At 44.4% G+C, this 144,179-nt stretch overlaps 1 protein-coding gene across 1 annotated transcript; it reads left to right on the top strand.

Moving 5' to 3' along the window:
• The first annotated feature begins 56,571 nt into the window (after window positions 1-56,571).
• MIEN1 (migration and invasion enhancer 1) lies at window positions 56,572-114,966 on the top strand. The gene is made up of 4 exons (XM_085651761.1): window positions 56,572-56,762; window positions 105,637-105,734; window positions 112,799-112,875; window positions 113,766-114,966. Exons 1-4 carry the CDS (start codon window positions 56,734-56,736, stop codon window positions 113,847-113,849), a joined length of 288 nt encoding a protein of 95 aa, XP_085507887.1. The 5' UTR covers window positions 56,572-56,733; the 3' UTR covers window positions 113,850-114,966.
• Window positions 114,967-144,179: the final 29,213 nt, after the last annotated feature.

The raw sequence follows: 144,179 nt of genomic DNA, 5'->3' as shown, positions 1-144,179 counted from the left end.
TCTCTTTGTTCTGGGTAGTCAGTGATTTGACTATAGCATCTACCAGACCAGGTTTAGGTTCTACTCCTTTCTCTGAAATTACATGCCCTAAATACTCAATTGTATTTTTTGCAAATTCGCTCTTACCACGATTTACAACTACACCGTATTTCTTTAACCTTTCCAAAACTAACCGCACACGTTTATAATTAATTGGCAGGTTTTCACCTGCTATTAATATGTCATCCTGGAACGTTACCACACCTTCAATTCCTTCGAACACATTTTCCAATACACGCTGAAAAACAGCTGCAGCAGACTCAGGTCCGAAAAGCATCCTTCAGAACTGGTAGGTACCCATAGGAGAAACAAATGCAGTTAGGTGTCGTTACGATTCTTCAAGTACAATCTGATGATATGCGGACGCTAGGTCAATCTTTGAAAAAAAACTGGCACCTGAGAATGTACTTATGATGTCGTCTATTCTGGGTAGTGGGTGTGAATCAACCCAGATAACCTTATTAAGACTTCTCAAGTCCACACATACTCTCAGCTGGCCGTTTTGTTTTCTTGCGATAACCAAAGGACTTAACAATAAGGATGACTCAACAGGTTCTATCACACCATCATCACACATTTTTTTAAGGACATTTGCCAAGTCCTCACACACGCTAAAAGGCACATTCCTCAACTTATGCTTCACTGGTGTGACATCGCTTCTTACTTTTATTTTGTGCTTTAAGCCTACAATTTTACCTAGTTTGTCATCAAACACTGTAGGAAAATTTTCAACCCATTTGGTATTTGTCTCAGCTTTTCCAATTGATTCTTTGTTTTCCTCACACTCAGTAACTAAAGAGACTTGAACTTTTCTCCCTGGCCTGAGGGTCATGCCAAAAAGGCCTTGGTGATACCATCCAAGTATGTTCAACCCTTTTTTAGCAACGTATACTTTCCCAAAAATGGTGCGACTTTTGAACCTGAGTTGACATTCAAAATAACCAGACAATTCAATTTTCTGCCATCATATGTTACAGGATTCCTGTCTGGAGTAAACAATTATCTTCTTCCCCAGACTTCAGCAAACAACTCCTCGGTCACCATAGTCATTCTTGCTCCTGAATCAATAAGGAGTCTTAAACTTTTCCCATCAACTTTGATTACTTCGTAAGGATCTACACAGTCAGATTTAACATCTTGCACAACTACAATCATATCTCTCATGCCACTAACACAATTTTCTTCTTCATCTGAGCTATTAATCTTGTTCAGGAACCGAATTAATCTTCTCTTTAGGTGACTGGCCCACTTTTGCATAGTGACCGATCTTGTTGCATAATTTACATTTCACATTTTTAGCGGGGCAAGGACGACCGTTGGGTCCATGATTTGGATACCCACACCTAAAACATATATTTTTTTGTGTGAAGAACCCATTTTTGTATTTTTTTTTTAATATTGATTAAAACGTTTGTTTTGTTTAACGACTGTTTTTTCCATTAAGAATAGACACACTATTATTTTCTTTACAAATGAGTTCTTTTTGTGCTTTATGTGACACCTCTATTCCTTTTACTATGTCTATTGTTTCCAATAAATTACGGTTTCTCAAAGTGAGAAGTTTTTGTTGTACTTTTTTATCCCAACACCGTACTACTATCTGATCACGTATGAGTTGATCCGTAAAGTTTTCAAACTCACACTCTGCAGCTAACATGCGTAAAACAGCTACATAAGTATCTATTGACTCATCTTGTAATTGCTCTCTAGTGAAAAATGTATGTCTATTTACTATTAGACTTGGTTGTACGTCAAATTGCTTCTCTAATTTTTTTACAGCTACCTGGTATTCATCTAAGTCTTCTTGATCATGTGGAGTGATGTAGGGTGGTAGATGTTCATAAATGGATTGCCCTTCAAAACCTAAATTGTGTTATAACAGGAATCTTTTACGTTCTGGTCGATATCTATTCCCACCAATAGCTCCTAAATATTTTGTAAAAGCTCTGTACCAATTTCTCCAAGGTACCGGAGGATCTCCAGGGGTTTGGAGAAATGGGGGGGAGCGTTGACATTTTGCATAGCGGCCATGACACTGTCAGTGACAGCATACAATATTTTCCAACAACTAATGCAGGATATAACTAACAACAGTTTACATGAATACAAGGTTAGGAAAAAAATCTTTTTTTTTTTTAACTCAATAAATAAAAATATTAAAAATAATCAATGAAAACTTACGGATATTACTGCTTTAAATATGTGTGCATATCACAGATATGCATTGATGAAATGTTGATTTCTTGGTTAATTGTTTTCCATTGCATGTGCACATCACGGATGTGCTGGGTTGAGTTGAGATTTGCTGTCCTTTTACTTGTATCTGCGTGTGCACATCACTGGTGTGCTATTTCAAAATTATGTGTATGTTAAATCCTTGCTTTACAAGATAGTTTATTAGCTTGCTTTCATTTTGTCTCAAAATGAAAAGAGAATGACTTCTTGAATTTTCCTTTCTTTAACCTCTTCAATGCCCGTGACGAGCTGGTCTCGTCATGGGCCGCGGTTGCGCTGTGCCCATGACGAGACCAGCTCGTCACAAACCCCGCCCGCTAATGAAACGGCCGGCACAGGGCGGGGAAAGGGGCGGGCACTGAAGGGGTTAAAAATGGTCAGCGTTCTAGTTGTTTTGTTGTTTACAGGCTTATCGACTTCCTGTAGTCCTTCTTCAATTCCTATGCTTCTCGTATCCACAGCAAATCTGAAGACAGGACTAAACAGCTTCTCACTGTAAGTATTGTAGTCCTCTTTAATGAACAGAAACAAGTTATCCTTTAACTTAAAATGTTTTTGTGCTTGACTTGCTGTAGCTTTTTTTTTAAAAATGAGATAACCTTAATACTGATTTGAGTATTTGTTTAAGCGTGTATGCATACCCTCTTCCTTTTTTTATTTTTTTTTTATATTGTGACCTTCACTTCCGTGTTCGGCTCAGGTACGGACGGCTGAATCTCTTAATAGGAGAAACAAGTCAAATTTATTTTCGTATTTGGCTGATAGCGTTAATTACAGTCTGTCTCTGCCTCGCGCTAGATCATGCGTGCACGTCTGCTGATGTTTACTTAATCATAAAGCCCAAACGCAACCTCGTGCTTAGACTTGGCATGCGCAGAAGGTTGTGTTTATTTAAAAACGTTGTTGAAGTGAATACAACCTCGCGCTTTTCTCGGCAAGCACGGCAAATTGTATTTACTTTAGAAACATCAGCCCGGTAGTTTGAAAGAGAGGGCAAAATGCATTGTTCGAATAAAACGCTATAACCCAAATTCCTTTTGACACTAGTTTCTTCAACTTGGCGTTCACTTCTTTAACTTTAAAGTAAAACATGCGCTCATAAACTAAATGTGTCTATCACGAGTTGGGTTTCACTGAGTTTTCTTCTTTTTAGTGAAATTTCACCTTCCCCGTTACGAAGACTCATTCATTTGAGCAAAACTAAATGAGCAGATTTTAAATGTCACTTATGTTTACTTTTTGAAGCAAAGCCTTAGAATGGAGCGCAATGACTATAAATCTTTTAACTTGTGTCAGAATCCATGAAATCATCTCTTTCTTTTACTAATAGTCCCGCACTAAATCTCAGCATTCAAAGCAAAATTATACAGGCCTGTTTCTTTATCTTCTTAAGCTGTGCTCTTCATGAGGAATTCTCCTTCTCACTTCTTTTTTCCAAAGTGGATCTTTTTGATGCGTGGGTCCTCTGCTGTGGCTAAATCGTCGCCAAATTGTGGTGAAATATTATATAAGAAGACACATGAATCAGGAATACTTCATGTCATCAGTTTATTAGCCACAGCTTCAGCCGTCCCCAAGTAACTGACTTCAGGGAATCTCTCAACACAGAATCTACATAGTACATTCCATATTCCAGCACTGCATCACAGGAATACAGTCCTCATGAGATCACCACAAAGTGGTCTCCTTCATATGCTTCTTTCCACTCCCCGCATTCCATGTTGCTTTCTCATCCATTTGATTTTGGCCCCCATTTGGTCTCATTTGCTCTCTATCGCCACCATGGTACTCTCATTCGTTGGACTGCATCTGTCTCATCCCCCCCATGTTGCTCTCTTATGTTTGCACCATTTCTGTAGGGTGAGGGTTTGGGGCAGATTTACAATGAAAGTGTGCATAGTGCCAATATCGGCCACACTCACCAGCCCTCCCGCAGCAACATACAGGTAGCATAAATAAGCAGACAAGACAACTTTTTGGTGGAGAAAATTGCTGCAGGTTTATTAGCATACCAAATATGCCAACATTGTGGGTTATATTACAGGGGATCCAAAGGACCCTCGCGGCCTACCACCCGATCGGCCAACTTGCATCGTGGCCTTAGCCAATCGGTGCTTAGTGGTTGTGGTGAGGGGATAGCCCCTCCCACTTCCGGTGAAACATTGGTCCACCATTTAACTCACGCCCCCCCACCTACGAGGGGCGGAGCGTTCAAGCGACCCCCGGTTGTTGTAAATTAGCAGCGATTGGATTAGCATTAGCGGAATCCATCTTGTATTTAGAGGCTATCTTGTCCATTTTGTGGAATCCATTTTGTATTTCTGGCAGCCATTTTGTTTGCCATGTGTTGCCATGTGCTCACCATGTGCTTTGTCCTCCCTCAGTGTTGACTGCTCTTGGAATCTGCCTAGAAACGAACTATATTTAGCATCTTCCACCTTTGCACATGCCCAGTGAGTTTTCAGCTTTCCTTGCAGCTGTTAGTAGTATGTAACTGTCAGGATGTGTTTACTAGCATTGGCAAACTGTTAACTCCTCCTACTTGTCAACTGTGCATTTCTATATGACCTTATATGTACATAAAACCTTCTCCTATACTTGTACCGCCCTCTTTTAAGCCCCTGTGTGGGTATAAAAGGACCATGCTCCTTCTGTTTGGTGTGCTACTTCATTCAATACCGAAGGGTGCTGTGTGAATGTAGTTCCACCTCATGAGGCTTATTAAACTTTGTATTTTCTATTCCAGTATCTGTGCCAACTACTTCCTATTGGTCTGAGGACTCTGTGCAGAGAAGGTCGCAACGAAGGATTGGAATCTCGCTCTGGACGCGATCGCTGCCCGATGAGACCCGAGTCTTGGCAACCACGGCGTTTTTCCTTTCTTTCTAATCTGACCATCCAGGTGGTGCCGGTCCTCGACTAAGATCTCTTCTGTTGATTCGCCGTGCAGTGACCATTTGGTTGATTTTAGAACTTGGTAGTTGGAACCTGGACACCAAGTGTAGGACCAGGGGTCACCAGGCCCTAAGGGGGTAACATGACTCGAGCAGGTAGGCACCCGAAGGCTTAAGTGTAAAGCCACCATACAACACACACATCCCCTGAAGCAGGAAGCGCGCGCAATAACTGACACCACACAGTAGGTTCAATGAAAATCAATCAGGTTTATCTAAATCACGTTAAATTCAAAAGCAGTTCATTACGACTCATTGGGCAGTACCTGAATACATTAAACGTCAGGTTCAAAAGCATTTCATTATGTTTCACTGGCAATACCTGAATACATTAAACGTCAGGTTCAAGAGCATTTCATTACGTTTCACTGGCAACACCTGAATACATTAAACGTCAGGCTCCAGAGCATTTCATTATGTTTCACTGGCAATACCTGGATACAGGGAGCGGGTCTGGGACAAAGACGCGACACCTGGTGATCCTGGGGAGCGTCAAACACAGTGGTTAAACCTAGCGCTGCGCGTAGCAACTAAACAGCGTTTAAAATCAGGCATAGGAACATAGCGCTGCGCCTAGCCATGGACTAGCGCTTAAGATCAGGCCTAGTACCCTGGAGCGATACGCAGCATTGGCATCACGCTTTACAGTAGGCCCATGACCATACCGATTGAATAATGCTTTACGTCGGCCTCTGATCATACGATTGAATAGCACTTTAAATCAGGCCTCTGTTCATAACGATTGAATAACACCTTAAATCAAGCCTCTGATCATAACGATGGAATAACACCTTAAATCGGGCCTCTGATCATAACGCTTGAATGACACTTTGAATCAGGGAATCATGGGCGTGCTGAGTTGGGCGGTGAGTTTGGCTGGGTTATCCCTTGGAGCCTTACGTGAGGCAGTTCAACCTCGCGCTGCCCCTGGAAGACAGTCAAGAGTCCGCCCAGTATCTGGCATGCGTGTGGGACAGCGGAGGCCTTGTGGGGGATCGCTCCGGGGGAGGGGCGTGCTCCGGGCCTTTGGGGCCTCCCGCCCTCCTCCCCGGGGGTTACCTGCGTTGCTGGTCTTCCTCTTTCCCGGCGGAGACCTCCCGGCGATCTCCGGGTCGAGGGCCTCCCTCGTAGCTTCTGGCAGTGGGGGGGGGGCAACGTGCGGGGCTCCCGGCCGGATTGGACGTGACCGGGGAGCTCCGCTGCCCTCACCGGGGCTTCCGGGGGTTTCGTTGATGCCTTAAGGGCCTGCGCCCGCAGCCGCCAATGGCAGTGCGGTCTGCGGGGGTGTGGCCCAACCGACCAATGGGGCTATGGCGGGGGCGGCGCTCGGCAGTCCGCCCCCGTCAGGTGACTGGGGATCTGGCTTGAGGCCTACACGGCCACGGCAAGGCGTCTGGGCCCAACGAGGCCTTCTCGGCGCTGGGGGTCGTGACGCTTCGGCTGCGGCGGCAGCGGCGGGGCCCCGGGCTTCTCCGCGGGCCCCGGTGACGATGGAGGCAGGCTTCTTGGCCCTGGGCCGCAGTGGTGAGTGCGCCTCGGGTCCCCACGCCGGGGGGGGGAAGAAATTAAGGGGGGTGACTTCGGCGCCCGTGGCAGGACTGACTAGGGGGGATCCCAGGCAAGGTCGGGGAGCGCAGGGGTCACAGCGCTAGAACCTGGTTGATCCCCCGGCAGTCCAGTAGGGAGTCGTTAGAGATAAGTTTCAGTAGTCAGTTTCAGCAATCAGCTTCAGCATTGAGTTTCAGCAGTTAACTTCAGCATTAAGGTTCGGCAGTCTTAATGGCACCGTTGGCTCTGGCGCCCTTAGGGGTTCTGTTCCTTGGGGGGGGGGGGGGTAGATTGAGTTGGTGACTGGTTCGCTCCAAGTCAGGCGTGGCAGGTTGCCCCTGGGTTCCCCTCCCGCTGGGCCAGATCAGTGGACTAGTACAGGATCCCTCACTCACTTAAAAGGCAGCACCTAAGCCCTGTCACTTTCAGAGGCATAGGTCCCTGACTAGGCCCTACTGCCTAAAACTCCTGCGTGGGTTCCCCCAGGTCTGCGTCACTCCAACTGACTAGAAAAAGTTCCCTCCCTCTCTTAAGTAGCCCTAGGTCAGGTGACCACTCTCTTAGGCGGCAAAAGTAAAACCCCACCTCCCTTCTAGAAGGTTCCAGCACATTCCAGGAGCTTCCCCACTCTAGGTATAGGACAAAAGAGGCGGGCTGGTGTCGCAACATTGTTGTGGGGTTCCAGCCAGCTCCTGGCAGCTAGGGTGCTACTAGAAAGGCCACTCCGCAGTAGCATGGGCCTGTGGCAGCCATCTTAGGGGAAGGGAGCACCTGCACCTTAACACTGGTTAGCAATGAAAAGGCGCCCGGAGACCTAAGTCCAACACAAAAATGAGGGTGGACAAAATGAGGCACGGTCAAAAATACAGGGGAAGACCACCCTGGGGCTGACAGGTCTAACACGCTCCCCCCAGCCGAAAGAGGGGAGAGCTGCCCAACCTCTAGGGAGTTCTCATCGCTAAGGCGGAAAAACCTGGAGAGACCGTCAGCATTGGCGTGGTCAACTCCAGGCCGATGTTCCACCCGAAAGTCCATCCCCTATAGGGAAATGGACCACCTCAACAACTTGGGGTTTTCGCCTCTCATCTGCATGAGCCAGCGAAGGGGGCGGTGGTCCGTCTGAATTAGGAAGTGAGATCCAAAAAGGTATGGCCTCAACTTCTTCAGAGCCCAGACCACCGCAAAGGCTTCCTGCTCGATGGTGCTCCATCGCTGTTCCCGAGGGAGGAGTCTTCTGGAAATGAAGGCCACAGGTTGATCTTGGCCCTCGGTGTTGAGTTGCGAGAGCACCGCACCTATGCCGTGCTCTGAGGCGTCCGTCTGTAAAATGAACTCTTTACTGAAATCTGGGGTTGCGAGTACTGGAGCGGTAAACATCGAATGTTTCAGCGTTTCAAATGCCTCCTCGCAAGCAGCTGTCCATATGACCTTGCGTGGTTGTTTCTTGGATGTCAATTCTGTCAAGGGGGTTACGATGGTACCATATCCCTTGACAAACCGGCGGTAATACTCAGTGAGGCCGAGGAAAGCTCGGACCTCCGTTTGGGTCTTGGGGGGCTCCCAGGCCAAGATGATCTCTATTTTGGCCTGGAGGGGTTGCACCTCACCCCCGCCCACCAGGTGTCCGAGGTACACGACAGATCCCTGTCCAATCTGGCACTTGCTGGCCTTAATGGTTAGACCCGTGCGTTGCAGAGCCTGCAATACCTCCTGGAGGTGCTGCAGATGGTCCTCCCAGGTGCTGCTGAAGACAGCTATGTCATCCAGGAATGCCGCTGAGAAGGACTCCAGGCCAGATAGTACCTGATTCACTAACCGCTGGAAAGTGGCCGGAGCATTTTTGAGCCCAAAGGGCATCACTCGGAACTGGAAGTGGCCCTCGGGGGTGGAGAACGCTGTCTTCTCCCTGGCTCCATCGGCCATGGCAATTTGCCAATATCCGGATGTTAAATCAATGGGGCTGAGGTACCGGGCTGCTCCCAGCCGGTCCACCAGCTCGTCTGCTCGTGGGATGGGGTGAGCATCTGTCTTCGTGACAGAGTTCAACCCCCGGTAGTCCACACAGGACCGCAGTTCTGGTGTGGTGCCCGGTGGGGCCGCTTTCGGCACCAACACCACCGGACTAGCCCACGGGCTGCTAGAAGGTTCGATCACCCCCAGCTTCAGCATTTTCGCCACCTCACTCTGGATGCTGTCTCTCACTCGGTCAGATAGCCGGTAAGACTTGTTCTTCACCGGGGGGCTGTCCCCTCTGTCCACATCATGGGTACACAGATGAGTGATTCCAGGAGAGAGGGAGAACAATGAGGCGTACTGCCCCAGCACCTGGCGGCAGTCCCTCTGTTGCTCTGGGGTCAAGGATGGGGAAAGGATTACGCCCTCCACTGAACCATCCTTCTCCTGGGCCGCTAGAAGGTCAGGAAGAGCTTCACTCTCTTCCTCTTCGCTCCCATCCGTCACCATAAGGAGAGCAAGCTCTGATCGCTCATGGTGCGGCTTCAGGCGGTTGACGTGGAGCACCCTATGGGGCTGTCGGGGGGTCTTTAAGTCAACTACGTAGGTGGTCTGGCCTCGTCGCTCCCCAATTTCGTACGGACCAGTCCACCGGTCCTGGAGGGCACAAAGCTCCCCAGGCTCCATGACCCACACCTTCTGTCCAGCGTCCAACTCTACCGTCCGAGCGTTGCGGTCATACCACTTCTTCATGATGGCCTGGCTAGCCTCTAGATGCTCTGAGGCCGCCTTCCACAGCTTGGCCATCTGGCTGCGGAATGCCAGCATGTAGCTGACAATATCACGGGGAAGCTTCTGCGAAGTCTTCTCCCACTCCTCCTTCACTAGGCTGAGGGGCCCCCTAACGTGATGGCCATAGAGCAACTCGAACGGGCTGAACCTGACTCCCTTCTGTGGTACCTCCCGGTCGGAGAACAGCAGGCAAGGGAGGAGGACGTCCCATTTACGCCTCAAGCCCTCTGGCAGGCTCCGGATCATTCCTTTCAAGGTTTTGTTGAAGCGCTCTACAAGCCCGTTAGTCTGGGGGTGGTAAGGAGTGGAGAACCGGTAGGTCACTCCACACTCCTTCCACATGGCCTGCATATAGGCCGACATAAAATTAGTGCCCCTGTCTGACACCACGACCTTGGGGAATCCCACTCGGGTAAAAATCCCCAACAGGGCCCGCGCCACCACCGGTGCAGTGATGGTCCTCAGAGGAATAGCCTCTGGCTACCGAGTGGCGTGATCCACCAATACCAGAATGAACCGGTGTCCCGCAGAGGTTGGAGGGTCCAACGGCCCAACAATGTCTATTCCGACCCGCTCAAAAGGGGTCCCGACCACTGGGAGCGGTTCCAAAGGGACCTTCAGTTTAGTCCCAGTCTTGCCACTCACCTGGCAAGACTTACAGGTCTTGCAATAGGTGTCAGAGGCAATTCTCATCCTGGGCCAATAAAGGTGTGGGACCAACCGCGCAAAGGTTTTGTCCCGGCCCAGGTGTCCGGCTAAGGGTATCTCGTGCGCTAACTCCAACAGGAAGGCCCGGTAGCATTTGGGGACCACTAAGGCCCTCGAAGATCCATGCACCGGCACCTTGGGCTCACCATAAAGGAGGCCTTCCTCCCAATATACGTGATAGCCGCCCGTCTCCTGACTGGCCACTTGGGCGTCGGCCTGCCGCCGCATGCCTTTAAGCGTGGGGCACGCCCTTTGTGCCTGACAAAATTCGTCCCGGGTAGGCCCTCCTTCCACGTGCCAGTCGGCAAGGGTCGGCAAGTCCCCCACGGGAACGACATCCACCTCCGCGGACTCCGGGGGCACCTCTGCGGCCTCCCCATCCATCACACGGGGCTTGTCCTCTACCACCGTCTCCTCTCCACAATCGGCGTTGGGTTGGGCCATTATCCCAGGCTCCAACCCGGGTTGAGTTCCATGCCGGGCAGCCATGGACCGCGTGACTACGCAAGCCCACCCTGGTAATCCCAGCATCTCGGTATGAGCGCAAAATTCTACATCTTTCCACTTGGTGTGCTCCAGGCCGTTCCCTAGCAAACACCCCACAGGCAAGGCAGGGCTCACCGCAACTCTCAGTAGGCCTTTGACTCCTCCCCACTCAAAGGGAACTTGAGCCACTGGATAGTGACTCACACTGCTGTCAGCCAATACGGCCGGATGGAACTCCTCGGGGGCTACTTGCGCTGGGGACACCAGCCGCCTCACTACGGTGGTCATGCTGGCACCTGTGTCCCTCAGAGCCTCCACCTCCTCCCCGTTAACTCTCACCTTCTGCTGGTATTTAGCAGTATTCTGGGGTAGGGACACTACGGGAACCATCTCTCTATCCTGGAGTGAAACCAGGGTCAGGCCTGTCCACTCCCCTTCCCTATCTAAGGGCAGCTCCACCCCAAGCGCTACACTAGCCACCCCAGGACTTTTCCCGCCCGTTGGGGCTGGAGGTCTCTTGCGACACTTAGGATCGCCTTTGTAGTGTCCAATCTCCCCACATTCGTAGCACCTCACAATCCTTGGCTGCTGACTCCTATCAGGGTAAGTGGGCTTTGGGGAATTGGACTGAGGTGGGGTCCCTACTCCTTTCCCAAACTGCTTAGTTTGTGGGCCTCGAGAGAACTCCACCTTTTTATCTCCCCCCACTTTCTTCTGGGGGAAACCCTGTCCGCCTTTCGAGCCATCTCCCCCGGGGCCCTTGTGAGACACCCGGGTGCTCACCCAAATATCCGCCTCTTCCGCAAGCTCACGGGGATCCGTTAACTTGCGGTCCACCAGATGTTGGCGCAGCTCCGGAAAGCACTTATCCAAGAGGTGCTCCCTTAAAAAAAGATTGTACAACCCTTGGTAGTCCTGCACCTCGCTGCCACGCACCCAACCATCTAGTGCCTTACGGGCATAGTCAAAAAAATCCACCCAATTCTGTGTGGACAGCTTATGGCTGCCACGGAACTTCTGCCGATACCTCTCGGGGTTGAGACCAAATTTCTTTAGTAAGGCCTCTTTCATGGGGGCATACCTGACCTGATCCGCCTTGACTAAATACAAAAGGGTGTCCCTGACATTGGGACGTATGTAGCGATACAGGCCACCTCCCCAGTTGCTCTCGGGTACCCCATGGGCTGTCAAGGCCACCTCGTATGCCTCCAGCCACTTGGCAATATCATCCCCCACCGTGTAACTGGCAATTACTTCTTTGGGCAAATAATATTTTGACTCTTGGGGATCTTTTGGTACGCTGCCACCATTGTCCTTCTCCTGGGCCGCTAGAAGGTCAGGAAGAGCTTCACTCTCTTCCTCTTCGCTCCCATCCGTCACCATAAGGAGAGCAAGCTCTGATCGCTCATGGTGCGGCTTCAGGCGGTTGACGTGGAGCACCCTATGGGGCTGTCGGGGGGTCTTTAAGTCAACAACGTAGGTGGTCTGGCCTCGTCGCTCCACAATTTCGAACGGACCAGTCCACCGGTCCTGGAGGGCACAAAGCTCCCCAGGCTCCATGACCCACACCTTCTGTCCAGCGTCCAACTCTACCATCCGAGCGTTGCGGTCATACCACTCCTTCATGATGGCCTGGCTAGCCTCTAGATTCTCTGAGGCCGCCTTCCACAGCTTGGCCATCTGGCTGCGGAATGCCAGCATTTAGCTGACAATATCACGGGGAAGCTTCTGCGAAGTCTTCTCCCACCCCTCCTTCACTAGGCTGAGGGGCCCCCTAACGTGATGGCCATAGAGCAACTCGAACGGGCTGAACCCGACTCCCTTCTGTGGTACCTCCCGGTCGGAGAACAGCAGGCAAGGGAGGAGGACGTCCCATTTACGCCTCAAGCCCTCTGGCAGGCTCCGGATCATTCCTTTCAAGGTTTTGTTGAAGCGCTCTACGAGCCCGTTAGTCTGGGGGTGGTAAGGAGTGGAGAACCGGTAGGTCACTCCACACTCCTTCCACATGGCCTGCATATAGGCCGACATAAAATTAGTGCCCCTGTCTGACACCACGACCTTGGGGAATCCCACTCGGGTAAAAATCCCCAACAGGGCCCGCGCCACCACCGGTGCAGTGATGGTCCTCAGAGGAATAGCCTCTGGCTACCGAGTGGCGTGGTCCACCAATACCAGAATGAACCGGTGTCCCGCAGAGGTCGGAGGGTCCAACGGCCCAACAATGTCTATTCCGACCCGCTCAAAAGGGGTCCCGACCACTGGGAGCGGTTCCAAAGGGACCTTCAGTTTAGTCCCAGTCTTGCCACTCGCCTGGCAAGACTTACAGGTCTTGCAATAGGTGTCAGAGGCAATTCTCATCCTGGGCCAATAAAAGTGTGGGACCAACCGCGCAAAGGTTTTGTCCTGGCCCAGGTGTCCGGCTAAGGGTATCTCGTGCGCTAACTCCAACAGGAAGGCCCGGTAGCATTGGGGGACCACTAAGGCCCTCGAAGATCCATGCACCGGCACCTTGGGCTCACTTTAAAGGAGACCATCCTCCCAATATACGTGATAGCCGCCCGTCTCCTGACTGGCCACTTGGGCGTCGGCCTGCCGCCGCATGCCTTCAAGCGTGGGGCACGCCCTTTGTGCCTGACAAATTTCCTCCCGGGTAGGCCCTCCTTCCACGTGCCAGTCGGCAAGGGCCGGCAAGTCCCCCACGGGAACGACATCCACCTCCGCGGACTCCGGGGGCACCTCTGTGGCCTCCCCATCCATCACACGGGGCGTGTCCTCTACCACCGTCTCCTCTCCACAATCGGCGTTGGGTTGGGCCATTATCCCAGGCTCCAACCCGGGTTGAGTTCCATGCCGGGCAGCCATGGACCGCGTGACTACGCAAGCCCACCCTGGTAATCCTAGCATCTCGGTATGAGCGCAAAATTCTACATCTTTCCACTTGGTGTGCTCCAGTCCGTTCCCTAGCAAGCACCCCACAGGCAAGGCAGGGCTCACAGCAACTCTCAGTAGGCCTTTGACTCCTCCCCACTCAAAGGGAACTTGAGCCACTGGATAGTGACTCACACTGCCGTCAGCCAATACGGCCGGATGGAACTCCTCGGGGACTACTTGCGCTGGGGACACCAGCCGCCTCACTACGGTGGTCATGCTGGCACCTGTGTCCCTCAGAGCCTCCACCTCCTCCCCGTTAACTCTCACCTTCTGCTGGTATTTAGCAGTATTCTGGGGTAGGGACACTACGGGAACCATCTCTCTATCCCGGAGTGAAACCAGGGTCAGGCCTGTCCACTCCCCTTCCCTATCTAAGGGCAGCTCCACCCCAAGCGCTACACTAGCCACACCGGGACTTTTCCCGCCTGTTGGGGCTGGGGGTCTCTTGCGACACTTAGGATCGCCTTTGTAGTGTCCAATCTCCCCACATTCGTAGAACCTCACAATCCTTGGCTGCTGACTCCTATCAGGGTAAGTGGGCTTTGGGGAATTGGACTGAGGTGGGGTCCCTACTCCTTTCCCAAACTGCTTAGTTTGTGGGCCTTGAGAGAACTCCACCTTTTTATCTCCCCACTCTTTCTTCTGGGGGAAACCCTGTCCGCCTTTCGAGCCATCTCCCCCGGGGCCCTTGTGAGACACCCGGGTGCTCACCCAAATATCCGCCTCTTCCGCAAGCTCACGGGGATCCGTTAACTTGCGGTCCACCAGATGTTGGCGCAGCTCCGGAAAGCACTTATCCAAGAGGTGCTCCCTTAAAAAAAGATTGTACAACCCTTGGTAGTCCTGCACCTCGCTGCCACGCACCCAACCATCTACTGCCTTACGGGCATAGTCAAAAAAATCCACCCAATTCTGTGTGGACAGCTTATGGCTGCCACGGAACTTCTGCCGATACCTCTCGGGGTTGAGACCAAATTTCTTTAGTAAGGCCTCTTTCATGGGGGCATACCTGACCTGATCCGCCTTGGCTAAATACAAAAGGGTGTCCCTGACATTGGGAGGTATGTAGCGATACAGGCCACTTCCCCAGTTGCTCTCGGGTACCCCATGGGCTGTCAAGGCCACCTCGTATGCCTCCAGCCACTTGGCAATATCACCCCCCACCGTGTAACTGGCAATTACTTCTTTGGGCAAATAAAATTTTGACTCGTGGGGATCTTTTGGTACGCTGCCACCATTGTCCTTATTGGACGCATTCAACTGGAGAGCGCGCAGCTCCAACTCTTTCAGCTGAAGCTTGTGCGCCAGATTCTTTTCTTCCATTGCCCATCTCTTGTTTTCTCTTTCTTGCTCTAATTTGGCTAGCTCCCACTTCAACTGTCTCTCCTCCCTCCTGTCCTCATACTCCTCTGGAGACGCGGTCCTCCTAGACCCTGTCCTACTGCTGGCCCTAGAACGTCTCCCTGGTGGCACATTTTCAGACACATCCACATTGAGCAGGTCTAGCTCCTCCTGCGCGCTCTCCTCCTGAGGTGCATCCTGCGCCTCCTGTCCCTCCTCCCCTCTCCCCTCTGGGTGGGCCTCTACCCATGCCCTTAAGGCGGTATGGAGTTCCGGTCCTTTGGCCCTCCGCACCCCAGGCACCCCCATCCCCTGCCCGAATTCTCTCAGCTGCCTTACAGTATACCCCTCAAGGTCGGCTAACCGGAACTCCATTGTGACAGGTGGGGACCTAGATATCAAGGAGAAAAAATACTAGGATACGGGTGACAGTGTCAGGCTAACTAGGATTCTACACCCTCAGTCTGGACAGTGGAATTCAATCGATGCAGTAATAAACAGTTGCAGAGCTTAAACACAATAGGCGTCTAATTGCGGCGCCCTCCACTTCACTGGAGGGTGCTGTATGGTCACAGGTCCTTATCCCACCGCTCGCCAATAATGTAGGACCAGGGGTCACCAGGCCCTAAGGGAGTAACGTGACTTGAGCAGGTAGGCACCCGAAGGCATAAGTGTAAAGCGACCATACAACACACACATCCCCTGAAGCAGGAAGCGCACGCAATAACTGACACCACACAGTAGGTTCAATGAAAATCAATCAGGTTTATCGCCCTGGGGGTGTGGCGTGCTCCGGGCCTTTGGGGCCTCCCGCCCTCCTCCCAGGGGGTTACCTGCGTCGCTGGTCTTCCTCTTTCCCAGCGGAGACCTCCCGGCGATCTCTGGGTCGAGGGCCTCCCTCGTAGCTTCTGGCAGTGGGGGGGGCAAAGCGCGGGGCTCCCGGCCGGATTGGACGTGACCGGGGAGCTCCGCTGCCCTCACTGGGGCTTCCGGGGGTTTCGTTGATGCCTTAAGGGCCTGCGCCCGCAGCCGCCAATGGCAGTGCGGTCTGCGGGGGTGCGGCCCAACCGGCCAATGGGGCTACGGCGGGGGCGGCGGTGACTGGGGATCTGGCTTCTGCCCTACGCGGCCGCTGCAAGGCGTCTGGGCCCAACAAGGACTTTTCGGCGCTGGGGGTCGTGACGCTTCGGCCCCAGTGACGATGGAGGCAGGCTTCTTGGCCCCGGGCCGCAGCGGTGAGTGCGCCTCGGGTGCCCATTCCAGGGGGGGGGAGAAAGTAAGGGGGGTTACTTCGGCGCCCAGCGCCCGTGGCAGGACTGACTAGGGGGGATCCCAGGCAAGGTCGGGGAGCGCAGGGGTCACAGCGCTAGTACCTGGTTGATCCCCCGGCAGTCCAGTAGGGAGTCGTTAGAGATAAGTTTCAGTAGTCAGTTTCAGCAATCAGCTTCAGCATTGAGTTTCAGCAGTCAACTTCAGCATTAAGTTTCAGCAGTTAACTTCAGCATTAAGGTACGGCAGTCTTAATGGCACCGTTGGCTCTGGTGCCCTTAGGGGTTCTGTTCCTTGGGGGGGGGGGGGTAGATTGAGTTGGTGACTGGTTCGCTCCAAGTCAGGCGTGGCAGGTTGCCCCTGGGTTCCCCTCCCGCTGGGCCAGATCAGTGGGCTAGTACAGGATCCCTAACTCACTTAAAAGGCAGCACCTAAGCCCTGTCACTTTCAGAGGCATAGGTCCCTGACTAGGCCCTACCGCCTAAAACTCTTGCGTGGGTTCCCCCAGGTCTGCGTCACTCCAACTGACTAGAAAAAGTTCCCTAGGTCAGGTGACCACTCTCTAAGGCGGCAAAAGTAAAACCCCACCTCCCTTCTAGAAGGTTCCAGCACATTCCAGGAGCTTTCCCACTCTAGGTATAGGACAAAAGAGGCGGGCTGGTGTCGCAACATTGTTGCGGGGTTCCAGCCAGCTCCTGGCAGCTAGGGTGCTACTAGAAAGGCCACTCCGCAGTAGCAGGGGCCTGTGGCAGCCATCTTAGGGGAAGGGAGCACCTGCACCTTAACACTGGTTAGCAATGAAAAGGCGCCCGGAGACCTAAGTCCAACACAAAAATGAGGGTGGAAAAAATGAGGCACGGTCAAAAATACAGGGGGAGACCACTCTAGGGCTGACAGGTCTAACACCAAGTGATTGGTAAGTGTCATTCTGCGGCGCTTGCTGTTGGTTTTTATGCCTGGGATTGGTAAGGTAGTTTAGTAACACTTACTGCGGCTTTTGTATTTTGGAATTTGTGTTGGCCAAGTTAGATTTCTATGTGATTCATATATAAATTGCAATTTATATAGGCAGGTAATGAGGAGAATTTTCTCTATCTGAATTGATTTGAATGGCACATCGTACTAAAGGTACCTTAAGTGCTACTTTGATTATAATACTGCATATTCTGCACTATTTTTGGCATGCCTGTTTTTAGCACACTTCGTAGGATGTGTTGCTTTTGTAGTGGTACCAATTTGAGACTCGATGAAGCACAACCGGCCCCCCCGGAGGGGACGCCTAATAGGGATATGTATATAAAGCATGGTCTTTCTTCTATAATGTACAGCACATTATGGAATAAATACACACGTAAGGATTCTGAGTTGCGTTGGCCTATGCATGGGTCATTTGATTTACGAAAGATTGAGTATGTGGAACAATGTATGTTTAAGCGAAAGACTAGGCAAGATATGTTTGACTGTGTACGAATGTGGGAGAAAGAAGTGCGTGAATGAATTAAGCGTGAGCAAGCCTTGATTGAAAAAGAACAGCGAAAGAACATTTATGCAAAAGCATTAGAGCTGAAAAACAAAGAAATAAAAGAGTTAAAAGAGAGAGAAGATAGGGAGCGCAATTTACAGGTAACTGGCCAATACACTGTTCGGCGGCCCCTTTATCCTATACTTAATAAACCACAAGATGATTTCTTATTATTGGATCGTCCTCCACCTCCGTATACTGTTCCTTCTGCCCCTCATGAGTCAGATGAGGACTCTGGTTCGGAGGAACACAAGGCACGAGAAACTCGTTCCATGTTGACCGCTGCGCGTTTGTCCCAGCTTAGATCTGCTGCTCGTAAAGCAGTTCGTAGCATTGCCCCCGCCTCTGAACTTCTAGATGGTATGAAAGGGTGGCAGGAAAGGGAGCAGCTGTATTTTACTGAGGTGTTTGCCGCAGAGGTCCTTGAGCTGTTTAGGAAATATTCTGAGGAGTTAGAGCCCGATGATGTAGCAGTTAATTGTAAGCAAATGCGTGATGGTCTTTTTGTTTTCCCCCAGGTGAATGATACAATCAGGCGTTTGGTTAAACTGCGTGTTGATGCAGTCCGTTTGCGAGAGGAGAAAAAGGCTGCAGACATAGCTGCACAGACATCTCAGAACGGCATGGCACAAGCTTCTATCACTGGAACAGATAAGACTATGATAGTGCATGCGAAACCTATGCAGGAGGCCGCGCCTTTGTATGTTCCTCCTAAAGGGCAGGGTACAAGTGATGATAAGGCTTCTATCGATGCTAAGGGTTATTTTATTTATAATTGGGTTTACACTCCTTGGAATAGGACGGATGTCATGGCACTTAAAACTGCATTGCCTGATCCGCGGAAATATCTAGCCGCTTTTTATGAGGAAGTTGAGGGTGCTATTAGCTCCTGTACTATGACTTTGACTGATATTGATTTATTTTTCGGATTGATATTACCACCTGATATGTGGAGAACTGTTCGTAAAATTGATGATCGTGCAGCTTTTGGGGCGTTATGGAAAGACTTAGAACAAATGGATGTAGAAAGGGAACCCGCACAGAAGCCATGTCAGTTAATTTTAGATCTTCCCGCAGCTATATTAGTTAAGTTAAAAACGATTATTCCCCCTAAAAAGATAGATTGGACTGTTTTAGCGTCTTGTAAGCAAAAGGCAGATGAATCGGTCTCTGATTTCTTTACACATTTTGAAGAAGCATTGCACGATTTTAGTGGCCAGTCATTGACAGATGACACGGGCAGACATCTGTTTGTTGATAAATATGTCGCTAACCTGTTGGCAGGAATAGCTAGTCGCCTAAAAGCTAGTGAGAGTTCATGGACTACCTCTTCTCCTGTTTCTCTCTTGACTATGGCTCAGTATTATGAACGCCAGGAATTAGAAGCAAAGGGTAATGAGGATAAGAAGACTAAAGAATTAAAAACGAAGGTTATGTTGGCTCAGGCTTATGGTCCGCCTTTTAGAGGTAGTGATAGAGGTGGACGTGGATCTTATGGTTCGTCTTTCCCTTCTTATACTCGTTCGAATTTGTCTGCTGACCAGTGCGCGTACTGTAAGAAATTTGGGCATTGGGATTCTGATTGTCCAGCACTGCGTGCTCAGCAGTGTCCACGTGGTCGGGGACAAATGAGAAATCGTTCAGGATATTCAGGGCCTAGAGGAAGCACAGGTGATTGTGCTTGGTTTGATGCTAATATATGTGGGCAGAATGGGTTTAACACTTTTGATAGAAGGGACCAATATCAAATGTCCGACTATGTGCCGTCTGATTCTCAAGATTCTGCTTATGCATAGGATTGCCTAGGATGGGGTAAGGAATCAGTTGAAGTTCCAGTAGATCAGAGGGGTCCCTATGTTACAGCAAATGTTTTGGGTTCTACTGATCAGTTTCTGGTTGATACAGGAGCTACTCGTAGCGCCTTGTCTAAACAATTAGTTCCAAGGGCTCCCCTGTCTGGCTTAACCATTACATTGATAGGTTTCGATGGAACCCCTCCCTTAGCCCATTGTCACAACCACTTGCATTCCATGTGGATAAATTTACTGCTCCATGTCCATTTTTGCTTTCCCCGAATACACCAGACAATATTGTGGGTCTTGATATGCTCAAGTATTTCAGGGCTACGATACGATGTTCTCCAGAAGGTGTACGTGTTATCTTGAATGACAACCATCTTGTGAAGGAGAGAGCTTGTCTTGTTAAAGAGGATATTGCATTAGCTTCACTCCCTAGTAATTTGTGGGCTACTTCAGACACTGATGTAGGGCAAATGGTTATTCCACCAGTACATATTAGTGTCAAGGAGGGCGCTGTGCTTCCACGTTTGCCTCAATACAAAATTTCACAGGAAGGTGAAGAAGCACTCATACGTATTGTCCATGATCTCATTGAAGTGGGGGTTGTTGAGGAAGTTCCTTACAATGTTTGTAACAGTCCGATTCTTCCTATTCTGAAAAAAGATACTGACACTAGGATTTACCGATTCATTATTGATTTGCGAGAAGTTAACAAGATTGTAGTACCACAATACCCCGTGGTTTCTGACATAACAACACTTCTTACTTTGGTTCCTCCGACAGCAACTACATTCTCTGTGATAGACTTGAAGAATGCTTTCTTTTCGATCCCTATTCATCCTGATAGCCGATATTTGTTCGGTTTCACTTTGAATAATCGATCGTTTTTATTTTGTAGAGTTCCTCAAGGCTATACTGAGAGTCCTAGTATTTACAGTCAAGCATTAAAAAGACAACTTGATTCTTTCGTTTTGCCTGAAGGTGTGGCTCTCATGCAATATGTCGATGACATCTTGTTGGCAGCTGAAACCCATGAACAGTGTGAAAAATGTACTTTGTCCTTGCTTTCTTTTCTTGCTTCCCATCATCACAAAGTGTCACGAAAGAAATTGCAATATTGTAGACCGAAGGTAACCTACTTAGGTCACCTTCTGTCTAAGGAGGGCCGTGCACTCACACCAGATCGCATTCAAGCTATTTTAGACACACCAGTGCCCCTTACTCAGAAAGATGTCCGTGCATTCATTGGTCTTACTTCTTTTTGTAGGCAATGGATATTAGGGTTTTCACACATTGTTAAACCCTTGCTAGCACTTTTGACTAAAGATACTCCAATGCCCCTCCCATGGACAGATGAATGTGAGACTGCTTTCCGACAAGCTCTTTGTTCAGCACCAGTGTTAGGTACTCCAGATTATACGAAGCCTTTTACACTCTATGTACATGAGAAAGATGGATGCGCATTGTCAGTTTTAGTGCAGACACACGGTGACAAACAGCGTCCCTGTGCATATTTTTCAGCAGTACTTGATCCTGTTGCTCGTGCGTTACCTGGATGCTTCCGTTCAGTTGCAGCAACAGCTGTGTCAATACGTCAGAGTGAAGGGATAGTTTTGTCACATAAGCTGTTGGTGCTAGTACCCCATGCGGTTGATGCCCTTTTAAACCAGACGAAGACGCAGCATTTAACTAGTGCTCGTCTGACAGGATACGAATTGACATGGTTGGCCCCTCACATTACACTAAAGAGATGTGCGATACTAAACCTTTGTTGCCATACCCGGTGACTCAGTCTCAGTCACAGGAGTCTCATGATTGTATATTCCTTACTGAGGAACAGACAAAGGGTTGTGTCGATTTGCAAGACACGCCCCTTTCAAGTGTTGATGGGGAACTATGGGTTGATGGGTCCTGTTTGAAGTTACCAGATGGTACAACGTCAGCTGCATATGCAATTACAACACTTCAGACGGTAGTTGAGACAGCTCGTATTCCACAGAAGTCAGCTCAGGCAGCTGAGCTAATAGCTTTAACACGAGCATGTGAACTTAGTACTGACTTATCTGTGAACATTTATACAGATAGCCGCTATGCTTTCGGAGTGGCTCATGATTTTGGGCTACTCTGGAAGGAGAGGGGCTTTCTTACATCCCACGGGATGCAAATAATGCATGGAGAATTAGTACATAATCTCTTGACTGCTTTAACATACCCGAAGAGAATAGCAATTGTTAAATGTAGCGCACATAAGAAAATAATTGATAAGATAGGACAAGGCAATGCTTTTGCAGACCAAACAGCCCGTGAAACTGCCATGCAGTGAAGCACCACGTCTATGTACGTGGTGAAGTCACAGGCTGAACGTTGGCATAATACCAGACAGGAAGTGCTAGATATGCAGAGATCTGCTTCTGCAGAAGAAATTGTGCAATGGTCTAAGGAGGGAACATTGGACGATGAGGGCTGTTGGAGGAATAAAGAGATGAGCAAGTGGAGATTGCCTAAAGCCTATTTACAACCTATAATTCATATGGCACATGGGCCGGCACATGTTGGAGCCTCCTCGATCACAAAATTGCTCACGCAAGTTTGGGAGCATCCAGAAATTGCCGGCACAGCTAAAAAGATGGTGCAGTCTTGTCTGATTTGTCTTCAGCATAATCCTGGTAAAGGGACACGAACTCCTACAGGAGGGTTTGCTACGCCAACCGCACCTTTTGAAGTTTTGCACATGGATTACATCCAGCTTGAGCGCTTTAATAACTTAAAGTATGTTTTGGTAGTGGTATGTGCCTTCAGTAAATGGATAGAGGCATACCCTACGAAGGACAATACAGCTCTCACTACAGCAAAGGTACTTTTGAAGGAATTCTTCCCTAGATTTGGTGTCTGTAAACTTTTATGGAGTGATAACGGACCCCATTTTATTGGGCAAGTTGTCGAATATGTCCTGAAGGGATTAGGGATAAATCAGAAATTCCATGCTGCTATCCATCCACAATCTTATAATGTATAAACAATGGGGTGACCCTGTGTCCCTCAGAACCTGGGTAAGATTATTATAAGAAAACAATGGTTCTGTCGGGTATGAGCAAAACAATTACTTTGTTGTAAAAATGAATCAAGAAAAAGTAGGGAATCAATCAAAAATTGACCACACAATCTCAAAGTACAAATCACGGTAAGGCTTGATTTGAAGGGTGTGATGTCATTCTTTATATATAAATTGCATCATTTATATGAAAAAAACACATAACACTTGTAACGCAAGGTTACCAAAGTAATAAACTGTAGAGTGAGTCAGTGAATTTGTGACAAGGTGACATAAGTGACCGAATTGTGCATAGTATATACAGTGATCAAATACAGAAAAAACTTTTTATGTACACAATATACATGAAGTTGTTTTCTGTAACCGATGATTGCAGTGCTTAATTTCCCAAATCGGTCGAAATGGAGGGCATTTTTTGTAGTTTACTAACCCTTACTCTACCCCTTATCGTAATTTTCGTACTCCTCGTAACCTTACATTGTAAAGGCGTAGTCTCAGTGTTGTTTATTGACGGCATCACGCGCTTCACTTTGACTTACAGAGACTACATCGGATGAGGCGCTCTGTATTTCTACGCGTGAACGTTTGTTTGCCAGGCCATCCTAGACCACTGGCTAGGTGAGTGATGGCCTTTTATTATTCGGGACCACACATTAAAATAATCACACATTACAGTATTGATACGTACTTTACTTGCTCTTGCAGGTTGCCATCGTTTATTTTAATGTCCTGATGAAGACCCTACATGACGATTTAAAGTCGCTTACTCTGGGTTGAAACGTCGACGATAATTGCTAGGACCAGTCCAAGACCTGTTTTCCATATATGTTTTGATTCATTCGTTAAACAGTGTCATTGTGATTTTCCTCGATACTGGCCCTCCTCATGTATATTGTGTACATAAAAAGTTTTTTCTGTATTTGATCACTGTATATACTATGCACAATTCGGTCACTTATGTCACCTTGTCACAAATTCACTGACTCACTCTACAGTTTATTACTTTGGTAACCTTGCGTTACAAGTGTTATGTGTTTTTTTCATATAAATGATGCAATTTATATATAAAGAATGACATCACACCCTTCAAATCAAGCCTTACCGTGATTTGTACTTTGAGATTGTGTGGTCAACTTTTGATTGATTCCCTACTTTTTCTTGATTCATTTTTACAACAAAGTAATTGTTTTGCTCATACCCGACAGAACCATTGTTTTCTTATAATATTCCATCCACAATCAGCAGGGCTAGTGGAAAGGTATAACGCCACACTTAAATTGAAACTGGCGAAAATACTGGCTTCCACATCCTTGAATTGGCCAGACGCATTACCTTTGGCACTGTTGTCCATTAGATCAGTGCCACATTCGCGGTCTGGTCTTACACCATATGAGGTGGTGTTTGGAAGGCCTATGAACATTTGGGGAATTCCTAAACCACATCCCATACATGATTTACCATGTGTGTTGATGAGTGACTACCTATCACAATTGCTGACAGTTTGATTTCTAATTATCAACAGGTTCGAGAAGCTCTTCCTGATAGGTCTGCAGGTGAAGGCCATGGACTTCGACCTGGAGACCAGGTGATGATCCGATCATTCCAGAGGTCGAGCAGCTTGGAACCGAGGTGGCGCGGCCTGGAGCAGGTGCTCCTTTCAACGAGAACTGCGGTCCGAGTGACGAACAGGAGGAACTGGGTGCACTCCACCCACTGCAAAAAAGTGCCGTCTACCTTGGTGGATCCTGCTGCCTTGATCGACCATCGGGACATCCTGGATACAGAGAGAGGCCAAGCCATATCACCTGACGAACCTGAGGAAGTCTTCCCGGACCACACGATTCTTGGAGTATCCCGATACCAACTGAGACCTCGGAAAGAGCCTGCATCGTCGAAATAGACTGGTTGAGCAACCGCCCTGGGTTAGTGAAACGGAATGCCGATGTGGCAAGGGGGGGGGATCAGTCCTGTATAGTGTAGCGACACCCGTCTTGGCCCTCGGTGAAGAAACCAACGGCTGCCCAGGGATAAGGGCTCCAACGATTGTTTTCAACGACAAGCTGATCATGTCCACAATGAGATCAACTGTTGCTAAGAGAAAGATCATTTGTGCTATAGGGTTTGTTGTTGCTATGGTGGCTGTAGCAGTAATAACCTGGCTCGTTGAGAAAGTGGATCCTGCTCGAGAGCTTTTGATCGCCACTACTCCAGTATCAGTTGAACACCACTACTTTACGCTTCCCTACCATGAGCAGAAGCATCGACAATCTTATTTAAATAATACCTTTATCCAGATGTTGCATCATACTCATAATGCCACAAATACTACCAACTGTTGGGTGTGTGGGATGATACCTGCACATCAAAAGAAAGGAGGAACACCTTTTATTCCTCTTCCCTTTTCTCATAATGGTTCTTGTCAAGCTTGGTATGCGCTTTTGTTTGCATCTGGAAGACGCACAGTAAGCGGGCTTCTTTTTCGCCTTAATAAAGTATGCTACCAAGATAAAGATAGCTATCCTCAAGCCAAAGGGACCAAATGGGAATGGGAAGAGTATCAACCGGACAATATTTCAACACCATATGTCTTCACAAATATGAGAACTTTTACCAGTAATGAACAATTTGTGATTTCTGTTACTAGAGCTAAAGCAGATCTATGTGTAAGCAGTATTGGGAGAATTCCAGTGGGGAAAAGCGAATGTACTGTAATTCTGACTATTGAAGGTGTCAACAACAGTAGTTTTATAGCCTCACATAATACTTACTTTGTCTGTGGTAGCCACAGATATTATCAACTACCTGCTGGGTGGTCAGGTGTGTGCTATGTGTCCTTTCTATTGCCCCCTGTGTTTCTGGCACCTGCATCATATCACCCGGACCTTAAATTACTCAACGATATCTCTAGAAATAGATATAAAAGGACAATAAATGCTGATGAAGTAGACCAAACTGATACCACTCTGCAACAATATGTCGATTTTAATTTAGGTTTGTTCTTCTTTGTGGGTGCTGCATTAAACAGTAGGAAAATAAGACGATTGACTAGAGTTGTGGAAGTTGTTACCAATCAGACAGCTATGGCACTTGGGAACATTACGGAGGAGCTGCAAATTGCAAGGATTGTAGCTCTCCAGAACCGAATGGTTCTAGATGTGGTTCTGGCTGATCGAGGTGGTGCATGTCGCATCATCGGTAGCAGCTGTTGCGTATTCATACCAGATCACTCACCTTCAGTATATGACGCAATATCAAAACTACATAAAATTGCTGCAGAAATTCATCCAGAGACTGGTACTTGGACTTTTGCTGGATGGTTTTGGACTCTTGTTTCTGCTTGGGGCTGGAAGCTCCTGACTGTTCCTGTGTGTAATGATTACGATACTTTTTACATGCTGTGTATGTATCCAATGTGGTCCAATGCTTTGTTCCATTTGCATCTCTGTCTGTATACCTGTCAAAAGGAAAGTTGCATAAACAAAGGCCCCACAAATGTTGAATAAAGAGGTGGCCGAAATAATGCTAATAGATGTACGGGATGCATATTTGGATTACCCCAGAGGAAAGAATGTCTTCAGCTAATGCTAAAAGGGTCATCTGTTGTAAATTGGCAGCGATTGGATTAGCATTAGCGGAATCCATCTTGTATTTAGAGGTTATCTTGTCCATTTTGTGGAATCCATTTTGTATTTCTGGCAGCCATTTTGTTTGTCATGTGCTGCCATGTGCTCACCATGTGCTTTGTCCTCCCTCAGTGTTGACTGCTCTTGTAATCTGCCTAGAAACTAACTATATTTAGCATCTTCTACCTTTGCACATGCCCAGTGAGTTTTCAGCTTTCCTTGCAGCTGTTAGTAGTATGTAACTGTCAGGATGTGTTTACTAGCATTGGCAAACCTAACTCCTCCTACTTTTCAACTGTGCATTTCTACATGACCTTATATGTACATAAAACCTTCTCCTGTACTTGTACCGCCCTCTTTTAAGCCCCTGTGTGGGTATAAAAGGACCATGCTCCTTCTGTTTGGTGTGCTACTTCATTCAATACCAAAGGGTGCTGTGTGAATGTAGTTCCACCTCATGAGGTTTATTAAACTTTGTATTTTCTATTCCAGTTTCTGTGCCAACTTCTTCCTATTGGTCTGAGGACTCTGTGCAGAGAAGGGCGAACCCCTTGCACTGGTAGGCCTAGCTGAGGTCCACTTCTACACGGTTGTACAGGTTTCCAACCGCCCGTAGGACAGATGGGGCGCCGTCGCACCCCAGGGTCCACCGCACAGACTTCCTGGGGATATTCGTCCTCAGCACCCTTTGTGCTCCTGAAGAGGTACCCCCGAGTACCTTTCCGCCTCTGGATCGCCATGTAACTCCGCCTGCAACACAAATAAAAGATTAGAACATCCTTCCTCCCCTCACCCTGATATGCCGGGTAAGCGGTAGGGAGGGAGTCGGCGTCAGGGCGAGGGGACAAAGAGGCTGCCAGGGGGGTGGGGGAGGAAAATATACCTCTCCCTGAACCCCGGCCAGAAGTGACGCGCGGGACCCTAAAAGGGGTCTCTGGACAAGACACTAGGCTGCCCAGTGTGCCATCTTGTGGCACTAAAGGGGCCGCCCTCTTATGAGGGTCCCCTGCGGGGACTTTGTCGGTCAGCCCGCATAGAGCCAATATCGGCCACACTCACCAGCCCTCCCGCAGCAACATACAGGTAGCATAAATAGGCAGACAAGATAACTTTTTGGTGGAGAAAATTGCTGCAGGTTTATTAGCATACCAAATATGCCAACATGGTGGGTTATCTTACAGGCGATCCAAAGGCAAGCCGCCCCTCGCGGCCTACCACCTGATGGGCCAACTTGCATCGTGGTCTTAGCCAATCGGTGTTTAGCGGTTGTGGTGAGGGGATAGCCCCTCCCACTTCCGGTGAAACATTGGTCCACCATATAACTCACGCCCCCCCCCTACGAGGGGCGAAGCGTTCAAGCGACCCCCGGTTGTACAGGTTTCCAACCGCCCGTAGGACAGATGGGGCGCCGTCGCACCCCAGGGTCCACCGCACAGACTTCCTGGGAATATTCGGCCTCAGCACCCTTTGTGTTCCTGAAGAGGGTACCCCTGAGTACCTTTCCGCCTCTGGATCGCCATGTAACTCCGCCACAGCCCTGGGTGTGGCGACCGTCGCAGCCAGGGCCCCCACCAAGGCCGGCGCTCCTACTTACATCCCGCTATCTTCAGGGCCTCCCCTAGGTCCAGGAGGAACAAGTCCATGCCTATTCTGGTGAGATGTATCCCATCGTCCTCGAAACACCCTGTGGATTTAGCATGAAGCAAACCATGTCTTATGAATCCAAACCCCATTTGGTGAATTTACGCATCGCGCAATTGACTCTCCTGCGCGCAGCTTCCATTGTTCCCCCTGAATGGGCTCCCTGCCACAGGAGCCGGGGAGTGATATTTGACCACCACAGTTCACATATCCCTAACTGGTTGCTTGAATTGCAAATTGTTGCCTTCATGTTTTGAAGCAGTGTCCTTTTGCCCAAAGTAGCGGCCTTATCTTTAGCTATTTATAGTGCCTCTCCCCTATCCAGCAGGAACAGGTCCGTGCTAAACTGGACAGATGTCCCCCCTCGTCCTTAAAGAACCCTGTGAATTCGGCGTGTAGCAACCCCTGTCTAAGGAAGCCAAATCCCCTCTGCTCAGTGAATTTGCGCTATGACCCTCCTGAGCGCAGGCTCCATCGCCTCCCCCAACCAAGCTCCATTCCACAGGAGCTGGGGGTGACTTCAGACCACAAAAGTTCACCTGTCCCCAACTGGTTGCTAATTGCACCGTGTGGTCTTTGTGGTCTTCTTCTAGGGTGCATTACTTCGCCACATTGACCAGACAATTTCATAGTTCTTTTCGGTTGATCCCTGGCGAACATAGTAATGGTGTCACAACAGGTTTGAGGGAATAAGTGTATGGTGCCCGTTATTAGACACTGCACCCTGCTTGCTGAACCTTCGACTGGTCACAGATGCCTGGTCCCTGCCATCCACCTGTGACTCTTGATACTTACACCAGTAATGGTGTCGGACTACCAGATTCTGTGTTACATGTTTCGGTGTAGTCCCTTTGGTGGATCCGCTGGGACCCTTCTGCATCCCTGCAAATGCTGTGTCACGCACTGCGGCCCTTTCATGCCCTTGCCCGTCCCTCAAAGACACCTGACAGCCTGATGTCCCCCGTAGCTTTGGTGAAGGGTTTTGGGCCCAGCACACTCCAGTCTGTGTTTCCAACATTTATCTTCCCTAGAGGCGCCAGTTGGCCAGTGGCTATCCCTGTCCTGGCAAGGCATGTCAATGGCCATTCCCCCTTTTGGTGACTATCCTGCCATAGGATATGCAACATAAGCAAGGGTGTCCTCGTGTACCTGCTGTGTAAGAGGGGGAACAACATGAACAAATACTTTGCACTTCTTGAGCAGTGTGAACGCCAAAACAATCCTTCTTCATTCATTGTAGCCAAATGTGCTCTGACCCCCTGTTCCTCTCAGCTTATTGCACCGCAACCCTCAAGTTAGCTGGCACAATCTGCAAATGCCTGGCTCCCTGGCTATAGGGTGGGTTTTATTGTCTGTCCTGGATGGTCTCGAGGATCCATCTCCTGGAGCATGCTTGCAACCCTTAACATTATCACATTAGTTGGACAAGCCCACTGCCTGGCCGCAAGCTTAGCTAACATTGCCAATGTTGGCGTTATGCTGTCTATGGTGTTTAGCTTCCCTTTGCTCCAGGGGACAGCAGCCCTGTCTGGTGGTGTGTGTACTGAATGAGATGTGTCCTGGAAATACCATTGATATGAGTTAAAATGTCACTACCTCGCAGTACTTGGTGTGTTTGATAAAATGACTTAACCGGTCCAACCCATCACTCGGGCATTCCTCGCTTACTTAGGCATGTTGAATTGACGGAATTCAGTGAAAATATGTAAGCTATCTCCCTTGGCATGCCCTCCCTTTAACACAGGTTTTTCCTCTTTAGGCATGTCACGAATTGTCTCCATCATGCGTTTAAGGCCAGTTTGACTTCTGCTTAGGCAACATCCCTTCTAACACACTGTGTTGAGTAACTTCTCATGTTTATCTCTTGTACAAGTCGTCCCCAGTTGCCTGGCACTCGTTGGACCCAAGGAACCTTTTAACAAGTGCTGGAGTGGGGTTTTCTTAAAAAAATTGTATACCCTCTCCATTTTGCATGTTTTCATTAATAAGAATAATTAATTAATAGTATTTGTACTAATTGTTTGCTGTGTGAATTGACAAACATTACTAATATAAGAAATACACGTGGGAATTGCATTTGCATGGCCTAATTGATACGTAAACTAATTTTCGTACGCATATTAATGATAGACAATTAGAAATTGCGTGATTATATGTTGCTTTCGTTATGTATTTGTGATTCATGCTTTATTAATGTGAATATAATCCGCATTAAGTGTTGCTTCTGCTAGATAAATACACACACATAAAGGGTTTAGTGAGGGAATAACATTTTATTAGTCATTTATATGTATTAATTACGTTTTTGTGTTTATTTGCTTAAGTTGACCATTTGAAGTGGCCACAAAACGGCTGACATCCCTATCAGACGAATTGACTTCATTTGTGAACGTCTCTGGGTGAAGTGTGCATGCGTCACCATCAGTAGCAGTGGCCTCTGAACGACCCTAAATTCAACTGTACCCACCAAGGACACTCTGGGCTAACAGCCAGCTGCCCCGAAAAGAAACAATAAAAGTTACTTCAACATGAAATTTTGAACTATATCTAAAGAAACATTTTCCGTGTGAGAATTTGGTGGAACTGATCTCATCAACCAATCACGAATATTCAAAATATTACTTGTTACTTTTTGGAATGTAATTTTACTATAAAAGATGGTAGAATAGAGAGGTTGGGAGCGAGACCCTTCAGAAGATTTTCGATTTCCTGACGTTATGCTGACGGAGAGGACGGTGACACTGCAGGACAGCTGTTTCCTAAGACTCTGACAGTATGAACTGATGACCAAGATTTTGACGTAGAGGACGACTTTTAGCTAGAATAGGTAAATATGATGGTCTACTGCTTGATTAAACAAAAGATTCAAATTTTCAAATAATTAGATAAAGATTTAAGATTTATTACAAGAACTGTGTTGGGTCGTTATTATGAAAAGTGTATTTGCGAAAATAAATTATAGATTTAGTTATCACTTCAACCAGCAGCTAGCTGATTCATGGCCTATTCATGGGAGGAGTACTAAATGGTGAAGGTTAGGTCTTAATAAATAGTGAAAGGTAGGGAAATCTATTGTTCATTAGGGATAAGTGGGTACTTTCTTCCATTACAGCGAATGGAACAATCGCCTCCTTGAAAACAGGTTAATAGAGGATGAATGTTGGTGTCATGGGCCCCACCAGCGAATGTAGTGATTGAGTGTGATCTATGATCTGTGACGAAGGGAGGGATTTTGCATTCCACGCTGCATCAGTTTTCTTGGTAGCAGAGATATGGTTAGCTACTGTTTTGGTTTAGTGATCATTGCTTGTAAATAGCTTATTGATTATCGATTGCTATTGATTTATGTACTAACACTATATGTTGAGTTACGTTGAGTTATATGTTGTTAGCACGGCTTCTGGGGTGTAGGAAGTCGGAAGTTTGTAACAGTTCCGTAGCAGAGCAGAGGTAAGTGCTGCTCTCGGGAAAGACGGAATTGTTGTTGCCCTGTACGTACACAGGGGAAACGTGTGACAAGTGAGGTTGCACGGCTCATTGTCTGGGTTCTATTCGGCAGCATCGTCATGTGTTGCCATTAGAAATATTCCCTGTGTGAGAGAAGTGTGTATGATAGCGAAGGTTACCTTTGAAATTTTGGTCTTTAAGTACCAGGAAACCAAATGGCATACCGATAACGCTTAGCACTGAAAAGGTAGCAGGTGTTCTCTGAGCTTGTTAGAAGGACAAAGTAGAGGGAAGTGCTGCTTTGTTAACGAATGTCATAATTCTGTAGTAGGGCAAAAGTAAGTGCTGCTCTCGGGAAAGACAGAAGTCTGTGTGAATGGTCTACATTTTTCTCTGTATGACAGTGTGTGTATGAAAAGGCATTCCGATTAATGGCGAAACTCTGGAGACCTAATGCTAACTCTAATTAGGTGTCTTAATTCTAGAGAAGCAATTAGTTGATGCTTGTTAGAAGGGTAAGGTAGAGGGATGTGCTACTGTATCAACGGAAGTAACGATTCCGTAGTAGGGCAGAGGTAAGCGCTACTCTCGGGGAAGACGGAATTCTCGTGAGAAAGATCTATTGCTGTTCTTTGGTTAGCGAAGCGGACAATGGAGATGTTTTAGTGTTGTTATTAATAGAATTGTAAAAGTTGCAATAAGAGTTCACAGATCGGACTTGTAAAGGAGGGGCAGACAGGAGCAGAGCTGCCGCAGCGGCTGCTGACGTCAAAACGACCGTGCTGGGATTGGACAGTCAGTCAGAAGTGTAAAACGCCCCGGATTGGTGACGTAAACACTTCCCATTGGTGCGTTAGTGTAAAGCCGCGCTAGGATTGGAGAAGTACAGGGTGACATAAACGCTTCCCATTGGTGCGTTAGTGTAAGTCGTGCTGGGATTAGAGGACTGTGACAGTGACGTAGAAGCTCTTGATTGGTGCGTTAGCGTGAAGTCGCGCTGTGAGTGGACAGAATAGCGGTACAGTTGTAAAAAGACTAGCGATACACAGAAACCAAGAAAATGTACTAGCAGCCACCAGATAGGGAAAAGAAGTCCTGGTTTGGTAAAGTTAAGAAGTGGTTTAAGAAACATAAACAGGTCAAAACTAGGGAAGGACAGTTACTTCCTCCACCGAAAACTCCAGCATCTTTAATGATTGCGAAATATGGATATCATACCTGTATTTGGTTAGATAATTGGGTAAAATACACCAAGGATGATGGAGTCCTGGCATTTCCAGAACATGGTTCCTTTAATTTGGCCGTTTTAAAGAATCTAAGGGAGAAGATAATGTATTTAGAACCAAGACCTAGACTGACGCAGTTTGAGGCATTGACGGAGTGGGAAGACGAAATGCATGAGCGAGAAAAGCAAAGAAATGATAGAAGTTACAGATATCTGTTTGGCAGGTTATATGGACATGAAACGCATGATGATCGAATGAAAAGATGGCGGAATGCAAGTATGACTGAGGGTATGTTTCCTGTAAGAGCGGTAGGAGAGAATGAAGGAAGAAAATGTGTGGAAAAAAGGAATAATGTGGAATCAAGGGGTTATGGAACAAATGAATCAGATGATGATGTGCTGGATGATGTGTTTTATAAAAATCCACCATCTTACCGACCAGAACCAGAAATGTTGACACCAAACGCCCCAATGAGAGAGACATTACAAATTATCAAGACTGAGGCTATGTCACCAGATTTAGAAAAGAGAAACTCCTTTAGAGAAGTAGAAAAGAAGTCAGAGAATAGAATAAATAGTGAAAATTCAGCGAAATTGGCCAAAACAACTCTAGAGTTAACAGAGAAAATAAGAGAATTAACTAAGAATCTAGAAGCTGTAACAGTTCCAGTGACCATAGGTCCAGTAATGCCCATTTTTGAGACGCAAAAGGATAGCGAACATTGCTTGACGGTACCATACCGGAACCATAATTTGGATGAGAGTTCAGAACGGAGTCAAATTGAGAATCCATGGGGACCGACAATAAATATGTTTGAACCAAATGTTTCAAATAATCCTTTTATTAATCAGAATTATGCTGAAAAGAGTAGAACGACAGTAGAAACTTTGTTGGAACCCCAGAAAAATCCAGAACAGAGTAGCGTAGAAAACCCGGTAGGACCTTCTGTGAAGAACTAAGTGAACGGTTAAGAGGGTTACAGAGACAAGATAAAGAATCCCAGTCAATAGATGTGGCTAAATTACGGATGGTATTGGAAGAATTCATTGTAGGGACTATTCCCGTAGAAAAATTGAAAATTTATCAGGATGAGGAGTTGTTATTCCTATGCAAAAGCGTTACATGGAGAGCGAAAAATTTGCATGAAAGACTAGGAGAAGTTGCGAATGAAATGGGTATATATTTTGATAAGGTAAAAGCCTTACAGAAACCCTATCGAGTTGATTTTACTGAAAAAGACATTGAAAATCTGAACACCACAGGACAGATAGGTCAGATTAAGGATGTAAGACCTGGGGTCACCAAGCCCTAAGGGGGTAACGTGACTCGAGCGGCTGGGCACCCAAAGGCTTATGTGTAAAGCGACCATACAACACACACATCCTCTGAGGCAGGAGATGCACACAATAAGGGACGCCACACAGAAGGATTTATGCAAATGACTCAAGTTTATCTAAGCAGTCAGATGTAAAAGCAGGTCATTAGATGGCAATGGCATTACTTGAATACATTAGCAGTTGATTCTCCAGCATTTCATGATGGTGCCATAGGCAGTACCTGAATACATCAGCATTACATTCACCAGCGATTCACTAAAAGACCATAGGCCACACCTGTATACTTTAGCATCAGCATCGTGAGCCCTTCTTCATAGTTTCACTAGTGTTACCTGGTGAACCTGGGGGGAGCGTTAAACACAGCAGTTAATCTTGGCGCTGCACCCCTCCCACCTCTAGCGTTTCGCTCCGCCGTGGCACCTCGCGCAGCGTCTGCTAATGATCAGCACGGTGAAATAGAACTGGGAACCGTAGCGCCACCCCTGGGAAATAGTAGCGACTCAGGGCACACTTCGCGGGCTTACCGCTACTCGTGACACCACTGGCGCTTCAGCTGGGGGTCGCAGCGCTACTCGAAACAATCAGGCATTAAGCGCTTGGGAGCAGAACTGGGAACATAGCGCTACTCGTAATAAGCAAGCATGAAGCACTTTTGAGCCGGATCTCAGAACATAACACTACGTGTAATAATCAAGCATTAAACACTTTTGAGCAGGATCTAAGAACATAGCGATTCTCATAATAATCAAGCATCAAACACTTTTGAGCAGGATCTAAGAACATAGCACTACTCGTAATAATCAGGCGTTAAGCATTCCTGGGCAGACCGTAAGAACACAAGGCTACTCGTAATAAGCAAGCATTAAACACTTTTGAGCAGGCCCTAAGAACATAGCCCTACTCGTAATAATCAGGCGTTAAGCATTGCACCCTTCTGAGCAGTTCGTGAACCTTCAGCGCTACCCGGACTTGACAGGCCTCAAGCAGGCGGTCTCCTGATACGCGGCAGTCTCAAGGAAGGGGGGCAATCCCTCGGAGGGGAATCAGAGTCTCTGATGCACAGAGGGAGTCCCACGGAGGGGATCCCGAGTCTCCGGGTGCGGTGCCGCTCCCGGTCGCCAGGGGGCGCACCGGGTCCTTCCCAAGCCTCCCGGGGAGCAGGGGGGTGAGTCCCAGGCCTCTGCACGGCCACGCTACCTCCCAGCCCCCGGGGGTTACCTTGATCTCGGCATCCGAGGAGTCTTCACTGCGGCAGGCGTTCTTCGCCGCTTCGGGCCCCACAGGTAATGCGCTCGGCGACGGGGGACGATCCACAGCCTCTTACGACCCCGGCAGCGGTGGCGACGGCAGCAACGGGGCCCCGGGCTTCTCGGCGGGCCCCGACTCGCTGAAGGGCAACCTCTGGCCTCTGGCCTCTGGGCCGCGGCGGTGAACGCGCTCCTGGTCCCCACGCCGGGGGGGGCGGTTGACAAATTAAGCGCAATGACTACGGGCTCAGCGCTCAGTGTGGGACTGACGCAGGGGATCCCAGGCCAGGTCAGGGAGCGCAGGGGTCACAGCGCTAGTACCTGGTTGATCCCCAGCAGTCCAGCATTCAATCGTAACGTGAAGTTTCAACAATCAGTTTTGTCATGCAGTTTCAGCAATCGGTTTCAGCATTCAGTTCTGGCATGAAGTTTTAGCATTCAGTTCTGGCATAAAGATTCAGCATTCAGTTCTGGCATGAAGTTTCAGCATTCAGTTCTTGCGGCGCAGATGTCACTGGCGCCCTTGGGGGGTTCTGTTCCTTGGGGTTAGGGACTGAGTTGGTGACTAGTTCCTTCCTAGTCAAGCTTAGCAGATGGCCCCTGGGTTCTCCTATCACTGGGCTAGATCAGTGGGCTGTACAGGATCCCTCACTCACTTAAAAGGCAGTACCTAAGTCCTGTCACTTTCAGAGGCATAAGTCCCTGGCTAGGCCCTACCGCCTAAACTCCTGCGTGGATTTTCCCCAGGTCTGCTTTACTCCCACTGGCCAACTGACTAGAAAAAGTTAGCTCCCTCTGTTAAGTAGCCCTAGGTCAGGTGACCTCCATCCAAGGCGGCACAAGTAAAAACCCCACCTCCCTTCTAGAAGGTTCCAGCACATTCCAGGAGCTTCCCCATTCTACCTATGGGACAAAAAAGGCGGGCTGGTGTCGCAACATTGTTGTGGGGTTCCAGCCAGCTCCTGGCAGCTAGGGTGCTACTAGTAAAGACCACTCCGCAGTAGCAGGGGCCTGTGGCAGCCATCTTGGGAGAAGGGAGCACCTGCACCTTATCACTGATTGGCAATGAAAAGGCGCCCGGAGACCTAGGTCCAACATAAAAATGAGGGTGGAAAAAATGAGGCACGATCAAAAATAGAGGGGGAGACCACCCTAGGGCTGACAGGTCCAACACGCGTCCCCCCCAGCCGAAAGAGAGGAGAGCTACCCAACCTCTAGGGAGTTCTCAACGCTAAGGCAGAAAAACCTGGAGAGACCGTCAGCATTGGCGTGGTCAACTCCGGGCCGATGTTCCACCCGAAAGTCCATACCCTGTAGGGAAATGGAAGACCTCAACAACTTGGGGTTTTCGCCTCTCATCTGCATGAGCCAGCGAAGGGGCCGGTGGTCGGTCTGAATGAGGAAGTGAGTTCCAAAGAGATATGGCCTCAACTTCTTCAGAGCCCAGACCACCGCGAAGGCTTCTCTCTCAAAGGTGCTCCCTCGCCGTTCCCGAGGGAGGAGTCTTCTGGAGATGAAGGCCACGGGTTGATCTTGGCCCTCGGTGTTGAGTTGCGAGAGCACCGCACCTATGCCGTGCTCTGAGGCGTCTGTCCAATGAATTCCTTACTGAAATCTGGGGTCGCGAGTACTGGAGCGCTACACATCGCATGTTTCAGCGTGTCAAATGCCTCCTGGCAAGCAGCTGTCCATATAACCTTGCGAGGTTGCTTCTTCGAGTTCAACTCTGTCAAGGGGGTTACGATGGTACCATATCCCTTGACAAACCGGCGGTAATACCCCGTGAGGCCGAGGAGAGCTCGGACCTCTGTTTGGGTCTTGGGGGGCTCCCAAGCCAAGATGGTCTCTATTTTGGCCTGGAGGGGTTGCACCTTACCTCCGCCCACCATGTGTCCCAGGTACACGACAGATCCCTGTCCAATCTGGCACTTGCTGGCTTTAATGGTTAGGCCAGCGCGTTGCAGCGCCTGCAATACCTCCTGGATTTGCTGCAGATGGTCCTCCCAGGTGCTGCTGAAGACAGCTATGTCATCAAGGTATGCCGCTGAGAAGGACTCCAGACCAGATAGTACCTGATTCACTAACCGCTGGAATGTGGCCGGAGCATTTTTGAGCCCAAAGGGCATCACTCGGAACTGGAAGTGGCCCTCGGGGGTGGAGAATGCTGTCTTCTCCCTTGCTCCATCGGCCATGGCAATCTGCCAATATCCAGATGTCAGATCAATGGTGCTGAGGTACCGGGCTGCTCCCAGCCGGTCCACCAGCTCAGCCGCTCGTGGGATGGGGTGAGCATCTGTCTTCGTGACAGAGTTCAACCCCCTGTAGTCCACACAGAACCGAAGCTCCGGTGTGGTACCCGGTGGGGCCGCTTTCGGCACCAACATCACCGGACTAGCCCTCGGGCTGCTGGAAGGTTCTATCACCCCCAGCTCCAACATCTTGGCTACCTCACGCTGGATGCTATCCTTCACTCGGTCAGAGAGCCGGTAAGACTTGTTCTTCACCGGGGGGCTGTCCCCTGTGTCCACATCATGGGTACACAGATGAGTGATTCCAGGCGTGAGGGAGAACAACGAGGCGAACTGTCCCAGGACATGGCGGCAGTCCCTCTGTTGCTCTGGGGTCAAGGATGGGGAAAGGACTACACCTTCTACCGAGCCATCCTTCTCCTGTACCGCTAGAAGGTCAGGAAGAGCTTCACTCTCTTCCTCTTCGCTCCCATCCGTCACCATAAGGAGAGCAAGCTCTGATCGCTCATGGTGCGGCTTTAGGCGATTGACGTGGAATACCCTCAGGGGCTGTCTGGGGGTCTTTAGATCCACTACGTAGGTGGTCTGGCCTCGTCGCTCCACAATGTCATACGGGCCAGTCCACCGATCCTGGAGGGCACAAAGCTCCCCAGGTTCCATGACCCACACCTTCTGTCCAACGTCCAACTCGACCGTCCGAGCGTTGCGGTCGTACCACTCCTTCATAACGGTCTGGCTAGCCTCTAGGTTCTCTGAGGCCGCCTTCTACAGCTTGGCCATCTGGCTGCGGAATGCCAGCATGTAGCTGACAATGTCACGGGGAAGCTTCTGCGAAGTCTTCTCCCACCCCTCCTTCACTAAGCTGAGGGGACCCCTAACGGGATGGCCATAGAGCAATTCAAACGGGCTGAACCCGACTCCATTCTGCGGTACCTCCCGGTAGGAGAACATCAAGCAGGGGAGGAGGACGTCCCATTTACACCTCAAGCCCTCTGGCAGGCTTCGGATCATTCCCTTCAAGGTTTTGTTGAAGCGCTCTACGAGCCCGTTAGTCTGGGGGTGGTAAGGAGTGGAGAACCGGTAGGTCACTCCACACTCCTTCCACATGGCCTGCATATAGGCCGACATGAAATTCGTGCCCCTGTCCGACACCACGACCTTGGGGAATCCCACTCGGGTAAAAATCCCCAACAGTGCCTGCGCCACCACCGGTGCAGTGATGGTCCTCAGAGGAAAAGCCTCTGGGTACCGAGTGGTGTGGTCCACCAATACCAGAATGAACCGGTGTCCCGCTGAGGTCGGAGGGTCCAATGGCCCAACAATGTCTATTCCGACCCTCTCAAAAGGGGTCCCGACCACCGGGAGCGGTTCCAAAGGGACCTTCAATTTAGTCCCAGTCTTGCCACTTGCCTGGCAAGACTTACAGGTCTTACAAAAGGTGTCTGAGGCAATCCTCATCCTGGGCCAATAAAAATGTGGGACCAACCGCGCAAAGGTTTTGTCCTGGCCCAGATGTCCGGCTAAGGGTATCTTGTGTGCTAACTCCAGCAGGAAGGCCCGGTAACATTGGGGGACCGCTATGGCCCTCGAAGATCCATGTACCGGCACCTTAGGCTCACTGTACAGGAGACCATCCTCCCAATACACATGATATCCGCCCGCCTCCTGACTGGCCACTTGGGCTTCGGCCTGTCGCCGCATGCCTTCAAGCGTGGGGCACGCCCTTTGTGCCTGACAAAATTCCTCCCGGGTAGGCCCTCCTTCCACATGCCAGTCGGCAAGGGTCGGCAAGTCCCCCACGGGAACGACATCCACCTCCGCGGACTCCGGGGGCACCTCTGCGGCCTCCCCATCCACCTCACGGGGCGTGTCCTCTACCACCTTCTTCTCTCCACACTTGGCGTTAGGTTGGGCCATAATTCCAGGCTCCAACCCGGGGTGAGTTCAATGCCGGGCAGCCATGGACCGCGTGACTACGCATGTCCACCCTGGTAACCCCAGAATCTCAGTATGAGCTCCAAACACTACATCTCTCCATTTGGTGTGCTCCAGGTCGTTCCCTAGCAAGCACCCCACAGGCAAGGCAGGGCTCACCGCAACTCTCAGTAGGCCTTTGACTCCTCCCCACTCAAATGGAACACGAGCCACTGGATAGTGACTCACACTGCCGTCAGCCAATACGGCCGGATGGAACTCCTCGGGGACTACTTGGTCTGGGGACACCAGCCGCCTCACTACAGTGGTCATGCTGGCACCTGTGTCCCTCAGAGCCTCTACCTCCTCCCCGTTAACTCTCACCCTCTGCTGATATTTAGCAGTGTTCGGGCGCAGGGACACTACGGGGGCCACCTCTCTATCCCCGAGTGAAACAAGGGTCAGGCCTGTCCACTCCCCTTCCCTATCTAAGGGCAGCTCCACCCCAAGCGCTACACTACTTACCCCGGGGATCTTCCCGCCCGGTGGGGCTGGGGGTCGCTTGCGACACTTGGGATCTCCCTTGTAGTGTCCAATCTCCCCACATTCGTAGCACCTCACAACCCTTGGCTGCTGACTCCTGTCAGGGTAAGTGGGTCCCAAACTTATTTTGGGGTCCTTTTGAGAACTCCACCTTTTTATCTCCCCCCTCTTTCTTCTGGGGGAAACCCTGTCCGCCTTTCGAGCCATCTCCCCCGGGGCCCTTGTGAGACACCCGGGTGCTCACCCAAATATCTGCCTCCTCCGCAAGCTCACGGGGATCCGTTAACTTGCGGTCCACCAGATGTTGGCGCAGCTCCGGAAAGCACTTATCCAAGAGGTGCTCCCGTAAAAAAAGATTGTACACCCCTTGGTAGTCCTGCACCTCGCTGCCACGCACCCAACCATCTAGTGCCTTACGGGCATAGTCAAAAAAATCCACCCAAGTCTGTGTGGACAGCTTATGGCTGCCACGGAACTTCTGCCTGTACCTCTCGGGGTTGAGACCAAATTGCTTGAGTAAGGCCTCTTTCATGGGGGCATACCTGACCTGATCCGCCTTGGCTAAGTATAACAGGGTGTCCCTGACATTGGGAGGTATATAGCGATACAAGCCCCCTCCCCAGTTGCTCTCGGGAACCCCATGGGCTGTCAAGGCCACCTCGTATGCCTCCAACCACTTGGCAATATCGTCCCCCACTGTGTAGCTGGCAATGACTTCTTTGGGTAAATAACATTTTGACTCATGGGACTCTCTTGGTACGCTGCCACCATTGTCCTTATTGGACGCATTCAACTGGAGGGCGCGCAGCTCCAACTCCTTCAGTTGAAGCTTGTGCGCCAGTTTCTTTTCCTCCATTGCCCATCTCTTGTTTTCTCTTTCTCTCTCTCTCTCATGTTCCAATTTGGCCAGCTCCCACTTTAACTGCCTCTCCTCCCTCCTGTCCTCGTACTCCTCTGGAGACGCGCTCCTCCTAGACCCTGTCCTACTACTGGCCCCAGAACGTCTCCCTGGGGGCACATTTTCAGACACATCTACATTTAGTATGTCTAGTACTTATTGGGTGCTCTCCTCCTGAGGTGCATCTGGCGCCTCCTGTCCCTCATCCTCTCTCCCCTCTGGGTGGGCCTCTACCCATGCCCTTAAAGCGGTACGGAGTTCTGGTCCTTTGGCCCTCCGCACCCCAGGCACCCCCATCCCCTGCCCGAATTCCCCCAGTTGCCTTACAGTGTACCCCTCGAGGTCGGCTAACCGGAACTCCATCATCAGAGGTGGGGACCTAGATACTAAGGAAGAAAACTCTAGGATATGGGTGACAGTTGCAAGCTAACCAGGATTTTACACCCTCAGTCTGGACAGTGGAATGTAATGCAGCAATAAACAGTTGTAGAGCTTAAATCCAATAGGCGTGTAATTGTGGCACCCTCCGCTTCACGGAAGGGTGCTGTATGGTCACAGGTCCTAATCCCACCGCTGCCACCAATGTAAGACCTGGGGTCACTAAGCCCTAAGGGGGTAACGTGACTCGAGCGGCTGGGCACCCAAAGGCTTATGTGTAAAGCGACCATACAACACACACATCCTCTGAGGTAGGAGATGCACACAATAAGGGACGCCACACAGTAGGATTTATGCAAATGACTCAAGTTTATCTAAGCAGTCAGATGTAAAAGCAGGTCATTAGATGGCAATGGCATTACTTGAATACATTAGCAGTTGATTCTCCAGCATTTTATGATGGTGCCATAGGCAGTACCTGAATACATCAGCATTACATTCACCAGCGATTCACTAAAAGACTATAGGCCACACCTGTATACTTTAGCATCAGCATCGTGAGCCCTTCTTCATAGTTTCACTAGTGTTACCTGGCGAACCTGGGGGGAGCGTTAAACACAGCAGTTAATCTTGGCGCTGCGCCCCTCCCACCTCTAGCGTTTCGCTCCGCCGTGGCACCTCGCGCAGCGTCTGCTAATGATCAGCACGGTGAAATAGAACTGGGAACCGTAGCGCCACCCCTGGGAAATAGTAGCGACTCAGGGCACACTTCGCGGGCTTACCGCTACTCGTGACACCACTGGCGCTTCAGCTGGGGGTCGCAGCGCTACTCGAAACAATCAGGCATTAAGCGCTTGGGAGCAGAACTGGGAACAGCGCTACTCGTAATAAGCAAGCATGAAGCACTTTTGAGCCGGATCTCAGAACATAACACTACGTGTAACAATCAAGCATTAAACACTTTTGAGCAGGATCTAAGAACATAGCGCCACTCGTAATAATCAAGCATCAAACACTTTTGAGCAGGATCTAAGAACATAGCACTACTCGTAATAATCAGGCGTTAAGCATTCCTGGGCAGACCGTAAGAACACAAGGCTACTCGTAATAAGCAAGCATTAAACACTTTTGAGCAGGCCCTAAGAACATAGCCCTACTCGTAATAATCAGGCGTTAAGCATTGCACCCTTCTGAGCAGTTCGTGAATTTTCAGAGCTACCCGGACTTGACAGGCCTCAAGCAGGCGGTCTCCTGATACGCGGCAGTCTCAAGGAAGGGGGGGGCAATCCCTCGGAGGGGAATCAGAGTCTCCGATGCACAGAGGGAGTCCCACGGAGGGGATCCCAAGTCTCCGGGTGCGGTGCCGCTCCCGGTCGTCAGGGGGCGGACCGGGTCCTTCCCAAGCCTCCCGGGGAGCAGGGGGGTGAGTCCCAGGCCTCTGCACGGCCACGCTACCTCCCAGCCCCCGGGGGTTACCTTGATCTCGGCGTCCGAGAAGTCTTCACTGCGGCAGGCGTTCTTCGCCGCTTCGGGCCCCACAGGTAATGCGCTCAGCGACGGGGGACGATCCACAGCCTCTTACGACCCCGGCAGCGGCGGCGACGGCAGCAACGGGGCCCCGGGCTTCTCCGCGGGCCCCGACTCGCTGAAGGGCAACCTCTGGCCTCTGGGCCGCGGCAGTGAACGCGCTTCTGGTCCCCGCGCCGGGGGGGGGGTTGACAAATTAAGCGCGATGACTACGGGCTCAGCGCTCAGCGTGGGACTGACGCAGGGGATCCCAGGCCAGGTCAGGGAGCACAGGGGTCACAGCGCTAGTACCTGGTTGATCCCCAGCAGTCCAGCATTCAATCGTAACGTGAAGTTTCAGCATTCAGTTTTGTCATGCAGTTTCAGCAATCGGTTTCAGCATTCAGTTCTGGCATGAAGTTTCAGCATTCAGTTCTGGCATAAAGTTTCAGCATTCAGTTCTGGCATGAAGTTTCAGCATTCAGTTCTTGCGGCGCAGATGTCACTGGCGCTCTTGGGGGGTTCTGTTCCTTGGGGTTAGGGACTGAGTTGGTGACTAGTTCCTTCCTAGTCAAGCTTAGCAGATGGCCCCTGGGTTCTCCTATCACTGGGCTAGATCAGTGGGCTGTACAGGATCCCTCACTCACTTAAAAGGCAGTACCTAAGTCCTGTCACTTTCAGAGGCATAAGTCCCTGGCTAGGCCTTACCGCCTAAACTCCTGCGTGGATTTTCCCCAGGTCTGCTTTACTCCCACTGGCCAACTGACTAGAAAAAGTTCCCTCCCTCTGTTAAGTAGCCCTAGGTCAGGTGACCTCTATCCAAGGCGGCAAAAGTAAACACCCCACCTCCCTTCTAGAAGTTTCCAGCACATTCCAGGAGCTTCCCCATTCTACCAATGGGACAAAAAAGGCAGGCTGGTGTCGCAACATTGTTGTGGGGTTCCAGCCAGCTCCTGGCAGCTAGGGTGCTACTAGTAAAGACCACTCCGCAGTAGCAGGGGCCTGTGGCAGCCATCTTGGGAGAAGGGAGCACCTGCACCTTAACACTGATTGGCAATGAAAAGGCGCCCGGAGACCTAGGTCCAACATAAAAATGAGGGTGGAAAAAATGAGGCACGATCAAAAATAGAGGGGGAGACCACCCTAGGGCTGACAGGTCCAACAAAGGACATCATCATTTTATTAGGAAAATGGGGTGACGTGGATAAATGGAGAAGTAAATGGTATAGAAAACGTAATGATGCCTCAGAAAAGACAGTTTCGGCATTCCCCGTTAGAGAGAAAGAAAAGGCAGTAACTGAATACCCCATGAGGGAGATTCCAGGAGGAGGATATGTACACGTCCCATGGACAAGACAGGACATTTTGTCATTTACAAATGATTTCCCTCGACTACTCGAAAAGCCCGTCGAGTGGTACCGGCAGGTAGACAGATTTGTAAAATTATCAAAAGTACTATGGATAGATTTGAATAGTCTATTTGATATAATAGTACCGGCAGATTTGTGGACAGAGTGCAAGTTGATGATCAACTGGCCAACTCAAGAGTACCCTAGGGATCCTTAGACAGGAGCTCCGGACCCTGAGGTAATGAAGAAGTACGAACAGGTTATGGTAATTTTGAAAAACAAAGTGCCCCCTAAAGAGACAGACTGGGTAAAAATTGATCGAACACATCAGGAAGGAAAGGAGTCAGTACATGCATACTATGAGAGGCTAATTCAAGCTTTTAAGCAGTTCAGTGGAGATGAGAACCTGAGTGATAAGGATTTGAGTCATTTCGGAAACAGATTTGTATATGGTTAACGCCCAGAAATTGGTGACATGATAAAACAGCATACGGTTGATTGCCAGAATAAGAAAATAGATGAAGTATTGAGACATGCTAAATATTTCAGTGACGAAATTGAGGCCAAACAACGAAAATTAAAAGAAAAGGCAATGTGGGCACAAGTAAAAGTAGCTGAAAGGCAGGAAGCTCAGTTGGTTGAACAAGCAAATAACCCAGGAACTAGACCGAGATTTGGCCCAGGAAAAGGGAAAGGTAATATAGAAGAAGCTAAAAAGAAGTTCCCATGCCATAATTGCGGTAGGTTAGGGCATTGGAAATCCGAGTGTAAATTTCCTCCAAGTACTAATAATGAAAATGCATCATTGAATCCGCAGGTGCAGAATGAGGTGAGTGGTCAACTGCAGCAACAGCAGCAGGTGGTTACCTCACAGAATCAGGTGCCAAAACCATCTTTCCCGCAGAGCAGAAACTCTCAGAAGTATAGTAATGAATTGGGATTCTACAATGAAGAACAGGTAAATAAACCGCCACGCGCTCGCGGTGTTTCACAGTATGGGCTGCAACGTGATGAGAGTGACTCAGAGGAAAGCTATTGACGGTGCCGAAAGGAGGAAGAAGAGTGCGTACTTGGCGCAACTCTAGAAGTAGACCAGACAGGACCATTTGTAGATGGGAAGGTTAATGATGAAAATATTACTTTCCTAGTGGACATTGGTGCTACTCGATCAACTGTTAGATCAGCTGATGTTAAGAATCTTCGGGCCCGATTCACAGAACTAACTTAAGACAAAATCCTAAACTTACTACCATTTTGGTATTCACAGAAGGCACTTACTCATTTTGGTATTCACAGAAGGCACTTACTCATTTCGGTATTCACAGAAGTTAGGAGTCCTAACTTTAGGACTCCTAAAGGCCTTCTGTGAATACCGAAAGTCTTAAAATTAGGATTTTTCTCAGTTTAGTAGTAGTATAGTTAGGACTACTAACTTTAGGACTCCTAAATGCCTTCTGTGAATTCTGAAAGTCTTAAAATTAGGATTTTTCTCAATTTAGTAGTAGTAAAGTTAGGAGTCCTAACTTTAGGACTCCTAAATGCCTTCTGTGAATACCGAAAGCCTTAAAATTAGGATTTTTCTCAGTTTAGTAGTAGTAAAGTTAGAAGTCCTAACTTTAGGACTCCTAAACTGAGAAAAATCCTAATTTTAAGACTTTCGGTATTCACAGAAGGCATTTAGGAGTCCTAAAGTTAGGACTCCTAACTTCTGTGAATACCGAAGTGAGTAAGTGCCTTCTGTGAATACAAAAATAGTAGTAAGTTTAGGATTTTGTCTTAAGTTAGTTCTGTGAATCGGGCCCTTCCTCTTTCGGATGAAACAATCCAAGTGGTTGGTGTGTCCAACAGACAGATAAAGACATTTCTGACAGAACCAGTGAAAGTTAGTATAGGGAAATTTTCAGAGATGCACCACTTTGTTGTGTGCGACACCAGTCTAGTGAATTTATTAGGTAGGGACCTGTTGTACAAAATGAATTGCACTATATTCTGTACTCCAGATGGAATAGCATTTGAAACACCAGATGAGGATGTGCTGTATAAAATGACCATAGCTAACAGAGAAAATGAGGTTACTGAGACTTATGCAATATTCAACCCTGATGAACTACCTAAAGAACTAAAGCAGTCACTGAAGGCCGAAGTGTGGGATTTTACTGGAGAAGATGTAGGGTTAATGAGAAACATAGATCCAGTCAAAATAACTGTGAAGGAAGGAATAAGCTATCCAAATGTTCCACAGTACAGAATGACACCTGAGATAATTGAAGGAGTAACCCCAATAATTGAGAAAATGATTAAGCAAGGAATTCTAAGAGAAATAATGAATAGTCCGTGTAATTCACCGATAATGGGACTGAAAAAGCCTAATGGGAAATTCAGGATAGTGCAAGATTTAAGAAAGTTAAACAAAATTGTGGTATCATGTTGTCCCATTGTGCCAAAGCCATCAGTTATTCTGTACCAGATTCCCCATGATGCGGAATGGTATACAGTGATGGATTATGCCATGCTTTCTTTTCTATTCCATTGCATCATGACAGTCAGCCAATTTTTGCATTTCGTTTTGGAGAGCGGATTTTGGAATGGTGCCGAATCCCACAGGGTTATACAGAAAGCCCCTCAATATTTAATCAATTGTTGAAAAAGTCATTAGAGAGTCTACAAATGCCCGAAAGCTCAGTACTACTGCAGTACATCGATGACCTCTTAGTGGCGTCGAAATCACGTAAAGCTTGCGAGGTAGACACAATAGCACTACTGAATCATTTGGCAGACGGAGGATTGAAAGTGTCACCAGCAAAATTGCAGTATTGTAAGAAGGAAGTACAGTATTTGGGACATAAAATTGAGAAAGGACTAAGGAAAGTAACAGTAGACAGAATCAGAATCATAAAAGAAATGAGAGCCCCCATGACCCAAAGAGAAATGAGAATGTTTCTGGGAATGGTGGGGTACTGCCGTCAGTGGATTAGCAATTTCTCCCTGATTGCAAAACCCTTGGTACGACTAACAAGGAGTGATGTAAAAGATCCCCTTGAATTGAACAAGGAAGAATTGGCAGCATTCAAACGATTGAAAGAGGGTTTGTGTGAAGCACCAGCACTAGGCATGCCTGATTACGAGAAAGAGTTTGAGTTGTATTGCAGTGAGAGAAATGGATGTGCACTCTCTGTGTTAATCCAGAAGCATGGAAGGTTGAGGAGACCAATTGCATATTTTTCATCAATGCTTGACCCAGTGGCTGCAGCTTTACCTGGGTGTTTGAAAGCAGTGGCTGCAACATGTTGAAGTTTGGAGCAGAGTGAAGGTATTGTGATGGGCTATCCGTTGAAAGTGTTTGTACCTCATGACGTGGCGATTCTCTTGACAAGGAGTCGTACTCAGTATATGACACATAGTCGGCTGACTAAGTATGAAAAGGTCATAATAGGTGCAACAAATGTTAGCCTTGCAAGATGTTTGAATGTGAATCCTGCAACTTTGTTGCCTGATGCTGAAAATGTGGAAGTGAGAGATGAAGCAGATCATGATTGTTTGGACGTGCTTGAGTATTGCACAAAGCCACGACCAGATATAAAAGATGTACCTTTGCCAGAAAGTGATTTTGTGTTGTTCGTTGAAGGGTCATGTTTGAGAACAAATGAAGGAGTGCTAAGTGCAGCATATGCAGTATGCACGGTTGCAGCAGTGATGGAAGCATCTTATTTGAAAGGTGTGAGATCAGCTCAAGTAGCTGAACTTGTTGCTTTGACCAGAGCATGCAAAATCAGGAAAAGTGTGAGAGTGACTGTGATAACTGACAGCCAGTATGGCTTCGGGGTTGTCCATGATTTTCGCCAGCTTTGGCTACAAAGAGGTTTCCTGACCTCAAGTGGAACCCCTATTAAGAATGCTGAAGTGGTTGGAAAATTAATAGAGGCGATACAGCTGCCTAGACAATTGGCTGTGGTGAAATGTGCTGCCCATAGTCAAGGTAGTGATTACATCACTACCGGAAACAGGTATGCGAACGATATGGCACAGTATTGTGCACGAAACCAAAATTCGGTCAATCGGGCCAAGGAAAGAGAAATGTCTTCTTGCTCAGTAATGTTTACTAACACTGTGGGAACTTGGGAAGAAGTGAGACAATTGCAGGAAGAGTCAGGAGATGAGGAAATGAAACAATGGATAAAAGCAGGGTGTGCACCAAGAGAAAAGGACCGTGTGTGGGTCTATCAAGATGGAAGACCAGTGATGCCTGATAGCATGATGTTTACCATGGCACGGATGTATCATGGCCAGGGAGAGACGCCATGATTAGGTCTTTAAGCAGACCTGATACAATCCAAAATTCAGACTTGTAGCAGAAAGCCTATGCCAGAGATGCCTAATATGTCAGCAATACAATCCTGGGAGAAAGACAGTGGTGAGTCTAGAAACCATAGGCAGAGAAGGAGGGCCTTTTAACAGAATGCAGGTTGACTTCATTGAAATGCCTCCATGTAACAGACTGAGGTATGCCCTGGTTATAGTCTGCCTATTTTCTAGGTGTGTGGAAGCATTCCCAACAAGAAGAAATGATGGGATGACAGTGGCAAAGCTACTTTTGAGAGAATTCATCCCCAGGTTTGGGTTCCCAGTGACTCTTGAATCAGACAGAGGAGGACATTTTCATAACGAGATTGTAAAATTGATTTGTGAAGCATTGAATGTACAACAGAAACTACATTGTGCCTACCGACCAGAGGCTTCTGGTGTGGTTGAACAGATGAATGGTACAATCAAAAACAGAATTGGGAAAATGTGTTTAGCCACTGGTATGAAATGGCCTGATGTCTTGCCTCTTGTTTTAATGACAATTCGAGCAATACCAGACAGAACCACAGGGTTAAGTCCTCATGAATTAGTCATGGGACGAGCGATGAGGCATGTGTACATTCCAGTCAACAAGCTGATGACAATAAATGATGACATGGTGTTGGAATACTGTAAAGGCCTGGCTGACGCAGTTCATTCTGTGTTTCATCAGGTTGGAGCGGATGCCACCACTCTTGAAAGGAAGCCAGCCCATGATCTGAGCCCAGGAGACTGGGTAAGGATAAAAGTCCACAGAAGAAGAAATTGTTTGGTTCCAAGGTGGGGAAAACCAAGACAAGTCATTCTGACCACAACAACAGCTGTGAAGTGTGCTGGAGTGAAAAACTGGATCGATGCCAGCCATACTTTGAGGATACCAAATCCAGTTGACAGCAAAGGAAAAGAGTACTATGACGAATCAGAGTCAAGTACTGAATCAGATAACGAAGAGCCAAAAACACAAGAAAATCCTGAAAGGGGGGAAAAAGAATTTGATCAAATATTAGTCCCCAGAAGTAAGACGATTGCAGATTTCTGATACCAATTCAGATTCTGAAGACGAACAAGGGAGACAAGGTCCCAGAAAAGAACACAGAACGAAAAAAGGAAAAGACAACGAAGAAGCAGTAAAAGAAATTCGAGAGAAGGAAGTTTCAGATGAAAGACCAAGAGAAATTCCACCTGAAATAATAGATCAAAGTGAAAAAGGGACAGGTACAGAGAGAGGGACAGATTGCGGAAGACCCCCGAGGAGGTGTAGGGAACTGCAACATCCAGCTAGGTGAAGGGACAAGTAGCCAGCAGGAAGATTGCGTGTCGGAGACCCGAGGAGGGACAGAAGTAGGGAAAACAAAATAAGTGGTGGAAAAAGAAGTTGTTGAAAAGAAAAAGCAAGTTGAAACAGAATCTGAAGAGAGTGAAAATGAAATACCAGAAGGTCGAGTTCTAAGAAAAAGAGCTCGGAGAGAAGAAAAGAATAATAAAGAAGGTAAACAAAAAAGAGTTAAAAGGGATGAAGTGTGGCCAAACAAAATAAAGAGATTGAGATATCGGCTGACACGAGTGAAATCACCAAGGGCAGATCAGGTGAATGAAGTGACAAGCCAAGAAAAATCGAAAGAAGAAGAGACTAATCAAAATAAGGAAGAAGGAAAAAGAACAAGGAAACCAAACCAGAAGTATAAGTCACCGGAATGGACGTACGTGGCTCTGCCTGAAAAGGAGGAAGAGGCAGATAGTCAAGGAAATCCAGAGGAGGCTGTACTGAAAGTTGTTGAAGAGGAAGAAGAAGCAGGAATCCTGAGAGTTATCTTATCCGACATCGGAGAAGAAGAAACGGAAGATCAGGAAATTCTGTACTTGGATGAACAGAAAGAAGTGAAAAACGATGAAATGCCAAACTGAGAAAATCTAGAAAACTACTGATAAGGAATAACAATTGAGTCAAACGATAGATACTGGTAGAACAAAGTAGGGCCTTAGAGCCTAAGATTAGAAAACTAGTAGTGGAGTAAAAGAGGCTAAGTCAAAAGACACAGTCCAAAGTAACAAAGATGGCTAACATAGATAGTGGCAAAAGTAGATGTACATTCATGAAGAGATGGTGTATAATGTGTTGTTGTTGTACAGGATTATTAATGCTTCTATGGAGCATACTTGATCTTTTGATTTCTTTTAAGGTTACTATAGATACACTAGAAGGACACACTGAAAACATTACTAACATAAAGAAGATTCAAAAGGTAGTTCCGACTAGAATAGATAATAATTATTTACATAAAGATAGGTCTATTAATGATTTTTCAAATAATGTGTTTTCAAAGGTATTGTATGAATATGTAAAGACCATGGACGTAAGGGACTGCTACGTATGCATGCAGTTACCTGCATCTGTGTCAGAGGGAGGTACTTATAATCACCTTCCAGCAACGTATGGAATAGCATGTAGTGTGATAGCAAGCTTATTTTATGAGACAGGTAAATTAGAATATTATTTTTCAGATGTAGATAACATTTTTGCGCAAGTGCCTGCTAATAACAAACTAAACAAAGTAATACCTGCTAAGGTATTAGGTGAATTTTTCTTAGAAACTAAGGAGCTAACATTAGAATATATATTTTAAAATAATTTGACATGCAGTTTAAAGAAAGAAGAAAAGACATTCCTAGACATGGTCGAGGAAAGGAGATTGAAAATGCGAAGAAAGGCATCTGAAGGAAAAGGGGAGAAAACAGTCTCGGATGTAGAAATGGAAAAACATATGAAGGGAGAGTCTAATCCAACTTTGGCTTTAGATTGGCCTCAGAAAGGGAAACTGTGTATAAGAAGGAATCAAACGGCGTATGACAATCATTTTCTAGGGAATAGTGAGTGCCATGATACATACCGAATCATGGGTGGATGGGGATTTAAAGGTGGAAGAGATCCAGTTTTCCATGGACTTTATTTTATTTGTTGGAACAGGGCATATTATCGTTGGCCAGACCATTGGTATGGCACATGTTACGTGGCCTGGTTTTTCCAAAAATCTTTCACATGGACAGAGGTAAAGATGGTGTACATAGTTTAGGTAATCACTTAGTACGTAGTAAAAGAGAATCTTGGGCAGAAATTGTAGGTGACATTTTTGGAGCATTGATACCAGCAGTGGGAATATCTCTGAATGCGAACAATATTAGAAAATTATCAACAGTAGTGGATCGCTTGTCAACAAGCACCGCTGGAGGATTCTTATTGGTTAATACTGAAATGGTTGCCATGCGTGCTATGGTAATGCAAAATCGACTTGCCCTTGATATATTATTGGCAAAAGAGGGTGGAGTCTGTGGAATGCTGAAAGTTCAACATTGTTGCACTTACATTCCAGATGAAAGCAAAGATCTGAAAGTTTACATTAAAAATATTACTGAATTGCATGACGAAATTGTACCACTGGAGGTTGAAGGTGTTTGGGAAAAGATTGGGAAGAAAATTACTGCTATTAAAAACTTCTTAGTGAAAATAGGTAGTACATTTATAGGTAAAATAATATTTCCATTAACATGTGTGATTTTCGTATTATTAATATTAAGATTAGGATGCATGTGCTGTAAAAATAAGAAAACAAAGAATAAAATAAAAAGAGAAAAACTAAAAAGAAAAGAAAAGGATCCAGATAGAGACTTAACAGAGATATCTTTAGAAGATTGGAAAGAAAGTATGTATAAAAAGGCAAAAAGAGATGAAGAAGAAACTGAATTATGAATAAGAGCAAGAATACATTTCAATTTTCTGGAAAAGGGTGAATACATTTAGGTGCCGTTTCCGATCCTGGAAAAATTTTCCCTGTACGAATCGTATCTGGATTTTTTTCCGTACGAATCGTACAAGTACCGTACAAACTGGCAAGTACGATTCGTATGGGAAAAAGTCCATGCGAATCGTATTGGGAAAATTCCCCCACACATCCTCGGGTCGGAAAACGTTTCCGACACGTCCCCGGACGATTTTACGTACAAATGTGAAAACACAAGTCCGAGCGCGCAAGTACGATCCGTACCGGGCGTCCGATGTTACAACTGCATGGAAAAAACACATAGCAACCATGGAGACATGTGCCCGCATACGCGCCGTACCCCCCCCCTGCCCCCGTATGTACGCCCCGAACAACCCCCCAGCCCCCGTATGTACGCCCCGAACACCCCCCCAGCCCCCGTATGTACGCGCCGAACACCCCCCCAGCCCCCGTATGTATGCGCCGAACCCCCAGTCCCCCCCGCGAAAGTACGCGCCGAACCCCCCCGTGTATGTACGGACCGTACCCCCAGCCCCCCGTGTAAGTACGGACTGTACCCCCACCCGTGTATGTACGGACCGTACCCCCACCTGTGTATGTACGGACCGTACCCCCAGCCCCCGTGTAAGTACGGACCGTACCCCCACCCGTGTATGTACAGACCGTATCCCCACCCGTGTATGTACGGACCATACCCCCACCCGTGTATGTACGGACCGTACCCCCAGCCCCCCGTGTAAGTACGGACCGTACCCCCACCTGTGTATGTACGGACCGTACCCCCACCCGTGTATGTACGGACCGTACCCCCAGCCCCCGTGTATGTACGGACCGTACCCCCACCCGTGTATGTACGGCGTTGGGGGTCCGCTCCGTACATACACGGGTGGGGGTACGGTCCGTACATACACGGGTGGGGGTACGGTCTGTACTTTCACGGGGGCTGGGGGTACGGTCCGTACATACACGGGTGGGGGTACGGTCCGTACATACACGGGGGGTTCGGCGCGTACTTCCTCGGGGGGAGCTGGGGGTTCGGCGCGTACATACGGGGGCTGGGGGGGTGTTCGGGGCGTACATACAGGGGCGGTGGGGGTGTTCGGGCATACATACGGGGGCTGGGGGGGTGTTCGGGGCGTACATACGGGGGCAGGGGGGGTACGGCGCGTACATACGGGGGCTGGGGGGGGGTACGGCGTGTACCGGGCCCCCTATTCCGCTGGCATCACGGCGTACTTAGCTTTTCCGGCACTTTTTGGGTGCCGTAAAAATATTGCCCTCCGGACTGCTGTGGGTACGAATCGTACTTGCTGGTATGTAAACACAAGCCTACCTCCGTCCGGACATCACGTCCGGATCTCATTCGTATGTATTTTTCAGTCGGTCGGTGTTTTTTCCGACTCGTACGGAAATGGTGTTTCCGTACGAATCGTACTTGCAAGTTTGTAGGGTTTTTTTCCCGGGTACGAGTCGGACGGAGAAAACGCTCCGACCGATGGTTCGTACCCGGTTTTTCCAGGATCGGAATCGGCACCAAAGTGTTGTTGTGGTGATAAAATCACCAAAGGGGGGATTGCTGGAGTGGGGTTTTCTTTAAAAAAATTGTATACCCTCTCCATTTTGCATGTTTTCATTAATAAGAATAATTAATTAATAGTAATTGTACTAATTGTTTGCTGTGTGAATTGACCAACATGACTAATATAAGAAATACACATGGGAATTGCATTTGCATGGCCTAATTAATACGTAAACTAATTTTCGTACGCATATTAATGATAGACAATTAGAAATTGCGTGATTATATGTTGCTTTCGTGATGTATTTGTGATTCATGCTTTATTAATGTGAATATAATCCGCATTAAGTGTTGCTTCTGCTAGATAAATACACACACATAAAGGGTTTAGTGAGGGAATAACATTTTATTAGTCATTTCTATGTATTAATTACGTTTTTGTGTTTCTTTGCTTAAGTTGACCATTTGAAGTGGCCACAAAATGGCTGACATCCCTATCAGACGAATTGACTTAATTTGTGAACATCTCTGGGTTAAGTGCGCATGCGTCACCATCAGTAGCAGTGGCCTCTGAACGACCCTAAATTTGACTGTACCCACCAAGGACACTCTGGGCTAACAGCCAGCTGCCCCGAAAAGAAACAATAAAAGTTACTTCAACATGAAATTTTGAACTATATCTAAAGAAACATTTTCCGTGTGAAAATTTGGTGGAACTGATCTCATCAACCAATCACGAATATTCAAAATATTACTTGTTACTTTTTGTAATGTAATTTTACTATAAAAGATGGTAGAATAGAGAGGTTGGGAGCGAGACCCTTCAGAAGATTTTCGATTTCCTGACGTTATGCTGACGGAGAGGACGGTGACACTGCAGGACAGCTGTTTCCTAAGACTCTGACAGTATGAACTGATGACCAAGATTTTGACTTAGAGGACGACTTTTAGCTAGAATAGGTAAATATGATGGTCTACTGCTTGATTAAACAAAAGATTCAAATTTTCAAATAATTAGATAAAGATTTAAGATTTATTACAAGAACTGTGTTGGGTCGTTATTATGAAAAGTGTAAAAGTGAAAAGTGTTATCACTTCAACCAGCAGCTAGCTGATTCATGGCCTATTCATGGGAGGAGTACTAAATGGTGAAGGTTAGGTCTTAATAAATAGTGAAAGGTAGGGAAATCTATTGTTTATTAGGGATAAGTGGGTACTTTCTTCCATTACAGCGAATGGAACAATCGCCTCCTTGAAAACAGGTTAATAGAGGATGAATGTTGGTGTCATGGGCCCCACCAGTGAATGTAGTGATTGAGTGTGATCTATGATCTGTGTCGAAGGGAGGGATTTTGCATTCCACGCTGCATCACAAGCACCCTACACAACTGTATATACATGTTGCGCAACTAGGGGAACTATTACTTCCTCCCTACGTACTTCCCGGCATGTAAATAATGCCAAAGGTATCCCTACTTTAGTACCTGAATAACCACTAAATAAATACTGTCTGGGTAATAGCTTACCAGTGCACCTAGCCAAGGGCCCCCCACTGCGTGTCAAACCCTGTTGTTGAGTTTTCGACTGTTGATTTTGCCTGCCCACATCAGGACCCTTCAAGTAAAACCAGCCACACCAATCGCCTACATGGCCATTACGTGCCAACATGTGTCCAATGAGATTAAACAAGTTAGAGGCTTTATTGTCTCAGCCAGACCTGAAGTTGAGCCAGAGCTGAATGGTCCTAGTGGGGTCAGACTGGAGGAGGTATGTGTGGCTAATGCAGGCCCAATATCTGTGCCAATTGATAATGCATCACCATAGTGCCAATGGGCCTGAGTATAAGAAACTGGCGATGCTGCGATACAACTTATGTAAATGTAAACTCTCTTATGTTTGCACCATTTCTGTAGGGTGAGGGTTTGGGGCTGATTTACAATGAAAGTGACTCTGTGCATTCCGCAAGCCATTTGACTGCGCTGCACTGAGTCACTTTCAAAGCACAGGAATGCGACATATTTACAATGATATGTCGTATTCCTATGCTCTCCCCTGCGCTGGCACACAAACAGCTGCCTGCACAGGCACCCTTGCACCATAGTGCAAGGATGCCTGCGGCACTGGGAGATGGTTTTTGTGCAGGAAGGGGCACCTTCCTGCACAAAAACAAGCACTACAGGCATTTTTCTCTTTCAATGCGTGCTGTAGAATGCAGCACGCATTGAAAGAGGAAAAAAACGAGGAGAAATGTAAACATTTCTCCTCGTTGTGCCTCCCTACGCCTCCCCAAGGGAGGCGTAGCATTCACACACATTTCCAGATTTATGATTCCTCGTAAATCTGGAAATGTCTCTCGTTCCATGGGTATTGCGTGGGAACACCCACAGCAACCCTCATGGAACGCCCCTTTCACGCAAAGTGCTGCATGTAAAGGGACCATATTTACAAGGACAGGAAAAGCCACGCAGGTTGGCTTTTCCTGTCCTTGTAAATATGGAGCAGTACGATACGCCACCAGTAAACGTCACTAAAAGTGACGTACTGGTGGCGCAGGGGGCATGTAAAACTGCCCGTGTTTTTAAATTATGCGCAAAAACGACTTTTACTGATCGTTTGTCACCTTTCACCAACATCCTACACCAGTGTCCATATTAGTACGCATTCGGGATTTTTGAGTGAATTTCAAGCACTGGGTCAATAGGAAGCATTTGACATCCTCTTCCTTTCATTTCACACTTTTCTACAGCATGCACCACAGTATGAAATATTACTCATACGTCAAACAATACATAACTAAAGCATGAGTTTTTTCCGGCCAACATTAAACCCGGAGAATTCCGAAAAGTCATTTGATTTAATGCCACAAGAGACAGAACAAAGTCCGTGTTATTAAAGAACATTGGGAGCGTCGAGGGCGGTTCTTATTAATAGCGGTAATCTGATTGGCTGAAGGGGGAGTGGCTCTTTTGCAGTGACAGAAAGGCCGGAAGTACATGTACTGAAGGCTTGATCCTGACGTCACGCACGCTCCTTGCCTGAACACTTGTGGTCACTAAACCTGTGCTAGAGTGAGGGTGGACGGCGCTGAGGCAGGACTAGTCGACGTGAGCATGCCGGTCAATATGGTGGTGGAGTACTGGTAAGATTCGAGCAGAGAGGTATTTTTCCTCGCTTCGTTCAGGGACACTAATCATTCAGCCGCCATTTTTGATGACTTTGAAGTCAGCTGGTCCGCGAGGTAACCAATCGTGCGATATAAGGCGGGGCTAATTGCGACAGCGAGGCGCTGAGCGCTGGACTTATTTTGAGAGTCTGGAGTATTGTGTATTTTGGTTACATCAGTCATTTGATTTTCTTTATTCTAGTCGCAGAGTTTAAAATAGACTAGGCACTACCGTTCTGTACTGAAAGCAAAGCAAAACTGGACTCTTTAAAGAAGATTCAATACCAATGGAATTGAATTTCGAGGTTTATTGACAGCCTCGGACAGCACAGGTGATGAGGTGTGAGCACATCCACTGCTACACCGTCTGTCTCTGATACATTCTCTTTTAGCACTTACACAATATAGAGTCTACTAAACATTCTAAACTCTTGTAATATTGTGACTCGAGCTGTTTCATACATGCCAACCTTTCAACTTCAATAAGAGGGAGACGCGTGGGTGGAAAGACCTGAATAACGCGTAACACTAACCGGGTCAGGCGTAACCTAAAATGCATTGCAGGCAGTGGTGGCGGGTGACATTTTAAAGTTGTGGGGTGTAAACATCTGTGGGAGTGCACTGCGGCGAGCGAGCGCAGCGAACCCTGAACACAAGAGAAAATTTAAAAAAAAGAGTGGGTAAATGGTGCATTTTCAAGCAAATTTGAGAAGCAAGAAGGTTATTAAAGCAATTGTGAAAGTGCAGTTATTACATTAATAAAGGGATGTCATATAAAAACATGTAGATGGAAATGTTTCTGAAGCTAGGCCCTGCCAGTGCCACGCACCTCTGAGCAATATACACGCTGTGTGCCAGCAGGGCCTAGTGTCAGAAACATTTCTATGGTTATGTTTTTGAAGCCCCCAACACAGTACGGAATCCGCCCTGTTAGCGGTGTCCAAAGAACTTAAATTGACCCTTGATCAAGGTGGAGCAGTTGCAATACTGCTCCTAGACCTAAGCACAGCCTTTGACACTGTAGACAATGACACGCTGGCTAACAGACTCCGGGAAGTCGATATTCAGGGATATGCGCTGTACTGGTTGGGGTCCTTCCTGGAGGGGAGGTCCTTCCAGGTTATGGAATCTGGCCTCTTTTCTGACATTAAGCCCCTCAGGTGCGGTGTGCCACAGGGCTCATTACTTAGCCCCACGTTGTTTAATATCTATATGTGCCCGCTGGCGGACACAGTTCAAGGATATGGCATCTCAGTGATTTCATACACTGACGACACACAGTTGGTGTTGTCTCTTGACTCCAGGACCAATGGTGAGTCAAGCCAGCTGGAGCCCTGTCTTGAAGAGGTGATTAAATGGATGACAGGGAGCAGTCTGAAAGTAAACGGGGACAAAACCGAACTGATGGTCCTCGGCAACGCAGGGGTATCCAGACCTCTGGCCAGCTGGCCACGCTGCCTAGGGATCGCTCCAGTCCCGAGTACTGCTATTAAAAATCTCGGCTTCTGGATGGATAGCAAGGAAGGTGGCAGGTACTTTCTTTGGGCTGTTAAGAATGCTCCGGAGAATCCTTGACCTAATTCCTTTACAGCTAAGGAAAACGGTCATACACTCCCTGGTTACGTCCCGCCTGGACTATGGTAACACGCTCCTTTTAGGTGCTCCCAAGTATGTCATCAATAGGTTACAGCTAGTCCAAAATGCAGGGACTAGACTTCTGTGTCAGATCCTAATGAAGGTTATCAGTGAAGAAGCATCACAGAAAGCTACATTGGCTCCCGATTGAGGCGAGAATCAATTTTAAAGCACTTTGCCTGACCCATAGAGCCATACACAACACAGGGCCAAGCAAGATCAGAAATCTGGTAGGCCTGTACCTCCCTAAGAGAAGCCTGAGGTCAGGCTCTTAGCGACTGTTAAAAACCACTAGACTAAAAAGGGCCAGATGGGGGGGGGGGGGGGGGGAAGAGCTTTTTCCCACCTTGCTCCCCAACTATGGAACTCTCTTCCTAGGGAGATAAGATTCACAGCATCAGAATCCACCTTCAGGAAAAAACTAAAAACCTGGTTGTTCAATGAGTGCGATTAACCTCCTTTTCCGTGTTCATGCTTAGCGCTGGGAGGCATTTGAGTAGCCATGCGCTCTACAAATCCTAAAAACATAAAAACAAGAGCTTTCGGGACCGCTCCCGCAAAGACTTTGGATTCATGGCCCGGCAGTCGGAGCACGACTTCGGGTCATGGTTGCGCTCCAGACACTAAAGGCATACGAGGTGGAGGTCCATGTCCAACATCAGGCGGTTACAGGCCTGATGTTGGACATCCCTCGTACACCAGGAGTCGAAGACTCAAAAAGTAGACAAAAAGTCGAGAAAACGTTAGTCAAAAAGTAACTAAGGGGCAGCTCTCTCCGGACCTGCGCTAGGCTGGCGCAGAAAAAGAAAGAACTGACATCAGCGCACAGGGGCGGTGTCAATGTAGACACCGCGACGTCATCCCGGTAAACACGACAGCGACGACGGATGCAGAGTTGACCGACGCCACCTACCGACGCGCAGGGGTACTGCTAAGAGAAAAAAATCTCTGGATCCAGTCTGACACCTGGGGGTAATTCTAAGGTAAGGAATCTATAACTAAGGGTCTCTTTCAGATATATAAGCCAATACATCTAAAATAAAAGATAGTAACAAAAACAAGGAGGTAATGAAGACGGCATCACATTACAAAGAGGTGCTCCTACCCACATAATACACTAGTTGTGTTCTTATTGTAATCGGCTCAATATTTGTGACAGTCTGTAGCAGAAAAGTACAAATCTGTACACCTGGAAGATAAGTTGGTGATAAAGATGTGGTTGGTGAGCACATTAGATCAGATACACTTTTTCGCACAGTGCAGTAGCATATTTGAGTTCACCTTTTCTGAACATCTGGTGGCACAAAATGTACCAGTCTGTGTTTACACCTGGGAGGTGTGCTGGTAACAAAGATGAGAGGGTGGTAAAGAGAAGAGTGGGATAACAAATTGCTGCAGAGACAAAATGGTTCTTACAAAGCAGATGTGTTATTTGTCAACAGTTTCAACCTTAGTGACATTAAGGAATATGAACGGATAGGTGTCATGGTTCTGGGCCAGAACAATGGACACGACAGGTAGCATGGATAACAAAGGGAATACTGTTACAGGACAGACATAGGACAGCATGGGTGGAGACAAGCTCCCCCAGATGTAGAAGAACAAATGTGATGGAGAGGAATATAAATAATACAGGGTCGGTGTAATACACTTCTAGCTCTGTGTCTTCTGTCATCAAAATTAGTGAATGTTCATAATCCCACACAGAGATACCTGACGAAGAAGGGTGCATATGGAATGGCTACAGAATCACATTACTGGATGCTGTTAAGCAGAAGGTGGAAGTTATCAAAGTACCGATGAATCACTGAAGCTATACAGGAAGATGGCTGGGCCACTTATAAAGGGACATACTTTGTATTCCACACACTAGCGATGGCTCAGACATTTTGGTCGAGCAGAGAAGTTGGGATTAATCTACAATTATCCAGGTTCACTCTGTGCAATTCAGCTACCAGATGGGTACTATCTTTAACATCAAAGATTAATGATTTGTCCTTAAATCTTGGAAGGGGAGATTAGAGCCTGTGCAACAGGCAATCAGCATTTTATTTTTAGCAGCTGCACAATAGATTCTGCTAGTGCAACAAAACTCATATTTTTGGTTTGTGCTGTGTAAAACTGCCAAAAATAACATGTTGATATATGTTGACTATATTCTCCCCCTCTAAGAATTAAGGACAAAGCAATTATCCCCGATTTTCTAGTTGCACACTGTGCAGTTCAGCCAGTATATAGGTACCTACCTCTGATATTAAAGGATATTGCTTTCTTAGAGGGAAGAACCAGCAAATTAACAGGGAGAGCTGAGCCAGGAGTGTGGCTTGGCTTTTAGGGCTCGTGCACGAGCTGAGAAGTGAGAATGTTTGCTATGTACATCATACAACAAACATCACGTAAAATATGACAAAATCTCTTCAAAATTCAAAAAAGTGAATTTCTCTAACATGTAGAAGGTTTAACATTAAAACGTCACATTACAGCAATACAAGTGATAGTTTTGAGGCACAAACCATTAGTGAACTAAGAGGCAAGTCATGTGTCATGTAAAACCTGTAAACTGCCCAGATTATTATACAGCAACATTATGGTCTATTAAATCAAACACAATCGTTTTTTTTTATAACTGATATTCTGAACTCACATCTTTGAAAGGGCTTTCATATGCGATCTTGAAGAAAAATTAGTTTGGTGAAATAAAGTATTTGCCTAAGATCACACAATTTAAACGGCGAAGCCACATTTTACAAATCAGCCACTAAATATGTATCTATTTGTCTTTACTTATGTTAATGCTTTAGTTTTACCTTTTTGTTCATTTTTCATGTAGCATGAACTGACCCAAATGTACTGGAGCGCCTTACATAAGCATCAGTTATATTACACAATGTCACCATTCATTGTTTATAGGCATGGGGAAATTAAGTGATTTGCCCAGAATCACAGGATGTTGAGCCAATGCTGGGACTTGAAACTGGTTCCCCAGTTCCAAAGTATGCAACTCTGGCCCTAATGCCACATCTGGAGTATAGGGAGAATCAGCATTTCATTGTTGGCGCTAACAAAAACAGAGTTCTAAACTCTGTTTTTATAAGCACTATGTGAAACGGCCCAAAAAAAAACTTGATTCCTGTCACATGCTCTAATTCCCCCTCCAAAAATTGAGGACAAAGAGTTAAGCTTTAATGTCAGAGGTAATTCTTGGAGAGGGAGATAGAGTGTGAATGAGATTGGCATCAATATTTTAATTTTCATAGTTTTACAAAGTTCAATCAAACACAGAGTTAGAAACCTTGGTTGAAACACATCTTTTCTCCTAGGGGCTATTGATGGGTTTCACTTGTTTTTCTTTTTTCTTACCTTAACCTGTGTCAGCAGCACAGAAAAACGCTATGGCAGGCAGAGGGAGTGTGACAATATTGCAGGAGCAGGTTTCTGGCAGTACCTACTTCGAGTCACAGGAAACCAATCCCTAGTGCCTGCTGCAGCCCACAGAGGAATACTTTTGTGCAGTACGTAGGCAGGACGTAGGCAGGCAAAATTCCTTTCCGGAGTCCCCGGCCCTGGGCCAGCCCAAATTCACATTTAAGCCAATAGCTTTAGGGAGGCTCAGGTTATAATGTATTGGCAACTACAGGAGGCGGGGGAGGACGGGCAGAGAGTAGAGGTCATTTCCGAACTCAATTTAGCTCTAAATTATCTCAAACTGATCATTCGGCAATCCACATGGAATTGGGTTTTTCAATCCAAGAATCGGGAGGCGGGAGACTAGCCATCAAATCGATAGTCTCCCGCCTGAATCGGGAGGGTTGGCATGTATGCTGTTTGTATATGTTTAAGTTCAATCCATGATCGGGCGCAGAACGATGTGTGCCAGGATTCCACCAACGTTACTCAGTTGGTGAAGATCCTAGTATACAGCCGGAGCGCCTGGCTGTGGATGTCAGGTATTTGGAATAAATCTCCCTATTCATCATATTGACACTTGTAAGAGTGATTCTTACTTCACTTGGCGACGATCGGGAGACCACCTGCGCATCTGACACCCACCAGCTGACCTCTGCTTTTCCTGGTTTCGGTGACCTGCACTCTCCACACGATGACGAAGCAGCGAAGGGCTGTCTTTCAAGAAGGGAAGACACTAACAACCCAACTGCACCCCAGCGCGGATCACCTTCACGATCGTTTGTTCAGAGTATTTCTTACTTCAATTTTATCGGCTCATATTGGGGATTGAAGGTAAGTTGCGCCACTTCATTTTGAAGTTATATGCTGCTGCTGTTGACGCTCGCTGTTCCCTTCAGGCGCGATATCTTTCCGACGCCGCACCTTTCCTGAAGAGGTTATGCTGCGCAATTGCCAAATTCGCTTTAATTTAAAAGGGCAACACCGCGCTTGTGCTAGAGACCTCTCAAGGCTTAATCTGTCTACAACTTAAAGCGGCAACACTTCTTGGTCCCACAGACGCTCCTTGTCGATTTCATCAATCCATAGAGTTAAAGCGGCAACACTTCTGGGTCCCACAGACGCTCCTTGCCGATTTCACAGGTGATTCTGACGCAGATGTGATCCAGCCTGTTTATTTACACGGTGACAGGCATACCTCTTAGTCTTCATTATTTACAGAATTTATTCAGCGTTTTGAATATTATGACACAGTGATTGGCTCACTTTGTTAATTTATTATTTAAAAATTACTGTGTTTCTTGAGACTTCACACGGTGATAGGCTCACCTTATTTATCTATTATTATACTGTTTACTCACATTGGAGCCATCCTTTTCAGTGATAGGCTCACCTTCATGATATTTAAAATAATTTTTATGTACAATTCACTTGCTCTTCATTGTTATTTATTGCTTATTCTCTAAAAGTTATGGCTACTTCTCAACAATTTAATCAACCTCCTCCATTTTTACAACATCCTGGCAAACCCAGTATTCCTTGGCATCAATGGGTTAAAGCTTTTGAAAACCATATTGTTGCCATAGATGCTGTAAAAACTTTTCATGATCGCAAAGTTGCAATTCTTTATGGATGCTTAGGACTTGCAGCACAACATGTGTTTGAAAACTTACCCAAGTTTCCCACTCCTCCTGGTGAAGCTGGGGATGCAGATCATTGGAATCATTACAAAGAATCTTTATCTCGCCTCGCAAGACATTATGATCAAGAACCAAACATTATGCTAGAAAGACATAACTTTCATAGAAGAAAACAACGCGAGGATGAATCAGTGGATGAATACATTGCAGCCCTACGAGTCCTCGCGTCAACTTGTGAGTTTGAGGCAGATCCAGAGATATATATCCGTGATCAATTTGTTTTCTCTTGTCATTCAAGAAAAATACAAGAGCCTCTTCTCAGCTGTAGAAACCCTTCTTTACAAGATACAATTGACATTGCAAAAAGCATTGAGCGGTCGATTGTTACTTCCAAAATCCTTCAACAGGATCAATCCATCAACTCTTTTAAGTCTACTTCATCTGATTCTGGAAACTCCATCAACGTTGTTAACATGAACAAATCATTTAAACAACCTTTCAAAAAAGTGACCACAATTTGCTACAGATGTGGTTCCAGATCACACCTTGGCAACAATCCCATGTGTCCTGCCTCAGGAAAAAAATGTGTTTTATGCAATAAAATTGGTCACTTTCAAGGTGTTTGTAGATCTGCTAAGAGACCTACCAGAGTAAATAGTTTAGAACTTACAGAGTCTATTGAAGATTGTACAGAGCAAATTCATGACATGATTGTTTCAATTGAATGCAATTCAATTTTTAATACCCACTACGTAAAAGGTCCATTAGGTGTTGCATTATTTGGGAAAATTGAGATCCCTATTATGGCAGATTCGGGTTCGCCTATAACTATTTTATCTGATGTCATGTTTCTTGAGAAATGGCAAGGTTCCATTGAATTCACCAAAACTGACATCAATCCAAAGGCATTCGGAGAATTCAATATTGAAATGACGGGTTACTTTAAGTCAAGGTTAGAATGTCTAGGAAGGTCTATCTATACAAAAGTCTATGGCGCAGTTAGAGGACGTAATATAGTTGGTTGGCAAGACCTTGCTAGAATGGGTTTGCCCCTTGTTCCTGGGTCAGAAAACCCCATTGTTCTTGGCGATCCTCCTCAAGGTTATTCCCCAGCCTGTTGGTCAGAAAAGGAAGAAAACACATTAAATTGTATCAATAGTACTGAGCATTCACACGATGTAAAAAAAATCTTGGACTCGTTTCTCAATTTGTTTTCCAACAAGTTAGGCACTGTCAAAGGGTTTCAACATCAAATAAAACTTAAGCCTAATGCCCAACCTTTTGTACACAAGGTCCGCCCTTTACCCCTTAGTGCCAGGGATGATCTTAAGTCAGTACTAAAGAAATTATGTGATGAAGGGGTCATTGCACCATGTGATTCTTCAGAATGGGTTTCCCCCATCGTTATTGTCCGAAAAAAATCTGGTGAGGTCAGGCTATGTGTGGACTTACGCACCTTAAAAAACAATCTAATTGATTGTCATCCCCTTCCCAAAATTTCTGGCCAGCTTAGGGGGTGCCAAATTTTTCTCCATAATAGACCTTCGCTCAGCTTATCACCAGATTCAATTGACAAAAGATTCACAAGATTACACCATTTTCGTCACACCTTTTTGGGTCTACAAAAACCTCAAACTTCTCCTTTGGCCTGGCCTCCGCGGCTAGTGTTTTTCAGAAGATGATGGACAATCTTTTCCAGGACATACGGGGGGTCCAGGCCTATCAAGACGACATTTTAGTTTTTGCTAAAGATTGGGAAACACATTTTAAAAATCTTACTTGTGTTTTAGGCAAATTGAACGATGCAGGCATGACCATTAGATCTGATAAATGTCAATTTGGTACACAACAGTTAGATTACTTAGGTCATACTTTGTCATCTCAACGAATCAAACCAAAGTTGTCACTCATTAAGGCTATCAGTCATGCTGTTCCTCCTCAAGACAAAGATTCCCTTCGATCATTCTTGGGATTAGCAGAATATTACGCTCGTTTTGTTAAGGGATATGCACAAACTGTTGAACACTTGCATGCCTTATTGCGCAAGGGTTCGAAGTTTCTTTGGTCTGATGAAGTATCTTCTTCATTTGATCAAACCAAAAAAACTCATTGTTGAAGCACCCGCACTTCACGCTTTTCAAGATGATTCTAAATGTTTCATTATGGTGGATGCCAGTCTCACAGGGTTGGGTGCAGTTCTTGGTCAGTGGGTTGCTGGAAAGGAACACACTGTAGCATTTTCATCGAGAATGCTCAAGTCCTCTGAGACTCATTACAGTGCAATTGAACGCGAGGCAATCGCATGCGTTTGGGCAATTGAGAAATTTAGAAATTACATTTGGGACGAAAATTTGAATTATTCACCGACCACAAACCCCTTTGATATTTACTCAATGGGAATGGGCTTGGGAGGACCTCAGTCAGATTGGTCAGATTACTTTCCAAATTGCAAGAATGTAATTTCTTTTTTTTTTTTTCTTTTTTTTTTTAAAAAAGAAATACAGCTGAGACTTAGATTCTCCATACTTATAAAACAGTAGATAAGTGTCTATCTAAAGTATATAAAAACCATTATCAGAAAAGACCATATACTGATATAAAACCCATAACAGTATGAAATCTGAATACAGGCAATAAGATATATATATAGATATAAGAGCAGTCTTTCATAACAATTATAGCCATACAATTCATTCTGGCCGGATAAATGGGGCAATCCAATTTGTAAACAAGCCCCAAATCTTATTCCCTTTTATCCTGCCCTTTTTTTTCTCTCCGTTCGTAGAGCGCTTTTTCTAAGTTATAAATATGTAAAAAGCGGCTTTTCCACTGTTGAAAAGTCGGAGGTTGCGGATCCAGCCAGGCAGAGGCAACACAAAGTCTTAAAACTGCCATTGCGATAAAGATCAACCCTTCTCCCTTCTTCCCTATTGATACGCTCACCCCCAATAAGATAAGATGTGGTGAAAGGGGAACCTCCTCTTTTAAAACAAGCTGAAGAAACCCAGAAATTTCTTGACCAAGTGGCTCAATGCAGGGACATGTAGAAAAGATGTGTATTATATGTGCAGTCTGTGCCTTGCACCTAAAGCAATGAGTTCCTTCCACACCTCCCCATTTCACGATTTTAGCAGGCGTGATGTATAAGTCAAACAAGGTCTTAAAGTGTTGAGATTTCAAGTTGGCTGCACACACACAGAGTTCCCCAATTCAATTGATTCCAAGAAGCGGGATTTCAAGACCCCCAATTTATCCTGCCATCTTTGCCTACGTTTATCTAAATCATCTGGCAGCCCCTCCAGAAGACAGCTATAAAGTTGTGAGATAGAAGAGCCAGAACTATGAGTCAGCAATTCAACTAATGCAACTTTTCCAAAGCCTGCAGAGCCACCCGCTTTTTTGAGAAGAAAATCCCTTAACTGTAAATATTTAAAAAAGTCACAGGGGCCTATACTAAGTCGTTCGCAAATTATATCAAAGGAGGCTACAAGATCCCTTTCCAAAAAATCGGCGATCCGATAAAAGCCGCTCCTGCACCATTTTACCAAGCACTCATCTTGTAGGGCAGTAGGGAGCTGGGCATTCCCGATCAAGGGGGTATAGCTGTTATATCTACCCATTCCCAATTTTTTCCTTATACTAGCCCAGTTACGAAAGGCAGCTATTAAAACCTTGAATCGTGTTTTTTTAAAGTAGCTAGGCTCATAAAATTTTAAAAGGCATCCATTAGCCCGAGTATCAATCAAGATTTCAAATATTGAGGGAACATAGCTAGGATCGTTTCTCTCCCTACCCTTAACTCCTAGGAGAGATCCATAATATTGCAAAACAGCAGCTATACAATATAGTTTAAAATGTGGGAGTCCCCATCCCCCTCTCTCCCTTGGGAGTGATAGGAATGCATTAGCTCTCCTTGTTCTGCCGTACGACCAAATATATCTCGCTACTTCCCTCTCTATTAGATGAAACCAAAAATTATGTATTTCGAGGTGAATCGTGCGAAAAATATACAACAGCTTTGGGATAACAATCATTTTAATGAAATTGCATCTCCCCATTATTGACAGCTTCAGATTGTCCCAGCGCTGGAGATCATTTTTAATTTTCCCCATGATAGGAGCCATATTTGACTCAACTATATCCTCGACCTTTGCTGTGATACAGACCCCTAAATAGACAGCTTTCTCAACAATTCGAGCATCCGAGGCTGTAACAAATTTATTTGTCAGGATCTGAGTTTTAGTTTTATTCAGCAGATAGCCCGAGTGTATCCCAAAATCTTCCGCTAAATTTTCGACGGCTCGCATTGCTCCGTCAGGGTCAGAGGTAATTATAGCCACATCGGCATAGGCAAGGATCTTGGTGTCCGAGCCGTGTAGACTGCCCGGAATGATGCAAGATGAGGCTTCTAGCTGCCTAAGAAAGGGGTCTATATATAATGGAAACAGCAAAGGGGAGGACGGACAACCCTGTCTAGTCCCCCTTCTGATTAAAAAAGGCACGGAATCCTCACCCATTATTCTTATTCGTGCAGTGGGATTTATATAAAAAACCCATAATGCATTGATCAACGAAACCCCAAGGCCATTAAGCTCTAAAACCTTCCATAAATAGTTCCATGCCACCCGGTCAAATGCCTTCTCAGCATCCAAGAAGGCAGCCCCCATAGGTTTGGAGAGGACTTCAGTGGCATCAAAGAGTGTAATTAACCTTCTGACATGATCTTTCGTCCCCCTACCCTGTATAAATCCATGTTGCCAAACTGAAACTAATTGATGCATCACAGAGTTCAACCGGGTGGCTAAGATCTTCGAGTATAGTTTGGCATCACTATTGAGCAGAGTAATTGGCCTATATGAGCCCAGACTGATAGGATCTTTACCCTTTTTAAAAAAGATAACGATATTAGCTATGCCCCAGGAGCCGGGTGGTAGAGCACCCTCCCTAATTTCCTTAAATACCCCAAGCAAGGCCTGGCATATCTCTGTAAAAAAAACCTTATAAAATTCTATAGGAATACAATTGGTGCCAGTAGCCTTACCTGCAGGATTGGATTGCACAAAATAACTCCTCTTGCGAAATTGCCAGCCCCAATTGTATACCCGCCTCCAGTGATATTTTCCCCCTCTGGCGAAATACTGAAAGATCTACTGAAAGCGGCACTGTAAAAATCCTCATAAAACTCTCTAAAAGCTTCCCTGATATCCCCTGGGTCTGTAACGACCTCCCCCCTCATGTTCTTAACCCGTTCGATATGACCTGATGCGACCTGTTGTCTAGCCCTGATTGCCAATAAACGACCAACTTTTTCGCTAAATTCATAGCAGTCTTGCCTTTTGGCTTGGTATTTCCCTGCTGTCTTTTCAACGTTGAAATCAGATAAACAAGCTTTAATTACCGTAATAGAATTCAAAATTGCGGAGAGCTCTTCTCCCTTAGCTACTTTACTTATTAGTTCTGTTTCTAGATCTGCAAGCTTCTGATTAAACGATTTAATTTGTAAGGCCCCTTTTTTCTGCTTAGTTAGGCTATATTGCAATGTCTCCCCTCTCATTGCTGCTTTAAACGCATCCCACATCACCCCGGAAGGGGCGCTGCCTATGTTATTCTCAAAAAACTCTCTAATCCAAACTCTCATATATTCAACATATTCGTTATCTGATAGCAGTGCCCTCTCAAATGTCCAGCCAGTATGTTTCTTTCGTATCCCACTGAGTGTTCACTCCAAGACAATAGGGTTGTGGTCTGACATAACTCTAGGGAAAAGCTCCACTCTAGCCCGCTGCATAAGTTCGGGAGAGGCTAAAAAATAATCAAGCCGAGCAAATTTACCATGGGGGGATGAATAATAAGTATAACCAGGATCATCAGGTTTTAATTTAGCCCACACATCGACCAGACCTATATCTTTTAATAAATTAATGTAAGCCCTCATGGAGCGTGGTTTGCGCCCTTTGCAAGAAGCTCCGACCTCACCTGGGGTTCCCCATGAGCCATTAATATTTAAGTCTCCACATACCACATATGGTGCCGGCCAGGAAGGTAGTTCATTAGCTAGGAAATGCAATAGCTCCGGATCATCTAACACTGGAGCATATACAGAGCATTATGTAAAAGAGCCTGCACCATTCTTGCACTCCATTATGACCAATCTACCATTCCTATCCACCATCTTTCCCCCCCCCCCCCAAAGAGACCAAGCTACTCTTCGACAGAATGGCAACCCCCTTAGTCTTAACATCTTGCGAGGTGTATGCTAAGACCTTCAGCCCCAGAGATTTATACAGATCACAATCTTTCCTTTCAATATGAGTTTCCTGCAGACAATACAGATCGGCCTTAAGGACTTTGAGATCTTCTTGTACCTTTCTCCTTTTGTTGCCATCATTGAGCCCGCAAATATTGATAGTAGCAATTCGCAATTTAGCCATAATATCTTTTAGAAAATTTCAGATTGTACCACCACCTTGCTTTATCTTGAATATTACATTGCCTGTCAAATCCACTAATCATGACATTCATCACAATTAGTCCATGGTTCTCAATACTCTCAAAAGAAACAATGAAATCCACAAAAAAACATTTCAGCTGTTGATCACCCTTCACCATTTTAATCTGTGCCCCCCTTGCCGGTTCCCTCCCCTACCCTGAACCTCCCCTTCCCCCACCCCCCTCCCTACCCTCCCTTTGATAGCAGCCGTACCCAAGGGGTCCGAGTGATGGATGTAGCTAGAACACTGCAGCCCCTCCCCAGCCCCTTCTGTACCCCTCTATTCAAGAAAAGGAAAGAAAAACCACAAACAACCAATAAGGCCCGTTAGAAACAGGGAAGGCCTAATCTAGTCCTTATCTAATTTCGTATTTCCCGGTAACTTGTTCCAAGTAATCTCTCGCCTGAATTTCAGAGGAAAAGAACTTAAAAGTGCCTCTAACAACAGTCTTCAATCTTGCCGGAGCTAGTAAATATGCCTCAAAACCTGCATCTTGGTAGGGTTTGATTAGCTGTCGCAAACGCCACCTACGTTCCACCGTAATATGGCAGAAATCGGGGCAAACAAAAAAGGAAGAATCCTTATACTGTCTTCTAGCTTCGGGGCGAGCTTTTTCAAAAATAGTCTGTCTAAGCATGAAATTACCAAAAAAGACTAGAATAGCCCTCGGCTGATTAACTTCCCTACCAGGGGTTTTACGGAGGACAGCTGGGAACCGGTGTACCCTCTGTAATTCTCGTTCCCAATCCCAGCCCCCTAGCTCCGGCAAGGCTGACTTAAGTAAATCAAGTATAAAAGAGCAAAAGTCCTCCCCCTCCAGTCCTTCCTTAATCCCAAGAAAGCGGAGATTGTTCCTCCTCTAGCGATTTTCCATATCTTCCAGCTTCCACATTGCATCTTTTAATTGAGCTTCATGGGATGTGGCGTCTCCCCTAACAGCAGATAATTCTTTTTCGACGGCTTCAGTTCTCTCTTCAATAGCATTCATCAGTTCCCCGATCTCTGCACAGGCTTTACCAACTTTGCGGACCGCACCTTCTAGTTTTTTTGTCGCTTGTCTAACTTTCTTGCCATCCTCTCGAGTCTCTGTACGATGTTCCTTTATTGATTCTAAAATCATACTTAATGCAGAGTTCACATCTGTTGTCTCTTTATGTTGATCCTCCGCACGAGCTGCGATCGAAACCATCGCTGATTCTGAAGGACCAATGATCCTTGTATGAGAATAGTCCCATTTTAGACCAGTGCCGGTAGACCGTCTTCCCTGATTTTTCTGCAGCTCAACAGAGCCCCTCTCTGTCTCTGGCGCCTCACGAATACTATTAATCCGAAGTCAAGATACCTTCCTCACTTCCACTGTGGTTGGAGTCTGAAAGACCTGATAAGGAATCCTCAGGAAGTGAATAGAATTTGTCTGTATTGTTCGATATGATGTCATCAACAGCACCTTCTTGCATAGTTATGGGGTATACCAGCAGAGAGGTCAGGTATAGCGCGAGATTCGTCAGCCGCGGCATCCTGCGCCACCTCGCTTGGCGTGCTCCCCCCGTCTTCTTCCAAGATTTCAGACTGCGTCAAGAGCTCGCCCAGAGAATCCCCTTGAATCTCACAGAAGGACTGGACCTAGACCTGAGATTCTGGATTCATATATTGCGTGGGATCAGGAATACAGAACTTTTGTAAGCCTTCTTTAGTTTTAAAAAATTCCGTGATTACCGGCTGAGTTTGGGACAGGACCATCCCCATTCGGGGCTACCCCTCCTTCTTCCAATGTCTTTGAGGCTATTATCTTCCGACCCACTTTGTTTTTTCCCCACCAGGTTACGTGGTTCACTAGGCTTAGCCACTTGGCTTGCGCCTTGAGTCTGCACAGAGTTCTTCCCAACAAGGTCTTTTCCAGTCTTTGGAGGCATAATTCTGTGTTTTTCAATACAACTGGGTCCAAGGGCTATTCTCTGCAATTTGTGTGCCAATTTGTGCCCAAAGACTAGAGCTAGATCCAACCAGACACTCCAGCAAGAGTGGAGCGACAGGGAACTGGTGGTCAAGGGGTTACACTGCTTCCTTGCAGTGACGATCGGCTCACAGCCCAGCCCCGCCTCCTTGCTTCGTCGCCTGGAAGTCCCGCCCGGAGTTTCCACCGGCGTCCTGCCGCTCGAATGGAATCCTGCAGCTGATCGAACTAAGCTGCCCATCCGCTGCGGACCAGCCTGCAGCCACCCCGCTTAGCCCGCGGCAAAAAGGTGAGTTAAAGCGGGTATTCTTTCCTCTGGCGGTAGCCTATTGCGGGCACATTAAGGCTGAGAGAGGGGAGCTGCTGCGGCGAACTATGCTGCGGCTGCCATCTTGCTTTCCCGCTCCGCCGCCCAAGAATTTCATTTTTCAATCAAGCATATTTCTGGTGGAAAGAACTTCAGGGCCGATTGCCTTTCACGCATGGCATTTCAAGATAATTCAGATGTTGAAACTATTGAAGACACAGAGTGTGTTGTAGCGGCACTTGATGCTGTTAGAGAATGCCCAAATATTTCTGAACAAGTTTGGTTAGAAGCTTATAGCAAGGACGATACTCTTAAACTTGTCATGCAATATATCGTAAAGGGTTGGCCTGAGAGCAGGAAACTTTGCAATGAGTTAAAAGCATTTTCAGTGGTTGCCTCTGAACTCTCCTTGGTCAATGGCATGGTTATGAGACATGATGTCTTTATTCCCCCATCAAGCTTAAGAGAGGCCATCATTAAATGTGCACATCATGGTCACCTAGGTATTTCAAACACCTCACAACTCATTAAGTTGTATTATTGGTGGCTGTAGGACCGGGGGTCACCAGGCCCTAAGGGGGTAACGTGACTCGAGCAGGTAGGCACCCGAAGGCTTACGTGTAAAGCGACCATACAGCACACTCATCCACCGAAACAGGAAACGCACGCAATAACTGACACCACACAGTATGTTCAATAAAATCAATCAGTTTTATCTAAATCACGGGAATCACTGACACAATATCGAAAGACAAAAAATCGACCTACAAATATATCGATACAAAATAATCGATCACATTATTATCGACATCATATACTTATTTAAAACATTACAAAAATATCGAACACACAATTTCGAACTACATAAATATAGGTACACAAAATATCGGCAACACAAATATCGAAATCCTAAAATATCGATGCTCAATAATATACATATACTTCATAACAAAATATCGTAAACTAAAATATCGACCACTAAAATATCTCCATTTTACTAATATCGACTATATAACATTTAATGAAAACCTAAAATCAAACTACATAAACACCAAATAATGTCTTTTATCTCTACACAAAATTATTATTAAACAATTATATATTTACTACATTTAAAAATGGATTTAAATAATTAACTCTTTACTAAAACATTATTAACAACATTCCTACATTAAACAACTATATTATTAAATTATACTTTATCAATTCATGCATCCAATACATAATATAATGTTTAGAAAAATACATATAGAATAATACACCACAAAACCACTAATTAGCGTTTTCCTTATTAGGAAACTAACTACCAGAAAAAAAAAAAAAAAATTCGAACTAACCAATAAAAACACTCCGAATTCAAACTGACCAATAAAACACATATTACAACATCCAAAGCACTATAAAAAGAAGTTCAACTTCATTCACAGTCCAAAACCAAAAAAACGAAATTGAATGAAGAGGAAAATCGACTGGATTGCAACTACAGATATAAGAAAATCAACATACAGGAAATGTTTAAAACTATCAAAAGTAAGTTAACTATATTATTCTCATGAAGACTCAAATAGAATAAATTGTAATTACAATATACATACACTATAAATAAATTAATGTCTTCTTTCTATTTCATGTTTTCACTACAGGAAACTCCAAAAGAAACTAAGAAAATACAGAACAGCACCAAAAAAGATACAACTAAAAAGTAAGTATTTCACAACCAAAAATCAACTAATAGATTAAAATACCACCCTAATTAAATCCCAATTGCAAATCCCCTAACCATTCCCTATAAAAATATAGAAACAATTATTACAACACATTTCCTTTTCTTTTCCAGACAAAGAAAATACTAGAGGAAAATCCCACAAATAAAGAATCAGGAGCATTCTACTCAAACACATCAAAACCAACGTTGTAAGTATATAGTAACTAAATCTTGTTTTTTTCTACTGAAAATTAATATAACATCATATATAATAACTATAATATATATTTTTCATAGATAAAGCTACATCAAAATGACTGAAGGAGCTGAATTCATAACAAGCCAGAAGGGAAAAATGTTACTATGCTATATGGGGTACACTTACACACAGGAAAAAGTGTATGGTTTAAAAGTTAACTGGAAATGCACTAAATACTACTCTAATAAGTGCTATGGGCGTGCTACAACACGACAAACAACAGTACTATACACTAGAGAACATAACCACCCACCAAACATTACTGAAATCGAAGTCAGATCTGCTTTAGAAACTATAAAGGAAGCTAGCACAAGTTCTCAAAAACCTACCAGTGTAATTTTAAAAGAGCAGCTTCCCAAAATTCCTAAAACTGCTACTACACAAATGCCATCTGTAACTTCACTCAAAAGAACTATTGCACGTACTAAAAAAACCACTACTACTTCAACCCCAATTCCTCACACATACAGTGAAGTTATTCTAAGTCCAGAACAAAGTATAACTTTCAACAAAGAACCATTTGTCATTTTTGATAATAAAAACAATGACAAAAGAATAATAATATTTGGAACAGCTAAAAATCTCTGTAAACTACAAGAATCACATAACTGGATGATGGATGGGACTTTTACCATATGTCCCAAACCATTTTTCCAACTATATACAATACATGTCATATATCACAATTGCAATATACCATTAATTTACACATTATTACCAAACAAACATAACTCCACATACACTGAACTATTAAATATAATAAAACAAAAAACAAATGACTTTTCCCCACAAAAAATAATCCTAGATTTTGAACATGCAATGATTAATTCTATATTAAAAACACACCCCCATACCTCCATACAAGGCTGTTACTATCATTTTAATCAATGCCTATGGAGACACATGCAAAAATCAGCCCTAAGCATTGAATATGCAACTAATTCATCTTTTGCATATCAAATAAAAAAACTCATAGCACTAGCTTATGTACCTGACACAGACGTAACAGAACATTACAACATTTTAATAGACAGCGCCTTCTACAAACAAAATGAAGAAAAACTAAGTTCACTATTGGACTATTTCGAAGATACATGGGTCGGCAGACTACATAGATCTGGCCACAGAAGAAACCCTAAATTCTTAATTCCCTGGTGGAACGTATACAGAAGCACCTTAAATGGAGAATCCAAAACTAATAACGCAGTTGAAGGATGGCATAACGCCTTCCTACAATCAACAGGCAGAACAAAACCAACACTAGAAAGATTTATATCATGCCTACAAAAAGAACAGAGTTATCAAGAGTTCCGAATGGAACAATCCATAACTCAGCTAACTCCAAAAACCTCAAAACAAACTAAACAAATGTATAAATATCTAGAGCAACAAGTAAAATTGTACCCTACTACCAAAGGCCTAGAATACCTAAACATCATAGCTAAAACACTTCTTTAAAGTACAAATACAAATAAATGACTAATTACCCATTTTCAATAATATCAAACACATAAAATATATGTATCTTATTACAAAAATAATTACTGTGTGTAACATATTTATACATATTGTCAAAAATATATTAACACACATTAATAATATTTGTAATAAAATAAAAATGAACAATAATATTAAACAATACCCACCCACAAGAAATAATAATAAATTAACTTACCACGTTTATTCCAAAGTCTGAAAAATCCATTTCCTGCTTACACAATCCAAACATTAAAAAAATGGTTCCCAAAAAAAAATGCAAAAATACAACTGGCGATTAAATCCATAAGCCATTCACCAAATATCCTTCGAAAATCCATGAAAAACCCGAAAATAGCTAAAAATATTAAAAAACGATCCATGAAAACCGAAACATTTAAAGTAGTGTAAAAACCATATTGTTCAATAAAACGAACACACACTTCTTTAAAAAAAAAAAAGAGTCCATCCGAAACGAATAACCTAGAAAAGAAATAGTAAAAACAAAGCAACTGACATTCCCACCCACATAAAACAACACATAAACACGTACTAACAATAATACTAGATTTAAAACACTTCTAAATATACATTAAACACCTTAAACCTAACTTTCGAAACATGCCTACACATGGTTAAAAACACGTAAAAACACAACACGCAACTCTAACACATAACATTTCCAAATATAACTAATATATGTACAGCTACACTAAACATTATCTAACTAGGCTCAAAAGTAAATTTAAAACCATCTAAAACACATAAAACAAACCTTACCTTTCACGACGCGAAGTAACTCCCAACCGCGAGCTTCCCTTCAAACCAAATGACCCAAAACAACATTACCCGGTTACAAAATAGAGTGTCCAAAACATAATAAAACATTTAACTATACTAAAAAGCCCTAAATAAATCAGGTAAAACAGTAAATTCACACACAAATATTTTATATTATTTAGTAAAAATATACCTATTTTTTTAATTTACCTACAAATTGTCAACAAATGTTCCTAATTTGTAAAATTATATTAATAAATATTTTAAAATTTAAAATATTTATTATTATAATTTCTAAAAAGATAATACTACAGAACAATGTATGAAAAATTGTTAAATTTTTTTTTGCATAAATGCTAAAATTTTATTTATGTTAAAAAGATGTTTGTTTCGAAAACATTGTAAAAATAATTAATATTAATATTTTACATATTAATATTAATAAAAAAGGTATAACATGTTTGTACTACAAATATTAAAATGTTTATATATGAAAATATTTGTTAAAAGTTTTGTATAAAGATTTACAAAACCTATTGCTATGTTAATTTTAATTTAAAACACTACATTGTACAACATTATTAATAATCTTTATAATTTACTTAAAAATGTTTGAAAATATACTTAATGTACATAAAATTTGTTCTGACCTATATTCAATATGTTTGAATGTAATTACAATGTAAATAATACTATTTCTGAATGATCTTACTCAAATGAATAAACAATAACAAATTTAAAAAACTACAATAAAAACCATGTTCTTGTCTTATGAATTGTGTTTCTCTGATTATTAATATTAATCTTCTATTATGAATATTTAACATATAGAATAATTATTTTATAAAAAATTACAAATCAATCAATATTATAAAATTACAGAATGCCATTACCCATTATTCCAATACAAAATATTCATATATTTTTCCTAATAATAATATTAAATATTCCAAACATATCAAATTAAAAGGTTACATGTATATATTATCCTAAACTATAAATATAGAATTAATTACTACAAATCCAATATATAAACATACAATACAAATAATATTCACTTAAATATATTTTTATAACTACTATATCAATGTAATTTAATTAAATTAAATACCAGACAGATTAGAGTAGTTGCTGGACACTGACCATAAACAATTTACTATTCCCACTCCACTCTATAATAAATAAAAGTAGATGCTTGACACTGACCATAAATAATTTACTATTCCCACTCCAGTCTATAATAAATTAGAGTAGGTGCTGGACACTAACCATAAATAATTTACTATTCCCACTCCAGTATATAAAAAATTAGAGTAGGTGCTGGACAGTGACCATAAATAATTTACTATTCCCACTCCAGTCTATAATAAATTAGAGTAGGTGCTGGACACTAACCATAAATAATTTACTATTCCCACTCCAGTCTATAATAAATTAGAGTAGGTGCTGGACACTGACCATAAATAATTTACTATTCCCACTCCAGTCTATAAAAAATTAGAGTAGGTGCTGGACAGTGACCATCAATAATTTACTATTCCCACTCCAGTCTATAATAAAATAGAGTAGGTGCTGGACACTAACCATAAAAAATTTACTATTCCCACTCCAGTCTATAATAAATTAGAGTATGTGCTGGACACTGACCATAAATAATTTACTATTCCCACTCCAGTCTATAAAAAATTAGAGTAGGTGCTGGACAGTGACCATAAATAATTTACTATTCCCACTCCAGTCTATAATAAATTAGAGTAGGTGCTGGACACTGACCATAACTAATTTACTATTCCCACTCCAGTCTATAATAAATTAGAGTAGGTGCTGGACAGTGACCATAAATAATTTACTATTCCCACTCCAGTCTATAAAAAATTACAGTAGGTGCTGGACAGTGACCATAAATAATTTACTATTCCCACTCCAGTCTATAATAAATTAGAGTAGGTGCTGGACAGTGACCATAAATAATTTACTATTCCCACTCCAGTCTATAAAAAATTACAGTAGGTGCTGGACAGTGACCATAAATAATTTACTATTCCCACTCCAGTCTATAATAAATTAGAGTAGGTGCTGGACAGTGACCATAAATAATTTACTATTCCCACTCCAGTCTATAAAAAATTACAGTAGGTGCTGGACAGTGACCATAAATAATTTACTATTCCCACTCCAGTCTATAATAAATTAGAGTAGGTGCTGGACACTAACCATAACTAATTTACTATTCCCACTCCAGTCTATAATAAATTAGAGTAGGTGCTGTACACTGACCATAACTAATTTACTATTCCCACTCCAGTCTATAATAAATTAGAGTATGTGCTGGACACTGACCATAATTAATTTACTATTCCCACTCCAGTCTATAATAAATTAGAGTAGGTGCTGGACACTAACCATAAAAAATTTACTATTCCCACTCCAGTCTACAATAAATTAGAGTATGTGCTGGACACTGACCATAACTAATTTACTATTCCCACTCCAGTCTATAATAAATTAGAGTAGGTGCTGGACACTGACCATAAATAATTTACTATTCCCACTCCAGTCTATAATACATTTGAGTAGGTGCTGGACAGTGACCATAAATAATTTACTATTCCCACTCCAGTCTATAAAAAATTACAGTAGGTGCTGGACAGTGACCATAAATAATTTACTATTCCCACTCCAATCTATATTGAATTAGGATTACTATATATGTTAGATTTTTTCAAACAATTACTAATTTGTAAACACTACCCACCCTTATCCCCTATAAATCCTACATCACTCTTATTAAATGAATTATCTTCTTAAAATTGTTAAATGTTAATTAAAATAACATTTCTAAATGGAAATAATTTTTTATGAATAATAAAATTTTGATATATTTATAAAACACTCCCCACCCTTATCCCCTATAACCCCAAAATACCACTTATGAAATTTTTTTTATTATTAAAAATATTAAAATTTACTTTTATTAAGAAATTAGAACTTTGCATTATATTTTTCAAAAATAAAATATTACATATATTTTGAATGCACTCCCCACCCTTATCCCCTATAACCCCCAATTCCCACTTATGAAATTTATTGTATTAGTAATTTATTTAATTTTAATTTTTAAACTCAAAAATTAAATTTCTATTTTTTTTTTATAAAATATTAAATATTTCTCAAAAACACTCCCCACCCTTATCCCCTATAACCCCAAAATCCCACTTATTAAATGTATTTTATTAGTAAAATGTTTAATTGTAAATTTTAATACAAAATTTTAAATGTAAATTTTTTTGAATTCAATATTAAATAATAAATATATATCTAAAACACTCCCCAGCCTTATCCCCTTTAACCCCAAAATCCCACGTATTACATTTATTTTCTTATTACAATTTTCACATGTAAAATTTTAAAACTAATTTGAAATGTTTTTATTTCTAAATATAATATTTCAAAATTTATATCATAAATTATTAAATTTTATTACTAAAATTTTTAATTTTAAATTTTCATACCAAATTTGAAATTTTTTTTTTTAATTAAATATTAAATATTAAATATATATCTAATACACTCCCCACCCTTATCCCCTATAACCCCAAAATCCCACTGATTACATTTATTTTATTATTACAATTTTCACATTTAAAATTTAAAAACACATTTGAATTTTTTTATTTTTTTTAAATATAATATTTCTAAATTTATATCCTAAAATATTAAATTTAATATTTATTTCCAAAACACTCCCCACCCTTAACCCCTATATACACAACATCCCACTAACAATATTTTTTTTCATTATTAAAATTTAAATATTACTATTTTGTTCAAAATTTAAATTCAAATTATACAAATATTTATTAAAATATTTTATTTCTAATATATATTTTTAAAACACTCCCCACCCTTATCCCCTATAAACCCAACATCCCGCTCCTAAAATTATATATCCAAATTTAAAAAATTATATTAATAATAGTTAAATAATTATATCCTAAAATATTAAATATAATATTTATTTCCAAAATACTCCCCACCCTTAACCCCTATATACACAACATCCCACTAAAAAATTTTTTTTTCACAATTAAATTTTAAATAATTGAATTTTGTTCAAAATTTAAATTTAAATTCTACAAAAATTTATTAAAATATTTTATTTCAAATATATTTTTTTAAAACACTCCCCACCCTTATCCCCTATAAACCCAACATCCCGCTCCTAAAATTATATATCAAAATTTAAAAAATTATATTAATAGAAAGAAAATTGTTATTTTTAATACACTTAAATAAACATTTGCTGACACTTCTAAACAATAATTTTTTACAAATCACAAAGTGACTTAATACTATACTTTTTCGATATTTTTACTACACGATATTATGTCTTTCGATATACTATACCTCGATATTTTACTACACATCACAATCTCGACATTTTTTACATCGATATTGTTGACAGAGATATATTGTTCCATCGATATTTTGACTTCGATATTTCTGTATATCGATATTACATTTCCGATATTTTGTCTACTCACCAAATCACGGTAGGTTCAAAAGCATTTCATTATGACTCAATGGGCAGTACCTGCATACATTCAACCTGGTATGGAACCAAAGCGCGCCACCTGGTGATCCTGGGGGAGCGTCAAACACAGCGGTTAAACATAGCGCTGCACATAGCACATTAATAGCGCTTCAAAGCATGGCAGGTAAACATAGCGCTACACGTAGCAAATTATTAGCGCTTCTGAATCATGGCTCCTAACATAGCGCTACACATAGCAAATTAATAGCGCTTCTGAATCATGGCTCCTAACATAGCGCTACACATAGCAAATTAACAGCGCTTCTGAATCGTGGCTCCTAACATAGCGCTACACATAGCAAATTAATAGCGCTTCTGAATCATGGCTCCTAACATAGCGCTACACATAGCAAATTAACAGCGCTTCTGAATCATGGCTCCTAACATAGCGCTACACATAGCAAATTACGAGCGCTGTAAAACAGGGCATTGAATCAGTGGCACATTCATCAGGGCTGGTCATCACAGTTAGTTGGAGCAGTAACCCTGTAGTTTAAGCAAGGGGGGCTGTCCATGGCTAGAACTTCCAGCTCCCCCGTAGCAGGTCTCGGTAGAGCTTCCCCCCACCCCAGGGATCCTAGCGCTGCCTCGCGCAATGGTACAGGATCGCCTCGGGTCCCTTCCGCTAGTGACGGGCCAGAAACTCCGGCAGGCCAAAGTGAAGCGGCGGCCGGTTGGTGCGGTGCCGCTCCCGAGCGTTAGGGGGCGCACCGGGTCCCACACGGGCCTCCCCCGGGGGGGGAAGGGCGAGTCCAAGGCCTCAGCGTGGCCGTCCGCCCGCCTCCCCAGGGGGGTTATCTGGTTCTTTAGTCCCTCGCGCTGCAGGCAGGCTCTCCGGGGCTCCCGGCGATGTCCGGGACGATGGGGGACGGCGCGGGGCTCCCGGTCGGGCCAGACGAGGCCGGGGAGCTCCGCGAGGACGACGTCGCTCCGGCGGATTCCTTCTCGGCTTCAGGGGCCCGCGCCCGCAGCCGCCAATGGCAGTGCGGCCTGCGGGGGCGCGGCCCAGTGGGCGAATGGCTCAGCGGCGGGGGCGGCGTCGCGCAGTCCGCCCCCGTCACGTGATGGTGGAGGGCAGCTTCACGGCCTCCCAAGGCCTTCCCCGAATTGCGGCTGCAGGCTGCGACGGCAGCGGCGGGGCCCCGGGCTTCTCCGCGGGCCCCGGCGACGACGGGGGCAAGCTCTCCGGCCCTGGGCCGCAGCGGTGAGTGCACCTCAGGCCCCTTCACTGGGGGGGGCCGCGGGGGGGGCAGGAGGTAAGGAGGGGATGATTACTTCGGTGCCCAGCGCCCCCGTTTCTCAGCGCCGCCACGGCTAGGGGCAGGGAGGCATGTTGATCAGGGGCAGGCCACACGCCCGTGGCAGGGCTGGCTAGGGGGGACCCCGGTAAGGTCAGGGAGCGCAGGGGCGTCACAGCGCTAGTACCTGGTCGATCCCCCAGCAGTTCAGCAGTCAGACTCTGTAGAAAGTTTCAGCAGGGAGTTTCAGTAGTAGGTTTCAGTAGTCATTTTCAGCAGTCCTTGTGGCGCAGCTGGTTCTGGCGCCCTTAGAGGTTCTGTTCCTTTGGGGGGGGGGGGTAGGTTGAGTTGGGGACTAGTTCGCTCCTAGTCAGGCTTGGTAGGTTGCCCCTGGGTTCCCTCCTGCTGGGCCAGATCAGTGGGCTAGTTCAGGACCCCTCACTCACTTAAAAGGCAGCACCTAAGCCCTGTCACTTTCAGAGGCATAGGTCCCTGACTAGGCCCTACCGCCTAAAACTCCTGCGTAGTTTCCCCCAGGTCTGCGTCGACCCAACTGACTAGAAATAAGTTCCCTCCCTCTCTTAAGTAGCTTGTTTCGGTCTCAAAAACCACACACTGCCACAGTCGTTCCTGGCACTGAACAAAACGACTGTGTGTCAATTTTGCTCCTTGTGAAAGAACAGAATGCTGTCATTCACAGTGAAGCTAGCCAACTGACAGAGAGAGACATTTTAATAAACACAACATGTCATGGTTAACGCCAGACCTAATTAGGGGGCCAATTATTAAGTAAAGTCTCAAAAGTGCACTTATGTCCTTGCATTTAGTGCAGATATACGACTTTCCTGAATTCATAAGACTTTACTGAAGTAGGCCAAGAAATAGTACTCCTAAACTGCATTTTAGCGTGAGCAAATATGCATGTGTAGATTTGCTCATGCGAAAATCCGAGCGTTTGCAGGTTTACTTCCCCTCCAACCCCTTTTTTCCCAACCCAGGAAGAAGTTTTATGTCTGCCATTGTCAGGAGTAAATATCCAACCTTTCTCAGTATGGGAAAAGATTAGAGAAGAGTTGGTGAAAACCCTTAAAACATGCAAGTTAGGTTTGCACAGACTCAAAAGGGCATTCCAACCCTGAAACTGTTGCTTAACTTCAGCGCCAGTATGTTGATCTGCGGAAACGTGGCAACATAAGGGAATTGCTAGTATTCATACCCTGCTATGGAAGTAGCCCTGGCATATTCAGAGAGGCTATTTCGGAGCTCTTATATAAGGGTATTGCTGCCATAATTTGTCACCGCATTACATGGCACAAAAGGGACAAGTGGATTTTGTTACAGGACAAGTAGATTTATGAAGTAACCTGCCCAATGGACAAGTAGATATTTTATTAAATTCCACACCCCTGCCTTCTTTAGAAGCCCAAGTCAAGTGTTATATTGATTCATGTCCAGAATGCCTTTTGTCAGATAAAAAATGGAAAGTCATGAATACGCCTTTGCATCCTGTTCCATTTCCGAACAAACCTACACAGAAGGCAACACATTTCCGATGGGATACGTTCCCTACACTGGTTGCCTATAAAACAACGCATACATTTTAAAGCACTTACTTACGTGCATAAGGCAATCTACGGTGGAGCGGCTGAAGACCTAGAAAGCTTCTTCGTACAATATGTCCCGTTGAGCGCCCTAAGATCAGCCACTCAAGGCTTAGTCAGAGTACCAAAGGTCAAAAGAGAAGGTTGGGGTGGCCGCACAATTACATACTGTGCTGCCAGACACTGGAATAAGCTGCCCCAGTCCATGAGGCTCCAATCCAACCTTCAGATGTTTAGAAAGAATGTAAAAACTAAGCTCTTTGCAGCCACATAGGCCGCTAAACTCTGCCTTCCCCTGCCACAGCACCTCTAGCGCCAAGACTCCTCGGCATTTGAGCGCTTTAGAAACATATAAACATAACATAAACATAAATAACATTGGAGTTGACTTTTCAGGTCCATATGACCTTTTATCTCATGACTTAAAGTTTTTGATTTTATTGATTGATTATCATTCCAAATGGATTTATCATATGTTTTGTGATTCTCCCAGTTCCACCAATGCAATAAAAGTTTTGAGGAAAGTGTTTTCCATTGAAGGTTCACCTCCCGTTGTGGTTACTGACAATGGTTCACATTTCATTTCTCAGAATGTTTCTACATTTTTAGCAGAGAAGGATGTTAATCATTTTAAAGTTGCATTATATTCACCATCTTCAAATGGTCTGGTGGAAAGAGCAAATAGATAAGTTAAGGATGCCGTTCAAGCAGCCCTTTCCTCAGGGAGGGATGTTCAAGAATTTCTTGATGACAAGTTATGGTTGTATAACATTTCGCCACATTGTACCACTGGTCTTCCTCCGTTTTCTTTGTTAAGAGGTAGAAATGTTTACACTACTTTGTGTCCCAGTTGGTTGCAGAGTAAACATGTCAAGAGTACACCAATTGACAAACATCTTGCATCTCAAGTTTTAGAAAAACAAAGTTACATGAAATCTGTTCATGATCAAGGAAAACATTTCAACAATACCGATTTGAAACCTAATGATTGGGTTCTCATAAAAAATCCAAAAAAAGTGATTAAGGGGATGTCTAAGATTTCCTCTCCTGTACAAGTCACAGATGTGAGCAAAGGCTCAGCACTACTGGGTTCTAGGGGGTGGTAGAACAAGAGATCCCTTGTGCGGCTTTCAGACTCACAAGTTACCTCTTTACTTAAGTTATCCAAACACAAAGTGGAACAATGTGACTGGTCTAGCTGGTTGCATGACCCGTCATCCCAAGAGGATCCCGCGAAATCTACTGGTCAGTGTTTTAATACACAAACCACTTCACATGATTCTAAGTCTCTTGATATGACTAGGTTGGAATCTTCTTCACATGTTGATTTGAGTACTCGTCAAGATTGCCTGCCAAATATAATGACTATGTAATGTCTTAAAAATTATTATTATTTTTTTTGTTTTGTTGTCACATTATTTTACTTTTATTCATCATTTGTTTTTCTTTTAGGTTTTCGTTCAACTTTGCATTGTCATAATTTCTCTTGTACTGTTGTGGAAAGAGAGAAGTTGTAATATTGTGCATTTATATTTAGAGCACTCTCGTGCCATCAGCACGAGAGTGACTTGAGCTGTTTGTATATGTTTAAGTTCAAACCATGATCGGGCGCAGAACGATGTGTGCCAGGATTCCACCAACGTTAATCAGTTGGTGAAGATCCTAGTATACAGCGGGAGCGCCTGGCTGTGGGTGTCATGTATTTGGAATAAATCTCCCTATTCATCAAATTGACACTTGTAAGAGCAATTCTTACTTCAACTCTACAATCTATTTAAAGACACATTACTACACATCCCTCTTCTGTATTAAAAACATACTCCTATCCTCCCCTTAAAATACAAAAAAAATCAAATGTAGGTAACACAAACATAGTCTTCAAGTTTCCTGGGTTTAACGATGTTCCTACCAAAACTGCTAACTCTGTCAGTGCAAGTAGAAGAACTCTGATTTACAGGAGAACTGGAAACTGCATTATCATTGCACAAATCTGAGCTATGATCAGACCTAACGTCAGTGGTGGGAGGTACTTTTTCATTGTTAGTATGGTCAATGGTAATCCACCAATACATGTCCTCCTCAGAACCAATCTTAGTACCTTGAGTTTTTTTAAAAACATTACTATTTTTAACAACAGCTAATTTGCTCATATGATGAATAGATCCATCTTCTAGCTGCACTGTATTTCTGTGCACTTTGACAATTTTCATTGGTTCACTAAATATGTTCTTTCCTTTCACAACTTTCCTACTAGATTTCACTCTTACCCATTGTCCTATATGAATATTAACATTCTTGACCTCATATTTACTGTCAAAGTACACTTTGTTCTTCTGTTGAGACTTTGCCATGCATTCCTTTACGTCATTGACGTCCCATTCAATTTTGTTTCCTTTGTTCATCCAACCTGGATTCACTTTGGAATGGGGAACTCTACCTCTCATGATACCGAAAGGACTATTACCAATCGAATCATGTATGGTGACGCTGTAGCTCCACACCATTTTTATTAATTCTATCTCTAAATCCTTCTTGTTATGCATAGCCAACTGCAGAACACCTTTAATAACTCTGTTTATACTTTCCACAACAGCATTTCCTTTTGGATGATAAAGTGCTGTGAACTTTTGATTAATACCAGCATATTCCATAAAATGTTTCATTTCTAAGGATTTAAAGAGAACGCCATTATCGGTAAGTAAGGATTTAGGGAAACCTTCTCTCAGAAAAATATTCTCAAGGAATCTGATAACAGAACGAGTGTCAATTTTTGTAACAACTACAAGTTCAAGCCATTTTGAAAACAAATCCATTAAAAAAATAATATATTTTTGAGAACTATCAGTCCATAACACAGGCCCCATTTTATCTAAAGCTATATCTTCCCACGGTAAATCGGGACAAACTAAGGTACTTAACGGAGGATTTAAGGTTTTCTGAGACTTGTCTGCTGACACACACTCCGCACACGATCTAACAAAACGTTCTGTTTCAATGTCAATCTTAGGCCACCAATATAGGGATTTAATATTGCGCTTAGTTCGAGCAATATCAGGATGACCTTCATGACATAGAGAAATTATCTTATTTCTTAAAACTGACGGTGGAATAATTTTTTCTCCCCCTTACCAAAAACATTCCCTCAAAACCATTTCTTACTTCCCAAAATGCTTTGAGTTCACCAACAAGGTCAGGTTTGATGCATTTTTCCCAACCATTTTCAACACAGTATTTTACTTTTTCTAAAATAGTATCATTAGATTGCACATTCATCCATTCTTTATCTTGTAACCCCTGACAATTGTCACCAACAAAAATGCCAGCCCCGCACACGTCATTCCAGGGACTGGTGTCAATTTCTGTAAGAGGTAAAGGCATTCTGCTTAAAAAATCAGCAGTGATGTTCATTCTGCCAGGAACATATTGTACCTTGTAGATAAAATCTTACAATCGCATGGAAAGTCTGGCTATCCTAGCAGAAGCTCTTGATAATCCATCAGTTGTTAATACTTTAGTCAAAGGTTTATGATCCGTCCTCACGGTAAATTCTCTTCCCCAAATACATTTTCGGAAGTGCTCAAGGGCCCATACACATGCTAAAGTCTACCTTTCTATAACCGAATACCTCGGTGGGAGATAAGGATCTTGAAGCGAAAGCTATAACATCCTCATTCCCATTCTCATTGTTTTGGGTGAGGACCGCACCCAGACCTTTCCCACTAGCATCTGTAGCTATAAAGGTAGTAGCAGAAGGATTAAATCCTTTTAAAGTGGGAGCTTTAACAATAGCCGATTTAATTTCTAAAAAAGAAGACTGACATTTGTCTGACCAATCAAACTTGCTTTTGTTCTTAAGTAAAGAACGCATTTCACGAGTTTTGTCCGAAAACCTTTCCACAAATGTAGAATATATTCCGCTAAACCTAAAAATGAACGAAGTTCATCTTTGTTTTGTGGTGGAGGAGCTTTGACTATTGCTTCAATAAGTTTATCTTTAGGTTTTATGCCATCACGACATATTACATGACCAAGATAAGTTACGTTAGATTCCGCAAACTTGCATTTGTTAATTTCACCAGTCAAGCCCTTTTTATCAAGCACTTGCAAAACTTTCCTTAAAGTGTCATCATGGTGTTTTTTTGACTTTCCCATGATTAACAAGTCATCTTGAAAAAATACAACGTCTTGGATTACGCCAAGTAACTGTGTCATGAGTTTTTGAGACACAGCTGCCTCCGATGCCAATCCAAAGGGCATTCGGCGGAACTAGAAACATGGTGTATAAAAAGCAGTCAAGTGTTTACAATCAGGATCTAGCATAATTTGATGGTAAGCTGAGGACAAATCTAGCATGGAAAACCACTGTGCATCCCTGGTTAAAGATAACATTTCATCAATGCGAGGTAATGGAATTGATCAACGATAATGTTTTTGTTCAGTCCTCTTAAATCGACACATAAGCGGACTTTGCCATTGGCACGTCTCTCGACGACCAACGGAGATATCCATTCAGATGACTACTGGTTCAATGATGTGTGCATCTAATAATTTATCCAGTTCTAGTTTTACTTCATCCCGCACAATAAATGGAATATTTCATGTTTTATGAATTTTGGGGATAGCTATTTGTTTCAACCTGATGGAATGAGAAAATCCTTTCAACTTTCCAACTTTTCCGTTGAATACATTAGGAAATTCTTCCAACACCCATTTCTTTGTATCCTCAGATTTGCATGCTACTAATACCTGTTCTGGACTATTAGGGTCCTAAATAATGTTCTGTTTGTGTTGTTGGTCTTTCCATTCAAGGACAGATGGTCCATCCTTGGCTATGTACAGTTTGCACAAAGCACCTCTGCCTTTGAACCTGAAAATTAGCTGTCTAAAACCAATAATATCAATTTTCTCACCTGTATAGCTTTCAGGTTTAATGTCAGGTGATTCCAAATGATTTCCAATGGTGGAACAAAAATGATGTAACCACACATTTTTAGCAATAATAGTATAAGGCGAGCCAGAATCTGCTGCCACCTGTAATGATACACCACCAAAAGAGACCCAACATAAAGGTTTACTGTCACCCACCTCACCAGAAGTTTTTAGGACAACTTTCTTTTTGGTGTCACATTTACCTTTGATGTCATCATCACCATTATCCGAGGAAGATTCCTCAATATCACTCTCTCACACAAGCAACTTTACTCTTTTTCTTATACATTTTTACATCTACATGCTTTGGCAAAATGACCAATTAATCCACACTCTAAGCATTTGGCAGAATGTGCTGGGCATTTGTAATACTGCGCGGAGTGTGATCTGCTACCACAATGATAACAGTAATAATTCTGCTGCTTGTTTCTCAAAGAACTATCACTTTTCTTAACATCAATTTGATCAAACTTCTTTTTGTATGTCTGAGAGGATTTACCCTGACTTTCTGAAATTTTGTTAACGGAGACGCTACATTCTTTTTTATCAGATGCTAACGTAACTTTAGCACACCGCTCTGATAACTCCGCTTTTTTGACAATAGTAATAATATCTTTCTAGTTGGATTCACCCTCCACCCACAATCTATCTTGAATAGCCTTATTTTTTGCATACATTACTATTTGATCTCTTATGTGTTCATCATGAAGATTACCAAATCTACATGTTATAGAAAGTTTTCTTAAGGCTGATACATAATTCTCAATGGATTCATGTTTTTCCTGTTTCCTTTGAAAAAATGCGTGGCACATAACTCCAAAACACACCGTGGGTGAATAGTGTTCATCTAGATCTAATAAGGCAGCTTCAAACACGTCTATATCACCTGGTCTATCTTTTTGTTGTAATTGTCCAAAAAGACGAAGACCTTCGGGACCCAGACAGTACATTAAAATCCTTTTTTTCCTTTCAGGAGAATAAGTTCCACCAAAATCTTCAAGGTTAGCAATATAGTTTAAAAAATAATCTTTCCATTTGTTCCACTGAATAATAGGTTCTCCAGATGACGACAAAAATTCCTTAGGGGTACTTAGGTGAAATGCAGAATCACCTCATGGGATTGCTTCTCCTTGAGAAGATGCTGTTGGAGTGGTCATTATGTAGTGATACTTTTGTAATGAAAAGTATTGTAACAGGAAAAAATAATAGACAAAGTGTACTTACTGTCTTGTTATTTTTTTTTTTTTTTGTAAATAGGACCACTGGTGCACTCCTGGTATATACCAAATGAATGCTCTCTCTTCGGCGAAGTTCAGTTTTTTGTAAACACTGAAATCGACTAAAGGATCTGATTACCAAAATGGCGTCACGTTAGGGTCATGACCAGCATGGTGACGTCGACACATTAAGCCATGTACAACATACCGCGACGCAATAAACAGAACTTCAACAGAGAATGCAGAATACCGCTCGAGCTCCAGCAGCATTGAACTCGAAGGTAAACAACGCACGTGTAGGCAGTTAACTGTCGGATATTCGCAGGCTGATGATGAGATAAATTTTTTTTTAAACAAAATGTTTTCTGTATGTCCCAAAATCGTCCGCTTACCCGTGAGATTAAATAGGAGTTCCAAACTCATCCGGTGATCGTTTAAAGGAAATTCCAACTGCGTAACTTCAAACACCTTAGCTGACTTTGATCCACTGCAAACGTATTTGAAGCAGGATAGGATCAGCGTGAGTCCCTCGAGGTTGCCATAACTCGTCCCCAAATATGTAAAGAAGATTCGATACCAATGGAAGTGAATTCTCGAAGTTTATTGACAACCTCGGACAGCACAGGTGTTGAGGTGTGAGCACACCCACTGCTACACCGCGTCTGTCTCTAATACATTCTCTTTTAGCACTTACAGAATATAGAGTCTGCTAAACATTCTAAGCTCTACAATCTATTTAAAGACACATTACCAGACTCCGTGCTTCAAGACGGTGGCCTGTAGACTTGTCAATCATTCTATGTTTTCTACTATTGGAAATGTGCCACATGTGGTCTAAGGTGCTCTGCATTTCTTTCAACACTTTTAAGTTTGTATCAAAAGTAACTCAAGGGAGACGCTGTGTTTAGCAATAACTAGATTTAAAAGCACCTTCTGCACAGTTCCTTGCGTGTCCATTTTCAAGCAGCAATTAAAATATCAAGATAATTTGTGATTAATGTTCCTGGTAGAGAGAGAGATCAGAGTTTTGTCTAGTGGGGGGAGGGGGGACATGCAGCCCTACTGACCTTCACACGTGGCCCCCTGTTGAACAGCAGCACTAGGCTTCTTTTTACTTTACAAAGGGCTAACATTTATAAAGATATTAAATAAACGGCAAGTAATTATTTAGAAGGTGTCCTGTACCACTTAACTTTAAGAACATCTTCATTTTTAAAGCAATCTTGCAACAAACGTAAAGGTATGATAAAGTTCCTTCAAAGTTCAAAAAAGTGCATTGCATTAACATGCAAAGGTGTTTCACCTTAGTATATTTGGTGTAAATCAGTGTATTGCGAAGTTTTCTGTTTTTTATTTTGTAAATTGACAGTTTTCAAACATGAATTTAGAAACATCCTGACAACGATGCCAATAGTGAACTAAGAGGCAAGTCACTTGTTATGTTCCTCCTCTGGGCTAGCCTCGGGTGCTTTTACATATGCTAACACAAGGACATGATGGACTGAGCGCTGAAACTTTTCAGACACTCACCCACAGTCACAGATCTGGGTTGAGTCCATCATCGTTCTTTAGCTCACTTCACCACCCCAGTTCAGACACAGCTATGTGCAAATCAGTCTTGACCCTGTGCCTCATGGGAACAGTCCAGCCCGAACTGCCAAGCCATGTCTTCCCTGTACCAGAAACAAGCATCCTGAGACCGGTTTTGGGCTAACAGCCCTCATCAGCCAGGCTAGCGTGAATCCCTTGGCAAAGTGAGCAAGGGACCCATGTCTGTGCATACCCTGACAACTTAGGGCGAACAAAGCAAACACAAGGAGATGATGGACAGAGCGCTGAAACATTTCAGACACTCACCTCCAGTCACAGACCGGGGTTGACTCAATCATCGTTCTTTTGCTCACTTTGCCACCCCAGTTCAGACACAGCTATATGCAAATCAGTCTTGACCCTGTGCCTCATGGGAACAGTCCAGCCCGAACTGCCAAGCCATGTCTTCCCTGGACCGGAAACAAGCATCCTGGGACCGTTTTCGGGCTAACAGCTCTCATCCTTTGCCACTGGATTCAAGCTAGCCTGGGTGAAGAGGGGTGTTACCCCGAAACCGGTCCCAGGATGCTTGTTTGCCATTCAGGGAAGACCTGGCTTCGCAGTTCGCAGTAAAATGCCACCATTCAGAACTACGGGGGTGACAGATAGATGTAGGATTAAACATTTCCCCTCAGAGGGAGGTCCTTAACGGAAGAAGAAGTGAAGGTTGTTCCAAATCTTCGTCAAGATTATCAAGGGTATCTTTAGGATCAAAAATACATTCATCCATGTCTAAGTCCTCATAATCTAAGGATTCAGAATGGAATGGGAATTAAAGGAATCATCAAAATCATTTGTACCATGAAGGTTACTTCTCTCTCTCATGCCGCTACGGGCAACTTTTCTCAATGTCCCAAGGTGTTGGGATTTATCTTTTGTGCTGCTATGAGCACCATTATCTATTGTAGCGCGAGGTAAATGCCTCCTGCAAATGTTTCCTCTTCTGGGAAACCTTTCCTCTTTTTAGAGGTCCAGAGGTAGTGGGGGAGTCTCCGTCAGAGAGAGAAAAAGAAACCTCCTCAACAGGAGACACCCTCTTCCTTTTAGTTAAAGCGGCGTCAACCGCTTCCTTAACTGAAGATTTGAGCTCTTCCTCAAGGAACCTTTTAAAGCTCTCAGCTATCAGTGCCTCCATAGGGGGCTGTTGTGGGTTATTAATATCCATTTTCTTAAAAGGATCTCTTTTAATATAAAGCAGTAGATGTGAAGAAAGGCCTCAAGGCTTACTCACAGTTTTATGCTGGCTTAAGGGGAGTTGTACACCCTTTTAATCAAAATGCAGGGAAATTATTTCCCTTAAATCAAACTCCGATTCCTTGCTGAGATAAAATCCTTAAAAAGATAGTAATGCCAATAAATGCCCACCGGGTGGCGATCGAGTAATTTTAAAACCAGGAAAAACAAGCAGGAGGGCTGCGACTCGGTCAGGCACCGTTACGCGCTTGAGCGAGGAGCCGTAACCATAGCAATGTGCCTCCGAGCCGTAGAAGTGCTTCGCGTCACGATGGGCGCGAATAGTAACCAGGCAATGACTCGCTCTCGCGCCTCCCAGCAGGTTGCTAGGAGACGCGAGCAGAAACTAATCACATAAGCGTGATTCCTTTGTTATTTTTGGGGGGGAAAACAAAAAAAAACAAGTTATAGAGAAGCCACAGAAACGGGCTTAAATGAAATAAATCAGACGGCGGAATTCGCGCATCGTGGGGCAAAGCTGAGAAGCGGCATAACAAGTAAGATTAACCCAAAAATATAGCACGGGTATCCTGTGATGAAAAACTATCAAAAAGACTATCATAAAAACGATCGCTAAAACTAATAAAAATACCTACCATTCCTCACCATAAATTGGACAGGGTAGAATGGAGACTGAAAGAAAAAGGTTAATACAAGGATTAACAAAATATTAAAAGCAGGTTAAAGCAGGACAGACTATATTAGTTGAACAAGAATGATATAATAACCATAATACTAAGGAGAAAAAATTATTATAACAATGAACAAGCAATCCTGCCACAAATGTAGAGATACTTAGCTGTGTCAGGAGCAGCGAACAAAAGAGGAAGATGGGAGTGTGCACTGTCTTATGATTTTATGAATGTTCTATGATTTTATGATGTATTAACATTCTTTAAAGGGCTGCATGTTTGGGCAGCAAATAAAAGTATTTGCATAATGGTAGCCTGCGGTCTTGTAATGAAATTCGGGCAAATTTTACTAATTTACTTCTAGTCTAATGTTGTCCATAACCACCAGAAGAGTAGATTCTGTATAATTTGTAGGTCTGAATCCTGTTCGAGAGAGATCCAAAAGATTGTTATTTTCTTGGAAGGCTGTCAGCTGATTGTTGACCAGTCTTTCCAACATTGGACATAAATGGCAGCATTCCTTCAGGGCTCCTTTCAGGTCACAGACCGCAGGTCCAGTTCTCCTGTGTTTTTCCTCAAGTCCAGCAGTGTTCTGAAGTGGGTGCCTAGAAATGCCACAGTTATGCCTTGCATGAGCATATAGGTGAGAATGACTCCTGGGCAAGCCCTACCCAATTGTGTAAATGTTCCCAGAGCCAACCCTTCCCACTTAGGTTATTTTCAAGATGGTGAAATTCTTCTGTTACACTCAGCTTGGGCTCTGAGGGTTTATAATGTCCTCTCACATCTAACACTAAAATCCAGTTGAATTCAGCCACTGTACTCCCAATAAACCCAGAAACAAAAGCCTGGTAGGACAAAAGCAGGCAGACCTATTAAGCAGAATGTGACACTCCAGCGGGATTTGACATTGTAATGTTAAAAACAATGCCCAAAGCACTGACTCTGCTCTGATCATTCAGGTCGACCAGTCAATCACAGTATGTAGCTTAGGAGTAATTTCACACTTCATTCACACCTATTTAAATGCTAATTACTGGCTGGGAGAAGTTAAAGAACCAATGCAAATAGCCTCCAGGAACTTCAGGCAAGGAGATGTAACTTTGTAAAAGTTATTTTTCATTAATATTAAAAAAGGAAAAATCTGACTTTACCATAGAATTAGATATTTAATAACTATACAAAATTGTTGTTTAATAATGTTTCTAGCTAGTCGTATTCCAGAGATACAGTATTAGGAATTTAATCTATACTCTACATAGAACAGCTAGCCCTGCCACAGTGAAAATAGCTTTTCAGGGCTAGTCACTATAAGGACATGTTAACATTAAATTTGTACATGTCCTACTGTTAAATAACATGCACCCTGCCTTATGGACAACAGGGCCTACTTAGGGGTGTCTTATTAATATTCAAAAGGAAGATTTTGAACTGTCAAATGGGTTTATTTTTACAGGTCGCAGTGCATGTTTTAGACTGTTGCATTCAGCCTCTAGTGGTAAGCCTGAAGCCATGTCTGCACTACCACTATATTGGAAGGAACAATAGGTGCTACAGCACACTAGTGCCATTCAACTTCCAGGTCATGTGTACAGTTTGCACCATATATTGGGGTCTTATAGGCAAGTTAAATGTACCAATTAGGAGTAAGCAAATTCGACCATGTGTAAAGGGGGTGCACAGGCACTTTAATACTGGTTAGAAGGCTAAAGTAGACAGAGCTCTAAAGCCATTGGCTCTCTGCCTCGTGAATGGCAGTATTTATTGATCACATGTGCACATCCACCTCAAAATGAGTGCACATATGTTTCAGGGCTGGTTGGCTATGGCTACTCCTTAAATGTTTTCCTTTTATACTTCCCTTTATATTTCTTTGCTTCTCCTCTTTTAATTAAATTTTTTTCTTAAGAGGATATTACAGCTCCCCAAGCAGTACTAACTGGCTGCTTGCTTGCCGCTCATTTAATTTGCTGTGTGTCACATCCTCGTGGTCATTTCCTCCAAATCAGGCGACTATTATGGAAAGCGTTTGTCCGTAGTGTATTTTACTATTCCAAGATGACAAACATGTAGCTTCTAAATGTGGCGGCCATGTTGGAAATTTAAAACAACAATAGACTATGTACAATACTACTGCAAGACGGACAACCACTGCTATGTTTCGGTTCCTTATTGCAAGCATATGCTTGCCTTTTTTAGACTGCATATTTTCTTTTTTCTACTTGTATTCTTTTAATTTATGTTGCATATATTTTTGAGGTTGTGTGCTTTATTGTAGTGTCAGAGGGTGATTGCAAGAATCAGTCAATGGATTGATGAATTGGTTATACGTGCAAAGTTGAGTGACAAAATGCATGTATGATGACTTATTGAGTGCCTAAACCCAATAATGGCACAAAATGCACTTTCATTCATATGCCAGATCTACTGGCATTACCAATGCTTTTTTTTGGATGTTTGAGTAGTTTGTGCTTAAACCGTCAAACTTTTTTCAACAAAAGATATCCACACTAAATTTGCATCCTGGTTTTGCCAAAATCCTTGGAAATCTAAAGGTACTCAGAGTTTGTTCATTTCTCTGGAGGGCACTAAGAAAATAGACAACATAGAGCTTCATTTTGTTGTTTCTTTGGGGGGGTGGGGTGGATGGGATGGGATGGGGAAAAAAGTGCTGTGCAAGAAAATGTATTGTTTTCAAACATGGCATCAGCAAAAGGTTTCCTCTGCTAGAATCACCATCTTCCCAGCTTCAGGAACATGCAGATTTGAATTAAAAAAACTATTTTCTTTTAACAGTTTTTGCAATTTTTAAGTTAGTCCATCCTTCCTAATGTTTGTGGTTTCAGCCTACTTGCAGTTTGTTGCTTAAGCAAGTGTGAAACCCCTGTGTGATCCCGAAAAGGTATACATTTCTGAAAAGTAGACAAAACTCTGGATTCAGGAGGTGATCATTAGTGTCGATCCCTACTCCCCCCCCCCCCCCGCCCCCCGCCTCCCGGAACTATTAATTGAAATAGACAACCAAATAAAAATAAGTAGGAAAAACTAGCCATTGGTGACAATGTTTTCATGTGTGATTTTCTGTTACAATGGCCAACTTACAAATCTGTACACCTCTGAAATTGGGTTTACCCACACTGTCATGTGATTCAGAAGCAATTTTGCAAAAACTGCCTTATTTTCTCTCACTGACTTACATTTGGAGGCCAAAAATGCAGACAAATACAATTGGTAGTAACCAATGTTCTACTATTCTGTGTACCCAGTCTTACGATAGAAAGTTAATTTGTGTGGCTGGGCCTAGCCGGCGCAACACATGACACTCCAAAACATGACCAGGAGACATCACTTGTCACCAGGCAAAATAAAAACTTTTTTACAGCTTAGTAAGCCTAGCTCAGCCGCCATCCAGGGAAACCTACCAAACCCAGATATTTCTGAAAACTAGACACCCAACGAGTCCAGAGTGGTGTGACTCAGTGGTTCACACAACACTTTTTTACAGAGAAGGCCTTGCAAACCTCAAACTGTGGCTTTATCAGGAAGCATTGACAGCACATAAAAACTGGTTTGATTCAAGTAGTAGGAGCTATAATAAACAAGCTTTGGGAGGACTAATGGGTATTGCCTTTAAAATGTGAGTGGCGACCATTTGGCTTTGCCAGTGCTTGTTACCAATGCTAGTGTCTTCAGTCAAAAGAAGAGGCAGCAAAATGGTTGCCTGTTTATGATGACACGTGCCCACATGCAGATACATGATTTTGAATAGTGTTTTTTCTTTTTTTTTACTTTATAAAAAAAAATCTATCATGGCCTTTATCTTAGAATGGCGAATTAAAATTTTTAAAATGGCCACCGGTGCGTTCTTTGTGTGAACATGCTGGGTGGCCATCAAGGAATGTTTTTTCTGACAAACTTGCAAAGACTGCTGCCATATCTGCACTGTAGTAGTTCCCAAAACATGAGTAATGGAACAACGCAAACAAGAGGACGGTAAATAGGCTATGCTTCAGAGGAAGGGCAAACACAGTATGGAACAAGATAAGCAAGATAAATCAAGGAATAAGAAACAAGAAATGAGAGTCACAATAGAGCTAACCAGTGGGTAAGCAATGGGCGGGCTTTAAGTTATAAGTTTGCCCACAATAGGTCTGTCGCAACCAAACAGCTTGCACCGTCTGGTAAGGGAGACGTTGCCAGCAACGATAACAAAGTGGGCAATTCACTGGGATGGCAGACAACACCAGACCCGCCACAAGAAGAAGTCCAGTGCCTATGTTTTAGTTCTGAAACTAAGACATGTGAATCTAATCATTACTTTACCAATTTTACCCAAAATGCCAGTAATAATCACTGCATTAAAAATCTGTGCAGGCCATTCAATGCAGTGGCATTTCCCAGAAAGTGCAGTGTCTGGGAATTGTCATCAGAACCTACCTCAGAAGCTACAACCCCACGACAGGTATCGTTTAGTGGGCAACTTGGAAACTGTAAAACCTGGATATGTTTTTTAGGTCTCGCTGAGACAGCGAAAGCTGTCTCTTTGAGACATTTTGTAAGTGGGCTTTCAAAAGTGCTACCCACATGGTTTTGTTGGCCTAGGGCTTGAGTGCACGATGGCGTGCACGTGCACAGCTGCTCCTCTGCTCCTTGCATTCCCCCCGCCCTTCTCACCCAGCCCTTTGATGCTCTGCTCGATTACTTTCACTTTAGCCGCTTTGACCCTTGCATTCCCCCCTCCCTTCTCACCCAGCCCTTTGATGGTCTGCTCGATTACTTTCACTTTCGCCGCTTTGATGTTTGATCGCAAACGCGATCACTTCCGCTTGGCATAGCCTGTACTTGTTCTCTTTGTCCTCACAAATGGTCTTCCCTCTATGTTTTTCTCTCTGGTCTCACATGTGCTATTCAATCTGTATTTTCACTCTGCCCTCACGTGTGCTTTTCCCTCTCCATTTTTCTCTCTTTCCTCAAACATGCTATTCCCTCTGTATTTGTCTCTCTTCCCTCACATGTACTCTTCCCTCTGCATTTTTTCTCTATGCTCTCACATATGCTCTTCGCTCTGTATTTTTTTCGCTGCCCTCGCATGTGTTCTTCTCTCTATATTTTTCTCTCTGCTCTCACATGCTCTCTTCCCTCTATGTTTTTATCTCCGGTCTAACATGCACCCTACCCTCTGTATTTTTCGCTTTGCTCTCACATGAGCTCTTCCCTCTCTATTTTTCTCTCCTCCCTCACATGGACTCTTCCCTCTGTATTTTTCTCTCTGCCCTCACGTGCTTTTCCCTCTGTATTTTTCTCTCTGCCCTCACATACTCTTCCCTGTATGTTTTCCTCTTTGCCCTCAAGTGCACTCTTCCCTCTGATCACATGCATACACAACTATGCACACATACAAACACACACATGCATTTACACACACATATGAACATATACAAACACACACAGACATGCATAAACATATGCATATACATGCACACCAACACACCAACCCCACATACACATATAAACAAGCACACACACCAACATACTCAAACACATATACATACACACAAACATGCATACACAGACTTAGGTATACACACAAACATATGTGTACACATCCATGAAGACAAATGAACACAATGACACACCCATACTTGCACACCACCAGACACATGCATACACAAACATATACACATACAAACACACACACATGCATACACACACAGATATATACATATAGACACACACACTATGCACACATACGCATCTCCCATACTGTCTCAGGGGAAGAGTCGGTGTCAGCTGTCTCCTAGAGGGAGATCTCGCATGAGACAGTAACACTCAGAGACATGTGGCGGTGGGGAGAGACAGACATGCCTCCCTTTAATTGTGTTGTTGCAAGATGGTGACTATCTTCTGCTACTGGTGCATTCAGATAAGCGGCAGGAAGTTCGTCGGACACATGCACTGGTTTCAATTTCGAGAAAGTGGGGTGAACGTTTCACAGATCGGGAGTGTGTGTCAACACATGTTTCTCCTTCACGGCAAGGCCAATCAGTACGTTTTGTTTAACCGTGTGGTCATGAATCCTTTAATTGCATAAGTGAGTGGGTATGGATGTAAACAAAATTGTAACCCTAATACCACATTTTCTGTCACTCTTGTGAACAGGTTTGCTGTGAATGTATGAATGAGAATGGTGTTTTAGAATACGTTGCATGGAAAAGGGTCAACATGGTGTATACGTGTTTTTGGGTGTTTTTTAATTTTTTTTAAATTTATTTTTTATTGCATGGTTAACGTCATGATATACCGGATTCGGATGCTTCATTGCAGATCAGTTGTTTGGCCCGTGGTTATTTACGAGTTTGGAAAATACTTTTGTATTGTTTCGATTCTTTTTTTCTCTGCCCTATCTCTTGGCTGCGTCCTTACTCTCTCCCATCTTCTCTCTCCACCTCTTTGCTACATGTTCTCTCGTAATGTTTTCATTTTCCCCAACTCTCCTCTTTACTCTCTCTAATTCTTTTTTTGCTCCTTTTCTGTCTCTGTCCCTTCTCTCCTCTTTCTCTCCCCACCTGTCCCTTCTCTAACCCCACTCCTCTTCCTTTGCCCGCCCCCCCATCCCTCTCTCTCGCAGTACTGCAGCATAGGCAGCACCAGGTCTCTGATGCCTTCTCAGTGTTGGCCCTGGGGGTGGAGGAGGTAAGTCAGCCCCCCAAGTGAATCCCATTATCAACAGATAGTGAACCTCTATTTACCAACAAGTACGGAGCGGTCACGGGTGACGGCTGATGCGAACAGTGATCTGCTCTCGGCCCCGGCAGGGCCTGTGGGGTGGGGGCGTTACCTTACACTAGGAGAGGAAGTAAAAGTGATATCCTCCCCTCCCCCCACTCCACCACTGTCTCTCCTCACCCTCCACCTCTCTCTCTCCTCCACTTCTGATTCCCTTCCACCTCGGTCTCTCCTTACCCTCCACCTCGGTCTCTCCTCACCCTCCGTCTCTCCTCACTCTCCACCTCGGTCTCTCCTCACCCTCCACCTCCGTCTCTCCTCACCCTCCACCTCCGTCTCTCCTCACCCTCCACCTTGGTCTCTCCTCACCCTCCACCTCGGTCTCTCCTCACCCTCCACCCCAGTCTCTCCTCACACTCCACCTCCGTCTCTCCTCACCCTCCAACTCTGTTTCTCCTCACCCTCACCCTCCACCTCACCCTCCACGTGTCTCTCCTCACCCTCCACCTCACCCTCCACGTGTCTCTCCTCACCCTCCACCCCGTCTCTCCTCACCCTCCACCTCCGTCTCTCCTCACCCTCCAACTCTGTTTCTCCTCACCCTCCACCTCACCCTCCACGTGTCTCTCCTCACCCTCCACACCCTCCACGTGTCTCTCCTCACCCTCCACGTCTCTCCTCACCCTCCACGTGTCTCTCCTCACCCACCACACGTGTCTCTCCTCACCCTCCACACGTAAATGTAAATGTGTTTGTACTTATATAGCGCACAGCTACCCCGGACCGGGGACTCCCGGTGCTGTATTCATACCGCTAGGGAACCCTTCCTGGCTTTTTCCCTGTGAAATGTCCACTCCTGGGCATCCCAGGGTGAAGCCAGGCATCCCCAGTGCTGTGGGGCCGTTGTGGAGATTAAGCAAGCTATTGCCCAGAGTTGCAGCGTGGGACCCATGATTAGAATAGTCACTGAGGCGAGAATATCCGGTCCGCGGAATTTATAGCCCGAGACCCTGCCGCGACGGGAATCGAACCCTGGTCCCGGACCAATGCTCTGCATCGAGGTCTGCTGCTCTAACCATTGAGCCACACTTCACACGTGTCTCTCCTCACCCTCCACGTGTCTCTCCTCACCCTCCACACGTCTCTCCTCACCCTCCACACGTCTCTCCTCACCCTCCACACGTGTCTCTCCTCACCCTCCACATGTGTCTCTCCTCACCCTCCACACGTGTCTCTCCTCACCCTCCACACGTGTCTCTCCTCACCCTCCACACGTGTCTCTGCTTGCCCTCCACACGTGTCTCTGCTCACCCTCCACATGTATCTCTGCTCACCCTCCACGTGTCTCTCCTCATCCTCCACATGTCTCTCCTCACCCTCCACACGTCTCTCCTCACCCTCCACACGTCTCTCTCCTCACCCTCCGCCTCACCCTCCACACGTGTCTCTCCTCACCCTCCGTGTCTCTCCTCACCCTCCGTGTCTCTCCTCACCCTTCATGTGTCTCTCCTCACCCTCCACTTGTCTCTCCTCACCCTCCACGAGTCTCTCCTCACCCTCCATGTCTCTCCTCACCCTCCACGTTTCTCTCCTAACCCTCCACGTGTCTCTCCTCACCCTCCACATGTGTCTTTTGTCACCCTCCACACGTGTCTCTCCTCACCCTCCACACGTGTCTCTCCTCACCCTCCACGTCTCTCCTCACCCTCCACACGTGTCTCTCCTCACCCTTCACACGTGTCTCTCCTCACCCTCCACACGTGTCTCCTCACCCTCCGCCTCACCCTCCACATGTGTCTCCTCCTCACCCTCCACATGTGTCTCCTCCTCACCCTCCACATGTGTCTCCTCCTCACCCTCCACATGTGTCTCTCCTCACCCTCCACACGTGTCTCTCCTCACCCTCCACACGTGTCTCTCCTCACCCTCCACGTGTCTCTCTTCACCCTCCACGTGTCTCTCCTCACCCTCCACGTGTCTCTCCTCACCCTCCACGTGTCTCTGCTGCACGCCTCACACTGCTGCACGCCACACACTGCTGCACGCCTCACACTGCTGCACACCTCACACTGCTGCACGCCACACACTGCTGCATGCCGCTGCACGCCACACACTGCTGCATGCCTCACACTGCTGCACGCCACACACTGCCACACACTGCTGCACACTGCACACAGCTGCACGCCGCACACTGCTGCACGCCGCACACTGCTGCACGCCACACACTGCTGCACGCCACACACTGCTGCACGCCACACACTGCTACATGAAACATTGCTGCACGGCACACACTGCTGCACGGCACACACTGATGCAACCAGCACACTGCTGCATGCCACACACTGCTGCACACTGCTGCATTACTCACTGATGCATGCTGCACGACACTGCTGCACGCAGCACACTGCTGCACGCCGCACACTGCTGCACGCTGCTGCACGCCACAATGCTGCATGCCTCACACTGCTACACGAAACACTGCTGCATGCCGCACACTGCTGCACGCAGCACACTGCTGCACGCCGCACACTGCTGCACGCCGCTGCACGTCACAGTGCTGCATGCCTCACACTGCTACACGAAACACTGCTGCACGCTCCACACTGCTGCACGCTCCACACTGCTGCACGCCGTACACTGCTGCATGCCGCACACTGCTGCATGTCGCACACTGCTGCACGCCTCACACTGCTGCACGCCTCACACTGCCGCACACTGCTGCACGCCGCACACTGCTGCACGCCGCACACTGCTGCACGCCGCACACTGCCGCACTCCACACACTGCTTTTATGTGAGTTTATGCTACTGACATAGTAAATGACAATGCCTTTTATTTGTTTTAAAACCAAAACATAAATAAAAGGCATTGTAATTTTACAATGCCAATAGCTCAAACTCTTATAAATGCGAGACCTATTGCATTGCAAATGCTTGTTTTAATCCTGCCTTCACAGGTGACCAAATTGTGTAAGCATTCACTTCTTGAAAATATTCGTCTGTTTTTTGCAAAGATTTGTGGTTCTTAGAATCAGACTAGGGGCCTGTTTTACAGTTGAGCGGACGAGATATCCACCGCAAACGAGATATCCACCGTATTCCAAGTGCCATAGGATTTAATGCACTTGGAATACGGCAAACAGGATATCCTTCACGTTTCTGATGGAGTATCCTATCCACGAACTCCAAATTTGGCTCTAAATGTTAACAATAACCGTGTGATAATAATACTTGACTAAAACACAATGCGCGTTGAATATTTCCTTTAATGAGACAGCAAATAGATTTATAGTTCACTACCTACATCGTGGAATAGTGTGAGAGCTATGGACCATAAAACAAACCGTTCCCCATTACTGTCTATGGCTCTCCTGCGTAACAAAAGTAATTGAACTTGACTAAACCGTGGTATCCCTTTGCTCTTATATTCTCATCTACCATTATGTGATAACATTAAATATGCTCTACACAGCAATTGAGCACTTAGGACATGTTCTCGGTTCAGGTGTTTTTTTATTCATACTTTATTATGATTTCATACTTTCAAATCTAAATTGAGGATAGATGACAGATAATCACCAAGGACACCATTGTCCCTGAGTAATAAAACACAATTTAGCCTCAAGTGTGAGTGTGCTCTTCTGTGATTATGGCTACAATAGAAAACTTGTGATAATATCAAACTTCCAACACATCTAGAAGTGGTGGAAAATAGATTCAGAAGATTCATGTAGCCACAAAAGTGTGTTTTCCTTTATAACAGACCGTAACACTGGTTAAACATATTTTAAAGTTGTCCCAGTGTATTTAGGCTCCAGGGTCTAGTTGGCCATTAAATTTGGAAAATGGAAAGACTTTAGGATTGGCTACTGCTGATTTAGGGCTGCTTTATTTTCAATGCTATCTTCCTTAAAAGCATCTTTAAAGGTAAACGTGTTTCAGTACACCTTCTGTGCTGCTGGTCTCTCAGTTAACATATGAACCAAGTGTTATCCTCTCACACGGTCTGAGCACGGTATCAGAGTTTGGACAGCCTAACTGGCTGCTTGAGGCTTCCCAGTTCATTGGTTTTGTCTTAAAATAGCAAACCGAAGTTTAGCTTCCATGTCTCCAGAATTCTTAGGAGTGTGTCCTCTTTGTCGATAAAGAAGTGATTACAAACAAACTTTGGTCCCAATTACAATGGGACCACCATCACACCTGGATTGGGACTGACTGGCAAGTAGTCGGCAGTCCCAACTGCCAAATTATGATGCGACTGACGTGTAGGTGGTCGTAATTATGGCTTTTCCCATTGCGGCTTGTGCTGTGGCTCAAAAAAAGGCCGCAGCATAAGCGCAATGGAAAAAGGGATGTTTTTAAACATCCATGCGCCGTGTGCCAGGCACCGTGTGCTGCCTGGCACATGGGGTATGGATGTTTGTCAGGGGCACCACGGGTGCCCCCCAGGCCTCATAGGGGAAGCCCACGAGGGTAGGGGGCCCGGCTAGGGACTCCCAAAGTCCGACAGTCGGACCGCCATGGAAAGGCTATTGGAAAGGGACATTGTAATCCCTACGGCAGTGCCTGTGCAGGCACCGCCCCTATTGTAGGGAATACGATCCGACCGATGGCCCGCCGGGATCCTTGAGCCTGTCGGAAAAGGAGGTCCATCCCTCCGACCTATGCTGTCCGATCGACTGCATCATAATGCGGCGGTCGGACCGCTCTGCTGGATGTCGGTCAGACCACCACTGACAGGTGCCGGTTCGTCCGCCATCCTATTGAAGCCCTATGACTCTTATGATGACAGACAAGTGGTATTAATGGAGCTGATAGAATGGTTAAACATTAAGTCAATAAAATGGCACACATTTTTCACTAAACTAATATGTAATGCTTGCAGGTGCCACAATTACATTTGGGAAATATTACCCTGACAAGCTCAGAAATCTCAAATGATAGTATATTGCACAAGGTCAGGGGTCCCAACCCACTTAGTTGAAGCCAGAAGAAGGTTGTGCTGCAGGATAACTCAATCAAAACTCATTAATAAATGAACTGAACTGAGAGTCAATGAGAAGACACCTGATTGAAATGGCACAGAAATGTGCTGTTCAGACAAAAGTCCTCCGAGCTAACACAAAGGATCTATATCTGAATAAGGGAGCAGCTGTTCCACCCTTCCACCCCATGCCTATTGTTTGTGTTTCTAACATACATATTGGTTGCAAAGCAAGAAAAATAGCTCCTTTCACCATCAGTGCCCTGGTGCCAGCCACAGCTATTTTAAACTCCATAATTACTCTGCTATTCTGCTCTCCTTCCATCTCCACTAGCTGGGAATTCCAGCAGGCGGTGTCAGGCGCTGACAACGATTTAGGAAGGCGCAGAGTAATGACAAATAATCAAGGAATGATTTTGAGGGTAATGACATCTGATGTCTGTTTCTTTCTTTAGTGAACACTGTGGGTTCGAGTCCCATTATCTGGAATTGGTCAGCTCAGTGAAGGAGCAATTCCCAGATGTCACTATTGAGTCGCGCTCCGGGGACACAGGTGAGTGTGCCAACTCAATATTCATGTGTAGAGTTCTGTTCTTGGCCCATGTGTGACAGTGTTGATGGTTTACAAGAACCACTCATCAAGACCATATGGATTCACTGAGTTGCAGAAGAGCCTGTTGCTCTCAGACATTAACCGTACTGCTGCATAGAATGTAGAGCCTCTCCATTCCAGGCATGCTACCATCTAGACACAGAACTAGTCACCCTCTCCCTTTCAGGCATGCACTATACAAACTCTCACTATGCCGTCTCCTTCAGGCGTGTTGCAAATACAGAAAATCCAGGAATCTAGTTAGTCTGTCTAGCTCAAGTATTAAATATTCATATACAGGGTACCCAGAGGGCAGTCATTACCGACAATGCCTATACAGAAAATATATAACTTAAACCAGTGTGTCTCCGGAGACCAGGCATGCTAGCATGGCACATATTAGGAGCCCGGGTAGGATAGCTTTCGCATTATATGTATGGGAGAATGTACCACTAGACATGCTGCCATACATGTATAAGGAATCAGTTGCCCCAAAAATCCTCCCCTTCAGCATATGCACACAGATGACATAAACCCAGAGCTCTGCTAGCCCATCCTGCTGGTGACTCCAGCAACATGCTTCTCCCTGCACATGCTATGATGCAAAGGCATACAGTCCCTAACCCTTAGCTGGCACATCAAGGCATCAGTCATACAAATATGAGAGTTCAATCGACCTTTATCTTCCAGGCATGGACCATACAGAGAGAAGGGTCAAGCCCAAGCACTTTGTGCCACCAGAAATTAGCTACACTGATACCTGACCTAGAAATCAGGGCCTAACCAGCCCACATCTTACAGTCATGTACTCTCCAGGGTCATGGAATCCAGGTCCTTCCCAGGAATGAACTGTACAAATAAAGGGAATCCAGGGTGCAACCATCCTGCTTCCCAGGCATGTTCCTTACAGAAATTGAGAATCCAATACGTCACTATGCTTTGCCTCCCTGTAGTATAGAGATCACACAGACACTTGCAGAAGAGACAAGCTACCGTTTCTTCCCAATCATAAACCATACAGATACTGGGAATCCAGTGGTCCGACCAACCCGTCCCTTCCCTAGCAGGTTGCGCCTCCAGACATGAACTATACTGATACAGGGCATGACCAGCCGGAACTCCCAGGCATCTATTGCCCTGACATAAGGGATCCAGGGCGTAACCAGACTGCCCCTTCCTGACATGAGCTATACACAGACAAGGAATGGCGATTCTCAGATTAACATGCAGAGAGAATCAGGATTTCATTAAAGACGCGGAGGCTAACATTATGCATAATCTTTTATTATGCCACTCCTGTCATCAGCCCTTCAAAGAATACTAACAACCACAATCCAGAACTGGAATCAACAGAACTGACAAAAGTCTCTCTCATGGAACACTCTGCCTCATTAAATGCGAAAACTGTGAAGATAAAGACTCATCTTCTTCTGTCTTGATTGCCACTAAAACCGCAAATTACACTTCTGCATCTGAAAGAAAAAACAATGTTTATAATATAAAACTTTCACCTTCATTTGTAAAATTCCCAAATTTTCTTACTTTTAAAACAGTTTTCAAATATGAACCTTATTTTTCATTTTTTTTTTTTAAACTATATATTCCAAACATTAAATAAGGGATGCGGAGGGCGGGATAATGTTAGCCTCAGCGTCTTCAATGAAATCCTGATTCTCTCTGCATGTTAATCTGAGAATTGCCATTTCATTACAAGACCAGAGGCTAACATTATGCATGTTGAAAGCCCTTCAACACCACATCAGACATATACTCAATTGGTCGAAAGTAGTGTCTTGCAAAAGTACCCACTCTAGACCAATCTGCAGCCTTCATAATCTTCTCTAAATTCACACCAGACCAGCATGCTTTGCTAGCCATGGCCCCCCATACAGAATGAGCTTTAAATTTCTCAACATCCACTCCAGCTTCCTTCATCGCAAACTTAACCCATCTCGAAATTGTAGTTGAACTTACCGCTCCAAACGGCCTAACAAAAGAAATTAACAATTGATTTACCACATGACCTCTTTTCTCCAGCATTCTACTTTCATATTCCTTCGGACAATCTACCACGCAAAGTTTCTTACAATCCTCAAACCTAGGATAAAAAATTGAACTAGTCATGGTCTTTGTCCTTTTCCTAATCTCAAAGAAAACACCATCTGGTCCAAATACCCTATTACTTACCTCCAGACATTTTACGTCTGAAACTCTTTTGCATGATATCAAACACAACAGGGTAGCCAACTTAGCAGAAATATTCTTATTTGTCAGATACTTATTAGAAGGCCAATCCACAAAACGTTTTAGAACCAAATTCACATCGCAAAGAACCTCATATCTAGCTTTAGAAGGTCTCTTAATTCGCATACTCTTCATAATTCTGCAAACCAAAGAATTGCTTCCAACTGGCCTACCACCAACCACTGAATGACCTGCAGAAATAGCAGACCTGTAATAATTCAGAGTTCTATAACTTAAACCCTTTTCAAAATTCTCCGCCAAAAAATTCACCACTTCTACCACAGGCGCTTCCACGTGATCCAAATTCCTTTCCACACACCAACAAGACCAAAATCTCCATACTCCCTTATATCTTTTCCTGTTACCTGGGGCCCATGAGTCCTTGAGTAACTCAGCAGCCCCTGGCCAAAGTCCTCTGAATGCTCCTGAACACCTGACACCTTCCAACAAGAAGATTCAATACTCCTTCCACAATCAAAGGATGCTCTTCTCCACACTTGTTGACCAACAAAACCTCTGTCGCCTGAATCAACATTGGAACCTCGCATGCTAATTCCATTACACCACGCCTGAGACATCCAAAAAGGAGTCACCAGGACCAACTGACATTTCTCTTTCCTCGCCTTCAACAGAACCCTCTGGATCACTGCAAATGGGGGAAAAGCATACCCCCTCACTACTGTCCAACTCTGTTGAAAAGCATCTATTGCCTCCACACCTGGATCCGGCAACCAACTGAAATATCTTTCCAACTGAGAAGTCAACCTTGTTGCAAATAAATCCACTTCTAATGAACCAAAACATTCCTCTATTTTTACAAAGTAATCTTGATTCAGCATCCAATCGCTGTAATCCCTTACATTCCTCAAATTCCAGTCTGCTATCACATTCATCTTTCCAGGAAGAAACTCTGCTCTCAGTGCAATCTTTTGCTGTTTACAATAGTCCCAAAATTCTTTTGCAATATCCGAAAGATCCTTTGATCTGCATCCTCCCAATCTGTTTATATAACAAACCGCTGAAATATTGTCCATCTTTAATAAAACTGTACAACCCTGAATCTCCTTCTTGAAACTCTTTAATGCAAATAATCCTGCTTTTAGTTCCGAACAGTTTATATGCATTCTCTTCTCCAAATCTGTCAAAGCACCTCCTGTCTCCAACATACCCAGACGTGCTCCCCTCCCGTAACCACTTGCATCTATCTCTAGAACAAAATCCGAAACACATCCAAAAATCACCCTTCCATTCCAGGCCTCCAAATTGTTTAACCACCAATCCAATTCCTCTTTCACTTCCTGATCTAACTCCACTCGGTCCCCATACCATAATCCTCCTCTCAATGCTCTCACTTTCACCCTCTGCAATGCACGATAATGCAATGGACCTGGAAAAATCGCCTGAATTGAAGATGACAATAATCCCAAAACTCTTGCCAAGTCTCTTAATGATAAAGTATCCTTCCTCAAAACAACTTCTTTCCTTATCATATTCACTTTCTTTACTGGTAACATCAAAACTTCCTTTATAGACTCTGTTTTGAACCCTAAAAATTCCATATTCTGAGAAGTAATTAAAACAGACTTCTCCTTGTTTATCAGAAATCCTAAATCCTCTAATAAGTTTATCGTTGCCTACACCTTAAACCTCAGCACCTCTTCATCCTGAGACATTAACAAAACATTGTTCAGATAAACAATTAGTCTGAAACCTCTCTCCCTTAAAAAAGCCATCACAACCCTCATCACTTTTGTAAAGCACCATGAGCTGATGAAAGTCCAAATGGCAGGCAAACAAATGGTATAATTTGCCTCTCCATCTGAATTGTAAATAACTCTGGCTCTCTTCCTTCATTGGAATTGTAAAATAAGCGTCTTTCAAATCTAATTTTACCATCCAATCTTCCTTCTGCAAAATGTCTCTTCAAAGATGAATCCCCTCCATCTTGAAATGCCTGTACACTAAGTTCTTGTTTAAGCCTCTCAAATTTATTACTGGCCTCCATCCTTTCTCCTTTTTTTCTACTAAAAACAATGTACTCACAAAACATCTCTCTTCCTGCTTTACCATACTGATGGCCCCTTTCTGCAACATTGCTTCTAATTCTTTGTCTACCAAATCCATCTTCTCCTCTGAAAGCCTTAATTCCATTTGCTCTACAATCTGACATGGTAATTCTACTAATTCTATTTTGAAACCTTGTATTGTTTTTAAGACCCAAGGATCTCTTGTGATCCTCTTCCATTCCTTCAGAAAAAGACGTAAACATCCTCCTACTTTTCCTTGGGAAAAAACAATATCTATCTCCGTACTCACCTTTTGTATTTGATACTGTTTGTCCTCTTCCTCTACTTCCACTCCTTGCCCTTCCATAACGACCATGTTGTGGAAATAACCAGAGGAACCTTGATATCCTCTTCCTGCTCCTCTTTGCAAGAAATTGTATTGGGATCTCTGGTAACCCCGGCCAGCATAAGATCCCCGTCTGCTGGCCCTTCCAAAAACACCTCCAAATACCTTCCTCATGTTATTCTGAGCTTTATCCAAAGTGGTATAGGTTGCCACGTGCTTTTCTAATCCCTTCACCATTCCTTCTCCAAATAGTAAACCCTTTGCATCCACACTAGTTTCCTTCTCAGCCATTTCTCCCAGCTTAGGGTTTATTTTCATTAAAATAGTCTTCCTTCTTTCTGCCAAAAGACTAGCATTAGCGTTCCCCAAAAACACCATAGCACTCTGACTCCAACCTCTTAGCAGATCAATATCCACCTGATCTCCATTTATATGAGCTTCTTCGGCCATATCCATATTCTTAGCCAGAGGATCAAGAGTATCTAGCAGTTTATCTTGACACTGTTTCAGAGACCGTTCTAGACCTTTTTGTGGATCTTTCCCTAACCTAAATAAAAAGGAGATTAACTATGGGTCTAGATTAGGAGTATAACACACCTTATTATCAATTTGAGGTCTCGAACATTCTGCCTTTAAAATATTTCTAACTTCCTTCTCCAGAGGTCTCCTAATCCATTTCTTTATAAACTTACTGATGTGATTCAAGGGCCACCAGTCCACGCTTCTGGGATGATGAAGCTCAAAAGGATTAAAGATCTCTCCACCTAAAGGGTCCCTAATAACAGATTTACTAGAAGATGCGCCATCGTCTTTTAAATCATCATTCAAGTTGTCATCCTGCTCCATGTCAAAGACATATTCATCATAAATTCTCTTTGAACCATCATCATGGTCCTCATATTCCATCTGATCCTCATAATCAGATCTCTCCTTTGTGCTGCCAAGGTCACCTTTTCTCTTTGTGCCGCCAAGGACACCACTCTTAGTGATGGTGTTAAAACCATCCTTTCTGCTCTTTTCAGAATGTTTCGTTTTCATCTTTCTTTTGCTACCACTGGCACTCTCCTCATCCGAACATGATCAGAACTCTTCGTCTGATCTACCTCCCTTCCTTTTACTATCCATCACAATTTGCACCACTTCTCTCATAGAAACTTAACTTCACACTGTATTAATCTCCTAAGGCTTTCCTCACTCACCTTTCCTTCAACAACTTTAGTCTGTGTCTCTACTCCCTCTTCTGATGACATTCTTAATTCAAGGTAAATGTTTAAATAAACCTCCTTAAAAAGCACTTTCCTATACCCTCTTAAATACCAAAAATATACTCCTCAACAAAATCCTCAGTTCAAAATACTCCACAAAATGCCCAGATCGGTAAAAACTACCAACCGATATTAACGAAGCTCTCCTGTTGCCTAGCAACCTTGAAAATTCATGTCTCCTATCTAAATACTATATTCTGCCCAATCCAAAATGGCTCCTGTGATCTCGCGTGATCACAAGAGCCAATCACAAGCCTCCAAACTTATGACGCGAGCACACCACACGCACGTGCGCTAACGTCAAAAACTCGAAACACAATCTTTTATTAATTTCATTTTAACAATCTTCCTCCCTCATTTTAAACTTATCCTATTAAAATAAATACTAAACATGAAAAGCCACAGTTCAAAACTTCTACGATACCTTTCTAAAAACTATATTTATACACACATGTAAATAAATACACTTACACTAAAACACTCTTCCTGCTTCTGAAAATAAGAACCAAATCTCACTCATAACACTCTACAACCACACAAAATACATCAACAAGGGCTGCTGACAGGAGTGGCATAATAAAAGATTATGCATAATGTTAGCCTCCGGTCTTGTAATGAAATCTAGGGTCCAACCAATCTGTTCCTCCTAGGCCTGGTCTTTTAGAGATTGAGAATCCAATCCAGTCAATGTCTCTTTGTAATGCAACACGCAGATACTTGGAGCCCAAACAGCTATTCGTCCCCAGGCATGAACAATATAGAAACCGGGAATCCAGGGCCCAAACAGTCTATCCCTCCCAGGCATGAGACAAACACCAAGAGGAAATCCAGGGTCCAAAAAGCCTCTTCTCCCAGGCATGGACCAACCAGGTGCAGGTAGTCCAAGGCGTAAGCAGGCAGTGGCTCTCTGACATGAACCAGGCAGATTAAGGGAATACGAACAAGGGACCTGGCCTGGCTGTCGCGCTGGGTATTAACTGCATCAGTAATTCAGATACAAATAGACCTGTCTCTCCTAGGTGTGCTTCTTCACTCACTGAACACATCAATTATTTCGATATTATAAGCATAAATATAACCCTACCGGCTTTGTTGATGCATCTTGGCGCACAGGTACAATCAGTAATCCTCTAACTGGGACATGTTTACTTTGTTTTATTTTAGGAGCCTTTGAAATTGAGATAAATGGTCAACTGGTTTTCTCCAAGCTGGAGCTTGGCGGATTCCCCTATGAAAAGGATGTGAGTATAATAGATTTCTTAGAGGGCTACAGCGCTGCAAGGCCAGTCCATATCACAAGGCATTCTGGGCCATGTAGTTCATCGTGTGAGACACAAAAAAATTTGACAACAGGTTCCAGAAATCCTCATCATTTACAGTGGCATTCCATGGCTGGGTGTCCTACAAGAGATACACTATTCAAATAAAAATCCCCGAGCCATACAGTCATTAATGAAATGCTCTGTAACACTGTGCAAATTGTTTTTATAATCAAGTCCAAGAGCCAAGTTGTTCCGCAATGCTGAGCCATTCCCCTGAGCCATCGTTTGCATGAGTTGTAGCTCTCGGCTATTGTACCAATACCCCAAGTCTTAGTACCTCAATCCAACCAACGACTGACAGAGGTGAAATGCACTATGTCCCTTTTCCAAGCTCCTTAGATATCAACCAAGAGCAAAGAAATGCTCCATCCCAGTGCTAGGACCTGAAGCCATCTCCTACTATTGACAAAATGCTTTGTATCCTTGGGCAGGCTCCTCATTAAAGCAGTCCTACTAGTGCCAGTATCCTTCTGTCAGTTTTCCAAGCCATCTATCTTTGGAGCTGGGACTCTGTATTTATGTGGTAGCTCACTGATACACCAAGAAACAAGACCCTATACGATTGTCCTGTTCACTGATCTACTCCGAAACAAGAATCTGGCTCACTGAAACACTCAAAGATGAGGAGCTTGTGCCAATGCATCTCACCTGTCCAGCTCTAGAGGTGGAAGGGTTAATATCTCTATGGTGATCTTTCTAGACCATCCACTCCTAGGATTTGCAAAGTCTATGTCTATGCAAATTTACTTTCTCAAATTGGTCAAATTTCCCCTGGAATATCATTTAATTTTGCAATTTCTTTTTCGCAGCTAATGGAAGCCTTAAGACGGGCATGCAATGGGGATAAAGTGGAGAAAATCACCAACAGCCGTGCACCCTGTGTCATATTGTGATCTTGTGTGCTCCCTTCTATCATAATGTGACCTCCCCTTGTGCCGATAAGATTTGTGCTTTCCCTCCTCACTTGCTTTAATTGGTCTCTTACATCATGTAACCCATTGACCTCTTGTTTACCTCCTTTGTAACCTCTCTGTGCCACCCTTTGCCCCTTCCTGACCTATCCCATGCCAGCTGTGGCCATTTTTTCTTTCAGGTAGGAGTGAGTGACTTCCAAGTAACCTCTTGACGTCATGGTGACTGGCTTTCTTTTGATCTGCCAATAAGCTTGTGTTTACCTCGATATACCAGCATATGACTATTTGATCTGCCTGACCTCTTGACCTACTCAGGTCTTTTCCAGTGTCCCCATGTCACTTTCCCATGTCACTCTGCGATCTCACTATGATTTATTGACCTATGCCAACATGTGATCGCTTATTAATACCTTCCATCATCATTGTGTGACCTCCATGTCCCTTTCCTTTTCGTCGTTTGCTGTCATGACCTGGTGACACGTTTCCTTTCCCCAACACACAGTGAACGTATAATGATGTTGTAGTGGCACCATTAGTGTCAGCAGTGCTGCTGTTTACCTTCCACATGCTGCCTTGTTATTTTTTGATTTCTTTTGTGTAGCCGTCCTCGGCACCACCCACCTTAATTTATCTATCTTCCAAATTTTTTTTCCATTTATAGGAGGCAGAAATGGTACAGCAGCCAGATTTACTAAAACCTTTCATAAAAGTATTAAAAATGCATTTAAGACAGGCTGCAGTCTTCATATTCAAAATTACAAAATGCAAACATGATTGTAACATCTCTTGTGAAAAGATGTGCCTTTTAAAACAAATGTCTATATCAGGCAGTTTAGACCTCTGCGTGTTGCTTTGCACGTTCTACCCACTGATTTTCTGCCTTTCCCCCAAAACAAGGTTGCTGAAGTTTAGACAGTGAAATCATTGATTAAATGCCAGCACTCCCTGCTCTGTCTGACACGTCAAAATGAGACTAGGCCAGTTGACATATTTATTGTATACGTTAATTTTGAAATCAGTAGCACAAGTCTGTAGTATGCCCTGCAGCAGTACTGCCAGAATTATTTCCAAAATAAAATTTGGCTGTGGTCACTTCTCTTTGGCTCATAGCTGGGTCTTTTTTCATTCTGTCAATCCTCTCTTGTGTTCTATACGTACTCATTCTAGGTGGCATTTAAGCACTTTCTGTTTGCTCCAAATACTGCTTTGCACTGCTTGTACAGGGGCATGCACACTGCTTTTAGTGATGTTTTGAACATTCTGGATTGCGCATACAGTAAGTGTAACACTAGTACCAATGATCTCCCTCTAAGAAAGGAAAGGTGTGAGGCCATCTCTATGGCCCATGGTCTGTGAGAAGAAACCCGTCATAGTTGTATGTGCTTTTGCAGTGCCTAATTACTCACCTATGGGATCTGTAGAGCTTGGAGGCAAATTGCTGTTCTCTGGCCAATTACAATCCATAACGGAAATATGGGTCTGGGTCCAGCACCTCCTCTTCTTTGAGTCGCCAGTCGCTGGACTTGCTCGGGCTTCTTAAGAGCCCGATGACGGACCGCGCAGCATTAACAGAAGCTGCCACGAGTTACGTTAGGTGCGAGGGTAGCGCTGCTACCTCGTCTTTGCTCTCCTAAATATTCCTCTTTACTACGCTGCTCAAAAAGTGAATCCGATTGAATTGAATTTGTTGTTGGTTGCTTTTAATCTACCGCTTTTAAACTACCGCTTCTTTTGCACATCGCACTTGGGAATTCATTTTAATGCATTACAGTTGCTTTTAAATTGCTGAATCTACTGAATCTATTGTTGGGGGAATCAGTGTGGGAATTCATTTTAAATGCACTTTGCTGCTTTTAATCTGCTGTTTTCGTTTGCACACTGCACTTTGAGCCACCATTATTCAGGTCAGCGCTCCAGTCGCTGGACTTGCCCGGGTTTCTTAAGAGCCCGATGGCGCGAGCACGCCTAAGGCAAGCCCGTCTGCGCCCGGACGGGGCTAGTGGCAAGAAACCCTGCCCTTTTCACTCCAGACAAGTGCTGTTATAGCGCGGAACTGCTCAGACAGTTGAACTCACCTCCAGGACCAAACTGCCTCCATTCCATTGCCCCCAGTAGTCTAGACACCAATTGCGCGCACTGTTCATTTAGATCCTGGTCCCCCTCCCCCTCCGCCTGCGCTGCAGCATCGCCTAACAAAGTTTTTAAATTGCTCTTACTAAATTGCAGATCCTTGCCTAAACATTCAGCAGAATTGTCAATTTGCTTGTGGATGAAGGCCCTGATGTTTTATTCCTCACTGAAACCTAGCTGAATGAGGGTTCTGAGCCTGACATTGTCCAGGCCCTCCCCCCTGATTACATAATACAGAGGCTGGATAGGGCAACTGGCAAAGGTGGTGGCATTGCCATCATCCTGAAAAGCCACCTCACTTTTCGATCTCTTGGGAACCCCTTACTTGGTTGTGAGAACCTCTATTTCACAATAGGATTGATGCCTACGCTCTCCCTATCGGGCATCCTAATTTATCGCCCCCCTGGACCTAAAGGCCAATTCTGCCAATAACTTTCTGAAATAGTCCCCAAACTGACTAGCACCGCCGCAAATTTGACTATTTTGTGTGACTTCAATGTCCACTTCGATGATCTAACATTGAAAGTTGCATCTGAGCTGTCCCTGGACCTAGCGGCCTTTCAGCTCACTCAGAAGGTGCTACATGTAACACACTCAAAAGGGCACCTTCTAGATCCCATCTTTTCTAATCTGGAGGAGCTTTCCTGTCAGAAACCAACCCCTATTCCCTGGTCAGATCACTTCCTCATCCCAGTCAGCTGATCTTCCACCTATGCCATCCCCCCAACACGGCCAACGCAAATCAAGTCCCGCCGTTGGTCAATACTTCCCATAGAAAAGTGGGTACCGGCACTGGAAAATTCCAAGCCTCTCCCTGACACCGATCCGATGGTGGCCAATGAGAGATTCAACAATTTTTTGAGGGGACACTAGACCAAGTCCTTCCAAAAACAACCAATCAGTTGCATAAAGGGCACAACAGAATGGCCTGGTATAACCCCAAACTCTGAGAATTAAAACAAACCTGTAAAAAAATTGAAAGAGCCTGGAGAAAGGACTTCTCCCTGAGCAAGAAAAGGGAATAGAGGGAGGCTATCAAAACCTACAAGCTCGAAATTAAAAAAGCCTAGGCCTCTTACTTCGAGGAAAACATTTCTTTAGGAGCAACTCCCCCGTGAGGCATTCCGAATTGCAAAGAAATTACTGAGAGCTCATTCTCTCCCTGATACTCCCTTAGCCACGGACCAACGTTGCAACAAACTTGCGGAATATTTTTATAACAAAATTCAACCTATCTACGAGTCCTTCGCCCCAACTGATAGCCACACTTTCCCTCACCCAGAGGACTCATACACAGGGAGTAGGGAACACTTTCTAAAGACCTTCTCCTTAATGAACTATGAATCATTTCAGACCACCTCTGCACTCGTTAAGAGCGGATCGGCCAGAGACCCTGCTCTGCATAAGATTCGAAACCAGGTGGCAGAATCAGTTGCTCCGGTCATTCTAGACTTTTTTAACTCCTCCATATCCGCAGGGGTGGTCCCCCCCCCCTATGGAAAAACGTCATGGACAAATCCCTTTTGAAGAAACCTAGCCTGGACCCTGACTGTCTGGACAACTACTGACCTATCTCTCTCCTCCCAGGAATTAGCAAGATTCTGGAGAAACATGTCAACTCGGCACTCTCGGCTCATCTTGAATCTAATAATCTTCTTCCTCCCTCTCAGACTGGCTTTCGCCCCAGCCAAGGCACAGAAACGGCTCTATTAGCAGTCATGGAATAATCCAGAAAGATTCTTGATGCTGGAGGCTCCTCTGCCGTGATCCTTTTAGACCTCAGCGCAGCCCGCATTCTGGTTCAATTACTCAGAAACCTGGGTGTTGTCAAGTACCTTGTACTGAAGTCTGGCTTCCACGGGAACAGATGCCTGATCTCCACTCCCCTACTCCACTGCCGCGAGCTCAAGGCTCACGAGCAGCAGGGAGGGGGAAAGGGGAATTGGACAGACAAAGAGAGACTGCACTGCGTCTTCTTCCGGACTGGTCTCGGAGCACCTTCCGCAAGACTCCTGTAACGAGAGTTACTCAATAACAGCCTTTCAAAGACCTAACTCAACTGTACATATCAGACTAAGGTCCACACAATTACCTGTCCTGACACAGTGTATAGCTGCTCTCTGTACTCATTCTGCTGAGTACTTTTCTTAGTGGAAGAGGGGCTGTACTGTTAGCGTGCTGCTACTCCTACAATGAAAAAATACATGTAATACCAATTTGGCCTAAGCCCCCACCCTAGCTCTACAGGACTGCCATTACCTGTCTACCCACTTAGGAGTAATACCATCAAATCCCAAAATGTGAAAATGTTCTTTTATGTTCAGATTCAATTCTTCTTTCTTTCCAGGACTCCGCAGATGGATGCTGATTGGAAAGTTCTTTATATATATATATATATATATATATATATATATATATATATATATATATATATATATATATATATATATATAAATAATTGTATCCGGGTTGACACAAGCTGGGAAGTCTTTTTCTACTCACTCCGCTTACTGTTTCTTCTTTTCCACTATAAGCTGAATTCTGCTGCTAAACTGCTGCTGACTGACGACTCCATATACTGGACTCTCATGGCTAGTAGACTGACTGGCTTGTCTCCTTTAAACCACTCAAGTCACTGAATGCTTCCATTGAGTTGAAGGCGATGCGAAAGAATGATAATTTAGGCAACACTTACTTCTTGGAATGTCATAGGCAACTTGCCTCTCGTGCGACTCTTCTTCTGTGAAGACGAAGTACTTGTCAAAAGTGTGAAGACTGCCTGTCAACCTTTCTCTGAACAACTTCCCCGCAATGAACAGGGAGAGGAAATGACGAAAGTCTCTCTTAGGCAGCTCTGGCTCCACCACCCGAATGCCTGGGAGAGATACAAGAATATTTCCCACAGAAGGTACTAAAGACTGCCTCACAGTAGTGCAACAAAATTTGGCTATGATGGAGCTAACTCTGACTGGGAAAATTTCTGAAGAGACGGAGCTCGAACGAACACCGCCACTCGACAGGATTTGACGGTTGAAGTGCGCCGCGTTCAGAACGCGCGCGCGCAACATCAACTCCAAAACGCTGCAACACTACCTGAGTGAATCTTTAGGGAAACTGAAGGACCTACCAGCAGCCATCTTGGGAGGGGAAGGGGAGAATTACCTAGACCATCAATGTACGAAGGATTGCGGAGAGCGATCTTACCGAAACGCTTCTACGCCTCCCTCGCACAAGCCTAATCTGACTACTGGGTTGTAGCCTCAACTGGGGGACTCTAACCCAATCAGTACCAATCCTGACAGTACCCCCCACCAAAACCCCCCTCCTCTCCTCCTTGGGCTTAGTGGGGTGAGTTCGATGAAACTCTCGGAGCAAACGTGAAGCATGGATATTGGATCGTGGCTCCCAAGAACGCTCTTCTGGTCCATAACCCTTCCAGTCAACTAAATAGAATATCTTCCCTCTTTGTAGTCTAGAGTCCAGAATTCTCTTCACCTCAAATTCCTCACTCCCCTGCACCCAAACAGATGAAGGAGACTTCCTGACTCTAACTCCCTCTGGACTACGCTGGAGCAGGGAAACATGGAAAACTGGATGAATCTTTAACCTAGGTGGCAGACAAACCTTAACACTGACTGGATTCACCATTCGGTCTACCCGAAAAGGGCCCACAAACCTCGGCTGAAACTTGCGGTTCCCCCTCAGGCGTAAGTTTCGAGTGGAAACCCAAACCTGATCTCCCTTCTCATAAACTGGATTTGGCCGCCTCTTCTTGTCTGCCTGCTTCTTATAAGAAACCTTAGCCTTAGACAAATTTCTGGAAGCTAATCGATAGGCCTCGTGTAGTTCTTGTACCACCGTCTCCACTGCTGGAACATTACTGATCTCTTTGTCTATCAGTGTATTTGGATGTCTGCCAGAATTCAAATAAAAAGGGGAGTAACCTGTGGAAGCATGTTCGGCATTATTGTAAGCAAACTCGGCAGCCCAAATCAGGTCGGGCCACTCTCCTTCCTGATCCATCAAAAACAGGCGCAAGTATTGCTCCAATTCCTGATTTACTCTTTCCGTCTGTCCATCCGTCTCTGGATGGAAGCTGGTGGACAGACGGGCGTCAACCCCCAACCTTTTCAAGAAGGATCTCCAAAAACGAGAAACAAACTGGGGGCCCCTGTCAGAAATGACTGTCTTGGGAATACCATGCGCCCTGACTATGTGTTGTGTGAACAGTTTGGAAAGCTGTGTGGCGTTTGGAAGAGCCTTCAAAGGGACGAAATGACTCATTTTAGAGAAAAGGTCCACCACCACCCAAATGACCGAAAGACCCCCACTGGACGGAAGATCCACGATAAAATCCATGGAAATGGTATGCCAGGGATATGGGGCTGGAGGCAATGGCTGTAAAAGACCTTGTGGGGCCCTCCTTGGAGTCTTTCCCTTGATACACAACTCACAAGTAGCCACATACTGCCGCACCTGAGCTTCCATTGCCGGCCACCAGAACTCTCGTCGAATTAACTCCATAGCTTTCTTCACCCCCTTATGTCCTGCCAAGGGCTCATCATGGAAGTGTTCAATGATTTGTCTTCGCAGTTCCAGATTCGACACAAACAATTTGTCAAGATAATAGGGCCTTCCATCTTTGACTTGGAATTCTTCCCCCTTAGCTGTCCAATCCCTCACTTCTTCTTGAGACAAAGGATCTTGTAGTTTCTCTTCTATATCTGTGTAGGTGAGTGTTCCGATTATTCGATCAACTGGAATGATAACTCCTTTTTCTACTGTCTTGATCTCTTCGCTGACATTCAAACGAGATAAGGCGTCCGCCTTACCATTAGCTGATCCTGGTTTGTAAGTTAAGACAAAATCGTAATCTGCAAAAAATAGAGACCATCTCAATTGACGTGGGGTAAGGGTACGGGCGGATTTCAAAAACTGGAGATTCGGATGGTCCGTGAAAACGGTCACCACGTGCCTGGCCCCCAATAAATAATGTCTCCATTCCGAGAACGCATCCTTGACTGCCAACAGTTCCTTATCCGCAATGGAATAATTGATTTCTGCAGCCGTTAATTTCCGCGAACGAAAGGCCACTGGATGTAACTGGCCCGTCTGCTTATGGCGCTGAGACAAAATTCCTCCAATGGCCAAATTGTAGGCATCTGCTTCCACAAAAAACGGTTCTCCAGGATCCGGATGGAGCAGCACCGGGGAAGATACAAAAATTCTCTTGAGTTCCCTAAAGGCTGCTTCAGTTTCCGCATTCCACTCAAACTTGGTCTCCTTTTTTAGAAGTCTAGTGAGAGGACAAACTCGCTCTGAGAAGTTGTTTATGAAGCGCCTATAAAAATTGGCGAATCCGAGAAAACTCTGAACTTCTTTCACGGAACTCGGGGAGGGCCACTCCTTGATGGCTCTGACTTTTGATTCATCCATGGAGACACCATTTGGAGACAAAACAAACCCCAAAAACTCAACTTGTGTGGAATGGAACACACACTTCTCCAATTTAACAAAAAGCTGGTTCTCAAGCAACTTCGTCAGGATGGATCTGACGTGCAGAATGTGTTCTTCTAAACTGGCCGAGAAAATGAGGATGTCGTCAATGTAAACAACTGCGCATCGATCCAAAAATTCACGCAGAACATCATTTACAAAGTGCTGGAAAGTTGCGGGAGCGTTGCATAAACCAAATGGCATGACTTGATATTCGAACAACCCAAAACGAGTACGAAAGGCCGTCTTCCATTCTTCTCCTTCAGCCATGCGCACCAAATGATAGGCGCCCCTCAGATCCAATTTTTTATATACCTTCGCTCCCTTAACTTGATCCAAGAGCTCAGAAATCAGAGGCAGGGGATAACGATTCTTCTTGGTCACCAGATTGAGGGCGCGATAGTCTATGCAAGTTCTCAGCTGGCCATCCTTCTTAGGAATGAAGAAGAGTGGAGAGGAAGCCGGAGACTGTGAAGGGCGGATGAAGCCATTGGCCAAATATCTACTCAGATATTCCTTGAGATGGACATTTTCTGCTTCCGATAGCGCATAAATTCGGCTACAGGGCAAAGAGGCTCCCGGCTCCAGCTCAATTCGGCAGTCGTACTCACGATGGGGGGGTAAACGTTCCGCTTCTCTTTCATCAAATACTGGGGCGAGATCTTCTGTTGGAATTTCTTGAGTATCTACGACACAGATGGTCCTTGAAACACTTGCTAACTGTTGCGACTGTGAGACTACTGTCGGTTCTGGATTTGAGTGAAAACAATGTCGTAGACAATAGTCCGAGTTCATGCGGATAGATCGTCGGGCCCAGTCTATCAGAGGATTATGCTCCGTGAGCCACGGCAGACCCAAGATGAATTGAAATTGTGGAGCATCAATCAAACTGAATTGCAAGGAGCTAAAATGTTGGCCAGGTCCACACAACACGATCTCCTCGGAATCATAGACTATTGGTCCGGAAGACAAACTCGTTCCGTCCACTGCACGTACCGGTTCCGGTCGTTCCTTCCTCACAAAGGTGATTCCAAGAGCCTTTGCAAAACCAATGTCACAAAAATTTCCTGTGGCCCCTGAATCGATCATGACGGAAATTCCTTCCTTGATCCGCCCTCCAAATCTTATTTGAACAGATAAAATTAAATGTGGGGCCGCAGATTGCAAGGTGTTTGCCACCAATTTCAGATCGGGGGTTGACTGTTCCTTCGCTTCCACCAGGGCAACCCCTTCTACTGGTGGAGCCGATCTTTTACCCACAAATTGTTCTTAGGTTTCCTTGGGCACTCCTTCACAAAGTGACCAGAGTTTCCACAGTACATACATAGCTTGCCCAAACGTCTCTTCTCTCTTTCTTCCTTTGACAAGGGTCCTCTTACGGAACCAATCTGCATTGGCTCGTCTTCAGATGCAGTTTCCTTGGGCTTGGATCCTTCTGCTTTCATTCTGTCAAAACGGGGAGGTATATACCTAGTCTCTTTTCGCCTCTCGTTCTTCCTCTCACTTTGACGCTGATCAATCTGAAGAACAAGGTCAATTAAATCGGAAACCTCCGTGGGACGTTTAGGAATCTGTGATAGACCATCCTTGAGCTCATCTTTGAGACCACGATAAAAAATTGCAGCTCGTTTTGCTTCTGGCCAATTTGTCTCCACTATTAGTTTGTTAAATTGAGCCAAATATGCCACTAACTCACGGTTTCCCTGCTTAAGATCTAATAACTCATTGTCCGTGGATTGAGAGATGGACCGTCTATCAAAAATCCATAGAAATTCTCTTTTGAATCCTTCAAATTCATATAAGATGGGGTCATTGTTGTTCACCAACGGCATGGACCAGGCGGCGGCATCTCCACTCAGGTACGACAGCATGAACGCCACCTTAGACTGGTCTTCCTTAAAAATGATGGGCCGACAGAGAAAGTGTAATGAACATTGCGTGAGGAAAATCTGGGCCTTGTTTGGGTCCCCACTATACCTTTCAGGAGCTGCCAATGGAATAGTTGGGGAGATTGCGTGGATAACCTGCGTTGTGAGTTCGGCCGCTGAGGGGGCAGGGGCAAAAGAGGGGGGTTTATCTTCCTGGACAGTTGGACGGGACCCCCCAGAGAATTCTTCAAACTGTTGACGCAAATGACGTGCATCTAAGGCTGACTTCCTAACCTCCTCTCTCAAGGACTTATTCTCTTCCATGGTATCGCTTAACTACTTTTGTATGCTATCTAGTACTGTGGCTAGAGCCTTCACGTCAATTCCCTCAGCCATCGTGCTCAGGTGGAATTCAGTTTGCGGCACTTCAATCTGTCAAGTACCTTGTACTGAAGTCTGGCTTCCACTGGAACAGATGCCTGTTCTCCACTCCCCTACTCCACTGCCGCGAGCTCAAGGCTCACGAGCAGCAGGGAGGGGGAAAGGGGAATTGGACAGACAAAGAGAGACTGCACTGCGTCTTCTTCCGGACTGGTCTCGGAGCACCTTCCGCAAGACTCCTGTAACGAGAGTTACTCAATAACAGCCTTTCAAAGACCTAACTCAACTGTACATATCAGACTAAGGTCCACACAATTACCTGTCCTGACACAGTGTATAGCTGCTCTCTGTACTCATTCTGCTGAGTGCTTTTCTTAGTGGAAGAGGGGCTGTACTGTTAGCGTGCTGCTACTCCTACAATGAAAAAATACATGTAATACCAATTTGGCCTAAGCCCCCACCCTAGCTCTACAGGACTGCCATTACCTGTCTACCCACTTAGGAGTAATACCATCAAATCCCAAAATGTGAAAATGTTCTTTTATGTTCAGATTCAATTCTTCTTTCTTTCCAGGACTCCGCAGATGGATGCTGATTGGAAAGTTCTTTATATATATATATATATATATATATATATATATATATATATATATATATATATATATTCACTGAAAAAACCATAGGTTTCACACATGTTATAGTTAGCGGAAATTTTACTGATAAAAAACCAATGAAATTCCCACGTTATAGTTAGTGCAGGCAACTATAACTCACGCGACCGCAATCCTCTGCTGATGCTAATACTGTATTTAGACACTTATTTGCCCATGTCTTCTTCCATACATTTTTAGCTATACATATATTACAAATATTTTTTTTTCATAAAGACACATATGTCATCAGCAAAAGATTGCGGTCGCGTGAGTTATAGTTGCCTGCACTAACTATAACGTGGGAATTTCATTGGTTTTTTATCAGTAAAATTTCCGCTAACTATAACATGTGTGAAACCTATGGTTTTTTCAGTGAATTTGCAAGGTTTTTTAAATGCTAATTCCTAACTATAACGTGTGTGAAACCTATGGTTTTTTCAGTGAATTTGTATGTTTTTTTAAATGCTAAGTTACTTTACGCCATTCGTGGCGTGCGTGCCCACTTAACGCAGTTCGTTCCCACTTTATGCAGTTAGTGCCGTGCACGCACGGTGGGCACGCGGTGCGCTACGCGCACCGCGTGCCCACGTTACACTAGATGGGCCATGTACGCACGATGCGCTTGGCGCACCGTGCGCACATGGAGGACATATGATGCACTTCGTTTTGAAAGGTAATATTTTAATTTTTCGTATATTTTATAAGCCATGCACAAATGGTGCCCTTCGGGCACCATTTGCACACGGGGTGGAGAGAGTGTGGATAATTTTTTTTTTTATTATTTTTTTTTTAAAATATTTTAGTTTATCTCATCTCTGATAAGCCATGCACAATTGGTGCTCTTCGGGCACCAATTGCACACGGGGTGGAGAGAGTGTGGATAATTTTTTTTTTCTTTTAATTTTTTACCGTACGCGTACGGTAAGCGTAATCGGCGAAATTGCCGAAAAAATAAAAATTCCGTTTTTGGCCTTGGGGGATCTTTGGGGACTCCCTCAACATGGCTATGTGTGTGGGAGCTGTCTAAACAGCCCCTTTACATGTTTTTGGACTTTATATTTTAAAAATCACTCTCAGTGCGAGAGAGAAAATGGCGGCCGCCGCTTCCTGGTTTCGGCCGATTCGAATGTTTACTAAGATCTAAGAGCCAATCAGAATCGCGCTCGCGCACGCCACCGTACGCGTACGGTAAGCATACCGTAAGCGCACCGTAAGCTGGCTCAGATATATATATTGATTTAAAGGCTATTTTCTCAGAATCTACTGAACAGATTTACACCAAACCTACAAAAGGCACTTCCTTGACCTGAGGACTACCTCTCTGCCAAATTTCTAGTAATTCTGTTCAGCCGTTCGGGCTGTAGCCCTGTCTAAAGGTCCTATGGAAAAATGCATGGGAAAAACGCGTTTTGGGACCCCCCTTTTATCTCAGCCCCCGCTTGACGAATCCCCCCGAGACTTTCCGGGTAGGAGCGGAGCGTAGCGCCCCACCTATTTTGAAAAATTCGCGAGGATTCGTCGACCGGCGCCAAAGTTATTCAAAATAGAATGTTGCGGATTTCCTATGGAAACGTGGTCCTAACTATAACTACCTACTGGCGACCGCCAGTAGGTAATATATATATATATATATAAATAATTGTATCCGGGTTGACACAAGCTGGGAAGTCTTTTTCTACTCACTCCGCTTACTGTTTCTTCTTTTCCACTATAAGCTGAATTCTGCTGCTAAACTGCTGCTGACTGACGACTCCATATACTGGACTCTCATGGCTAGTAGACTGACTGGCTTCTCTCCTTTAAACTACTCAAGTCACTGAATGCTTCCATTGAGTTGAAGGCGATGCGAAAGAATGATAATTTAGGCAACACTTACTTCTTGGAATGTCATAGGCAACTTGCCTCTCGTGCGACTCTTCTTCTGTGAAGACGAAGTACTTGTCAAAAGTGTGAAGGCTGCCTGTCAACCTTTTTCTGAACAACTTCCCCGCAATGAACAGGGAGAGGAAATGACGAAAGTCTCTCTTAGGCAGCTCTGGCTCCACCACCCCGAATGCCTGGGAGAGATACAAGAATATTTCCCACAGAAGGGACTAAAGACTGCCGCACAGTAGTGCAACAAAATTTGGCTATGAAGGAGCTAACTCTGACTGGGAAAATTTCTGAAGAGACGGAGCTCGAACGAACACCGCCACTCGACAGGATTTGACGGTTGAAGTGCGCCGCGTTCAGAACGCGCGCGCGCAACATCAACTCCAAAACGCTGCAACACTACCTGAGTGAATCTTTAGGGAAACTGAAGGACCTACCAGCGGCCATCTTGGGAGGGGAAGGGGAGAATTACCTAGACCATCAATGTACGAAGGATTGCGGAGAGCGATCTTACCGAAACGCTTCTACGCCTCCCTCGCACAAGCCTAATCTGACTACTGGGTTGTAGCCTCAACTGGGGGACTCTAACCCAATCAGTACCAATCCTGACAGGTGTGTCCGGAATAGCCTTAACGTGGCTGCAATCCTTCCTGGAGGGAAGATCTTTTCAAGTGTTCGAGGGTGAGGCCACTTCTAAACCCTGGCCCCTCCACTGCGGAGTTCCTCAGGGATCTTCACTGAGTCCCACCCTTTTTAATGCCTACATGGCCCCCCTTGCAGACATTGTTCTTCCCTATTGGGTGCACATTGTGACCTATTCCGATGACATCCAACTGGTTGATGCACTTAACCACTCAGACAGGGCCTCCACCTGCCTCTGTACCTGCCTTGAAGAAGTAGCCAAGTGGATGAAACACTCTTACCTGAAATTAAATGGCGATAAAACCGAGCTTATGTTCCTTAGCAACCCCTTTCTTCTGAAGGCAGACACTATGTGGCCAGCCTCGACGGGCGCAGCACCTGTCCCCAAGTCAGAGATAAAAAGCCTGGGCTTCTGTGAAGGGACACCAGTGTAGACCTTGCGTCTTCGGCTCGATACATGGGTTTGTTTAGTAATACACCCCATTTCCCAGTTCTCACGGCAGAAAGACAAATTTGGAAGCACTCATCCAACTTTGTAGACTCCAGAATCTCATCCAAAGAAATAGGAAGGGGCCTAGACCGCTCCACCACCAGGCACACATATTCCTCAGTTTCCTCTGGATCTGACTCCTCGCTCCGAGTGGCTGGGCGGAAATGCCTCGAGAGATAGTCAGCCGGGTGTTGAGTACCTGGACGAAAAACCACAGTAAAACAATAGTCCTGTAACTGAAGAATACATTTTTTAATTCGTGGTGGGGGTTTAGAGGAGGACCCAATGAACAAAGGAATGAGGGGTTTGTGGTCCGTGTGCACAATAAACGGCTGGCCATACAGATATAAATGAAAATGAGGGCACCCCCAATGGATTGCTATGGCCTCCTTTTCAATATGCGAGAACCTCTGTTCTATCGCTGTTAACGCTCGACTGGCATATGCCACCGGGGCCCATTCCCCACTGCCTTACCGTTAAGAAAGTACTGCCCCGAATCCAATGGGACTGGCATCCACGGACATTCCTTCTCCGGATCGAAATACACCAATGTCATATCTGCCAACAGGGCTTGCTTAGTGGTCTGAAAGGCGCATTCCTGCTCCAGACCCCAATTCCAGGTAACATTGGATTTATTCAGTTCTCTCAATGGAGCAGTAAGATCAGTTAGGTTGCGAATAAAACAGCCACAGTAATTCACCTTCCCATAAACCTCACGCCAGTCACATTGATGGGAGCAGGAGCTGTTCATCTATCATGAACTTTCAGGGGGATCCGGTGACACACCATCTGGTGAAAAATGATAACCAAAAAACAATATGTCCTTCTTAAGAAATTCACATTTTTCCTTATGGAGTATAAGTCCATTCTCCATCAACCGTTGAAAGACATCTCGGAGGCTGGAAAAATGCTCATGCAGGGTGGGGGCATGCACCAAAATGTCATCACTGACATTGAATACACCGTCAAGGCCAGAAAGAACCCCCGTGATTGTGTCCTGAAAAACCTCTGCCGCACTGGAGATTCCAAAACTTAAACGCTTATACCTCCTTAGTCCCACATGGGTGTAAAATGTGGTGATCGCACGGGAGGCAGTATCAAGCATAAGCTGATGATAGCCAGCACGTAGATCCATCTTTGAAACCTTTATGACCCACTAACCTCAACCACGATATCATCTGTGGGGGTGAGGTGCCGTTCCCGCTTGATGGCGAGGTTAGGTAAGCGCATATCAACACAGATGCGGACCTCTCCTGGCTGCTTTGGTTTGCGAGCTACTACAATCTGAGACACCCAGGGAGTCGGGCCATCCACCCTCTTAACTGGCCTGCTCAAGTTTGGCCAGTTCATCCTCAAACTTCGGCCAAAGATGGAATGCCATCCTTCTGTGCCGTAAGGCCACCGTCTGGAACGACTCAATATGAGGTTTTATCATTTGGTCCTTTAAACAGCCTATGCCCTCAAACAGTGGTGCAAACTGTGTCAACAGGTCCTTCACGTTCTCTTGATGCACACTGAGTGCGAAGGCGACCAGATAAAGTATTTCCGCCGTCCGACAACTCGGCAGCATACCTTGACCCCCTTATGTGACATATATCTAGGTGTTCGTCGATCGAGAACCATGCGCCATTTCAGCAGTGAACACTCCTGCCAACGGACGAGGATCAGAGGACCCATAGACATAGACCTTGGTGGTAGTATGGCTCAAAACAGGTGAAACAGGCAACGTGAGCATCATTGACTAGGCCATGATATTGATAGAGGCACCAGTGTCAATCGGGGCCTGCACCGGGTGGCCCCCCCACCATCACACTGCACTTCAGGATACATTTTCGCAGGTAACCCCCGAGTTGCAAGGCATGGATGACATGAATAGCCCCCTACACATCATCGTCGTCCATGTCCCCTTCCTCAATCGGATGATCATCAGCATACACCTGATTGAGTGGTGCAGGGCGAGGATACCATGTCATCAAGGCAGAGCAACAGAGCTTCGCAAAATTATTCAATATACTGCAGTTAGAGCATCTTTTCCCATAGGCAGGGCACGGACCCTTGTGAGGAAAAGGCCTTCCACATCCATAACAGGTTTTGGGTTCCAACGACACTTTACTCCTCTGTTTCCTCCTGTCTGGGGCCCTAGCTGCAACAGTATTGACCAGCTCGACTTTCACCACCTGTTGGAGAGCCGCCTTCATATGGGCCGCCCTTACCCTCAACAGGTCCTTAGATCTACCCCTGGTCAGCATATCAGCCATCGACATGCCCGAGACCTGCAGGATAGCCTCACGTAGCTTAGTATAGCAACAACCCTGTATAAATTGGGCCCAGATCTCATCCGCAGCATCAGGCAATGTGCATATGCTTGCCAAGTCTCTCAAACATGCATAAAATACATCAACTGACTCATCCGGTAGCTGCCTGGCTTGACGCACCAAAAACCGCTCATAATCAGGATTCTCTAGCGGTTCAAAATGGGCTGTGAATGCTCGCTTCAATGTATGATGAGTGTGTGGCGGGCCCCCCTCAACCACCGACTTACCCAACCAGTGGATATCTGGTCCCCCTAAATGTAAAAGCATAGGACGCTGTCGGTCCTCATCCAGGGCACTGGCAGCAAAGTAAGTTTCCAATCGATCCACCGAATCCTTCCACCTAGCTGCCTGAAATGAAGGAAGGCCATCAACCAGAAGCGGCTACACAGGGAGAATGGCCGATATAGCGATAGACTGGGTGTGACAGCAAGCGGTTACTACAACTCACACCCCTCCAAGTCCTGGCCACTCCACACAAATACTGTCCTTGGACCACCGCACAGAAGCACAAAGGGGGCACCAAACGAACGTTCATCACCCCAACAGGAAACAGCAAATGACTTGGCTGTCCAAGACGGAATCAAAGTCCAGCACCAGAAAATCAAAATGACCAGGAATTCCACAATTACAAGATATATTTTCTGTTCTCTCTATCCTTCCACCATCCCCATTGCTTAACTGTTGCTCTACCCATCTCTCAACGGGTCTACAATGATTCTGTGGCTTAAATACTTGAATGTTGAGATTTTTTTTATATGTTAAATCTTTCATATCTATAGCCAACTGCTCAAAATGCTGTTCAATGGCTATTGCCTTGTCTAGTGTCAAGTCCTCTACAAGTAATCATTACTTCTATTGCAACGTGGAGTTGTTTTTTCTGTGTACAAATTGATCACAAATCATTTGGTTCTGGAATACCTGATAGTTACATTTGGTTTCAGCGCGGCCAAGGCATGTAAGAGTAGTGGGGTGGGGAGGGCAGAGTGGGGTGGAGTCAACAGTTGACAACGAGTGAAAGTTAAATTTAAAAAAAGAAACCCACTTACCTTGCGCTTGCTGCATCTGCGATGAGGCAAGCGCAAGGTAAGTAGTTTTCTTTTTTTAATTTAAGTTTCCCTCGTCGTCGACTGTCTACTCCCCCCACTCTGCCCCACCGCTCTTACCTCCACGGGCCATGCCTGATTTGGTTGCAAAAACTCTGAGGGGCATATTATCAAGGACGGCGTTAAAAATTATCGCCTGTTTAGCGGCAGAAAACTGGTACGAACCTGGGCTTCTATGGGAATTCTCAAGTGCATATTATCAAGCCCATTATCGCCGCTTTAGCGGCAGTTTTCTGCCGCTAAACCGGCGATAATTTTTAACGCCGTCCTTGATAATATGCCCCTTAGTTCATTAATGTATGAATCCACTGAATTGATAGGTGATTGCTCCCGCCCCAAAACATATTGTTGGCAACAATTTAATTAATGTGTTCCCCCAAAATGTAGTTACAGTTGCCTTAATGCAGTCTTAAAGGAATCTAATTCATCCAACAATAGTGGTGGTAAGTGTTTTACCATCTTCTGACTCTTAGCACCTTGGCAATGTTTGAGCATTGATAATTTGCATTTGTGTACGTCTCTAAACTTATTGCTTCTACATAAGCCTCAAAACCTTCAATCCACTGAGACTGATCTGAAGGTGGTTCTACTGGGTGCTGCAGATATGATGATGCGGCATCTATAGTAATTAAAGACGGATCTGACACTGAATACTCTTGAATGTAGTATATTGCAGCAGAGCTGGAAACCCCAACCCGCAGTCATGCCAGGCACAGCTAGAAACTGAACTGCAACGTTCAAAACATGGAACCCACAAGTGTCATATAGAATGTACATATGTCATAAAGCTAAGCACAGCTTCAGCTTGGCTGAAGCTGCATAAGTGAATTATACCAGCATCTTCCATTTGTTGCCCTTTTTTGTCGATGAAGATATTACTCCTTGTTTTCGCAAGAGTACATCGTAAAGTATTAAAATTATAATCTGAAAGCACATAGAAATTCCAGGGGATTGTAAACCACTTCATACTACACAACAGCAAATTATTTTAGTGGAAAATATTGCTTTTTCTCCAGAGAAAACGTATTGTTTCGGGTGTGCACACAGCTGTATAATGGTAGGTGCATCACCACTCGAATGCTTTCAACTATGGGAAAAAATGCTAATGTCACTTGTCATTGGTTCAGGATGCTGGCAAAGTTGGTGTGTGTATCACCACTTGGGCACAGACATATTTTTAACATTGCTAGCTGTCACTGTTTCAAAATGGTTGTCAAAGATGGCCTGTGTATCACTGTTGAGTCATATGCAGAGTATCGTGGGTCCATAGTGATGTTCTTGTAGTCTGGCCATTTCTCTCTGAAAATCCTTTATTTGGGAATAAACTTGTAATAGCTCACGTGTACTTCATTGTTACACACAATTAGGTGTGTGCATCACTGTATTGTTGATGCACGTTGCTTTTTCACCCCTTTAAGTTGCACTTATGAAAGTTTGCTTACAACTAATGTGTGCATCACTGACAGATCGTGCACACCAGTATTATACTCAGAAACCTTACCAATAAGGATGCCACTGTTGTAGCCCGGAAACCTGGGTAACGGGAATCAAGACAAAACCCGTATCAAATATCCTCCCTTCATCAAAGACCAGACATCACGTTAACACATTGACTCATTCAATCACTAGTGGGGCCCATAACACCAACATTCACACTTCACTTCTCACTGGTCTGCACTTACAGGAGAGATGAATGTTCCAAGGGCTGACATGAAAGGAATACCGTATAACCTATAGAGAGAAAATTATTTACACATCTATAAACTAATATTCTTATATCTACACGTCTTAAACCTAAACATTAAGATACTCCTCCCACGTGATCAATGGATCATTTAGTTGGATTGGTAGGGTAATTTAGTCCTGCTTAAAACACACTCGAGATCCTGATCTATCCTCTTCTCAAAAATGACCAAAACACATTTGCTTGTTAATCAATAATTTGTTTATCTAATTAATGCAAGAATTTTAGTTCCATCTAGTAAATTTATCAGTCTTTACGCAAATCACAGAACACCATATTTACCTAATCTGGCTATCGGTCGTCCTCTAAGTCATCAAATTTAGTTGTCAATCAGTCAGAATTCGAAAGTTCTTCATGCAGCACGCTACAGTCCCAAAGATTGGGTCAAGGATCAGAGACGTGCAAGCATCGATCAGTGCCCATAAATTATAGGAAGTCCTCAGTTCATCAAGAAATTGGGCAGCATTCAGTCTGTCAAAGATTCAGGAACGCAGCAGTCTTGTCGCGTAGCGTCACCGTCATCTCCGTCAGCAAAAAGGAAACACGCAATCCCCCTCTCTATTCTAACGTCTTTTTTATAATGAAAGTAAGGTCAAGAAGATACATTTTACAAAATTTGGGCTTCACCCATTGGTCGGTTAGGATCGTCCGGTGAGTTTTCACACAGTTCAAGAGGTTATGTCATTTCTCATAATGGTTCAGTTTTTTTGTAAAAGTTCTTTGTCAAGATACTTGGCAGGCATCCCACCGTGACCTTGCTTGGGTACGGCGAGAACGGGGTCATGTCGAGGCCATTGGTACATGCAGTAGCGCAGGCGCACTTTGCCCGAAACCTCGTGGAATGTTGGCCATCACGTCGTGTCAAGTCGGCGGCCATCTTTACTTTAGGCCCAAAGGTCAACTCAAGCGAAACAAACACAAAAGAATAATTAATACATAGAAATAATGAATAAAATGTTATACCCTCACTAATCCCTCTGTGTATGTGTTTATCTAGCGTATGGCGACTTTTAAAGCGTTCATATTCACCCATTGAGGTCATCTGGTGCAACATTACGAAAACGTCACAAAAGCAACATATATCATGCGATATTCTATTTTCTAGTGTTAGTATGCGTACATATGTTAATTACAAATTATTTAGCCATGCAAAATGCAAATCCCACATGTATTTTGTACATTAGTAATGTTGATTAAATGTCAAACAAACACATTAATAGTATTACAATTAATAGATTATTCTAATTAGTATAAACATGCAGAATAGGGAGGGTATACAAAATGTTGTACTACCCGCTCCATCAATCCCCCCTTTGGTGATTTTATCACCACACCATTAAAATTTTGTATCACTTTTTATGGAGTCGAAATGAGTTCTTACTTTTATCTACATCTCAGTCTCCCCAATTTCTTCTCTTCTAGCTGTCTTATACATATTTTCCTTAACTTCCTCTAATTCTATTTCTTCAAATTCCCTCTCTTGTTTCTTATCTTTTCTCCTTAAAATTTCTCTTATTAACTTTTTCTGAATTTTCTTCTTTTTACGACAGAGGCATCCTAATCTTAATATTAATACTAAGAAAATCACACATGTTAATGGAAATAAGATTTTACCTAAAAAGGTACTACCTAGGTTCACTAAGAAATTTTTAATAGAAGATATTTTCTTTCCAATCTTTTCCCAAACACTTTCAACCTCCAGTGGTGCAATTTCATCATGCAGATCAGTTATATTTCTAATATAAATTTTCAAATCTTTACTTTTGTCGGGAAAGTAAGTACAACAATGTTGAACTTTCAGCATTCCACAGACTCCACCCTCTTTTGCCAATAATATATCAAGGGCAAGTCGATTTTGCATTACCATGGCACGCATGGCAACCATTTCAGTATTAACCAATAAAAATCCTCCAGCGGTGCTTGTTGACAAGCGATCAAATACTGTTGATAGTCTTCTAATTTTGATTGCATTCAGAGATATTCCCACTGCTGGTATCAATGCTCCAAAGATGTCACCTACAATTTCTGACCAAGATTCTCTCTTTCTACGTGCTAAATAACTACCTAACTTATGTACACCATCTTCTCCTCTTCCCGTATGAAAAATCTTTGGGAAAACCAGGCCTACATAACATGTGCCATACCAATTGTCTGGCAAACGATAATACGCCTTGCTCCCGTAAATAAAGTACAATCCGGGAAAAACTGGATCTCTTCCTCCTTTAAATCCCCATCCACCCATGATTCGGTATGTATCATGGCACTCACTATTCCCTACAAAGTAATTATCATATGCAGTTTGATTCCATCTAATACACAATTTCCCTTTCTGAGGCCAATCTAAAGCCATAGTTGGACTAGCTTCTCCCTTCAAGTTTTTTTCCATTTCAACATCCCAGACTGTCTTTCCCACCTTTCCCTCAGATGCTTTTCTTTGCATTTTTAATCTCCTTTCTTCAACCATATACAAAAATGTATTTTCTTCTTTCTTTAAACTGCAAGTCAAATTATTTCTAAGAATATATTCTAATGTTAGTTCTTTAGTCTCTAAGAAAAATTCACCTAATACCTTGGCAGGTTTTACCTTGTTTAGTTTGTTAATTGATGGTACTTGTGAAAATATGTTATCTACATCTGAAAAATAATATTCTAACTTCCCTGTTTAATAAAATAAACTAGCAATCACACTACATGTTATTCCATATGTTACTGGAAGGTGGTGATAAGTCACTCCCTCCGATACAGATGCAGGTAACTGCATACAAACGTAGCAGTCCCTTACGTCCACTGTCTTTACATATTCATACAGTAATTTTGAAAAAACATTGTTAGTAAAATCAGTTATAGATCTGTCTTTATGCAAATAATTTCTATCTATTTTAGTCGGAATTACCCTTTGAATCTTTTCTATATTAGTTTTGTTTTCACTATGTCCTTCTATTGTATCAATGGTAACTTTAAATGAGATCATCAGAGCACACCACAGAAGCATTAGTAATCCTGTACAACAACAACACGTTTTACACCATCGCTTCAAAAATGTACATCTACTTTTTCTACCATCTGTGTTTGCCATTTCTGTAAAAATGAGCAGTGTCTTTTGACGATGCCTCTTCTACTTCACAACTAGTTTGTCTAACCCAAGGCTCTAAGCACCTACTTGGTTCTACCAGTTTTTTTTGTCTTTTCCCGTAATTTATTGTCTTTCCATTAGCAGCTTTCTTGTCTCATTCAGTTTGGCATCTCATCTTCTTTCACCTTTCCTCCGTGATCTGAATACAGAATTTCCTGAACATCCGCTTTTCGCCAATATCGGACAAGATAACTCTCAGGATTTCCGATTCCTCGTCTTCCTCAACCACTTCCAGTACAGTCAGCTCTGGATTTTCCTTGGCTATCCGCCTCTTCTTTTATTTCAGGCAGGGCCACATACGTTCATTCCGGCGACTTATACTTCTGGTTAGGTTTTCTCATTCTTTTGCTTTCTCCAATTACAACTATTTCTTCGTTTTTTGATCTCTCTTGACTTGTTTATTCTTTCACCTGTTCAGCTCTTGGTGAATTTACTCGTGTCAGTCGATATCTCAGTCTCTTTATTTTATTCGGCCAAACTTCGTCTTTTGCTGCTCTTTTCAGTTTACTTCCTTTATCGTTCTTTTCAGTTCTCCAAGCTCTCTTTCTTAAGACTCGACCTTCTGGTACTTCGTCTAAATTTCCTCTGACTCTGTTTCAACTTGCTTTTTACTTTCAACAGCTTTTCTTTCCACCACTTCTTTCGTTTTCCCTACTTCTGTCCCTCCTCGAGACTCCGGCATGCAATCTTCTTGCTGACTACTTGTCCCTTCCTCTAACTGGATGTTGGAGTTCCCTACACCTCCTCGGGGGTCTTCCGCAAGAATCTTTCCCTCTCTCTCTGTATCTGGCACCTGTCCATCTAAATTTGGTATTTCAGGTGGAATTTCTCTCAATTTTTCATCTGGAACTTCTCTCTCTTTCACTGTCTTTTTCTTTTCTCAAACGTAGAGTTCCTTGTTCAGTCTCTGAGTCTGACCTGGTATCAGAAATCGTTCGGGCTGGACTGTTCCCATGAGGCACAGGGTCAAGACTGATTTGCATATGGCCATGTCTGAACTGGGGTGGCGTGGTGAGCAAAATAACGATGGATTAAACCCAGATCTGTGACTGGGGGTGAATGTTTTGCCATTGTGCAACATTCCGTCCATCATCTTGTGTGTTTTGTTGTTCACCCCATGTGGGAAAGGTATGCCCAGACGTGGGTCCCGTGCTCACTACGCCACTGGAATCAAGCTATCCTGGCTGATGACGGCTGATAGCCAGAAACCGGTCCTAGGATGTTTGATTCCGGTCCAAGGAAGACATGGCTTGGCAGTTCGGGCTGGACTGTTCCCATGAGGCACAGGGTCAAGACTGATTTGCATATGGCCATGTCTGAACTGGGGTGGCGTGGTGAGCAAAATAACGATGGATTATACCCAGATCTGTGACTGGGGGTGAATGTTTTGCCATTGTGCAACATTCCGTCCATCATCTTGTGTGTTTTGCTGTTCACCCCATGTGGGAAGGGTACGCCCAGACGTGGGTCCCGTGCTCACTACGCCACTGGAATCAAGCTATCCTGGCTGATGACGGCTGATAGCCAGAAACCGGTCCTAGGATGTTTGATTCCGGTCCAAGGAAGACATGGCTTGGCAGTTCGGGCTGGACTGTTCCCATGAGGCACAGGGTCAAGACTGATTTGCATATGGCCATGTCTGAACTGGGGTGGCGTGGTGAGCAAAATAACGATGGATTATACCCAGATCTGTGACTGGGGGTGAATGTTTTGCCATTGTGCAACATTCCGTCCATCATCTTGTGTGTTTTGCTGTTCACCCCATGTGGGAAGGGTACGCCCAGACGTGGGTCCCGTGCTCACTACGCCACTGGAATCAAGCTATCCTGGCTGATGACGGCTGATAGCCAGAAACCGGTCGTAGGATGTTTGATTCCGGTCCAAGGAAGACATGGCTTGGCAGTTCGGGCTGGACTGTTCCCATGAGGCACAGGGTCAAGACTGATTTGCATATGGCCATGTCTGAACTGGGGTGGCGTGGTGAGCAAAATAACGATGGATTAAACCCAGATCTGTGACTGGGGGTGAATGTTTTGCCATTGTGCAACAGTCCGTCCATCATCTTGTGTGTTTTATCAGAAATCTGTAACCTTCTCCTCAAGGAAATACTTCTTGGGACAAAAGTTAGATTTGACTCTGATTCCCCCCTTTCAGGGTTTTCTTTTGTTCTTGTCTCTTCATCATCTGATTCAGTACTATATTATCTGATTCATCAAAATATTATTTTTCTGTGCTATCCACTGGATTTGGAATTCTCAATGTGTGACTTTCATGAATCCAGTTCTTCAGTCCAGCACACTTCACAGCTGTTGTTGTGGTCAAAATCACTTGTCGTGGTTTTCCCCACCTTGGGACCAAACAATTTCTTCTTCTGTGTACTTTGAATCTTACCCAGTCCCCTGGGCTCAGATCATGAGCTTGCTTCTTTTCAAGGGTGGTGGCATCTGCTCCAACCTGATGAAACACAGAATGAACTACGTCAGCCAGGCTTTTACAGTAATCCAACACCATGTCATCAGTTATAGGCAACAGCTTGTTGACTGGTATGAACATATGACACATTACTCTACCCATGAGAATTTCATGGGGGCTCAACCATGTAGTTCTGTCTTGAATTGATCTAATAGCCATGAGTACTAGAGGCAAGCCATCAGGCCATTTCATACCTGTGGCTAAACACATTTTTCCTATCCTGTTTTTGATAGTACCATTCATTTGCTCCACCACACCGGAAGCCTCTGGGCGATAGGCACAATGTAGTTTGTCGTACATTCAATGCTTCACAAATCAATTTTATGATCTCATTATGAAAATGTCTTCCTCGATCTGATTCAAGTGTTACTGGGAACCCGAATCTGGGAATGAATTTCCTCAAAAGCAATTTTACCACTGTGATTCCATCATTTCTTCTTGTTGGGTATGCCTCCACCCATCTTGAAAACTAACAGACCATAACTAGAACATATCTCAACCTGTTACAGGGAGGCATTTCAATGAAATCTACTTGCATTCTAGTAAGAGGCCCTCCTTCTCGACCTATTGTTCCTAGACTCACCACTGTCTTTCTTCCAGGGTTGTATTGCTGGCATATAAGGCATCTCTGACAAAGACTCTCTGCTACAAGTCTAAATTTTGCATTGTACCAGGTCTGCTTAAATGACCTGATCATGGCATCTCTCCCTATGTGTCCCTGACCATGATACATCCGTGCCATGGCAGACATCATGCTATCAGGCATGACTGGTCTTCCATCCCGATAGACCCACACGTGATCCTTTTCCCTTGGTGCACATCCTGCTTTTACCCACTGCTTCATTTCCTCTTCTCCTGCTTCTTCCTGCAATTGCCTTACTTCCTCCCAGGTACCCACAATGTTAGTAAACATTAGGGTGCAAGAATTCGCTTCCTTCTCCTTCGCCCGATTAATGGAATTCTGGTTTGGTGCACAGCATTGGGCCATATCATTGGCGTACTTGTTGCCGATGGCGATGTAATCGCCAGACTGACTATGTGCAGCACACTTCACAACAGCCAACTGCTTAGGCAGCTGTATCGCCTCAAGCAATTTTCCAACCACTTCAGCATTCTTAATGGGGGGTCCACTTGATGTCAAAAATCCTCTCTGTAGCCATATTTGGCCAAAGTCATGCACCACACCAAATCCGTACTGACTGTCAGTTATCACAGTCTCTCTCACACTCTTTCCAATCTTACATGCTCTAGTCAAAGCAACAAGTTCAGCTACTTGGGCTGATCTTACTCCTTTCAGGTAGGATGCTTCCATTACTGCTGCAACCGTACATACTGCATATGCTGCACTCAACATTCCATCATCTGTTCTCAAGCATGATCCATCTACAAACATCACAAAATCACTTTCTGGTAATGGTACATCTTTTATGTCAGGACGTGGTTTGGTACAGAAATCAAGTACATCCAGACAATCGTGATCCGCTTCATCACTGACTTCCACATTCTCAGCATCAGGCAACACTGTTGAAGGATTCACGTTCAAGCATCTCACAAGACTCACATTCGTTGCACCTAATATGACTTTCTCATACTTAGTCAGCCAACTATGCGTCATGTACTGAGTCATGTAATTTCGTAGCGCGCGCTGCATCCAAAATGTGATGCAGCGCGCGCTACGAAATTTGTTTTATTTATTTAATTATTTACTTACCTGCAATTATCCATATTCCGGGTTTTAGAACACCCCGCCCGCCTTACCGCCCCACGGAACTCCCCACACGGGCCGCGGCTCACATCTTCATCAGGGGTCTCAAATGCTATACCATCAGGGGTACAGAAAATGGTGCAATTCATTTTGCACAGCAAATCTCTACCTAACAAATTCACAGGACTTGTATGGCACACAACAAAGCGGTGCATTTCAGAGAATTTCCCTATACTAACTTGCACTGGTTCTATAAGATAAGTTTTAATCTGTCTGTTGGATACACCAACTACTTGAATTGTTTCATCCGAGAGAGGAAGATTCTTAACATCAGCTGACCTAACAGTTGATCGAGTAGCACAAGTATCGACTAAGAAAGTAATACTTTCATTATTTATTTTTCCATCTACAAATGGGCCTGTCTGGTCTACTTCTAGAGTTGCGCCAAGTACGCACTCCTCTTCCTCCCTTCTGCACCGTCAATAACCTTCTTCTGAATCACTCTCATCGCGTTATAGCCAATACTGCGAAACAGCGCTAGCGTGCGGCAGCTTAGTTACCTGTTCTTCGTTGTAGAATCCTGTCTCATTACTGTATTTCTGTGAATTTTTGCTTTGTGGAAAAGGCGGTCTTGGCACCTGATTCTGTTGGGTAACAACCTGTTGCTGTCGCTGTGGTTGACCACTCACCTCATTCTGCACCTGTGGATTCAATGATGCATTTTCATTATTAGTACTTGGGGGAAATTTACACTCGGATTTCCAATGCCCTACTCTACCGCAATTATGACATGGGAATTTCTTTTTAGCTTCTTCTTTATTAAAATTTCCCTTACCTTTCCCAGGAGTGAATTTTGATCTGGGGCCTGTCTTATTCGCTTGTTCCGCTAACTGAGCTTCCTGTCTTTCTTCCACTTTTACTTGTGCCCACATAGCTTTCTCTTTCAATTTACACTGTTTGGCTTCAATCTCATCACTGAAATATTTTGCATGTCTCAATACTTCATCTATTTTCTTATTTTGCAAATCTACTGTATGTTGTTTGATCATCTCACTAATTTCTGGACGTAAACCATATACAATTCTGTATACAAAATGACTCAAATCTTTTTCAGTCAAATTTTCATCACCAGTGAACTGTTTAAAGGCCAGAATAAGCCTCTCGTAGTCGGCATGTACCGACTCCTTACTTTCCTGATGAGTCCTATCAATTTTCACCCAATCAGTCTCTTTGGGAGGTACTTTATCTTTCAAAAAGGCAATAACCTGTTCATATTTCTTCATAACTTCTGGGTCAGGGGCTCCTGTCTTTGGATCTCTAGGGTATTCCTGTGTTGGCCAATTTAACATAAGTTTGCACTCTGTCCATAAATCTGATGGTACTGTTATATCAAATTGACTATTCAGATCAATCCATAATACTTTAGAGAATTTCACAAATCTGTCCACTTGCCTATACCACCCGACGGTCTTTTAGCGTAGTCGAGGGAAATCATTTGTAAATGACAAAATATCTTGTCTAGTCCATGGAACATGTACATATCCTCCTCCTGGAATTTCTCTCATGGGGCATTCTGTTACTACCTTTTCTTTTTCTCTAACAGGGAATGCTGCAAATATTTTATATGAGGCATCATCTCGTTTTCGGTACCACCTGCTTCTCCATTTATCTACATCTCCCCATTTTCTCAATAAAATAATTATCTCCTTAATCTGACTTATCCGTCCTGTGGTATTCAAATTTTCAATATCTTTTTCAGTAAAATCTATGCGATATGGTTTTTGTAAAGCCTTCACCTTGTCAATATCTATACCCATTTAATTTGCTACTTCTTCTAGTCTTTCATGCAGATTTTTTGCTCTCCATGTTACACTTTTGCACAGAAACAGTAATTCATCATCTTGATAAGTTTTTAACTTCTCTGTGGGGATAGTTCCTACTATTAACTCTTCCAGTACCATTGGTAATTTGGCCAGATCTATTGATTGGGATTCTTTGTCTTTTCTTTGCAAACTTCTCAACCATTCGCTCAATTCTTCTGAAGTCGGACCTACTGGTTTCTCTACATTAATTCTTTCTGGGTCCCTTTGAGACTCTAATACTGATTCCATTGTCATTGTATGTCTTTCTACTATATTTGGACCTATAAATTTGTTATTCGAAACATTTGGCTCGATCGTACTCATTGTCTGTCTCCATGGATTTTCATTTAGACTCTGTTTTTGCTTCTCAGTCTGTTTATTACTGTTATACGGAACTGTTAAACAATGTTCACTATCTTTCTGTTTATCAAAAATAGGCATCACAGGGCCTATAGTCACTGGAACAGTTACAGCTTCTAAATTTTTGGTCAATTCTCTTATCTTTTCAGTTAATTCTAAAGGTGTTTTTGCTAAATCTGCAGAATTTTCACCATTTACTTTATTATCCGATTTTCTCTCTATCTCTCTAATGGAATTATTTTTCCCTAATTCTTGGGACACTGGTTCAGTCTTAATGATTCGTAAAGTTTCCCTCATTGGGGCACTTTGTGTCAACATTTCAGATTCTGGTTGATACGGAGGTGGATTTTTATAAAACATGGCATCAAGAAAATCATATTCCGATTCATGCACTCCATATCCTCCTGATTCTACATTATGTCTCTTTTCCATACATTTTCTACCTCCAACTTCTTCAGCTGTTCTCACAGGAAACAGACCTTCAGTCATACTTGCATTCCGCCACCTTCTCATTCTCTCATCATGAGTGTCATGCCCATATCTACCAAACATGTACTTATACCTTCCGCCACTCCTCTGTCTCTCTCTGTCATGCATCTCATCTTCCCATTCTGTCAGTGCTTCAAACTGTGTTGGTCTAGGTCTTGGTTCTAGATTCATAATTTTCTCTCTCAAATTTCTCAAAACTGCGAAATTAAACGAACCATGCTCTGGAAATGCCAAGACTCCGTCATTCTTGGTATATTTTACCCAATTATCTAACCAGATACAAGTATGATATCCGTATTTCGCAACCATAAAGGATGCAGGGGTTTTCGGTGGGGGGAAGTAACTGTCCTTCCCTAGTCACAATCGGTTTGTCCTTTTTAAACCACTTCTTAATTCTCCCAAACCAGGACTTTTTCTCCTTTTCTGGTGGATCGTAATACATCATTTTGTCTTACGTGTATCGCTAGTCTTTCCTTATGACTGTTCTGTTGTGCTGACCAATCGTAGCGCGACTCACACTAACGCACAAATTCGGAGCGTTTTCTTCACTCCCGCAATTCTCCAATCCCAGCGCGTCCCACACTTGCGCACCAATCAGCGACGTCTACGTCACCCTGTAATTCTCCACTCCTAGCACGGCATACACTAGTGCATCACTCAAGGGCATCTATGTTTGTCACTGATTAGACAATCCCAGCGTGGCTTTTCTGATGTCAGCTTTTCTCACTGTCGCAGCTCCTGCTCCTGCTCCTGTTGACCCCTCCTTTACAAAATTCTCTCGGTAAGCTTTTTACGTTCTTCAAATTCACAAATCTGTTAGTAACGACATAAAAATGCCACCATTGTCCGCTTCGCTAACCATAGAATAGTTAAAGACCTTTTTCACAAGAATTCCATCTTTCCCGAGAGCAGCGCTTACCTCTGCCCTACTACGGAATCGTTACTTCCGTTGATAAAGTAGCACATCCCTCTACCTTACCCTTCTAACAAGCATTAGCAAACTGTTTCTCCAGAATTAAGACACCTAGTTGGAAACGCAATGCTCCTGAGAAATAAAACTAGAGTTTCGCAGTTAACCCGAATGCTATTTCATTTACGCACTTTCACACGGAAAATGTAGTTCATTCACACAGAATTCTGTCTTTCCCGAGAACAGCGAATAGTCTGTCCTACTACAGAATTATGACACTCGTTAACAAAGTAGCACTTCCCTCTACTTTATCCTTCTAGCAACTAAGGGAACACCTACTACCTTTTCAGTGATAAGCGTTATCAGAGTACCTTCTGGACTCCTGGTACCTAAGACCAAAATTTCACAGGTGACCTTCGCTACCATACACTTCTTTCATACAAGAAATATCACTAATGGCAACACACGACGATGTCACCAAATCGAACCCAGACAATGCGTCGTGCAACTCCAATCGTTACACGTTTTCCCCGTGTACCTAAGGGCAACAACAATTCCGTCTTTCCCGAGAACAACGCTTACCTCTGCTCTACTACGGAACTGTTACAAACTTCTGACTTCCTACATCCCAGAAGTCGTGCAAACAACATAGAACCTGACGGGATTCAACATAGAGTGTTAATA

The sequence above is a fragment of the Triturus cristatus genome, chromosome 4_1, assembly GCF_964204655.1.
Source record: "Triturus cristatus chromosome 4_1, aTriCri1.1, whole genome shotgun sequence".
In the NCBI taxonomy this organism is placed as follows: Eukaryota; Metazoa; Chordata; class Amphibia; order Caudata; family Salamandridae; genus Triturus; species Triturus cristatus.
Note: the sequence above shows the minus strand (reverse complement) of the source record. Positions and strands in the feature narration are given on the sequence as shown.

What these genes read in the sequence shown, in the direction of transcription:
- MIEN1 (XM_085651761.1), top strand. Translation starts at nt 56,734, where the DNA reads ATGCCGGTCAATATGGTGGTGGAGTACTG. An exon ending in GTCGCGCTCCGGGGACACAG is followed by an intron (nt 105,735 to 112,798) that starts GTGAGTGTGCCA and finishes GTTTTATTTTAG; the next exon opens with GAGCCTTTGAAATTGAGATA. An exon ending in GATTCCCCTATGAAAAGGAT is followed by an intron (nt 112,876 to 113,765) that starts GTGAGTATAATA and finishes TCTTTTTCGCAG; the next exon opens with CTAATGGAAGCCTTAAGACG.